The sequence below is a fragment of the Amblyomma mixtum genome, chromosome 2 (genome assembly GCF_055824585.1).
Source record: "Amblyomma mixtum isolate Tamu chromosome 2, ASM5582458v1, whole genome shotgun sequence".
Taxonomy (NCBI): Eukaryota; Metazoa; Arthropoda; class Arachnida; order Ixodida; family Ixodidae; genus Amblyomma; species Amblyomma mixtum.
Genome location: NC_143013.1, coordinates 100763819 through 100891295, shown reverse-complemented (window position 1 = coordinate 100891295; position 127477 = coordinate 100763819). Strand labels below are relative to the sequence as shown.

The following is a 127477-nucleotide window of genomic DNA, read 5'->3' as shown; positions in this document are numbered from 1 at the left end:
CCCTCTTCCAGACAGTACTGCGGTTATCTTGCGCGCAGTTACTCGTTAACGTGACATCCGAGGGTAGTCGACCAGGTAGTGTACGGACTGGAAACCGGCACTTCTAAGCAGATTTCTGCGCTGTCGTGTCGTTTGTTGTCGCCTTTTACATGCGATATCATCTATGATAATTTTATGCAGCAGAATGTAGATCTACTGATTTGACTCAGTGGAGTATAGTAACTGGATAGGCGAGCTGCAGACTGAAGGTTGTCCCGACGTTTTCGATCACCAGTACGTGTTCGGCATCCTTGCGCTGAGCTTGCTCTTGTTCCCATTAAACACATTTCATGACACGATTGTAAGCACGACCGCTACCGATTTCAGCTGCTTTTTCCGCACGCATGTCAGAGGGATCTGGGGGGTAAAGGTTTATCTATAGCATCTTTCTGCTGTTGGTATCTACACTATAGTTTGGTTTGGTTTATTAAGGTTTTACGTCCCAAAGCGACTCAGGCTATGAGGGACGCCGTAGTGAAGGGCTCCGGAAATTTCGACCACCTGGGGTTCTTTAACGTGCACTGACATCGCACAGTACACGGGCCTCTAGAATTTCGCCTCCATCGAAATTCGGCCCGCCGCGGCCGTGATCGAGCCCGCGTCTTTTGGACCAGAGCCGAGGGCCGTAACCACTGAGCCACTGCAGCGGTGCGGTATCCACCTTATTCATAGGAAAATACTATGCGCGATTTCATTACATTTTCTACACTTAGCCAAACGGCTACGCAACGCTCTCACACGCGGTGAGAGCTCCTGAATAAAATAACGCGACTTCGAACCTCAGAATTAGTGAAAGCTGGATTAGCTGCTCATATCTATTCAAGCTTTGATAAATTAAGCGAAAGTACGTTTTTATGCACCAGGTTGCATAAACCATGACAAAATTTGTTTTCTGTTGGCACTGCGACTCAGTTGAGCTCACAGGGGTAATTTGTTGATAACTGGCGCGGCGACAAGAAGGCCCTGTTCGTGGAGGGGGGCTTTATGGCCGGCCGGCAGGAAGGAATAAGAGTGCATGGGAATTGGAACTGCATGCTAGCCGCACATCTAATGCTTGATATTGAACAAAAATTTTCTTTGCCGTGGAGCACCAAGACGGAATTCGATATAAGCACGAGCGCGTTCTAAGCGCCGGCACAATTAATCTGAATGTCAAACTAAATGTCATTAAAATATGTCAATGTTGTCGCTTTGTTAACGTAAATACTTCCTGCAACACAGCCACGCAGCGGAAGTATGCTCGACAATGTTTTTTTAGCGCCCGAAGCGCGGCTATATGCAGGCGCGGCCGCGGAACTGCCGCAGCCCCGCAGTCCCCAAAGAAACGCCCGCACCGCGGCGCGCCAGTCGGCGCAAAATGGCCGCGCCCGCGAGAGGCTCAAAATTCTGGGCCCTTCTGACTGGTTGATTTACACCGTATGAATTGGAAATGCATGGATGAAGTTGAAGTCTATTTCCTGGCTAGAAACTAGTTCCACCAGCATTGCTCATACACTGCTTCCCACCGAAACTTTTACTGCAACCTGCAGGCAGCGGATGTAAATCTTGCTGCTCAGCACAGTAGTACGAGTCCACGTACATTTAGGTGGAGGCAAAATGCAAAAAGGCAGGAACACTCTACAGGGCTCTGGTGGCTCAAGAAATGTCTTTCAGCAGTAAAAGAGGTCCATGGGCGCCGCCATATTGTGCGCTGGGCTGTGCTCGTAGTACAGAAAATAGTTGGGCACGAATACAGTGTTCTAGAACACTGTTAGGTTGACGGTGTTCCCCAGTGCCTTAATTAGTGTGACGATTTTTTTTTTATTTGGCTGTATCAGCATTCTCAGGATTCTTAGTGTTTCCACTTCTGGGATGGCTGCCCCTTCCGCGTAGACTTTGATTTCAGGCGCTTTATTCTTTCTTTGACGCTTTGGGTGTAGGATGAGGACTTCGGATTTTTAGGGACGCTTGTTGGAGCATATCTTGTATTGTGCCGATACTCCCCTTGGTTGTCCAAAGGGTGATATCGTCCGCGTTCTAGGTCTGGGATTTTTGCGAGTTCGTGTGCCATTTTGATTAGGGTTAATTTGAATAAGAAGGGGGAAAGGACCGGTCCTTGCGGTGTTCCTCTGTCTCCTAAATTAAAAATCTCAGACTTGATTGTGCCAAATTGGATTTTAGCCGCTCTATCGGAGAGAAAGTCCTTGACGTAGTTACACGTTCTTTCGCCTACATTCAACGGTGAAATGGATTTTAGGATTGAATTGTGTTTGACGTTATCAAATGCTTTCGTTAAACCTAGGATTGCCCTGGTGCTCATTTCCTGTTCATGAGATAGGACGTAGTTTGCTAATCTGAGCACCGTATCGTGTGTTGATAAATGTGGTCTAAAGCCGGCCATAGTGTTTGGATGTAAATTCTCTTTGTGCATGTTAGAGGTTCATAACACCTTAGCGGAAATGATGGAAGCACACCTCCCCGCACGATACGAAAGACTATCAGGCACTGAAAAGGGATGTTTCATCCTAAAGAAAGAGGAGTACAATATGAAGGAATCCGTGCATACACCTTGCCGATTCCAAGACACGTGCACGAGCACCTAATAGTCCGTCATCTGCCCAAAAACATGCATCCGCACTAAGATAAGGACAGAAGGCTAGGGCACAAAAACTTCACGAGAGATTTTCAGTTCAGAAAGACGGCGCACGTGGACGTGGCAGAACATGCGCACAGGGACGCCTTTTCGGTGGCAGTCGACGATCATCAGTTCTCTTGCATGGGCGACAATCGATAAAACGAAATTTCCGGAGGAGGCCGAAGAAGCTGCCATAGCTTTAGCCATTACCTCCCCCACTGTCAAATACACCATCAGCGACTCTAAAACCGCAATTAGAAATTTTGCCAAAGGAAAGGCCCTCCACAGCCGTCAAAATCTTACAAAAAATCTCCATTACCCGCCAGATCACATTGATATGGGTCCCCGCACATTCGGACCATCCTGGAAATGAGGCGGCGCACAAATTTGCCCGAGGATTCGTAGTTAACCGGGAGGTGCGCTACCAAGAGCTCAGGTCGGTCAAGGAGCGAGTAACATCCTACAAAGAAATTAGAGACAAATTTTCCCATAATCACATAGATCTCAAAGAAAAAAACAAGTCAGTCGGCGGCAGCTTCAAACAGACACCTTCTTTAATGCGTACTTGTACGCTATATGGTTCCCAGGGCAGTTCAGCCCCGTCTGTTCTCTCTGTGGGCACCAAAAGACAGACACACCACACATCCTATACCCATGTATTCAAGACAAGTCATCGCAGAGTCTGCAGCTCTCTACTCAAGCGCAGTGGGAGGCCGCGCTGCTCAGCTCGGACCCGGAGGTTCAACTCCGAGTCACGGAGCGGGCCGAAGAGGTCACCGAACGACATCATCGGTCGGCCACCTGGCGTCCGACCTAGAAGAGGAGCTCATCGCGGGTACCGCGGGGAGGGGAACATCACCCCGACCCCCGCCTTAAAGACATGTTCTTTAATAAATATACCTCCTCCTCCAAATTGTACCAATAGAAGCACCCAAAGCCTCATCAAGCCCAACCGTGGGCATCCGAACATGGAAACAAAAAAAAAATGCATCGCTTAGACATCACGTCGTAGATCTTTTGTATTTTGGAAAGACGAGCTTCGCCGCCATTCCAGAAGTCGAGCGGCGCTAGGCGCCAGCGGCGTCGGAACCATCTTTAGCGCGAAAGCGTTACTTCACTAGCAAAGCTGAAAAATCCGAGGTATCTGGGAAGCCTGTAACTTTCTATCTCCCGCTTTCCATTCCCCCTTTCTCAACTTATGCCTCACGGCACACTTCTCGAATAAAAAAGAGTGCCTTGACTCTGGCTGTCCTACGGCCGGCGTGGAGACCGAGGGGCATGTTTTTCGCGACCGGCGCGATCTTAGTTGCGAGTGCGAGTTTGGGCGGGATGGCGCGGTACATTTGCTGCAATGGAGTAGTCCGCTTCGGGCAGCTTAGTCGGCGCAGAATGGTCCGGCCTATTCTCGTGTCTCGAAGACGCGTTAGCTGGCCCGTCCTTTGGGCTTCCACCATCTCTTCTGCCTTGTTGTGTAGGCCCAGCTGGAACAGGCGGTGGGTCGAAGTGTACGGGAGTATTCCGTGGGCTGTCTTTACCGCCGATCGCAGGAGGACATTCAAGCGATTCAGCTCGCTTCGATTTAGTCGATGATAAGGTGCGTGGAACGTCCAAGGAGGTTATAACCTCCTTGGGAACGTCACACGTTAATTCTAGTACACTATAGTCACACGGCTGATTAGCGACGCCTGCACAACTCACATGGTGTCACTTTCCTCGAACCCCACGCGTCTATTGGAGATGCGGCGGATCAAGTGCGCCACCTATGGCAAATTGCTCCTGGAGCTGTACAGTGTAGGTCGCTCTGCCGTTAGCTATGTACAGGCCCAGCATCAGCGTCAGTCTTCACAAGGGATAGAAGTGCCTTCGAGGTGGAGGTCGATATCGGGGTCGACTACTTGGGTCCTCCCACGCGCGCGGGTAATGAGCAGTTCCTTCGATTGCCATATGCTATCACACTCAAAATCTTTTACTCTGTAGCTGCACAAAAGGGGACAAATGGCATTCTAGGTACTGATCATCATACACTAAATTATCCAGCGTGACCAGGTTGTTGCACGAGTCATACAGAAAAACAGATCTCAATAGTCTTTATGGAAACGCGTGCTTTTAATGGTACTAATCTTTGTCCACATAAATGGTTATATCGTACAACCGAGATGGCGCTGGGGCAAAGTAATTCTGTAGGCAACGTATATAATGCTGTATGGCCCATGCAGAAGTCCACGAGTAGTACAAACCCAACGAAAGAGCCCGTTTGCATGTAGGAGAGTGGAGCACGACTTTGCTTTGGAAGATGATGAAAGTGCAGGCCATCTGAGCCAGATTCCTGGCCTGCTCTTGGCACTCTAGAAGACACCCATGCTCAATACAGGCCACAAGAATCGGAGATGAAATTTCATTTTTTGGTATGGAGCAATAGAGTACGGTATGCTTATTAGGAAGTCCACTGAATGCTTGAATACAAAATTGCATGGAAGTATCTTAAGCCTGGCTGCACAAAACATAGAGCCCATGGTCACTTTTTTTAACCACTAGAATTGGTTAATGCAATGATATCCAAATATTTGAGCAGCTCGATTTTTTTCTACACAGAATGTTATATTCATGCTTGCATAATGGACTTTTTATCGTCAGGTCAAATGACGGACAGAGTGAAAAAATGAGCAATAACGAAATGTAGGAATGTCACCGTATGAAGAATTTATCAAGGAACACAATGCAACAGACCGTGTGAAGATCCGTGAAGCCACGGTGTCATGCTGTGCTTTTTGCAAGGATGGCAGTCAGGTAAAAAGAATTTTAGAAAATTAGCACTCTCAAGGAAATTTGACCACTTTTTGCTACTTAGTCACAAACAATCTTTGAATGTCATATCTGGGCTGTTTCCGGAGAAAATTTTTCAAGATGCAATTAAAAGCCCTTATAGGTTGCCAGATGGTTTTTTTTTCTGAAATTGCATTTTTTATTGGAGATTTTCATGATTTGATCCCCACGTCCCTGGAAAGGAAAACTCTGGAGGGTTTTCTTCCTCGATGGATTTTAATGAAACTCTCACTGTACTTTCTCAGCAGTCTTCTAATTTTGTGTTGAAAATTTTGCAGCCAGGAGGCTTTTTGTAGCAACAAAGGTGAATTTTGAAATTTTCCATTTCGTTCCTTAAGAGGCAACTTCTATTAAAGGCAACCATGCATTCATTACGCCCCAATTTTCACACTTCTTGATATTCACTCTGCATTTGCTGAAGGATAAAATTTCGAGCTTATTTTTGCTTATTTCATACAATAACAATCCAATCAACATGAACATGATGGGTTTTGACAAGTACCCGTGATGTCACGAGCCGTCGAGATCTAGTTTGAATTTCGGTTTTACTGTTTTTGCCATTACAAAATACTTCTACTTGGCATTTTGAAAAACTTTCTTGAGCCATAAAGAGGGGGCTCTGAAGAATGTGATGGAATCATTAAAGAGCAATCATTTCAAAATGTTCTTAAAAGCTCCCGGTGTTGCTCTTAAACGTTTGCCTTCAAAAAGCACTGCACATAAAATAAGCACTTGTACGATTTATTGGTGCACAGCATCCACTTCGTGCACCTGACACTAATTTCACACATAAGCACACACCAATGTCAGTTGACACTTTATTCACAAGGAACAGTGCTTACTTTTTTTTACAGCATATGAAAGAGAGCAGCCAACTGCTTTTCCAGCTTGCTTGGGAAAAGAAGCATTAGTAACTAAAACAGCAACATCATTAAAAAATTGAAGCACTAAAGCCACAAGAGAAAGTGGGTACCCTTCAATTTTGTTATAAACCTCCTAAACTCAATTTGCCCAACCACTACACTGCTTGCTTTGATATACAAGTATGAATGTGAACATGTCCTGAAAACAATGCTTCCATGCATATAGTGATATCCTGCGCTGCTGTCATTTCAAATAAAAAATGAACCTGCAGTGCGTACTACCAAGTGGATAATGAGACAAATGTGCAGCAAAAACTAAGCACTTAGCAGAAACTTGCTCCTTACCAATTTGTAGGCCGACAAAAAAAAAAAAGCTCGATTAGCAAAAGCTGAGAGAATGCTAAAGGCAAACAATATGAAGACGTAAATGTCAAACATGGAAGATTAAAAATGAAATGCATGTGAAGGATACCATGACCTGGTTTGCCTGAAGTACTCAGAACATCGGTGTACAAACAGCTGAGAGTAAGTTTTCAACAGAAACAACAGCAGCCTCTCTAATAAACTGTTAGTGAAGTTATGCAGCCCTTGCTTTAGGCAGGATCATTCACAGAAAGCCATCCTGAAAGTGCAGGCGAAGAGAGCTGCATTATTAGGCCACGAGGGCAACAGCACTGTGCTCTAGAACCCTAAGGCCATTGGTTAGCAAAGGTTGCTTCAAATCAAAGTTACTTCAGGACCCTTTTTAAGCCTAGCTCGGCAAGTAATTCGGTAAACCAGTATCGAGCAGCACGAAATTAACATGCTTGGGTATAAAATGCCTACACAGATGAACCAGAACCGTTTCTAACACCCACGCATTAGCAGCAATAAAAACTAATTTACATGAGCAGTATAATACAAAATACAGTTCACAGTATAACATGTAAGAGACATGAATGACTAAGAAAAACCGTTTTCCCGCATGAAGCTATACATTATTTGTGCAGAGCATAAGCATTTACATAATCACCCGGACTGGGTGGAAATAAAACTTGCGCACACGTCTGACATGACGAGCGCAAATAACTGTGCGATATGAAAAAGCGCTTAGCTATAAGCAGCTGTACATTTCATACACGTGCACATTTACACAGTGACCCTGACAGACTAAAACACGTCTGCAAAGATTTGCACACACAACGTCAAGATATTAAAAAAAATTCCTATGCTGCTCGTATGCCTTTCTTAAACAGCGCATATGAAACCACATAACTAGCTCGGTACACCATCAGTTCCAATGCGGCAAGTAGAAATAGGCACGTGCACAGAGTGACGCACTCATTACTGATCGACGCAAACACAAATAATAAAATATATACTTGATTAACTGATTGATTGGGGTTTAACGTCCCAAAGCGACTCAGGCTATGAGGGACGCCGTAGTGAAGGGCTCCGGAAATTTCGACCACCTGGGGTTCTTTAACGTGCACTGACATCGCACAGTACACGGGCCTCTAGAATTTCACCTCCATCGAAATTCGACCGCCGCGGCCGGGATCGAACCCGCGTCTTTCGGGTCAGCAGCTGAGTGCCATAACCACTGAGACACCGCGGCGGGTATATATACTTGATTAATATACCCTAGCGTCTAGTGAATGGTGCAATCTAGAGTCTAGCGAATATACTCGACTAATATATTCAATCTAGCGCCTAGTCAGTGGTGCAGCAATACAGATGAATGTGAAGATGACCGTTCATGTGCCTGAATGTGGTTGGTGTCAATACTTCATACAGGCACCACTAAGGAAGGTACAAAATGGCTCCTTTTTGATTCTACGATTTCTTTTTTTTCTTTTTCTTCTCTGTCTTTGCAAACGGCTCAATGGATGCCATGTCTTCCGTTGGCTGAGGTCAAGTCAATGACAGGTGCACGGATTATGGCGCTACTTTAGATTTGGTTTATGGGTTTTAACATCCCAAGGGGACTCAGGCCGGAGTAGTGGAAGGCTGCGAATAATTTTGACCACCTGGGTTCTTTAACGCGCACTGACATCAACAGTACACGGGCGTCTAGAATTCTGCCTCCATTGAAATTCTACCGCCGCGTCTTGGGTCAACACCATAAGCACTGAGCCACCGCGGCGAATGGCGCTACTTTAGTTAATCCCACAAAGTAAAAGAAAACTGTTAACAAAATAGAAATGGAATTGCTATAATACAGCAGCCTAGATTTCAGGCTGCCTTTCTACTCCTAGGTGAGGCTGCATCTATTGATGCACAGCTTGCATGAGGCAAGGCGTGAAGTTCACGTAAGAACAACACACAGAGTGGAACGGGCGTGAATATCTCTGCTACTGTTTGGTCTTCTTGTAATGTTCATTACCTTCGTCTCCCGTTTGGACCAGACAAGGTCTGCAGCACGATAGAATAATAAAACAACAAAAAGGAGCGATGCACCGCCACAAACACAGGCACGCATGGAAGATACCAGTACATGTGCGCTGCAGATGGCATATTTGACAGCGAAAACGCTGCTTTCATCTGAACACTGTTACTTGACACCTTCCGTCCCCCACAGAGGTTAAGCGGCAGCGGCCAGATAATGCTATCGCATTCTGCTATTAAAGGGGAGGTTGACTTACAATCGTGTAAATACAGTAATTAACTGCCCAACAATTCCTAGCACAAACTTCAGCATTCCTGCCTACTTGTTCAGTTTTCCTTTTACATTTCTTACACATTTATTAGAACCTCATACATGAGAAACGTAACACACTGACACCTTGCACAATCAGTGACAAGCATTCAGTCCCACTATTCTACTACAGTTGAACCTCGATATAACGAAGTCCTACTTGCAGCCGAAAATTTCGTTACATCGCGAATTTCGTTACGTCGAGGTTCCCATGTTTCAGCTGTCAAAATAAAGTATAACTGGTTCAGGAACACTGCTTGTTGATGGGAACTTGTAAATCACTTATTGAAGAAATACGCAAGAAAATCGAGTAATAGTATCGCTAACAAGGGCACCGGATGTTTTTTTCTACATCAGGAGCATAATGAGTGATAGCAAACACCGCGACGACATCATTTTTCTCCGTGTGCGCATAGCAAAAGAACGAGCGCAGCGCCTAGTACTGAAAGCCGCCACGAGATGTCGCTACTGGTATCATCATCATCAGCATTGAACATTTGCAGCCGGGGACGCATCAGAGAAAAATAAAGAAAAATGTTCGCATCGCTCACGCCGGCGCGGTGGGATTGTGCTCGCGGCGCGGTTATACTCCGATGTAGCGCGAGCGGCACGGCGACGTCACGTCCGCGAAACAGCGGCGCCCGATCGCCAGCGTGTTCGGCGGCTACCGGCGCGCTCTGACGGCGCCCGGCGCGGAATGCAGCCGGCTGCATTTCGCGCGGGCCGCGCCGAGAGCGCGCCGAAGCCGCCCACCCAGAATGCACCGCGCGCGCCTCTCATGCCACGCCTCCCCTCTACCCCCTTCGCCACTCGCCTCCTCTGCCAGGGCACGTTTTTTTTTTTTTTGCCGCTCACCCGTTTTAAAGGTACGACCACACTAGCTCCACGAGTTTGTCAACACTGAAGACTTTTTTTTGTTGTTGTCTACGAGGACATCACACGCAAAAAAAAAAAAAAACGAACGGACGCTGCAAGAAAATTCCAGTTTGCGCTTTCACGTTCAGAGTCTACAGCTCGCCAGTGGCGTCATGGCGCGGCGCGTCTTGAAACTTCCATGCCGCGGGCTTTGTATGCGCACGACAGATGGCGCGGCGGTACGTTCTCGCAGATTCCCACACTGCCGGCAAAATTGGCGCGTAAAAGGGCAAATACAAACTGCGTTTCGTCTCGGCTAAACTTTTAGCTCTCATTCGATTGTCAAGGTAGCTCTTGGCACATGCATGCGATGCGCAAGGACTTCGTTACATCGAAAGTGCGGAGCAAAATTACTTCGTCAAATCGCAAAAAAAAATACATGGTTTTCAATGGGGAAGTGATTGGGAAATGAAAAAAATGCGTTACATCGCGAATTTCGTTACATTGAGGTTCGTTACATCGAGGTTCGACTGTATAGAGTATCTCTGGTAGCCCTGCAGTAGACTGCTAAAAGCGTTGTATGTACAGCAGCATTGTTTATGCACAGCATGTACAAAGCCCAGTGTCGCAATTACTGCTGCAAAGACAGACAGAAACTGCAGCGACATTTTATTTCAACAAAACATGCATGCAACCACTAACGAGCAAAATCTCGTTCATTGTGGACATGACGCAGTTGACTAAACCAACTCTGCTTGCCTGCAAGCTTGCTGCAGTTGGTGCTTGTGAAGAGAGAATCGTAATTTTAGGTTTCGTGCAACAATTCTCGCACAAAAAAGCACGACTAATTCATTAAAAACAACCTATCAACTCAATCGAGTGAGACATAAAAAGACCTAGTATACTGGAAACAGAGCAGTGCGTCACAGCACAGGCATGTGCGCTAGCTGCCATGTAGTGCGCACATTTAGATGCTCACTCAAGTAAACATGGAAATGCACTCAGTACATTCACAATCACAAGCAAGAACAAAGATGAAAGTGAAGGAAATCTGAACCACAACGACAAGACGAAAAGGGGGGAAAAGGCAGGACGTTGCCCTCGCCTCCTCTGCACAGCAAACGCACACTCTTGCCTGTTCCCCTGACATACTCATTTGGTTTGCTGGGAGCCACGCATCAGTAGCACAAATGCGAATGCACTTGCGTGATTAAAAGCCGTGAGCGCATGTATACTTAGCTCCAGAAAGTTACCATTCAACTAAGTGCGACTAGAGACTGGAGACTAGGGACTCTGAACGGGCACTCCCAAAAAATAGACTAAACAGCTTAGTAACAAACGTTTCACAGCTTAGTGCGGCCGCATTTTAGGTGGGCTTCCCAATGTTGCTGCCTTCTGCCTGTGAACCATAGTGTTTCGTGAGGCCACGGCCATGTGTTGCAAAACGAAGTCTACAGATTGCAACTTTAGACCGTGCGGCTTTGATTTCTGGTTACACTAACCTCTGCACTACTAAATGCCTATGGAGGTTAGACATTTCTTTTTCTTTGCTTGAGCGTCCGTGCACTTAGATGTGCTTTTTTTTTCTTCTTTGAAATGAGCCAATCTTGAAGCGAGCACTAGACGTAACAGCCCCTCAGCAGTTATCTCCCGCTGAAGCAGGCAGACCACGCTCTGTGGAAGGCCGCATTCAGAGGCAACTCCAAAGGAACAGGACGCATGACTTACACGTCCTCTTGTGCCCTTCCCTGTTTGCCTACGAGTGAGTCCTTCCACTGGGATGGCAGGTGTTTCAAGACCTGATGCGGGGCCGAACAGCTTGCGCAGAGGAGGTAGAGGAAGGGTGGGCGAGGGCAGAAGTTGGGTCCAGAAAGGACCAGGGGAAAAGTTGAGAAACAAGAGTGCCACAAAACACCGCGGTTTATGAACACCGAAGCGCTGCCACAACAGCATACAGGTGAGATGATACGAGTAGGACCAACAAGAATAGAAGTCAGAGGGGCCATGCTTGAGGAAACGTTCCACACATCAAGGTGTCCTTCCCGATCCTTTCGCAGAAGCACAAGCCCCCCTCCCTTCAATTTCTCCACCAATGCTTGCAGGGCGTGACAAATGCTCTTGGCAAGGTCTCTACCAATGCTTGCTCCTTCACTACACCGGTGCCTTACCTCTTGCTTCATGGCTGACGCCCACGGACGTCGCAGCCGTTTATCGTAAGCACACAGCACCACTCAGCTACCTCCTTCAGCCTGACCCACCCGGCTACCGTCGGAGCACTCTGGATGTACACATTGTCGAGACCCTCTTTCTCTTTCATTCCTAATGCATTCTTCCTTCTCACCCCGGCAATTCATGCAAAGAATGTCCGCACGGTGCCACGGATGGCTGCGCGGCAAATGGGGCAGTCTACGAGAGCCGAGGCGCACGACGGGCACGCGACGAGGTGGCCGCATGGCAGGAACACGACGCCCACCTCGGCATCGAGGCACACCTTGCACAGCCGCTGGTCCTTGAGCCGCGTGTGCTCCGGGTCCGAGGGCTCGGACTCCGCTGGCGTCACGACCGCCGGCGAAGACTGCTTTCCGGCGGCTGCGTAAAAAATTGTCCCCGTTAGTCATCTGCCCATGACTATATGGGCACAGTAAGACGGCGGTTTCATTGCATAATAGACCTTTCCCGGCCTACGTCATCAGCGCACGTGTTTCTGGTTCAATGGGCAAAACATGCGCCGTACCGAGAAGGCTCACACCGGGAGAAGAAAGGCTGCGAGGCGTTTCGAATCGGGGAACAAAGGTGGTGGGGGAGCGCTCGGCACCAGAAAACCGGTTCAGAACCGAAAGTGGACGATTTTGCCCATCGGGGCACACCTTTTTGACGTTACACTGTTTACATCAGGGAGAGGTAAATTCTCGGTTTCTTTTAACAAGCTGCTGAGCTAACATACAGACATATTACCAGTCAGCCAACGCGTGGAGTGCCTTTCAGCCAGTCCCGTGGTGGCTTGCCGCTCTGCCATCCGCGGAGTAATACGTAAAGCAAAAAGTCTACACACATTTTTACTTTCGTGGGCCTAATTTGCACCTAGGTAGTCTGCGAGTGAAACCTAAAAATTTATTCATGGAAATCTAAAAACAAAATAAAAGAGAAAGCAAAGCTGCCAAGCGATTGGCTGAAAGGAACTCCCCACATAGGTTGACTCCTCCTACTCTTGGAGGTCAGTTAAAAAAAAAAAAAAAGATGGGAGCCGGGACTCCTCCAGGACTTACCAGAGAAGATATTCTTGGAGGAAGCCCCATTGGCGGCCTGCTCCAGTGGTGTCTGGTCAGCAGAGGACCTGCACAAGGAACAAAGCTCTCTCTGTCAGACACCCAACAAAAAAAAAAAAGGGGGGGGGGAGAACAGACAGAGAAACCATTTGTGGCCTAAAAAATGTCCAGACACAATAAACCCACAAGGACAAATCCGGTCTGCTGTGCTTGTGAAAGGACAGCTAAATCATGGCCCACACAAGGAGCACCACCAAGACTGTGCAGAGAACAGTAAAATGCCATTAGGACTGTGGAAATTATTACATTTGACTACTGGCTGTTGACTTGATGGCCACTGAAACCGGCCGTGCAGCTGTGCTCAATGGCCTTTGAGTCGACAGACTATCGGTTCGAGGGGCTTCGAAAGGGCCGTGTGACAGGGATATTAGACCCTGCACACAGGTCGACTCCCGCCCCCTCTAAATTTCAGGTGGCTGTTTTCAGAACAAAAAAAAAAAAGAAAGGTCTACTTATATATGGCAATATACGGTATTCGAATGATTGGTCTGGCAATCGGCGAAGCAAAGAAGCAGCCCAGCAACAGCAGCTCCTTACGGCTATCTAATCAGAGCCTTTCTCTGGGAACTGAAACAGCCTCCCTGCTTTTCGAGTGGCTTTATCTAAGGTAATGTAAGGCAGGCACCCGCAGAGATAGCCGCTCAGGTTGGGATAACGGCTGCGAGCATACTGGCCACCCAGGGCTGGAAGAGAAAGCGCCCTGGCTTTTCTTGCACAATCCGCTGCCGACTGGAGCAAAAGCTCCAGAGAAGCCTTTGGCGCTCGCTAATCCGAAACAACTCGGAACACAGTGCAGGGACACCCATGGAGAGTCACCGTGAAGTGGCGCCCGACATTTTTTATTTTAGTTGAGAGCTATTGTTCTTGCAGGAAACATTTGTTAGTGGCCAAAAGATATGAAAAGAAAATAAATGGTTGAGATATTGCCACGTATCATTGTAGTGTCAGTTCGTTCGTGCTCAAGGCCGCAGGAAAGGGGTGTTATCATTTTTGTTCGAGACGCGAGAAGCGACCGGACTACTCTCGATTGTTCACAGCCATGAAGAGCTGCATCTATGTTTCTCCAGATTACTGTAGATGATCTTGACCTGTTATCTCGAAGTTTCCCTGCCGGCTTTAAAGCGAGCGGTGGGTATTCGTAGTTCGACTACTGACGAGCACGTTTGTTGCTTACACTGCTGCCGTGCTAAATGTTTAGTTCTCTTGCGGGTGCAAGTCAGCCCAAATAAAGAGCTTCGTTTGCAAATCTTGCTGCTGTCTTCCTGACCGCTGGACTGCCGTCACTACAACGTGACAATATTCACCGCGGCAAACAGCTGTCACAAAAGGTTGCGTTACACTGGCACGGTCATCATCAATTTTTTTTTTATCTTTCATCTTCCTGTGGTTGTCGGTGTTCATGCTACCTAACTTCAGAATTATGCGGAACCAACTAGCCTCAAGCAAAGTTTCACTGAAGCGACCGTTCGATGCTGATGACACTGCTCTGCGCAAACAACCGTAGTGAAGAGACACTTACTTGGGCAGGGCAAGCAGCTCGCCGAGCACTTGCAACAGCTCATCGCGGCTGGCGAAGCCTCGGCCCTGGCCCCGCATGTGCTGCAGCAGCGCGGCACGCAGCGTCTCCGCGGGAACCCCCTGCGACAGGTAGAACTGCACGTCGTCCGACCGCATCAACGCTGCCAGCTCTGTCGCCATGCCCTCGTCAGCCGCTTCTGTCTGCCCCTGCTGAGAACTCGAGGCAGCAACCTGCAACAAATGATGAAGATTTTTGAAACAGCGAAAACAGACCTGACCCCCTCTTTGGCAACAGCGTACTTCCGCAAAACTTTTGACTGCTTGCTGATGCTGAAAACCACTGGCACATGTCTTAATCACTTTGTTTGCGACTCAAGACACGACCAGGTTTATCTCCCACGATCGTAGCCACACGCAACTGCTTCTACACTGTTCGAGATTGGTGTAGCTGCTTTTGATGCTTTATCCTGAACGTTCTCGGCTAGCTTTCACCTGAATGCGGCCGAATGCGATGTCGATTCCGTTCTCCGACGACCACTGAGCATATCTGTTGCCATCGCCGCCGCAGAGCCTGTTTAGTTCTTCGAAGGTGCAAGGCAGCTCAAGTAAGAAGTTCGTTTCACTGCCATTTCAGTTTGATCCTTCTGTTCTCCTCGACGGCATCATCACCACGTGACAATATCACGCCCAGCTCAACCGAAGGAAGACGGCCGAGGAGTGGAAACTAAGTGAAATATGTCCAACTAAAATTGGCAGTGACCAACCAAAGCAAAACTACCTGCAATATTTTGACTCTAAACAGCACTCCACCTACACAAAACTTACACAAAGCCTACAGACCTACACAAAATACAAAACGCACCGACATTACAATAGCTGGATAAAGCTCGAGAGTGAAACGGCAGACACATCTCTCAAAGGAAGCGATCCAACAATGAAAGGAAACGTTGCTGTCAATCGCCCTGCACCCACCATTCACCTGTGATGCCACAGTAGCAGCTGCAAAGGGGTTGACCACGACTACAGCATGCTATTGCATCGTATGTGCTACATGTATGGAAGCTACTAACAGGAGAAGCTTACTAGGGTAGAAGTTCAGGCAAGTTGCTTTTTGACGATAAGGGTAGTCACAGCGTCAAAGGGACAGCATGAACACATGAACTGTACACACAGAACGCTGGTGTGCGGGATAACACAGTGTGTGCGTGTCCGGTTCTTGTGTTTGTACTGTCCTTTCCTCGTTGTGACTACCAGGAGAATCACTGGAGTTCATGAAAAAAAAAAAACAGGACAGACAGCCACCTCCAGCTTAGAGCACAGAGAACAATGGGGAGCAACAATGCTGCCTCACCGAGTTGAGGTGCGACTGGTGCCTCCGCAGGCAGTCCTCCACGTACGCCTCCCCCTTGGTGAGCAGGACAAACTGGCAGCGGGGGAACCACCGCGCGTGCTCTTCCCACGGATCGTCCCCGGAGTCCCAGTTGCAGAGGCCGCCATCGCAGTGGAAGCACTTGGTGTAGTCCTGCACACCTGGACACAGGGACAGCAGAGGAAACCGTCAGTCTTCGCTCCCTCCTGCCAAACACAGCCAGCAGCAGCAGCAGCATTCATCATCATCAGCCTGACTGCGCCCACTGCAGGGCAAAGGCCTATCCCATGTCTCTCCAGTTAACCCTGTATCATTTGCCAGTTGCGGCCACCGTATTCCCGTAAATTTCTTACTCTCAACCGCCCACCTAGCTTTCTGCCGTCCCCTGCTACGTTTGCTTTCTCTTGGAATCCACTCCGTTACCCTTAAGGACCAGCGGTTATCTTGCCTTCGCATTACATGCCCTGCCCAAGCCCACTTCTTCCTCTTGATTTCAACTAGGATGTCATTAACCCGCATTTGTTCCCTCACCCACTCCGCCCTCTTCCGATCTCTTAACGTAACACCTGTCATTTTTCCTTCCATAGCTCGCTGCGTTGTCCTTAATTTAAGCTGAACCCTCTTTGTTAGTCTCCACGTTTCTTCCCCATAGGTGAGTACCGGTAAGATACAGCATTAGCCAAGCAACAAACACAGCCGAACTTGTTATGTTCCTTGAAACATGAACAGACGCCAAATTTTCAGGCCTTCCGTTTCAATGCTAAAGCACAGGGCGTTAGGAGTGACAGAACCACAGTAGACGTGTCTCGGTCAGCTTTAATCAATTCATTTCCATACTGCTTTTCTCCACAATTTTCGGGAGTAGACAACTGCCACACAAGCCATGCAAGCTCACAGAACAGAGCTGCATTTGCTGCTCTGCTGCCTGCTATGGGCACGCATGAATCGTGGCGGTTCATGATCTGCAGCGGACGAACACGGTAGGCAATGCATCGCTGTTCTCAACACACACCCCTGGCGGCTTTTCTGCACCCTGTCCCAACATTACAGCTTGTTTAAACAAAAACCGCAACTCTGGTATATCTGCTCCAGTTCTGCCATTCCCAAGGCCCTGAGCATAGCTATAGAAAAAAGGAAACAAAACAAAACAAAGAACTTAGAAACTGGGCACACCTCCTACATTAGATAGAAACTAAGGATCAACAGAAGTTCGCCTACACAGATAGGCTACCATATTGCAATCACGAAGAGACCACTCTCATTGAAAACGGATGTTTTGCAAGACAGAAATGACAAAAAAAATAAAAATAAATATGGGTGTCACCCACATCGGCTGTTTTGTCAGGTAAAATGCGCAAGTCAACACTAACTTTTACACGTCGATCCAAAAGGCGTGCGCTACATCGTTGTTCCCCTCAGTCAACCTAGAAAAATTTTAATTCACCACAAGTGTCCACTTTATTGAACACCAGTTTGTGTTACTCTGTCCTCTTTCAAAAAAGAATCTAAACAGCATGGCGACTAAATAACGATAATAAGGAAAGAGGCAATGATGCTCACCAATATAAAAAAAACCAGCTTGTACCAGCTCCAACGGCCTCTTCACGCATGTGGCAGGCCACTTTTCGAATGTACGTAACCGGGCGTCGGGGGATGCTTGCGACGGGTGCTTCGGGCCCACGTGCACAGACACGCCCAGGCCAGAGAGCTCACTCGGAGGGGTGTCCCCTTTCAGCTGCACCCCCTGGGTACTACAGACAACCACAGCGATCCATCAGTGCGAATGAAACAGAGCACTGCACATGGGCACACCCAGCCTTGGTAACAATCCATGCCAGGGGTTCTCAAAATAAGGCTCTGCAGAATCCTTGGGCTCCTTGCAGTGGTCTTTGGTTTCCCTGCGCACTTAGTTTCATGCTAAGCCCAACTTCCCACCTTTCCTTTTAACCATGCAATTTGGGACTCGCCATACTGGGCTTTCTCACTGCAAAGTTGCACTACACTGCCAGTCATTACCAACTGAATTCTGGCCATTTCTGAGAGGCTACAAGCTCCTCTTTGTATCCATGTTACGCAGGAAGGGATAGAAGCCAAGGAACAACAAGTTCCTCAACACCTTCTGAAAGTCATTGAGCTTCTCCAAATACCAAAAAAGATTAAGAACCACTGGCATAAGGTACTCACAATAAAGTGACTGTGCAAATAATGCAAGTGCTGCATACAGGAGTTACCTTTGCCCAACATATGACATAGCCAGAGGTGTGTACACAAAACACGTAATGCACAGTCCTGCGTAAAACTAATGGCTGCCAGCACTTATGCTGAAATTCATTGCCGACCGGGGACCATATTAGCCGCAGACAACTGAACCAAAACACACGCACGCACCACACACACACCACATACACACGCCACACCACAGACACACCATACAGACACATACCACACACACACACCACACACATACCACACCACAGACACACACCACCCAGATGCACACACCACACCACACACACACCAGACACATACCACACACACACACACCACACCACAGACACACACCACACACAAACACCATACACACGCACACACACGCACTTTGATTTTCCTTCCTCCACTTACCCCAACAACACCCATCACCACCTTTGTGCACCCCACCAGAACGGCAGTGACCCATCTGCAGCAGTGTAACGGAGAAGCCTTTAGTTGAACAGCAAGTGCCGAGTGGCAAGGAGGAAAGCATCTGCAAAAGGCAAATGCTTCCTCCCTTCCATGGAGGAGGTCTCTGTCACAGCTACGTCAAGGTCACTGCAGCCAAACAAACGCACTAAGCCAGACAGTCCACAATTTTCTAGCAAAGCGCCTGCCGGACGACAAACAGTCAGTGCCATTACCACAATAACCAGCACTGCCAAGTTGTTGCAAGAGCCTTTCAGGCAAACTGGTGGCAGCCAATCATGCCACTGAACAGAGAGCAAGCACTTCAATTGAGCACCTCGTCTCTAATCTGATTGCCCCTGCAACAAAATTTCTGCACAGTTTAAGATGCACAGCTCCAGCTAGCAGTCAAAAGCCACGACGACGTTAACAATGGACACCCCGCAAACGCAAGCCAAGCCTTGAAAATTGCGACGAAAGACTCCACACACTGCACAGAGAATTTTTATTCTACAGGACGAATGATCAGATAAAAAAAAAAGAAGGGAAATGTGTCCGTGCAGCCTTTGTTAACTTGTGGACAATGCAGTGTGGTTTCTTTTCCATCGCCAGTGTTTCAAATCTCCCGTAGGTAAAAGGAACGCTTGTCCTCACTACCTGGAAGCTTTGGACTTCCAGGGGTGCTGGAAAGAAGAGCCCCGCCACACAGCTTAGAAGCAAAGGCCTTGGAGCCTTTACTTTTGACAAAGGCCGCACCACATTTCACTGCTACATGACTGCAGCTGTATTCGGTCTCTGGCGGCCAATGCCAGACGTGCTCGGCCTTTTCCCTCTCCCCCTAACAACAAATCAACGCGAAAGAAACAGGAAAATGCAGGACAGCCCTGTTCTCTGGCCTTTGGAATTTTATTCTTTGCATCAGTATGAAGCTGAACTGGAAGAAACGGTGCAGTAACTATCTCGCTCTTAGTGCACCCTTCAACAGCGCCACGAGAGAAGGGATGAAGCACTGAACGTAAAATGGAAGGGAGAAAAGCGGCTCTGCAGTGGAGGTCTCCAGGTTAGTTTTGACCACCACCGAGATCAATCACAGAACACTGGCATTCTTTGCATTTCACTTCCACAAATCCTGTCTCCTTGTGCTCAGCGGCTAACACACTTGCTACTGAACCACCAGAGTGGGCAGTGTGACTCCCAATAGGACTGGTTCATATTTCAGATGGTTAGATTAGGTTAAATGGGTTTAACGTCCCAAAGCGACTCAGGCTACGAGGGACGCAGTAGTGAAGGGCTCCGGAAATTTCGACCACCTGGGGTTCTTTAACGTGCATGGACATTGCACAGTACACGGGCCTCTAGGATTTCACCTACATTGAAATTCAACCACTGCGGCCGGGATCGAACCCGCGTCTTTCAGGTCAGCAGCCGAGCACCATAACCACTGAGCCACCGCGGCGGCTCATATTTTAGTTGAAGCGCACAACCAGACGAGGACGGTGAAAGAGACGAAAGACAAACAAGCGCTATTGTTAGGCTGATAAGGAACCACGTTTTTGCAAGAAATGGCTGGGTCAGAAACTTTCTAGTAAGAATTTCCAGCGGACACTCACTTATTTTGACACTTTTGTCCAATAATTCCGAGAAAGAAGAAAAATCAAACACTTCATTCTGTGCGAGAAGCCATTCCCTCTACCAACAAAACCGCGAGGGCGAGAGTGTGCGGACATACCCATTCGCTCCGATGAGCAGGTGGCGGCCCTCCGGGACCGAGCGCGACCGGTGCCAGGACTCGCGGCCACACTCATCCTGACCGGCCAGGCTGGGGTCCAGCAGGAAAGGGCAGCATGGGTAGTGGCGCGCGTGCTCGTGCAGCGGATCGTCCCCACGCTCCCAGTTGTGCACCGTGCCACGGCAGAAGGCACACCGCACCTAGGGAGAGAAACACGGTGCGTTCAGACACACCAACACCACAATGCCGCTGGCAAGGAGGCCGAATTTGGCGAGCATTAAAGCCGCACCGGGGGACAAACTGATGCCCGCAGTTCAATGACAAACGAGGCCACCATCGTTGAAAACAGCTTTTACGAGCTAGAAAAAGTACCAAAGAAACCGAGCAAAGGCATTGCCGCGGCCGGCCGTTTTCACAAGCAAACTGCAATGATGTAAAGAACAATTTTTTTTTTTTTCGTGGATCACTAAGGCTGGGCCACACCGACAAGCCTTCCAGGTGGTGATCACAGAAACCTCTTCAGTCTTGAAATGAGTGTGAACCAAGTGGAATGAAGAAAAAAAAAAAAGCAGCACTTCTAAATCAGATTTTCTCACCAATAATTGTGCCTTATCATCATCAACACAGGCACCAAGAACCAAACAAGGCTTTTTACTTAAAAAAAGAAACAATGGAACCTTCCTTAGTGCCCCCTTAAGGGGTGCAAGAAATTTTAAAAAGCGACAAAAGGAGGTAAGTAAACTGTCCTGCACTGGCCGAGGGCAACGAAAAAAAAAAGAAAAACTGAAAGAACAGTTGTCGCTGGATGAGATGGTCAAGAACTGAAGAAAGCACCATACTGCATTACTTTCGACAGAGATGAACAAGAAAGGAATGAGAGGGGCTTGGCACTGCTATCAACTAACGTATCTCTCAATCAGAGCACTCCAACCAATAATGAATAAATCAATTGGTAGCAGTGCCCATGTATCCTCCGTTTTGGCTTCATGGATTGGCTTCGGTATTAGCAACAGCAAGCCTGATCGCAGCCGCACCAAACTCAGCATCCCCACCTTGTCCTGCTCGTGAAGGTAGTAGAAGCCGGCTTGGGCCAGTAACCGCGGCGAGAGGTAGTCCAACGGCCAGTCCGAAAACGTGTTGAAGCGCTCCTCCTCCGACGCCTGGAGTCGGTGGAGCAGGAGGTCGTTTTCCTTGAAACCTTGAGACAATGTGCGCAGCACGCCCGGTGCGCTGCCGACGCGAGGTTGCGTCAGACAGTCAACTTGCATCGGGGTTGAATGCCTGGTGTTGTCGAATGAAGGGGGCGTCGTCGTAGAGGAGACTGGGCTCTGCGCTGCCGACGCTGGGGACGGCAGGGAGCGCACGAAAGGGCAATCTGGCCGAGCCTGCCGATGACGCTTCACGACCTCGTCCGCTATCTTCCAGTCCCCAATTTCGAGACCACACTGAAAGCACCGCGTGAGGTAGCCATGACCAGCATACACGAAACCACCCTGCAGGAAATGCACGAGGTAAAAGGGAAAGGGGGGGGGGGAAGAAACAAAGCTTAACACATGGGTCACTTCGTATTCCACTGCACACATGGCACAGGCGACAAGTGAATACCCAGCTTTTTCAACACAGCAAAAAGGACGGAAGCATTCCTCCAATTACTGCACTGCACACTGTGCGTGGCGTTGAACTGTTACACTGTTTTGAGTGAATGTAGGGCCAGTGCAGAAATGTTTGTTTAGAGAGATTCTCTCAAGGTGTCGCACCTCATTTCAAAAAAAGACAAATGCCTGACAGACTTCATTCAGCTGCAACAAAGAAAAAGAAAGAAGATGAGAAAAACGATGAAAAACGAATGCTTCGATACTTCTCAGTTGAGTTGAGTTGAGTTTAATGGCGCATAAGCAACTAAGGCTATCATGCGCCAAGCTCAGGGTATAAAAAATTGTTTTATATAGATGTTATACAAAAGTCTAAATGAACGGCGGAACTTCTCAGTTGATTAACCCTTTCGGGTGCTTTGTACACAATTGCGTAAGCGGCAAACTTACAGCTTTTTCTGAGAAACTGGAGCCACTTAACAGCGATTTCATTATTGCAGTGAAATTGAGCACCCTTCTTGTTGCAAATAAGTTGTTTTTTTGGTACCACGAAGCGAACTCAGTAAGTAATATTTCACGTAACAGTGAGCTAGGCAGCACTTTGTCCTCCATTTTTGTGCAGACAGATCTTGCAGCGAGCAAAAACATCGATGATTTTTGCTCAGTTTCGAGCGTAACGTGCATCTTTGAAACACAAAGTGATTCCACAATCCCTAGGGTGTTTACCTGACACACGAGAACATTGCGAAGGTACTATTTCTGACAAATCTGACACTTTGTACGGAATTCTCCCCATCATCTTAAGAACTGACCTGCTGGTCTTTCATGCTCGAAAACTAACAAATTCCCTTTCTTGAGGCCTGAATATACTACTTAGGTGAAAAAAATAACTGATTCCAGTCAAAACAAAAATGGCGCCTGAAAGGGTTAAGCCCTCTGCACCACCAAATGAGCTTGGTTGTCATTGCTCTTCTGCTTCTGTGAAACCTGCAAGCAGCAGGCGAGTCAGCCTTCGTGTCCCTGGTATTGGCATGCAGAACAATCTCCTCCAGAGGCAAAATCCAGGAAGTTTGGGCTTCGAAGCCCCGCTCCCACTCGCAAACCAGCACCCCAAACCACCCCGCCTTCTTCCGAGCGAAAACACGCTCACCTGTGCCAGCCTTTTCGCGGGGATCGGAGCGTTTTGGGGCCACCCACGAAATGAGGCGACCCGTACGTCCTCTCGGCTCAGGTCAGGGCTCCGGGTGGTGGCGGCCATGCTTGTAAACTTGGCCCCCAGTGGCCCATCAGTCACGGTCTGCTCAGGGGCGGGCAGGAAGGCGGGTGGCTGCGCCAACCGCTCTGCCACTGTGCGTACCATGATGGGAGGAGCCTGCACAGGGCGAGAAAGCTTCCTCAGACGCCACGACAATGAATGAACCCCAATACATATATAGAGAGAGAGGGAAGGAGAACCAGCAGAATAGACAGTGACGTTAACCATAACAGAGATCCAGCAGGCTACCCTGCAATGGTGTGAAAGGAACAGTAGGAACAAGAAAGGGATAGAGAGAAGAAAAATAGGGGGTGAAACACGAGAAGCGGGCCTCATTCTTGCAACCTGTCCAGTTAGCTCGATGATCCGAAAAATGAGGTGCAACCTGGCAGGCTTTCTCGTCCTTTGAAAAGCGCAAGGTATTAAAAGAGTACACTTATCAAATTTTTTGGTTGCATGCTTTCACCTTTGTAATGATGAGCAAGACATTAGTAGCATATACGAATTGCCATGTGGTCGTCACATCACCATCATCATCATAATCAACCTGACTACGCCCACTGCAGGGCAAAGGCCTCTCCCATACCTCTCTAATTAAACTTGTTCTACGCCAGCTGCAGCAAGCCCATCCCCGCAAACTTCTTAATCTCATCCGCCCACCTAACTTTCTGCCGCCCCCTGCTAAGCTTCCCTTCTCTTGGAATCCACTCCGTTACACTTATGGACCCCCGGTTATCTTACCTTCGCATTATATGCACTGCCCAAGCACATTTCTTCCTCTTGTTTCCGACTAGGATGTCATTAACCCGCGTCTGTTCCCTCACCCACTCTGCCTGCTTCCGATCTCTTAACGCTACACCTATCATTTTTCTTTCCATAGCTCGCTGCGTTGGTCTTAACTTAAGCTGAACCCTCTTCGTTAGCATCCACGTTTCTGACCCATAGGTGACTACCGGAAAGATACAGCTGTTGTATACTTTTTTCTTGAGGGATACTGGCAAACTGCCATTCCTGATGTGAGAGAACCTGCAATATGTGCCCCAGTTTGAATCGCAGTGGTGGGAAAAAGCTTTTCAATTTGAATCCAAATCTCTTATCAATAAATGCACCTTTCACTGCCAGACAAGCGGCAACTAAGCCAAGAAATGTTTAACTATCGGATTTTACTAACAAAAAAAAATTTGATATCCTCAGCGTCCCTTTGAGCACGAATCAAGGACCACCACTAGACTCTGGCAGTGCTGTACCAATACAACAGTCTATTCCAACTACCACTCTGCTTGAAATCTTTGAAATCTTTCGGCTTTTTGAAAAGCTCAATAATTTTCTGAAATCTTCGTCTTTCCCGCCGACATGGGTCTCGTCGAACTGTACACTCACACATGTAAAAACACACCACCTTAGAAGACCAAGGACGCCCACTAGCGAAAGTTAAGAGCACACTGAATGGCGTGTCTGATAGTTCGGTAGTAGTCAGCATGCTAAAATACTGTGTGTAGGAGCACCATTTTCCATTTGCTGGCACCTGAAGCGAGTGGGGACACACGTGTCCCGGCATCGCATAAATTACCTAACAGCCATAACATCTAATGCCATTTTGGAATCATCACAACAAACTACATATGGAGAAACCAAGTCTTCAAAAATTAAACAGCCAAAATAATTTTAATTGCTGCTTCCCACCTTAAGCATCAATGACAACCGAAGAAAAAGTGATCCCATCGAAGCACAGCCTCATATCAAGGCATGAAAATCTAAGACAAAAAATGCTACACAACCCAAAATTAAATACAGGACCCTCAAGCGCTTTTGCTTTGTTTGACCTTATGAGTTATTGCAAGTCAACGCAAAAGCCCGACTGCAATCAATGCAGCTGATGCCAAATTAAGAAATACTTGAGTTCAGAAGCAATAAATATGAACGGATCTTACATGTTCATTACGCACCGAGCTCGCCTGCACTTTGAAGTAGTACAGGCACTAAACTTTTGCTTATGCGTTTTCTTCTTTGTAATGATGCGCAAGGCATTGGTATGCATGGATCCCCCGTGTCTTATTCACCTGAGACTGGTAAATAACTTGTAAATTTATTTTTTTCTCATGCCAACTCAGTTTCAACAACCAAGCAATGACTGCGGCATCAGGATTCAGTACAGTTGATGTGAGGCATCGAAAAACTACAATACAAATGCTACAGAAAGCCTTCTTCAAAAGCTGGAATGATATCGAACGAAGAAGCAGTGATAACATCACTGGGGTTGTTTTTTCTTTTTACGCTTTATGTGACCTATACCGAACCTTGACGTCAAATCGTTTAATGTTGAAACCAAAACAGCATGACAATATATTATTTGCAGGTCTTAGGTGAATGTCATACTAATGTCATTACTACTAATGTACTAACGTCGTCTGCATCACTACAAAGAAGAAAACACGCAGCTATAATCTGGTGCTTGTGTACTCCAGACTATGGGGTCTCTCACCTTTCGCCATAGAACTGACACAAGATAGGCACTTTCTTCTTTCTTGACGGTGTGAACTACGGAGGAACGGGAGGGCCCTTCTGCGTGTCTGGAGCACTCGGACCACCACAAAGGCTCGAGCCAATGCGGTGGAGCCTTTGTGGCACACAAACTGACTAGCGGGGTGACGTCGGAGTAAAAACAACCCCGTTTCGGGACACTCCGGCAACAGATAGTATTGAGATAAAGATCTGTTTTCCCAAGACACACGCAACATGTGGCTCAAAGACAAAAATACGAGTTGCATGTTGCACATGCAAGTGCCAATGGTCCAGTACCACCCCATTGTGGAGCAGAACACGGTAGGGTAAGTACACGTTGCAATTATGAATAGTAACGAAATCAACATATAACAATCCAGCATGCACTAGTTTCCAGTGACCCGTGAACGTCTGACGGAGGAAAAAAAAAAAATTGTAATGCCTGAGAAAGTGCCGACATGCAACTCTAGCCTAAAAAATGACGCAATAATATCCTCATAAAGTGCCACTTATGATCCAGTGAGAGAAAAAGTTTCATATAATGTAAAATTTTTGTAAGGTGCATGCCAGGATTGCACAGAAAACATTCCAACCTTACCCGATGATTAACTCTGAAATCTGTCGGGTCCTCATATACCCACATAAATGATTCAACACTATTTCGAAAGTCTTAATTTTACTTCTTATGACTAATACCAGTCATAATAAATCGTTGTGTGAACAAATGAGCATATTTCAGGTGCTTTAAAGGGTTTATGCTTGCAAAATAAGAAAACAAAAGCTGGCGCATTGAAGACAAACGATAAATACTGTAAAATACGGAGCCGTAGGTAAAAAAAAATGGAATTCCATGTTCATTTCGCATGCCTAACTCGATATCTTTGTACATGAGGTTTTTCAGAGTTCAGCGCACATTTTACACCCACATTTATATAAAGCGAGTCTTTTATAGAAGATATTTGACAGTGTTCAGGTCATGTCCACAACTGTGGATGTAAAGCCTGAGAGGGATACAGTAGTGTGGTGGGGGGGTCAGAAATTGTGGTCATAATACCGACAAACAAACCTCGCGGCACTCTAATGCTTTGGAGATCAAAGAGTGCAGGCTGATATAAGGTGATCCACAAGACTTCCCATTCTCTTTAGACAGCATTAAAAAAAAAAAGGCCAATATTTATTATGCTTTTGCGACAATCAAGCGACTGCTGGCCCTCATCCCGTTCGATCCCAAATGGTGGATGAAGTAACGCTACTTTAGCTACGCTTAACGTCACATTATGCGAAAGGAACCAGGAAAATAAGGGGCTTTTAACTTCAATGAATGAATCCAAATAGAAAAAGATATTCCGAAATCTTTAGTAAAGCGTAAGTTTTTAAGTAATTCCTAAGAATAAGGCTTAAATACAAAGATGAAAAGAAACGAAAGGAATAACACGACACTGGACACTACCATACACCTAACCTAAATGTGTCACATCCAGTGCTTAGAATAGTAATCTACAGCAACAGCTGTCTTTTTCTTAAAAATTTGGCATTAAGCATGGCAAGATGCTTGAAAGCTGTAGAGAAAGTTTGATCCAATCCAGATTAGTCTGACTCAATTCAACAAACACCCCGTGCAATATCAGAAGTTTCTTGGCAGTTCTAATAGTTGCAGCCACTCTCACTGAAATTACCCGAGTTTAACGGGAGTTCTGCGGCTTAAGAACGTACAGATTTCAACCATATGAATTTACTTTAGTAATGGCACAAATTTATGAACTAACCTGTAATTGTCAGTTCTTCACAAACCAAACACACTCCAGGCTTAAAAAAGGTTCTGAAAGCCTCACCCACATCAACACCAAGCACCAGTGATTCATAGGATGTCAAAGCTCATTCTGCAATTCCCAAGCTCATCTTGGCATTTTTCACCAGCTAGAGTAAAGTATGTCCCCATGCAGTTTTGAGCAAGTGTAGCCTTACTTGCATTAACACAACAGTTCTTTCACTCACAAACAATGTAGAGAAAACTTGAAAACAAAAAAAAAATCCTCTAAACATTAAAAAGAAATTGTTTGAGACTGAGCGACTATGCCAACACCAAAAGCTGGTGTTGAGACTGCTAGAGTACCAGTTCTATTGTACTCTGGCCAGTTGTTCCCATGCACTAACTTATCACGAATGTCTGGGAAATTGTCACGTGAACGACTGAGATAACCTCTGGCCTAGATATTTTTCTTCCATGACGTTACTGCTGGAGTCATGACTCCTTTATGGGTTCGGCACAGCAGAGGCGATATCAGTTCACTAAAAAAGGTGTGAACAGCACAGGAGAACAGTCACTGCATTTAATGGTGCGCTCATACTTTTTTTTTTTATTCGGGCTGTTTGCCATTAGGCATAATGAAAAAGGGAAAGAAAGTTATAAAAAGGAGTGCAAACAAGCCTAGCTTAAAAAGCGGCAAAAGTTCGCGATAAAGCGATTATCTTGAGTCCACTTGCAGTCACCTATTACGCCCAAATGGTCAGATCAAGTGAAATCAATAAGTAAACCAGGCAAAAAGTACAACTCTTACTGAATGACACCCTCTATTTATAGCTTTCCTCGTTCCAACGAGTGCATCCAGCTATACGAAAGAATAGGCAAAGTTGTTACATCTATGAAGCCAACCCCTGACAATGCAAAGAGCAGTTTGCTGACGCTGAAAAAACTAAAAACTAGAATTACAGAAAACTCCCTGAATATCATGTGCACGCTCCAAAAACCACGCTACTTCATTAAAGGATTACGTAACCATTCATTAGAACTTGGAAATGAAACAAGGGCAGTGGGGCGGACGAGATGCACATGATTCTTTCGACAAGCGAACCGCTTCACCCGAGTGATGCAAAAAGAAGAGAAATTAAAAATAACGCTCCAAATAAGTGAGCAATAGCAACATACTTGCCCACCTTCTTACTGGCCCCATACTACTATCAATCTTTCCTTGCCATAAAAAAAAAAAGCCAATTTTGGAGTGGGACGCCCAAAAATATTTTTTATACTGCCACAAATTAAAATGTCACTAAAAAAACTTTCCATGGATTAAAAGAAGTAAAACACACAAAAAAAAATCGAGCCAGCAAAGTTAGTGTGACCAACACAAGAATTAGCAAAAAAAAAAAAGCCAATTATTCATGTAAATAAAAAGGAGAAATTCCATAATATACATTTTGAAGCTTAAAGGGACACTGCGGAGAAATTGAAGTTGGCTTGTATCGACAGAATACCAGGTCCTGATTACAAAAACGCCACTCATACTGACAACAAAGCTCTTGTAACGTAGAAAAGAGCAAGACCCTAAATACAGGTATCACTGCCACAGGCCAAACTCGCAAGTACAAGCGTGATGATGTCATAGGACAAAGCAGTGTTGCTAGAACCAATCGTTGCAGCAACTCTAGGACCCGAGACGCCACAAATCACTGAGGCGCAGCCAGTGCATGCGCAAATCTCCTTGACGTCGCCAGATGGCGCCACGTGCCGGCAGCTACGCGCGCGCCTGAAGCATCGGGACCAATCAGCGCCTGCTCACCGGCGTCAGGGGGGCTCCCGGTATTCCGCTAGCGGTAACACGGTACACAGTATTCTAAAGGTGTCTATTTGCGAGAACTTCGTTGATGACTTCGAGAATGAGATCCATCGTAACGCTGGCAAAATGCCAGTGCAAACGTAAGCGAAGCGATTGTAGCGACGGCCGCAATAGCCGATAGATGTCTTCAACGTGCGGCCGGCGGTAGCTTTCTTTTCGGCTGCTGCTAGGCTGCACTGCTGGCCGCCAGAAATCACGGAGTGTGCGTTACGTCATGTTCACGTCATGTTGCACGTCACTTAGTCCTGTGTCGTCATAGGAGAATCCCAAGTTTGAATCAGAGCGGCGGGAAAAACTTTTTCAACTCCGAATCCGTATTTCTTGGAAATAAATGCATCTTTCGCTGCCGGCCAAGTGCCAACAAAGCCATGACATGCCGAACTATCGTATTTTGCTATAAAAAAAATATTAATAGTGCTCTCCTCACTGTCCCTTTAAGTAAGAACAAATTAAGGAAAGCAGTACAGCTCTTTGTTGCAAGAGCTCCCACTCAGCTAGTAGAAAAATAAGTCAGCTGCTATAACCCCTGTGGCCAAGCCTAGTAAAAAAAATGCTTATTTGTAGGTCAACTCTGAACTTTTCGAACCTCCAAATTTTGACGGTTCTGCCTGACCTCAGGCTTGCGCTTAGGATTTCTGCGAGTTGACAGAGGCTGAGTAAATGCCTCCCCTAGACCAGTCCTCACTACTTTTATCACAGAAGCTGACAATCTTTTACAATAATAGCAAGATAAGCTGTGTTTCCAAGTGGGGTCTGTGCAGACAAAGACAGAAGCAGTTTCTCTCAGCTGTACACGAGATGGTGATACGCATACAGAAACAGATATGAACATGTTGAGTGTGCCACCATACGAATCAATCAATCAATCAATCTGAATAGGCGTGCTTTGGTGTGAGTTAACAGGGCCGTTCTGCTTGGCATGCATCAACCAGCTTTCCACAGCTATCCTTCACTACGAACCGGTAAGAGAGAGCGTACCGTCTTCCTCCTAAAACGTGCTGAAACAAACCACCTTTTGTATGCATAGACACAATAACTATCATGCCACAATATGTCAACAATGTGCTTCAAAAGCAAAGCTTAACAGACCCGAGCCACAATTGGCAGGCTATATTCATAGCGAAGACCACTAACTCCATCCTCTGATAGCTCTTCTCCACCTGCACATTGTTTTACCCTCACGAGCAAGAAAGTGAAAGTTTGCTCCGATCCTTTTGAAGCTACTTATTTCAACGCATGAACACCCACGATAACTTTATGAGGTATATATAAAAAAAAATACCAAAGTTGTTTTCCCAGAAGGGAACAAGCATATGGAAAACTGCTCGCACTCACAAGCAAGAATGGACGGACTTCACTCCCCTGCAAGAATGCTACAATGAAAATGTCCCGCATACTATGAATTCCCGAAACGTGGTGACCTAGCAACTTTATTTAGCGTTCTTGCACCGGTTCCATTATCTCCCTTCATTCCGGCGATGCCCACCTAGTCTTCTAGCCAAAACTAAAATATTTATTAAAAGAAAACTCACCACCAGCATCTTCCAAAGTAGAAAATATTCACCACTGGCAAAAACAGTATCCGGTACAGGAAGTGTTCAAAGCAAAAGGGGTGGGTACTGTGCGGCCCCACAGCTTATAATGCACCTAAAGGCTATTGCTGGCTCGGACCGGATGTTTCAGCGCTCGGCGCAACTTATCTCGGGACTAACTGATTATGTGCACTCCGATAAGGCCCTCCCCGCCTTGTCGCCAGCCAGGTCTGACGGGGTCTAGTGAAATGGCTTAGCGGCAGCATCAACATCTGAAATGGAGCCCCCTCAAATAGGATACCAGTGAGAAGAAACAGCCATTTTACTGTTAACTCACGGTGAAAGACCAGCAAGGAAGTATCAAAACGACAGCAGAAATCTTTTGTTGCATCCCATATTTTCTTATGGCTTGCGCTGTTAAGTACTACTCTGAAGTGGGCCAAGTGTTTCTTGGAGCATTCTCAGAAGGAAGTTTGAAGGAGCGTCACCAAGCAGCACTCCGAAAGAGGCAGGCGATGTGTCAATGACTGCTGGACACACTGCTTTACGGTGGGCATAGCCGTTTTTTTCTTTTTCTTTTTAAGGTCCTTTGCTTTTTCTTGGAGATTTCTTTCCGCTGCCTTTTCTGCCCACCTTTCTCTCTATATATTTGTAGCTGGCAGGATAAAAGAAGCAGCTGTTGGCCAGTGCTATGTGTTGCGCTGATGTGTCGTGCCACATTTCGATGTACTTCAGCCAACGGGCCTAGTCAACCAGAAGGTTAAAAAAAAGCGCAGGTTGTCACACACATATATCAAACAGTGACGCTGTGGCAGGAAATGTGACAAAGTGCCGGCAATGAGAAACCTTTGCAGCATGTACGAGCAGTATACACTGCCATTCAGACAGTGCCGTGAGGCACAAGTCTCCCCAGCGATAAAACGAGCAGGCCACGCACACAACATGTGCGCGGCAGATGGGAGTGTTATCTTGGGAGAAACTTGAACGCATGGACGTCGATTCTGAAGAGCGTGCCCAGCCCGACACGAGCAGCAAGAGACGGAGCGAACAGACAGTGCGGTGGTCCGAGTGCCGCGGTCCCTGCCGCAGGTAGGAACCAGGGGCTATGTGCAGCTCTAAAGCAGCAAAGCGCATTTTTCCAAGCATGCCTGTGCGCTGCCTAATCACAGCACTGAATGTGCACCGGCATCCACACACTTGTTTCGAGCACTCGAACGGCATGCTCCGCCAGTGCGTCACCGATCGGCGCCGGCATTTGAAAGCTTGTCTCCCGATTGTCCACAGAGTGTGCCTCCTTATCACTCTCAATGGACTGGCTGCCTTTAACCGTGCGCTACGTTCGCTCTATCATTTGCTCTTTGAGGGATGAACAAGTGCCGCACCCTGCTGCATCCCGGCAATTTTATTCGTTGTTAGAATCTGCACCTCTCACTCTGAACGAACTGAGCGCACAGCAAAAGGGGGCCACTAAAACGCTGAGACAATGTAAGGCAACACACTTACTGCAAGCTCAAAGGCAAGCTGTCTCAAGTGCACAAGCCAATGGCAGGGGTTGTGGATGCACTGGAGAGCATGTTGCTCAAGCCCTTAGGACAAGTGTGTGAACACCTGTGCATCACTTCCAGCACGCGCAATATGGTTTCAATGGTTTCAGAATTGAATGAATGAATGGTTTCAGAATTTTCGTCCCTGTTTGAAACAACTAACTGCTTAGATGGCGTGCGACGCTCTACTCAGCGCCTTGGTCTCAATCAGTTCAGTCATGTGAAAAGGGTACATTTTCTTGCCCCATATATTTTCCGCTTTGACACGTGCCACTACAGCTTATCAGTTGCCGGGCGACACATAATCTGCAATACGTGTGCTGGGCCTTTCCACTCAGGCGTCCTGCCAAACACGGCCTGCTGACAATGGTCGCCCGCACACTTGCTCTTTGGACACACCTCACTTGTATCGAGTGCGTTGCAGCTAAACTCAATGCTTGGACTCTGAACAGAGTCAAGCTACCCGTTTGTTCACAGAGCTAACTCTTGGCTCAAGACTGAGAAGTTGCCATTCCTGTCCCTGGTTTTCACACACAAAGCCACTTGTTCCCCCTCGCCTCTCTCTATCCATGCATTCTAAAGGTGTCCAAGCGGAACATAATATGGGACAGTGACATCCACCCTTTCCACATGACAGAACTGAGACCAAGGCACTGAGGAAAGCGCCGCCCGCCATACAAGCAGTTAGGAAAGAAGAGAACAACACGCTTCGGAAGTGAACAAACTTCGCTTTCTAAATGCAAAACGAAAGCCTCAAATTATCTGTAAGCCTCCTGTACTATATTCTGGCATTCATGATTAGCAATTGCTTGCCTAGTGAAGAACAGCACAGAAAAAAAAAAATGTCGTTTTCATATGCTTATCTCCCATGTGATGCCCTTAGCCAGATTACTAGAGTAGCCCTAAAATTAAGATCAAAATTTTTGAAAAACAGCAACAACTCTGCGCTCTCTTATGCCACCCTGCCTGCTCTTCCATAATAATTTGTGTGTCTGGCGCTTTTCCCATTAATCTCTCCCTTTTAGTTGCAGGCACAGGTCTGATATGCATTATCAGCCACCCCATTGGTCATTATTACGAGTTGACGCGGAAGTGCCTTCGGCAAGAACTGCACCTCTCGACTAGCTGGACATGCAAGCACGTGTGGTGAGTGCAGAGGCAAGAAAGTCCAAGCAGCCGTCGAGCAACATACTGCAGCCTCGACATTCATACACAGGCGAAATTGTCTATCGCTGTATCAACAGTAGCGGACCGTTGTGGACTCTGCTGTAGCTCCGGCTGCCCTAAACTCCGTGGCCTAAAAACTGTTTCACCTCGCCAGCTAGCTCCATTCACATAAAGAACGGTAAAACAAAGAGGTGCAGATAAGCATTTATAGGCAAGTGGAGATAACAGACCACTTGAACTACAATGTCCCACTGTGACGCACGAGCTCCGATTGATAACTGCATGAAGTTTCTCGACGCCAGACTGCACCCTTCTCGCGGGCACGTCTGACGGTTGTCCGAGTACAGGAGAAACAAGCCACAATTAGTATTTGCTGCCCTGCATTCAAAACTGATAAAAAGAGACCCTGGAATGATGTTTTAAAATCACGATTACTTTTCAGTTGTACCCGTTTTTGTAACCCTCCCCAAGTATAGGGTAGCCTACTGGGCATTGCCTGGTTAACCTCCCTGCCTTTCAGTCCATTTTTCTCTCTCTCTTTTGCTATTCCAGGCTCTTTTCTGCTTTCAGATAATTTTAAGTGCTTTTATAAATTTTTTTTCTTTATTGCTTATATGGCAGCATGTTTGCTTGAATTGTTTTATCTTATTTCCTTCAGTCTGCTGAACTCTATGTTTCCATTAGCATAATGGTTTGCATGCATTTGCACTTTGTGTAACGTTTTCTGCCTTACATTATCACTGTTATTTGGGCACGTTTGTTCTGTTTATTTTGCATGCTGTGATGTTCTTCCTTTCTTTCTCCTTACATATTATTGCAATATGCCGTTGCTTGTGGTCTTACTGAATGTTTATTTACAAGTAACAGGAGGTCCTGAAACAGTGACAGAGTCTGGGACTTCCTTACGTACCATATAAACGCATGTACGGGCTGCACTTTTTTTTTTTTTTTTTTTCAGATTTGAGGTGTGGCCTATACACGCGTTGTGCGGATTTTTTTTTTTTTTTTTGAAGTAAAAACACGCCAATCAGGGAATGAGCAGCATTTATTCTACGTTCAGTCGTCACTCGCGGAGTCTTCCGACTCCTGAGCTGGTGCTGTGCTTTGGTGCACGCTCATCCCACAAGAAGTCTCGTAGCTTGTCCGCTGTCAACGTGTAGCTGCTGTTCCGCACTTCCATCACATAGCAGAGCAGTTCTTCCAGTTCGGGAAACTTGCACGGCTTGCCTCGGAAAACGCGCTTTTCGCAGCTTGTGTTCTTCAATGCATCTTTTTGGTTGCACCATCGTCGGACGCACTTCTCGGCCACGTCGAATTTCCTGCCTGCCTTGCGCAAGCTTGCTATGGCTGAAAGCAAACTCCCAGCTGTGTAGCTATTAAGGTGATTGCCCACTGTGCTAAAATTACGTTTGGCGGCAGCACACGAAAGCCACAACTGCGGCAAACTAACACGCTACCACAACTGCCGTGCCTTTGGCAGCCACAAAAAACTGGAGCTGGTGATACTGATGCCGATATGAATAGCGGGAGCTCGCGGCGAAAGAAAAAGTATGATGATGATGATGAGACACGGCCTCTGGCGCCACCTGTGGGTGGCACCTGGAAGCTCCTGCATGCGTGTGTAGCCTCTGCGATCCAGTGTGCCGTTGCTCGCAGCCGGAGTTGATCGCGGAGGCCATGGTGCGTGCATTTCATGGGTCGTGGAGTTTGGGTTAGGCCCTTACACGGATATTTTTTCTTTTTTAAATATTTCGGGAAAACAAGGTGCGGCCCACACGCATTTATACAGCATATTAATTTTTGTTAATAAATGGCTACAGCTAAATATCCAAAGAAGCTGCTTTGCCCTGTTTCCACTTCCATGCTTAGCAAAACTAAATACTAAGGACCAAAGGCGTGCTCCAGAGGCTGGAAGTGACAAAAAGGTGGCTGTGTTTCCAATGTTGCATTAAAGGGGCTGCGAAACGCTGTTTGGGGGGATACCGGCTATACTTCAGGTGGGTTCTTTATGTCACACAGATGCTGACTTAAAAAGAATTACAGGAATCGATGCAGAGGAACGGGAGTTATTCAGTGGAGAAATTTCAAAATACAAGCAAACAAAACGCTGCCCTCAACTCGATTTTGGCGGGGCTTCCCACTCCTATTTCGCTCTCCCAATGACAGCACCAGGCGCAACCAATCAAAACAGCCAGCCAGAGCACGTCGCGGAAGTTCGTACTCCATGGTTGCCTGCTCCCTGTAACTCGTTTTTGCTGAGACTGGCAGCGTCGTTTCCATGCCAGAGTGCCCCTGGTGGTGTATTTTTATTTTACTTGCTTTGCAGGGCTTTTATCTAAGACAAACAAGTTGTTTTTGCTGATCTAATATAAAACGCAGACAGGTGACAAAATGTGTCTATTTATTCACACAATTTGCAGTATATTTACTGTTTGTCTGATCATCAAGCTCGCGCGCCAGGTGATGTCATATTGTCACGTTGTAGTGACGGCAGTCCAGCGGTCAGGAAGACACCAGAAATACTTGCAAACGAAGCTCTTTATTTGGGCTGACTTGCGCCCGCAAAAGAACTGAATCACTCGGTGGCGGCGTAAGCAACAAGCGTGCTCGTCAATCGTCGAACTACGAATGTCCGCCGCTCGCGGCATCGCTCAATTTAAAGCCGGCAAGGAAACTTCCAGATAACAGGTCAAGATCATCTACGGTAATCTGGAAAAACCTAGATGCAGCCTTTCATGGCTGCGAACAATCGAGATTAGTCTGGTCGCTTCTCGCGCCACGAACAAAAGTGATAACGACCCTTTCCTGCTGCCTTGAGCGTGAACGAACACACACTGCAATGATAAGTGGCAATATCCACTGCTAAAAACCCGCCACTGCGTGGCGACACCATCAGAGCCATGAAGTCGTTTTTGGGAGGACATTAAAATACTAAAAAACGGAATATACGCGGTATTACCGGCGCTAATAGCACCATTATAACTCACTGTATGCAAACAACAGGCAAAACAGTTAACTAAGATTGTGTTTCTGGGCCCCTTTAAGTGAGCGGCACACTGGGAGTTGCAGAGGCAACCATGTGCCGTTTTCAGACCCCACGATGTTCGGGTACATGTGCTCCAAAGTGAATACCAACAAGAAAACGAAGTTTGTCGATTGTGTGCAAACAGTGGTTTGCTCAACATTGCCATGTGGCAAAACTTGTGCGGGGGCTGTTGGCCAATGTGGGAACAAGTAGCTCAGACTGCGTTATTACGAAGTTGACAAAACCATGGTGCTGAGTCAACTGGCCTTGTGCTCCCACCACTGTGACTATGGATCTACCTTCCAGGAGGGTAATGCCCTACAAATATCAAACTACAAGCCATTATCAAGAAATATGATTACAAGCATGCCCTTATTGGTGCCATCAAGAAATGGCAGTGCTTGCAGTGTAGTAACCATGCTGTCCCCAGGAAGCATTGCTCACGTCTTCTGCTTCCTATATCTGATACTGCAAATTAATATTTTTCGCGAATGCCGCTTATGTCCTGGCATTTTACCTCTAGCAGCCAAGTATGTTTATCTCTTCGTGCTATATATATATATATATATATATATATATATATATATATATATATATTACGATGAAAAAACTTGCTCGACTGCTAACAACATAAGTAAAGAGTTGAAGTACACTTCTTAAAGAAACATTTATTTACCGACGGTTTCGGACGGTGGACCGTCCTTCATCAGGGTAAGGTTCCTTACCCTGATGAAGGACGGTCCACCGTCCGAAACCGTCGGTAAATAAATGTTTCTTTAAGAAGTGTACTTCAACTCTTTACTTATATATATATATATATATATATATATATATATATATATTGTTACGGCTATAATCTTTATAGCCAGGGTGTTCTAGCTGGTTCAACAGGCCAGTGGCGAGAGGTTCGATCGGCGAGCGGGAATCAGCGTCCAGCGGGGCACAACACTCTCCACCTCTTCTTCTTTTGTTCTCCGGCCTTGCCCTTCCTGCGTTTCTCCAATCCCGTAACAATATATATATATGCAATTTTAACTGTGTTTGCAACCTGTAAACTCCTGTTCATCCCACTTCCTGGAACGACCAATAACTAAGATTATACCTTTCTGGCGCCTTTCCACGGCTATTTCCAGTGCCTTTGTTCAACAACAATGCACACTCCAGCGGAGCTCAGAGAGCGACAGTTCCCTCATGTTTAAAAATGATTAGGATCCGAGGAAACTGGCTTGTGAGCCCGTTGCCCCGAGATACTTCCCGAACGTTTTCAGTTTGTGCACAGCAGACATTCTCCAGCACTTTTCACTCAAAGAGTGGCATCTCATTTTAAGCAAAGTACTAACAAAAAAAAAACAGTGCATGTTTTAATGCAGTGCAGTGCAAACCACAAGCGAAAAAGTTAGCCAGCAAATGCAACATGCCGCTTCCTTCTGCTCCCGCTGCACTGCACTCACTGTTGGCCATTTACACGACAAACTGAAAACTTTACACGGAGTCACGATTGCGCTTCAGCCACAGCAACAAAAAATATTTTCAGAATGCTTTTCTTACTGTTTTTCAAGACGTATAAGAACCTGGCAGCAATGGGCTCCAATGAAAGGGAAATGAAATACATTAGCCAACACTGGAATGAAACGAGCCTCCGAAAGCCACATAGCCATGTGCTCTTCATGCCCTTCCAAAGTCTATTTCTGCATGTGGAATAGTATCTACTTGATTCCTATCCCCCCCTGCTCCTTTGCCCTTTCTATTCCTCACTGTGTCATCATTCATATTCATCTGATTTGATGCTTTCTTTAGAATCAGACCCACAGTTCTGCACCCATCTGTTGTACAGACAAAGGTCAGCGTAAAGTATCTCGGTATCACGATTACAGCGAAGTTGGATTGGACCGCACACGTCGACACGATAACTGCCAAAGCTTCCTGCATTCTCAACCTTTTTCAATGAAACTTTTAACATACAACTCCATGCCTAAAAGAAACATTGTACATTACGAATGTCAGGACATTCTCGAATATGGATGCGTATGTTGGGACCCGTTCACAAATATTTTAAAAGACAAGCTACAGCGAGTTCAGAAGCGGGCAGTAAGGTTCGTAACTGGGAATTATAATATTAAGGTTAGAAGTTCTGAGCTTCGGGAAGCTCTTGGTTGGAAATTATTATCCCATCGAAGAAAAGTTTTGAGAATAAAGTTTCTGTATGACATCTACAAAACAGGAATTAATAAAAGCACCTATTTAAGGCAGCCTCACTACGTTTCGAGTAGAAGGGACAATACGATGAAAATTAGATGGCATATCTGCCGGATCAGTACACTTAAATATTTTTTTTCCCAACACAATAAATGAATGGAACCTACTGCCTAATGAAGTATTTAAGAGTGAGAATTTCCAGGCCGCAATTGACAACGCAATAATCGGATTATGCTATTCTCAGTGTTGGTTCTGCGTATTGGGTGTAATCAGAATGCTGTTGTCTTCATAGGAAGTCCTTAACATTTTTCTGTAACTTTTTTTTGCTGTATTGAATTTTACTGTTAATGTATTTACCCCGCCTACAATAATGCCTCTCAGGGCGCTGTAGGTACCTTGAATAAATAAAATAAAAAGTAAATAAATGAGCCCTGGTAACACACAGGGCGTGCAGGTCAGCAAGATGAGCTAACGGGGGCTTTATTAGCAAGAAAGTGATTAGCAAGGAGGGAAACCATAAAAGAAAGGCAAAGCACCACTGGTGGCATGATGCAGTAATAAAGAGTTATATGGAGATCCCAAACCTATCCTTGCCACTAAATTAATTTGGCTGATGATGTCATAGCTAGCCCGGAATTTGAGATTCAGAGCATTTTGTAAGCAGAGGGCAGGTGGCCTGTCTCTGCTTGTTAACTCAACAAACAGCTCAACAGCTCCTCATTTAATCAGTACCCGGTGTTTTGTGCTCATATGACTGACAGGAAATGGTACGAATAAATTCAGTACGGACTAATAGCCCTATGTAGGCATGCCAACGTCTTGGTAGGAGGGAGGAATTTAGATTCTAGAGGTACCATAGGCAACAACAAGTGCTGTGGATATAGCAAGCAAATGTGCGACATGTAGATGTATGCCAAAGTGACCACAAGGGCTGATAAGAAGCGAAAAGTACACACAATAGATGGAACATACCAGACCAGACCATCTGTGCTTGTCTGCACGCGCTGTGTGTTCTGATCTTCCTTTATCCTGTTTGCTCAACGCACGGCTGGGACAGGAACAGATGCAATGACGGCGCCATAGATATTGCCACTGTATTGTGCAACTCGAGGAGAGGCTAGCTTCTAAGCAGCCATTCCGACTGAAATCCTTCCTGCTTTTTCAAATCCAGATATTCCAGTGTCACAACTCAGAGAAGGTGTGTCAAGCATGTCTTGTCTGACCTCAGTGTTCAGCTCCTCAGGCTGCCACTGCACTTGGCACGCATATAAGTGATGCTAACAGAGTGGATGCTGAAGCAGTGGGCCTACCTAAAGTGCTCTGCAGGGAGATGGTTCCTACGCACGTTAAAAAACCCCAGGTGGTCGAAATTATTCTGCTACCATCCAGTCCACTACGGCACCTATTTCTTCCTTCTTTCATTTCCTTCTTCCTCTTAAGGTACAGTTGAGGTGTCCACCGATTCTTCCTACTTTGGCTCAAGGCACAGTTGAGGTGTCCACCGAGAAGTGTGACAGTGCTTCTCCTTTTTCCTCGAAAACCAATTTTTATTTTCTCTACTGTCATGAATGTTTTGTAACTTGGCCAAGGTTTTCCTCTTTCTTTAAAAATGAAACCGCGTGGTAGCTTCAGTTCCAAAGGTTCTGCCACGCAAGGAAACCCCCTTACACAGCATTGCCCCAGGAAACCCATATCAATGGAAAGGACAGTGGAATATATTGCCACATTCCAGGGCACAGTTTCTGACATGACTGGTCGCAAAAGAAAATAATAATTTGTGCTTAATTCCCCCCATTTTGGTATGCTTGTTTTGATTCTGCTGCTGTTCCTCACACAACTTACACAACTTATTGCCTAGCTAAACTTCAGATAACCGAGTCCCTGAGCCCTAACAAATGCAAGGTGTTTGCTCGCATTGGTACCTCCCCCTGCATTTGCATGCACCACCAAATGAGGTGCTACGTCGCAAATGTGCTGCTGAAGCGATGAAATGCTTTTGAAGTAATCATGAAAAGCCTGTCCAATTGCTCGCAGCACAGCCTATAAAGAAGCCAAGCCAGTATGCCACCTCATTTCAATGCCACCAGATTCATAAAACTACCTTGCTTGAAGTTTCTTGCAGATCTTGCAAAACTTTTTTTTTTCATTTTTACATTACGAACAGTACAAAACTAAGTTTTTGTAGAGCTGTCACTTAGGCCACAACAAACTACAGCACAGAACTTCCAGAACTATCTCTACAGTGGATAACCAATCATACCTAAGGCCATCGGCAAACTAAGGTATAAGCTTGCAAAGAGCTGGGCCGGTAAGGGCATTGCAGACATCTGCACGAGACGGCAACAAGGCACTTAGAGATATGCTATCAGCAGTTTGCAGCAAGAGATGGCAATTCCTTTGACCCTAGCATACCGCCCACTAAAGTGCAAGGTATCTTTACAACCAGCAAAACTACTTGACTACCTCAACAGACCCTTCAGCCGCTTTTCTGAACAAGTTCTGAACATGTTCTTGAAGCTATTCATAAAGCCAAACGTAAAATGCAAAGCTCTGGGACAGACTAAATTGCTGAATGCTCAAGGAATTGAACACTAAAAACTGAAAGACCACTGCGAATTTACTGCACATAGGTGGCAACATGAGCTAGCTGATACATGACCAAGATCTAAAACATCACTATGAACAGGCAACAGTGGTGTGCGTCGTCTCCAAAGTCCCAATTTGTTGCACTCTTTCACGTCCCAGCAAATTTACATTTATCGCTAGCTTGTTTGGCACTTCCGTTTTGCCACAAAATCAACAGCCAATCCTCAATGAGTTAATGCGGTTAGATGCTGCCCCATTTTTCATCCTCAAACAATGACCAACTAGCAGTGAAATTATTTCATGAAAGTGAATGAGTTAAGCAACTATTAATAAATTTCCCGGTTCACGACAGTATTGCCATTGAAAAGCATATGCACTGTTCTTACTGCATCTGCCAATTATGAACAACGAGGCCATTTAATGCATGTACAAACAGTACGCACACATCAAACCTCTACTAAACCAACAGCAAAGATGGCACGAGACTGGAACAGCCAACTTTTATCCTGCAATGCAATGAGTTCCTGTTAAACAAGCACCTTCTATTGGTACGATTCCATCAGCAATCGGATACGAGTAGGCCGTCGGGCTGATAAACGGAAAGACGTCATCAAGGCAAGCCCGGGAATCGCTTCCGTCGGATAGAAGCGGGCGGCGCATCCTGCACGACTTGCCTGGCGAAACAGGTTCCACCTCGTTTTGTGCAGTTAGTTTCGTTTTTTTCCCCCGCGACCGCACTCAGCGCATTAGTGCGCTTTAATATGCAGTGCGCGTGCTACTAACGCTCTGCAGTCAAAAATACTGGCATGTCAGGTTACAAGGCCGGGACGGCATGCCGAGTAATACAAGGCTCGATAATTTGGGTCTGTTGTAAGCATATGACATCGTTCGGCTTTTGGTCGTCTGCTACACCGAGACCAGCAGTGACCACTTCCAATCTGGCGAGGTCGAAAATTGCCGCTCGAATATCCATTCCAATGATACTAACTTTGCAAAGCTAGCAAAGAAACTAGCCGAATCCCACGCATTCACGCCGGAAGTTTCAAAAGCTACGCCCCAGCGGACGTACTGTACTCGCGAATCTGGCACAGACCGCAATGGAATGCAACGGCCGCGAGAAAGTAGCGCTTATCAGCTTACCACTGAGAACGTCAACAGCCACGATGTGCGGCAGTCGGGATTCCGGGCGAATGCCTGAATGGTCCAGAAGGAATTTCATTCTACCGTCGCATGAACGAATTCACATGCCAGCGATAACGGACGCTCCCCCGCAGAGGAGTCAGCGCTGGCTTATCCATTGAGCGCGACGGGAGCGAAACCCTCTGCCACACCACCAACCGGCCGCGACGGACGGCGGCCGCACTAACTAGAGAAACTTGACGCAACCACTCCAAGACGTCCCACACTCCGGTATTTCTTTGGCTTTCACAACGCAGTCGTCGGCTGGAAAAACACTGCGCGTATGCCCAACATGGCCGCTTCCCGTAACGACGACGGCGTAGGCAACGCGTCGTTAAGCGTGTCCTTGCGCAACAAAGGGCCAACTCGACCTTCGGAATGGGCGTATGCGTCAACTACGCATTAGCGAGCTTGCCGTTCATAAATGACCACAAGGTCAGGCTGTGGTTGGTCACGGAGCACGCCGAAGAGCGTGACGACCAGAGCGCACGGCTCAGAGGCTTAGCTCAGTCATTGCGCTCACCACAGGGCTGGCGTAGTCGGCACGGTGGAACGCGCATATGCGACCGACAACCGAAAAAAAAAAAAAAAATGAGCCGCGCTATCAGATGACAGTAGAGCTTACCTCGCGTGTCCTGCTTTCAGTTAGGTTCCAAACGAATCACATGTAGAAGCGCGAAGTTACACACGAGAGAATTCGTGCGGGCAGGCTGTTCGAATACCTCGTTCCAGCAACGAGCGCGCTCGAGGGGGGAGGGGGAGGACGGGTCATGGGTGAGAGAGAACGACGACGCGATTTTTGATTTCTTTTTTTTTACAGATTTCTTGAGATAAACCTGGATGATTTTTACCTGTTGAGATCTGCACCAAACCCTGGCCAATCCCCCACCGTGGGTATGTGCCGTCGTTTTTGAGGCACTTGCGTTGCTTGCGTGGCTAGCCTCTCCTGAGTCCTTTCCTACTCTGGAGCAACTAGGAGCAACAGCTCGAGGCCGCCCCTTACGCCCGTGCTGGGAAACAAGGTCGGCAGCGGCGACTCACGCCGCGAGCTCTTTAACTCGCCTTTTTTCACTACGCTGGTGTACAATGCTGACGCCGTAAAATACCTTTATTTTGACACACAGGCACGCGACGTGAGCTGGGCCGCTGACGGACGAACAAGCTGCAAGGATAAACTGCAGAGTCCAGACCAATAACACTTCGTCAGCAACCCACAAATTCCACACCTCAAAAACAGCAGCGCGAAGCGACAGCTTCCGTTACGCAGCACGGCACGCTTCGTGTAGCAACACGGCGACGCAGGCTGCGCTAACCTACCCTGCCTCCACGACGTTTACCTCTAATCACTAATGTCATACGCCATACTAATGCATTAAAAAAAAAAAAAAACTTATCAAAGTTAGTCTTGTCTCGTCTTGACTCAGATTATGAAACGTCACTAGCCAACAGTAGCTTTGGATTCCAAGCAGCCACTGAGAGCCAACGCAAGCCTCAGGCCGTGACCAGAGCGGCTGGTCGTGCATCGAAAGTGGAAGCCTCTGCTTTGGTGTAATGTAACGCATTATGACGCCCCTGCACTAAAGAAGCGGGCTGCGTAACGCGTGCCGGCGGGACCCCCAAAATCGGACGCATGATCAGCCGGACGAAAGCCGGCAACTAAGCGGCGCAGGCCACCGGCGACACACGATCGCAGCTCCTGTCGGTGGCGCGACGGCGTTCCGTCACCGCCTCCTGAACGATGCAGTGTCCGCGAGCCCCACGGTTCGCAAGAAGCGCTCTTCCGACGCTGTGACCCCGCGCTGGGATGCATGGCTTTGCCCAGAATGAACTGCAAACCGATCGTCACGTGTAAGCAACCTCCATCCGCGCCTGCGAGCGCGGGCCAACTGTGCGCCCAGGCTTTGCGGGCCGCGGCTGCTCTAAGACGGAAACCGGTTTCATAACGGTTCGCGGACTCATATGGTCGACCAGCGACAGCTGGAAACGCGCACGTCTGCTAAGCTCAAGTCGGGAAACGACTGATAGAAGCTGTTATCGGTGGTTCCATGAGCCACCGCGATACGTATATGGGTGCTCTGCTCTTGGCCCCTGTCGGAATGTCACGGCAGTAGTCTGGCCAGCTTGGCACGCGGAAATGTCGAGTTTGTGCCGCATCTTTCCGTAGAAACGAGTTTTCGCAGTAGGACAGCGTATGAAACCGTTTTGAGAACCCGCGAAAGGACGTTTGTGGCTCTTGGTTAAATGCCGGTCCGCGCTGTAGCCCTGTAAATCATGTTTCTGGGGAATAGCGCTTGAAAGAAGTGCAAACTTCAGTACTGTTGGCACCAAGAGAGAACTTCGTAGATTCAACCTTCTCATTTGATTCTCTCTGTGTTGAGAATACTTGACCCTATTCCCTTTGCTGGAGTAGCTTTTCTGCATTGCTGGTCGGCACTGTGACTGGTAAGCAAAATTATTTGCTGCAAAGAAGTTTACACAGACGCATGCAGAACAAGCGGTTGTCTAGCGGACATCCTTATGAAATGCCTTTGTTTTTTTGTATGACATTGCCAGTGCCCGATTTTTTAGTGCATCATATTTCATTGCGAACAGGCTATTTTGCTGAATTCCATGAGTGGAGCTGAACAGTAGTCATCAGTTTCTGTTTCCTTACCATGGCAGGTTTGGGGATTTTGCTCAACTAATGAGTTGTTACCGCTACAAGCATTGGTTAATCACTTGCCCTGACACTGCCTAATAGCCCAGAAGCCAACTTAAAAGTATAGTTGAGACTTGTTGGATGGCTGAGACATTGCAGTCAGCAGCTAGAACAGGGATTCACGTCAGACGAGAGCCAGCTCATTGATGGCTAGTCATTGCCTGGCACATCATTGCCCTTGTGGGTTAGTTGGTTCATTTCGAGGAAGTTTAAAGGCCAACTGTTAGGTTTTTTTGTATATTTTTAGTTGATAATCACATCACATTCCTTAGAGTTCTTTCACTCTGGTACAAAAAAAAAAAAAATTCAGCATATCTAGTACAAGTATTTAAAAAGCTGAAAAACCAGGAAACGGAAACGGGGTTTCGACCAAACGATGACGTCACTGATACTGTCACAAAACCTGTTGCGTGTGCATTGATTGGCTAACCTGATGACTGTAAGTGTGAGCTTGGGTTATTATCTGTCTCAAATGACCAAAAGCCAGCTCGAAATTTCGTCCTTCAGCAAACACAGAGCGAATATCAATGGGCGTGTATCCAGTGGCATCACATGTGCAAGGTTGTGCATTGAAATCTCTGATTGAACCCACAAAATGGGAAATTTTAAAATTAATTTGCACTGCAACAAAACACTTCTTCACTGTGAAATTGGCATGAAGGACCAGAAAACTGGGCAGAACTTACCCTGAAATCTTCAGTAAAATCAGAGGAGATCGAAAGAGTGCTTGAGTTGCCTTTTAAGGGGGGACGAGGGTCTTAAAACTAACTTTTTTATGCATGGCTAGAATGCCATGAAATTTTGCATGCAGATGCACTTTTCTTTTCTGATTCCAAAAATAGCTGCTGGTCTTAAATCTTACGAAGTCTACAAAGTAATTAGGTAATTTTTTACGCAGCTTTAACGAACTTTCTCATTGCATTTTGTTCCTTTTATTTACACGATTTGATAGCCAGAGAGTTTCCATACCCGATGACATTCTTCGTTTTTCTCTAAAGGCATGTCATCCTGGTATACTATGTTGAGAGTAAAAGGTCGCAGTATTTGACACTGCAACTCGTTAAGCTGATTGTAAATTTCTATTTATACGTGGCCTAAACAAAAAAAGTAAGAATGTCATCGGGTATCGGAATTCGTTGGCTATCAATTTGTGTAATTAAAAGCAACAAAATGCAATGAGAACGTTCATTAAAGCTGCATAAGAAATTACCCAATTACCCTCTAGAATTTACGATAACTTTTGATCTAAGACCAGCAGCTCAATTATGACTACATTTTTGGAATCTGGAGAGAAAAATGCATCTGTGTGCAAAATTTCATAAGATTCTAGCCACAAATAAAAAGGTCAGTTTTAAGACCCTCGTCCCCCCTTAAAGGTGCACGAATGAGGATTCTAAGCTCGTCTTTTTATCATTGGAATTCGATCTTCACGCTCTGAGCATTCTTAGAAACTGCGAATTATTGTTCTCTGTGGCCGATTTCCTTATTAATTCGATCTAAATGCCCCACTCTCACCTTTTTTATTGAACTCGCCTCTGAAAAGAGGAGTCAGCCAACACGTGGGGTGCCTTTCAGTCAGTTGCGTGGCGACTTGCCACTCTGCCACCAGCAGAGTGATACATAGTGATCGGCAAAAGCAAAGATTCCACGCGTATTCATATTTCCGTGGGCCTAATTTGTGGCTATGCTGTCTGCGACTGTAACAAAATAAAAGTGAAAGCAAAGCCGCCATGAGACTGGCTGAAAGGCACTCCATGCATTGGCTGACTCCTCCTCTTTTTGGAGGCGAGCTCAAAGAAAGAATGTGGGAGCCGAAACATTTCATTTGATTTAATAGGAAAATCGGCCATACAAGACAATAATTCGAAGTTTTTCAGAATGCTCGGAGAGTGTAGATCGAGTTCCCGCGGTAAAAAGACGATCTAGAATTCCTCTTTTGTGCACTGTTAACACTGCACTAAAAGGATGAGGACAAGAGGCAGAGGAATTAATGGTGTATATTCCTTTCTGAAGTAATGAATCAGGATCAGAAATGAAGAAATCAAGAGGAAGAAATGGGCTTGGGCAGAGCATGTAATGCGAAGGCAAGATAACCGGTGGTCCTTAGGGGTAACGGAGTGGATTCCAAGAGAAGGCAAGCGTAGCAGGGGGCGGCAGAAAGTTAGGTGGGCGGATGAGAGAAAGAAGTTTGCGGGGATACAGTGGCCGCAACTGGCGAAGGACAGGGTTAATTGGAGAGACCTTTGCCCTGCAGTGGGCATAGTCAGGCTGATGATGATTGTGATGATGATTCCTTTCTGTGCTTTTGTCATTGTGCTTTTCATGCAGTCTCAACTTTCCCCATCTTGTGACCACACTTGGTTGCTCAGATGTTTCCCCAGGTACTTGATAGGGAGATTATGGAATTTTTTGTTATTAAATTTAGTATTCTTTTATTGAGCATGAGCTCATGGATTCTGTCCCGAATATGGCATCCAGATTTCAATGACGATGAAATGCAGTCACTCTTGTGTACTAATCATTTAGTGCACACCCCTCTTTTCTTTTTTTTTAGGAGAACGTTCTTGTGGGCTAGTTGGTTCATTTTGACGAATGTTGAAGGCCAGCTCCAGGGGCCTTCTTGAATATTTTGAGCTGATAATCACGTCACATTCCTTTCATTCACTCCATTTGGTTTCTGTTCTTCGTAAAACCTGATAGCTGGGCCTTTCATGACTCGTTTGGAATTTGTTGGGCAGCAAAGAACACTTTCATTGCTGACAGAGAGAGAAATAACTTGACTGTGGTGACGTGTTGAGTAAGGATATCCTGTGCCAGGGTCACCTAAAGCCGAACTGGTCTGTCATCTAGTCCATGGCTAGCCAGAGCCATCATATTGGAAAGAACTGTGTGTATGATGGGAGGATTGAATAGCAACAAATTCAGAGTTAAAGGCTGAATATTTTAGAGCGTAGCTCTTAGCAACTATTTCTGCGTTTCGACATTGCCGTAGCCGTCACTGTTGTCTGTTGTAACCAGCAGTGGACACCCTTTAAGCTGCGAAAGAAATGGAGCGGGAGTTTGGAAAGAAGAGGGTAAAATTTGTAAATTGGTTTTTGAGGAAACGAAATGCGCAGTATCTGTCACACACATCCCGGTGGACACCTGAACCAGAGGGAAGGTGCATAACTGCCCTCTTGGAGCGGTGGACACCTCAACCACTCTTTAAGCTAAGTAGCGGTAGTGTCAGATGTGCGCTGCATGCGTCGGCATTGACAACGTTGTGCTAGAAACGCTGCCACCTGCCAGGGTGGCAGGGTGAGTGGGGACTTTATGTAGATATAAATATAAGCAGGAATTTCTTACCACTTATGCGGGAGAACGTCCCGTTCCTCTCGCTTATAACGGCTCGCACAGCTGTGACAACCTCGCGAAATACTTGCGCAGACCTCGTCTTTGAGAACCAGGCATTGGTGCAGCAACTCGAGCATATATCCATCTATTTCTCCGTCCACAAAGCTTCCTTCATGACAGTCAAGAACTGTTAGTGGAGTGTTTCTTGACGAAAAATTTGTGAAAAAAAGTTGTCTGTAATTATACATACATGTCTTGCTGGAACTCTTTGCCTCAATCTATCGAAAAGCTAAAACAGCTCATGAGCTACGCACAAATTCTGCGTTAGGAAGTAACGTAATCGTTGGCAATTTTTTTCTCGCTTCAAAGATTCAAACTAGTGACTTTGAGGAGGATGCCAAGTTCTCTGGGCTTTTTGTTTAATTTCTCATGTTTAGTTTTCGTTTTTATTTATTTATTTATTTAGTAAGGAACCCACAGCGCCGTGGCATTACAGTGGGGGGGGGGGGGGGGGGGGAATGTACAACAAAGAAGCACACATGACACCTCCGCTCGCAGGCAGAGTTACAAGCACAAAACTTTCACCATGTACATCTCACAGGCGATGAACACGAAACGGCACAACCGCAACATTCCTTCAAAGCTGAGAGGCCATGTGTCTGCAAAAGCAACAGGAAAAACGTGAGCGGCAGTGCTTCAGCCATGCCGGTTCCACGCCCCTTCCTTGTGGCAAAAAAGTGCAGCATGAATTACTTCAATAGTCAGGCACGTAATCCTTTGTTTTCCGGTCTGTTCAGCAAAAAAAAAAAAATCTCTTCATCGCAGTGTAATGGTGGAAATGGCTGACAATGGTGGCATTTGTTTTCTTTTTTGCTTTTCGCTCTTCTCTTGAGTTATAATAGCTCTGTTTTCTGTGAAAAGAATCTCTCCGTCGTTAGAAAGTAGTCACTCATCAGTTTAGTTCAACTGCAGTTTGTCGTTAGGGTCCCTTTAAGCAAACCCAGCTGGTGGAAATGAGTCTGGAGTGATCCATTGTGATATAGCTTATAGCTTATATTGTTGCTGTGGCATAAAAATTGATTAATCTATATCAAAATCAAAACCGAAGGCAAGTAGGTGAGCTGGGCTCGATTGATAAAAGGTGTACTTCAAAAAATAATAATGATAATATATCTATCAAAGTTTAATGATAGCTGTGGGTGCTTAAAAAGAGCAAAAAAATTATTTTAGGGGCAAGCTTTCCTTGTTTCCTTTATTTTGTATTCTTAGCTTCAAGAACTTGTGTGACATGTTATAGGTGTGTCCTGTAAACTCCATGTGCTGGCCACAATGCCTCAGCTGTTCAACGCAGAGCCTTTTTGTAGTAGCCGCCGCGGTGGCTCAGCGGTTATGGTGCTCGGCTGCTGACCCAAAAGACGCGGGTTCGATCCCGGCCGCGGCGGCTAGAATTTCTTTGGAGGAGAAATTCAGAGGCCCGTGTACTGTGCGATGTCAGTACACGTTAAAGAACCCCAGGTGGTCGAAATTTCCGGAGCCCTCCACTACGGCATCTCTCGTAGCCTTAGTCGCTTTGGGACGTTAAACCCCATAAAACCAAACCTAAACCTTTTTGTAGCAAACACCCTGTTTTTAATGCAGAATGGAGAAGAAGTAAAAGAAAATGATAGATTAGACGTTAATGGAACGCTTAGGGCCAATATAAATTGACCTGCATCAATAGGGTACCGCCTTCCAATCACAGAGACCTCTTACACTGAAAACGGTGATTTTATAAGCTAGAGAACATCAAAAAACGAAATACAGGTGTCGTCATCATCAGCTAATTTTGCAAGTTAAGTGTGCGTGTTGATTTTTGAGCGCGGATCCCAGAAGCTGCGCTTCACTACTGTTCACTTCAAAACAGCGGCAACGCTTCCTTTGTGGTAACAATGTCACGAGTTTGAATTGACTGGCGGGAAGATTTGTAAATCCAGTTTTCTCAGCGAGGAATGAGTCTTTTGCTGGTCGACAGAAGTTATTATAGCCGGAAAGTGCCAGGGGATCAGTTTTTACCGAGATTAATAAATGCATGGGGTTGCCCTAAGTGTTCCTTAAGAGACTGGAAGAGAGCAGAGCGTGTCAGGCAACAAACATGAGTTAATGAAATCCTTATCAAAACAAAAATGAATGGGCTTGGGCAGGGGCCGTAATTTCAAGACAAGATAACCGATGTTCATTTAGGGGAATGGCGTGCATTCCAAGATAAGGCTAGTGCAGAAGGGCATGGCCGAAAGTCACATGGGCAGATGAGATTAGGAAGTTTGTGGAGATAAGCTGGCTGTAGCTGGCACAGGGTAGGGTTAATTGGAGAGATGTGGGAGAGGCCTTTGTCTTGTAGTGGGTGGAGTCAGGCTGATGATGATGATGATAAACATCAGGCATAGTAGTTGTACCAAATGTGGCGGCATTCTTCAGTTCGCTGGTCGGTAAACAATTCAGTGAGTTTTCACTGGTAATTTCACTCAGTAGCTGTTTGAATTATCTCGGTCAGGAGTATTACCTATTCTTACTTGACAATGGTTTTGGTTTCACACTAAACTTTATTAATGTTGTTGCTTTGACTGCGGTTCAGATGAGTTGAAAAATATCCAAGAATCGAAATGCAGTGGTGTAATTTGCCACCAGCACAGTTGTAAAGCTCAGTGGCAGCACATATTCCCCCTGTTTAGTCTCGGGAGAGGTACTGATGGTCAACAGGCTTTCTTTTAATCCACATACTATACAGGCAACTTGGGGGGACTCTTTGAGGCTCATGCAGTGTGGGGAAAAATTTACCTTAGTATCTCCCGTCTGTCCTGACCCTTTCCACCAAATTTGGCAGCTGCGTGATTTTTGTTCCTGTGGAAGCCGATTTTAAAGTTGACTGTTTTCATCACCTCAGTTCTGGTGATTTCTATGGGTAACACTGCATTTGTGACATCAGAAACATCACCAATGCGTTGGCTGATCCCTGCTTTCTGAATGCCGAACAAGCTTTTCAGTCGTGTGTTTGGCCATTTTTATCATTTGAATGCAATAGCATTACAGGTCCCGTTCGTGAAGAAAAGCTGGCATTTGTCTGTCTGCATCGCAAAAAAGCAAAGCAGTTGGTCAACTTGCCACCCTGCCCACCGTGTTGCGGGAAACGTTCCCATTATGGCAGGTGGCAATGAAATTAGTTCAAATAAATTCAATGCAGTTATAGATAGATAGATAGATATTCTTTATTCCAGACAACAAGGTCTCGGATACAAAGGCAAAAGGCAGATGTACTCTGCCTGACGGGGCCCAAGCACCCAACACAATGCTCAGTACAGGCGGCAGAAGAATCGAGAACTTCATACGGTCTCATTATACAAAAAACACATATTTATACAAGGTAGAAAATAGGAGGAAGGGGCATACTTTTGCAATGACAAAATTATACACTAGATATCTACAAGGCATATTAGAATGAGAAATACAAGAGAATTCACATAGTTAGTGGAACAACAGGGACATCAAGAATTTCTGTGTGAACAACCTTTCAATCATTGAAATAAGCAAGGAGTTAAGTTTTAGCATTTCTTTTGAGGGAGTTATGGGTAACAGATTTCTGAATAATTTCCATGGCCTGTGTGTGTTTATTTTGAAGATTGGGAATTAAATATGAAAGCATTTCGGTTCCATAGTTAGTCCTTACGAGTGGCACTCTGTAACTGACGGGCCTTAATTTATAAGGCGCGTCACTACTTGAGTGTAACTGTACATATTTCGTGGGATGAACTTTGAAATCATTAAAGACGTAAGGAAGCAATTTCAACTCAAACAATTCGTTCACTTTTAGGATGGAATGCTTTGAGAAGTATGAGAAGTAGAAACCTGTATGATCATTGTATGCAACGTTTTCAACATATTTTATTGCTTTTTTCTGTAGCGTTATCAACCTCGTGAGGTTAGTTTTCATTGTATATCCCCAAACAAGTAAACAGTAATGAAGATTTGATGGGTTTGGGGTACAATATAATTGCCACTTTGCCACGTGCCTGTCATGGCACTGTGCGTCAGCCCACTGGTCGAGAGGTACACAGCCTCACGAAAAACTGTCTATGCAAAAATGAGCCTTATGGGAACTCAGGAAGAGCAGCCTTGGTTCCACAAACCCCGCCGGTAGCTGTGTCTGAAGCCGCCAGCTGTTGGAATAGTTGCGCATCACTTAACCAATGCACCGGTGATGGTGCAAGAACCAGTGCACCGGTGATGGTGCAAGGACCATGCAAGAGAAGTAGTACTTGCACGAGAGGGATCTCTGGCACTATTGCATTGTACTTTTAAGGGTATGTTAAGGGGCGAAGCTGGTCTTAGAAAAAAATATTTTATTAATGAAGTGACAATAATGGAATCTTCAAGAAACATGTATTCTTGCGTGTTGATTCCAAATATGTAATTTAATTTTGTGTAAAGCAAGCCCTTGTGCACAGATATAATATGTTATGTAACTTTTGCCCAGAGCTTTCGATAAATTTTGCTGCAGGAAACTTGCTAGGACGCATGCCATTGGCTTGTCTTGACATCAAACTATGCAATAAGGGCAAAATGATTATCCTGCCCATCATAGAAGTTAGGCTACTGGTTTTCCACTTCACAAACGGGAAGAAACTGACAATTTCAAAATCCTATAACTCACTTTCTATAACAGGCACGATGATAATTTTATGCTTATTGCATAGCTTAATGCCAAGAGAAACCAATGGCATGCAATCTAACAAGTTCCCTACAGTAAAATTTCTTTCACTCTCTCGGCAAAAGATACCTAACATATTGCATAAGTGCATAAGGACTTGTACATAAAACTCAATTGCGTATTTGGAATCGGCATGCAAAAATGCATGTTCCCTGAAGCTTTCGTAGTTGAAACTTCATTAATAAAATTTTATTTCTAAGACCCTCTTCACCCCTTAAGCATTGTCCAAGTACTTTTAACGGTATGTTAAGCATTGTCCAAGTTTTTTTAATGGGTGTATTTTTTTTCAGCCTTCATTTTGGTCACTCAAAGAATGTACGAGACTGGTAATGTCGTTGCTGCATCACTCGAAGCAGCGTTCGAGTTTCAGTTATGGTTTGCTATTTTTGCTGCTTGAAAAATTGTTTTACGCAGTATTTTGAAGAACGGTATTGTAAAGAAAAGAGGGGCACTGTGAGGAACATAATTCGATCACCAACTCAAAATGTTAAAAAAAAGCCCCTGATCTTCCTTTCTATAAAGATTGAAATACTGATTATTTATTACGAGTCATAAAAGCTAGTGGGCGGCACTTTAAATTCACAACTGTAGTTGCTACAGGTTGCTCATTTTGTGACTCTGCGTTCTTGTCGTGAAGCACTGAAAAAGCTGGAAATTGTACTGTAAGAATGAACTTATTTAACAACGCTTTGCTGACGTGTGTAGCACTGGGCCATTCACTCTTAATTTGGTGCACCTATGAAGTGGAGCACTAATCGCTTGAGCTATCAAAACTTTCCCTGGTGCAAAGCTTAGTTCTGAAAGTCAGCGCAGTTAGCAGTCTCGACGTAGAGCTGTATAGCTAGCTGGGGCACATCAAGGTGTGACACTTGACTAGTTAGCATTGCATGTTAATGGGTTTATTTATTTATTTGTTTATTTATTCAAATACCCTGAAGGCCCTCCGGGGAGGGTATTACATAGAGGGGACACACGAAGCACTTTGATGACATTTTTGTTCAAAATCAGAGGTGCAGAAAAGAGAGAAAATTAAAATACAGACACCATTTTTTAAGCACAGAAAGAAAACAAAAAAACAACAGTAGAGTGCAATAAAAGTTTAAGATTAGGTAAAGAAAAGAAAAGCTAAGTAAAGCTGCAGAGGGGTCACCGAACTAAAGATCTTAGTTTTTTAATCTGCAAATACAAAGTATAGGTGGTAGTGATGGAGGAAAGATAAGAAATATATAAAAAAAAACTATTTCTTGTGAAAGGCCGGTATCCAGCAGGAGCAAAGAAATTTGCCTATGCTTTGTTTGGCACCGGTTTTATGCCATTGGTTCTAGCTTTGATGGTTTTTATTTTTTTATTGCATCACTTTTTATTAATGTGCAATATCTATGCAGATTAGAGCATGTAGTTGTTATCCCGCTGCCTCTCTTGCCAGCTCGTTCAGCTTGTCAGGCCCTCGCGCTGTTTGTGCATAGAGTGAGACCGGAAGGTGCCTTGAAACAGCTGGTGCGCTGCGCTGGATTCGTCTGTCCTGTCACGCTGAGAGCAGTTGTTTTGGCAGCTGTACATTTGCAGTCCCAAGCTACCTCACTGCTCTGGGGCACGTAGCAAACCATGTTGTCGCTGGAAGCGGTCTGTGGCGAGCGTGCGTAGATTGCTGGAAGTGCGTGGGCGGTGGTAATGTCTGTTCCGCATTTCATTGCTCGGGGGGGGGGGGGGGGGGGGGAGGGAGGTGTGACCTCCTGCTTCATTTCCCAGCGACTTCCTCAGCATGTCTGACTCACTCTGAGTGAGTTAGACAAATTTTTTCTCGATGAAATAGGAAACATTTAAAAATATTCTGCTTAAATAAGACACAGGAGTGCAAGTGAGAATTTTCAGCCTCTGGAATTTTTTTATGTTGACAAGAAGCGCCACGCAGCTTTGCCTTGCTTGCTTCCAGAAAAACGACCACGTGAATAGCTGCTTGAGTTCAGGTTTTCTTGCATTTGCAGGAAAGAAAAAATTCTGAACTGTAGATCAGTTCTCTCAGCCTGTCACATGTGTATTGCAATTTGTGTTGTCGGCTCAGTGGTTCTTTCATTCGTTCCTGTCTTGCCAGCATTGTGCTGCTTTCTTCCCCGCCCCCTCGGCACCAAAAAAATGCAAAGTTGTTTCAAAATGGTTGTGTCAGCGATTATGAAATTGTAAGCTTGTTATTCTTGTTGAGCTGGATTGAAAGCAAGACAGAATCAGTGCATGCATCTTGCTTAGGTTAGATGCCTGAACATGCTATACTCCGTTTCATATCTAGCAGGCAAAGCTGCGGAGGTTGCTGAAATATTGCGTCCGCGAAGCTATATTACTCCGCCACTTATCATTCGTTCTTCTCGAAACTCCAGTCATTGTTTGGACGAATACAAAAAGCAGTATAAAACGATATCATCATCATCATCATCAGCCTGACTACATCCACTGCAGGGCAAAGGCCTCTCCCATGTCTCTCCAATTAACCCTGTCCTTTGCCAGTTGTGGTCACTGTATCCCCGCAGACTTCTTTATCTCATCCGCCCACCTAACTTTCTGCCGACCCCTGCTAAGTTTGCCTTCTCTTGGAATCCACTCCGAAAACGATGTAGTAGCATTGTTGAAGTTGTGATCACGGTAATCACGGTCGAAGCTGTGAGGCGCTCAGTGTTCGGGCTGTCTGGTCATAATTTTCACAGAGTGTGAACTACTTTTTTGGCGCGGATTTAGTAGTGGTGATTCGCCCCACCAACCGCATATCATACTGCCGTGTGTACTTTTTGCTTCTCGAAATCTTGACGAGTCGCAGGACGAAAATGTTGCAAGAGGTAAAACGAAGTCGGAGAGGTGCCAGTCACGGCACTTAAGATTTGTCGCTACGAAATACGTTTTGCATTCACTTTGGTTGTATCGCGAACTACTTATTGCGTGCGGACTTAGCCTGCACGAACAGGCGCACTAGCTTTGGCAGCGTTGCCTGCTCTGTATGAAACGGAGTATAGTGCCATGAAGGAGAGGATGGAGGTGGGAGTGACAGGAGACAGAGATATAGGTGCAGTGTAGGGCTCCACATTAATTTCTACCCCTTGCAGTTCCTTAACACGCATTGACACCCATAGCGCGTCGTCATTTTTTGTGTTTTGCCTGGCGGTTATTAGTGGTTGCTAGCTCCCGCAACCTTGCTAAGCAGTAGTTTCGGTTGTTCCATCCATGTGCTGCCTGTTTCCAGCAGCTGTGTACATTTCAGGAAGAGCTGGTCAGGTGTAAGTCATGCCGTCATCATTTCTTTGACCTTGAAAGTCTCATGTGGAACATTACATATTGGGGTGCTAGACACTGATATGTGGTGGCAAGCCAAGGAACAGAACGACATGATGACCGATGAAATATGATTTTTAATGGCTGCGGGCCTAGCGCAAGCGCTCCGTCCCGCGCCACAGCCCGCTTCTTCGTCATCTGCTTCGTAACCGGTGAACTGGTTACTGAATAAGTGAACAAATCGTGAACGAAGAAGTGGCGGTGCGCTGGACGACGACGACGTTGACAGTGGGTAGCTGGGCCCTTGGAGTCTGAGCTGAGGGCTGGCTATCTCAGAGCAGCCGCCAATATAGACTTACCGTAACGATAATACCGTAACATCCCCGTAACAATACGATAGTTAATCAGCTGTCATATACTTACGTATAAATAATAAGTGATTATGAGAATAAAAGGAAAACAATCAGCAACATGAGAGGTGAAAAGTCAAACTAATAAAAAAAAGAAGCAAAATATGGCCGCAGTGTACTTCAATGCAGAGTGAACGGGTAGCGCTGGAGCACTACAGGCTAATCAAGGACGGAGCACGAGCAAAAGTTGCTGCTCGTAATTGAAGTGGTCAGTTATGGTGGAACCTTGCCAATTCAATCTTGCTTAATTTGAACTGACAGCTTATTAAAACAGATGCTTTGGCTCTGCACGCATAAAGAGTATCAAAAAGACTCCCCTTATTGAAACTCCACATAATATAAATAGATCTTTTGCCCCCTTCCAGTTCAAATTGTCAAGAGTTGACTGTAGTAGCTGCCTGAATCGGAAAGGGTTAGGCTCAATGGTAACCATGTTTGGGAAGATTATTCCTTCCTTATGGGAAATGCAGAGACAAAGAAAATGCCCGAACTGATATAAATGAGGCAGGCCTTGATGAAGAGAACAAACAAGTGGAGTTTCTGTGTGCCATTGTTAGCACCTGAGCTCTATGACGAGTGTCATAGTGGAAGGCTCTGGATAACCTTCACCTACCCATAGGCATTTAATGCGAAGGCAAGATAACCACTGGTCCTTAAGGGTAACAGAGTGGGTTTCAAGAGGAGGCAAATGTAGCAGGGGGCAGATGAGATTAAGAAGTTTGTGGGGATATAATGGCGGCCGCAACTGGCGAAGGACAGGATTAATTGGAGAGACATGAGAGAGGCCTTTGCCCTGCACTGGGCGTAGTCAGGCTGATGATGATGATGATGACCCATAGGCGGATTTATGGACGTCTCTTGCCGGTAGCATCTGCGGTGGTGTCCCAAAATGCACTTCTTGAAGTTTCTTAGCCCAAAATATAAGGATAGTAGACCTCCCACTTGGAAGTGGAGTGGGCAGCACCTCATTAAATCTGCATCTGGACTTCCTGTAACAAGAATTGCCACGCAGTTCCAGTGTAACCCAAGCTGCACTCATTTTGTGGGTTCACCCTTTTGTCACACAAAAGCTTCAAACAGAAAGTTGTGACCCATTGTCCAAGGAACTTGCTGTGGCAATAGTTTTTATTGTGTAAGCAATACTGCGCCAGGTTTCGAGCTGTCGCATAGCTCCCGGCGGTGGCTGAGGTCAAACAGATGGAGCACCGTTGCCATAGCAACCATTTCAGCCACGCTCCACGCAGGACCGTCAATGCGCGCCTAGTCGTGCGCTTTCGATGCATGTGTCGGAATGTGGAGAGAGTAAGCGGGAGGGAAACGGGGAATAAATACGCGCGTTCGCCTTGGGCAAAACAGTTGCTGCTTGCTTACGCAACTTGCCCGGTTCAACCAGAGCTAAACCTGAGCTAATTATTTTGGAAGGTGTCATTAACAGGCGAGTTGCAGCCGTCTCAGTCAAGCAGTTTTGTCACCCATCTCAGCCATGCCCTCCTCCAGACGTTTCTTTCACTTGTCAAGTGACTAGTCTCTGAAAGCGCTATCCATCTCCTTCTTGCTAGAATAGGGGCAATGAGGGCCAGAACTGCTTGTCACCTGGATGAGACAAGTCACAATAGCAAAGTTTGAGTCAGGCTGTGCTAAAGCTTAATCATTGTAACAGCGGAGCTGTGTAACGCGGGGTACTTACATGCAGTAAACTTATAATGGCGCTAAAATTTCTCTCACTGCTGAAACTGTGGGCTGTCAAACTTGCGATGAAGCTGTGACACGAAAACGAACGAACGAACGAATTAAGTGAAAGACTACACGACACATTCCTCGCAAGAAAAAGTCGATTGGACTCTGTGTCATAGCTGAAGTCCTACTTCTTTATTTTGGAAAGGTTTGGTTTAGGTTTGGTTTGGTTTATGGGGTTTAACGTTCCAAAGCGACTAAGGCTATGAGAGATGCCGTAGTAGAGGGCTCCGGAAATTTCGACCACCTGGGGTTCTTTAACGTGCACTGACATCGCACAGTACACGGGCCTCTAGAATTTCTCCTCCAAAGAAATTCTAGCCGCCGCGGCCGGGATCGAACCCGCGTCTTTCGGGTCAGCAGCCGAGCACCTTAACCACTGAGCCACCGCGGCGGCGTTTATTTTGGAAAGCTAATGGCTCAGTGTACAGGCGGCCAGATGCCAGGAGCAGTGCATCCCCCGTCAGTCAGTCTAATGTGCCTAGATGGAGCAGTAAATGGCGTTTTACGTTCCAGGTAGTCAAGTTTTGTCGCCAACGAGGGGATTTATGTGAGGGAACTGGGTACTTCAAGCCATGCAGTCAAGGAGAATGGCTGTTTCTGGAGGGAGTGTGAGTGGGGTTTGGATTAAATTTTTCCCATATTTTGGGGCACGCATGGTATTGTTTTTCAGAAACAATCGTAACCGCTTGATCTGCGCCCTGTGTCTGTTTACTTTAAATATCAAAACGTGATCAGGCATCCCCAGTTAGGCATTTGGTCGTTAGCAAATAGTACCTACTTTGCATGCAGAATCGGTGTGCTGTCTGAGAACTTGCATACTTATGATTGGATCGTTTGAAGCTGCAGAATTTCATATAGCATCTGCAGCTCTTGAAATAGCTTTGAAAGGCTGTAATCAGCGTATGTTGCTCATTGACCAGTTAGTGAGAAGAACAGGTTGGGACTGGGTGAATGCATACTGTACAGTCGAGCCCAGATATATCAAACCGAGCTATATAGAATTGTTGTTTAAGTTGAACAGTCAGCACATCCCTTTGAGAATCCCATGTGAAAGCATAGCACTGTTGTTTTTGTTTTTCCAAATCGTATCACCAGAACATTCTAACCGTGCCCCTCCAAGGGACACCTGCCTTAACATCACTCTTCGATCACTTCTTGCAGCCTTGGGCACCTGTTGGCAGCACTAGCTCTGTGAAACAGTGTGACAAGATGAATGTGAGGTGTGCTTGAGTGTGGTGTTCGGTCTCTTGCATTCACTTCGCAGACCATATTGCTATCATGTGGTGAAGCCAACCTAACCAAAGACTAGCGGTGGCCTTCGCATAGCATGCCCATCACAATACCGAAGGCATTGCAGAAACTATCTTTACTAAAACTGTAATGAGATTGTTCTATTTATAGTGCGCTGGTTATAGGAATAGACATCTTATAAATGATAGGCAGCGGCTAGTTCCAAAGCAGCGTCTTCAATGCCACTGTCTGGCGAGCAGTATTCTGCCCGCCTGCCAGTGGGCGGCATGTTGCTGCAAAAGGCACGTCACTAGCATGGGTAAAATGTACTCTTACTTCTAGATTAGAGGTAAGTTTATCTATTGCCATTTTTTATCTATAGAATTATCAGTACACAGAACTATTTCATGGTCCCCTCTAAGTTAAATATACCCGGATTTGACTGTATATAGTACTGTGCTCTCAGATAAAATTTCAGTGTGCGAATTACTTTGCACTCTAAAAAAAAAAAAGGGAAACGTGGTGATGCCATGAAATTGCGTTGGGGGTGCAGCATGTCTGATATGGGATGTAGGAACTGCCGAGTGGAGTGTAAAACAATAGGTAATTAGAGTGAGACAGTGTGGACATCCTGTTGTGCATAGTGCAGCATTGTCAAAGAGGATTCAGCTGACAGCTTCCCTCTTTACACGGCATTTAGTGTGTCACCAACTTGCCAACACTGTTCGTGACTACAGTCACCAGGCTTATTTTTAACCTGCATGCTCGTGCTAGATTGACTTTTGTGCATGGCATCCTGAAACAAAATCAAAGTGATGAGATGTTAAGTTTGTGCATGGTATAGATAACTATTGTGGCTTATTGCTGAACAAACACACATGGGGAGATTGTGCACAAGTGCCCTAACATGGCTTTCCTCCAGGAGGCAGCGTACAGGCCTCCCATACTGGAGATTGGGAGGTATAGTAGCGCCATCTGGTGGCGGCGAAAAAAGTTGGCTGGTCAGTACCAAGCCAACTCCGCCTATGCCACAGCGCATAGCTCGCTGGCTTTCTGTGCCGATTCGCTTTTTGCACTATTCCTTCAAGAGAGTGACTGGTAGTGGTAGCACACAATAAAATTTTGAGACTGCTTAGTGCCCCTCAAGAAGGCACTGTGACAGCGGCATGTCTTGGATCCATTGCGCACAGATGGAAGTTGAACAAGATGACAACATGCAGTGCAAAGCGCGAGAGAATGGCAGTTAAACGCGAGGCTGATTGGTTGTGACGATAGCATAGTGCTCTCGTGCAGTGACCAGCGAAGTTGATCTGTTTGTGCCACCGTGGATTCGAAACCCAGTCACAGTGCAGTTGCAGCAATATTTATTTTATTATGCAGGTCTAGCTGGCTTTCAGACAAACAGGCAATGGGCTACATGTGCCGGTGCTGGGCCCCGCCTTAGCATCAGGGTATGCTTACCGGTCAGCCGCAGATGATGCTCTCTTGCTTAGTCGCTTTGTGAGCATGTACCGTATTTTCTGGTGTATGAGACGCACCCTTGTATAAGACGCACCTGCTATATATGCCGGCTGTCATTGAAAAAGTTGATATATAAGACGCACCCATGTATAAGACGCACCCCAATTTACCCAGTTAGGCTAGTGAGGCTTAATTAGACACGCTTGCGCGAACATTGCGAAATTCACCGTACCTGTGAGAAATTCTTAAGCAACGCTAAGTGATCGGAAAAGGTAACACTCACGCCATACTCGCCTACGTTTTAGAAAAATAAGAAAAAACGAAAGAACTCTCCCATATGTCCATAACAACATTTTATTTCTACTTAAAACCTTCGAAGTTTTCATCTTCGGATGCGGTATCAAAAAGTTTGTCCATTTCTGGAGGCAACTACGTACACAGAGCAAACAAAGTTGCAAAGGGTGGCTAAAAAAGAACACCGGATTGTCTTGACAATGGCAAGAAGCGCGATTGTCGATATCTTTTGGCATTTCACATTACTTTTGCTTAGGGCCTCCGAAACGGTCGTGTGTTTGTGATCCCGGAAGTCGTCATCCCCGCCATTTCATTATAAAGTTCACCTAAAAGAAAGTTGCAGGTGGCAGTCCCCGTATTGAAGTATTAACCGTGTTACAACCGTGTCATTGGTAGTGATATTTTTTTCGGTCAAAAAAGCTTGAACATGAACCTGAGTAATTTCTGAACTCACAAAAAAAAAAAATGAAAAATTGGCAGAACCTGAGTAATTTCTGAACTCGCAAAAAAAAAAACGAAAAATTGGCGCATAAGGTGCACCCTTGTACAGGACGCACCAGCAAGATTTTTGAAAAAAAGCCATGTCTTATACACCGGAAAATACGGTATGTTATGGCTGAACTGGAGCTGAAGCGCTGGGAGTGCCTCATGTAATGATGTATTGTGATAGAGATTTATTAGAAAGAAACGTGCACTGAATATTCAGCCATTGTGACAAAGGTTAATTGGCCAGAAATGTTATTTTGGCTTCCTATATCACGCTTATGAGAATGGGCTGTCTTGTGTCCTTATACTGTAGCATTCATATTCACCCTTCTGAATGTTGCTGACCAAGAAATTAGAACCACGTGAAAGGAGCCTCCATGGTGGCTCAGTGGTTATTGCGCATCGGCTTCTGACCTGAAAGACCCGGGTTCGTTCCCGGCCGTGGCAGCCGAGTTTTGACGGAGGTGAAATTCTAGAGGCCCGTGTACTGTGCGATGTCAGTGCACGTTAAAGAAGCCCAGGTGGTCGAAATTTCCGGAGCCCTTCACTACGGCGTCCCTCATAGCCTGAGTCGCTTAGGGACATTAAACACCAATAAATGAACCAATCTTGCATATTTGAGGAACTTTATTCTTTCAAACTCTAGAAATGAATCCGAAAATGTTGTGTGTGAGTATTGTAAGCTTTTTGCATTGGAAACTCAAATGAAGCACTACAAGCAATCGAAAAGTAGTAAGAACATAAAGGGGCAACATTTTCCATTTTGCTTTGAACTATCATTGAGGGGAGCTCTGATGTTTAGACTACTGATACTGGGAAGAAAGCGGAAAAATTTAGAGATGATTAATGTGATTCCTTTAGTGTTCATGACCCCACTTTGTGACCAGTGTGTGTGAGTGGACTGAAATCACAGCAAGTCATTAAAATTTTGGTTTGCTGGTTTAACCTGCATCATTCAGTGGCTGCAAGTGCAGCCCTTTTGGCGATATGAGGAGTATGTTCAGTACACGTCTGACCGCTTCTGACCGCTCAAACTGCGTCTGACCGCTCAAAGAATACTGAAGGCCACCGTACTCAGACTGTGCTTTCCCATTTCCTTCATCCCTCCTCCCTCTTTCCCTATTTGATTGGCTGCTGAGTCTCCCCTCGTCCGCCCTCTCCCCATTAAACTCTGACCCGAGGGAGGCTTCTGACAAACGACGGTCAGATTTTGATAAAATGGGGTTCAAATGCTAGTGCATAAAAAAAAATTACGGTGGGCGCTTAAGACCACTTGCGTGCTTTGAAGGCTTTGAAGGCATAAGCATTTGTTTTGGTGCTCGGCTGCTGTCCCGAAAGACGTGGGTTCGATCCCGGCCGCGGCGGCTAGAATTCCCGTGTACTGTGCGATGTCAGTGCACGTTAAAGAACCCCAGGTGGTCGAAATTTCCGGAGCCCTCCACTATGGCATCTCTCATAGCCTTAGTTGCTTTGGGACGTTAAACCCCATAAACCAACCAACCATTTGTTTCTTTTTTTTTTAGTTCTTTTCCATTTTTTTATTTTTCATTTCCTTTCTGCTGTTTTATTTGTTAATTTTTATTTTTTTTCTCTTCCTTTCTAATCACCCACCTACTCATTAGCATAGTCTTAAGGCAACACCTATATTAGGTTCACTTTTGTTCGCCAAGGAGCAACGCAGTTTCATGCCTATGGGTTGTGTACTCACCTCGCAATCTGAAAGTCCTGGGCTCAGTTCCCCCCACCTTCGCAATAAATTTTATTTTTTATTTGATACCACGGTGACGTCATCTAAAATATTTGGGACCACCGCTGGTGGTCGACGCCGACGCCAGGTTTCATTGCTATTGAGCCATAAAATGGTTTCGCAGCAAACAAAAAAAAGAAGTCAGCGGACACCATGGGCCAGAATGTGGAAAGAAAATGGCAAACGGGAAAATGGTAAAATGGGATGGTGGTGGGATGGGATGGGGAGACAGGGGGTAAGCTTTCCAACCCCTGCACTAAAGGGACTACTCCAAGCAGTCACTGGGGAGTCCTGCTGTGGCTGTGCCCTTTAGTCGCGCCTTCCCGTCGGTGATGCATACATGAAACGACGACGACGTCGAAATTCGCAGCTGCAAGCTGCCTTTGCAAGGCAAGCTTCTGCTGCGCATGCACAAGGTGCAGTTCTGACTGGTAGCGCCAAGCCTTGGCTATGGGTGAGTGCAATAGGCGAGTGAAAGCGATTTCATCTGGTCTTTTATTTGGAGTTTTGTAAAGTTGAGTAACTTTTGTTTCCATGCTCCAATTTTTATAACATTTTTTTCCAATGGTCTTTGGGAAGGTGGAAGAATCGTTTGTGCTAAAATAATATGCAATGGAAGAAAACATTGCGGTCCCCCTTTAAGCTGCCAAGTAGTGAAGCTGCCCTCTCAAGACGTGAAAGCCTCCCCATTCAGAAAGAGTAAAAATGAGCTTCCGCTTGGCTTGCACTTCTGAAGTTACTGAGCAAGATGGCTTCATGCGTACTGGCGAGGCAGCATGTGAAGCGAGCGGTAGTTCGCATTCTGGTATCTCTGCAGCACTGGCTGCATTGCTTTCCTCTTGTTAAAGCAGAATCGCATATGAAAGCAATCAACCAATCGGGGCTGGTGAAGAATTGATTTGACAGGGCATGGTCTTCAAAATTCATGAGATGCGCTACTATGTGTCTTTTAGCTTTCTATAAACTTGCCCACGCATTACTGTTGGTAAAAATGGCATGTTGCTATACTGGAACACAAATTTCTTAATCTATAGCTCACTGTTCCCTGATCTTGACCATATTGTGCTTAATTTTTCTTGTTTTAAGATCTGTTGGGCACAGCTTTGGCCCAAGCAGCATAGTCTCTCATACGCTATAACGACAGAAACTAAGTGAAGGTAACCAATAAGAAAAAATTGCTGGCTAAACTTGGTTATGGCTTAGTTGAAACATTCAGTGAGAGCCGCAGCTGTGGATGCTTAGTCGTTGCGGGATCCAGACCAGACAGACTTAGTTAGATGGAGTGAACACAATTATGCAATCACAGCAACATCAGCCGTGCACCTCAGCCACAGCATTGCCCTTCCATTTTGTTCCTCTTCTTATTCTCTTCTTTTTCTCTTGGCTGCTTGGATTGCCTTGGGTTGGCTTCAGTTACACGAGGGCTCAGCGTGGGCTCGCGATAACAGCTCTTGCCGTAAAACCAATAACCAGCAAACAGAGAATGCCAACATTGCGAAACAGTGTTCCAGCTCTTCACGAAATCCATGTGTTCAGATAGATTAGGTGGGAGATTGTTCCAATATGCAGTTTTTCTTAGTTGCTGTTTGTGTGATTGACAGGTGGACATAATGCATGTTCTCGATCAGGGACATGTTTGCCTGGAACTCGGAGGTAATATTGACATCTGGGCTAGTTGGTGACGTGACGATTGGCAGAGAGCACGGAAGAACGTGATGGATAGGAAATGGAGACCCACACCACATGATGTGCATTGTCAACTGCTGGGATGAAAATATCAGTTGTGGACGATCTAGGCAGGTATTTTAGATCGTATAGAATGCATTACCGGCCTGGAAAATACACTGCCTTTGTTGCGGGACCTTCCTATCAGTCCTTGAATAGCCTTTGAAAACAGGCTTTATCACGGCTCTTGCTGAATGGTGCAGAACAGGATATCCCTGTGCTAGTGTGCAGGAACTGTGTAATGAATTGTCCAGGGTCAGTTTGTACCCTTGTGATAGAGCTGCTATGAGTGCAGCCTGCAAGAATGCATCAGCAATGGTCACGCATACACGGATGTTGTTTTGGATTGGAAACTCCATTGTGCTAGGCTGGTTAGGTCTGCTCTTTTTATCTAATCATGCTGGTTGTCACACTTTATTAATCTGCCTACGTGCATTTTTGCTCTTGGTCTACCGGTAATTGCTGCAGGGTGAGGTGTTGCAGAGAGGTCTGTAACAGAAAAAGGAAAATCAGAAAAGAAACAGAAAAAAATTGACTCAAAAGAGAACTGATTCAAAAGGAAGGCCAAGGAAGCGAAGGAAGAGATGGTCAGCATTTTTTAAAGGTGCACTGAAGAGCAATCTGAACACGTCTTTTTGCCGCGGGAACTTGGTCTACACGTTCCCAGCGTTCTTAGCAACTGCAATTAATTGCCCTGTGTGGCCGATTTCCCTAATTAAATCGGATTAAAATCCGGCTCCCGCCTTTTTTTTTTTAATTCCCCGGATACGGTGGGAGGAATCGACCAACGCATGGAGTGTCTTTCAGGCAGTCGCGTGGCGACTTTGCTTTCGCTTTTATTTTGTTTCTTTTAGGTTTCCGTTAGGGGTGTGCGAATATTCGAAATTTTCGAATATTATTCGAATATTATATTTTTAGTATTCGAATTCGATTCGAAATCCAAGTATTCGTGTTGTTTCGAATATTCGACCCGACGCGAATATTCGTATCTAGCCGAATATTCATTGTGAGCACCGGCGTTCATTTCGATCCGCAAGCCCTATCGACAGATACATAACAACATCGCGGCGCCTACACGGAAAGAAAATTCTTTCTTCCTCCAAGGGCCATGCCGTAGCTGACTGCGCTGGTGAGCTTTTTTGTGGCTATACCTGCGAAGCTGGTATAGTCAGAGCTGTGCACGAAGTACCTCGCAATACGTGCCAGGTCAGTGCCAAGTGAGAGGGCATTTTCTGTGGATGGAGGAGTCGTTTCAGTTAGAAGGGAACTACTTCTGCCTGTCCATGCAGTGCAGCTGGTTTTCCTTCACGACAACCTTTTACGTCATCCAAGCAACGCGCTTTTGTGCTGATGGCAAGCTAGCCTTAATCAATGCTGTGTACTAGCCATCTTCTCTGATATTTCCACTCTTCTAAGAATAATGTTCGGGACTTTGATACTTTTTGTGCAGCCACACACACCTTTTGTGTTCATTTAATCATCGATAGTTAAACTGTGATGTTCTTGGGTAGTCAAATAAATGTTTTGTAGTGATTAAATGCGTCATCCTTGATTATTCGATATTCGATTCGATATTCGGAGCCAAGTATTCGTATTCGATTCGTGTTCGAAAAATTTGATATTCGCACACCCCTAGTTTCCGTGAATAAATAGGTCTAATCAGAGACTACATAGCTGCAGATTAGGCCCACGGAAATAAAAATATGCGTGGACTCTTTGCTTTCGCCGATCACTACATATCACTCCACCGATGGCAGAGCGGCAAGCCGCCACGGGACTGGTTAAAAGGCTGGTCGACTCCTCCCACCGTTTGCGGGGAATTAAAAAAAGAAAGAGGCGGGAGCTCGGCGTTTAATCCGATTTAAATTAGGGAAATTGGCCGCACAGGGCAATAATTTGAAGTTCCCAAGAACGCTTGGAACGTGTAGATCGAGTTCCAGCGGTAAAAATAGTAAGATTCCCCTTCAGTGCACCTTTAAGGAGCGCAGGCAGTAGATATCTAAGGTTCTCACATTGCTCATGACTGGAACAAACTTTCTCTCAAGGTAGTTGTGTTGAAGTATTTTCAGCAGCTGTTACGCCATGGGTACACTGATATGAGAACATCTGGTGTGAAGCTGTATCTGCTTTTTGCCTTGCCTTGGTGCCCGATGTTTTTTCAAGTGCTGTCACATATATACCGGTCCCAAAAAGGTGAGCTTGCAGTTGAACTTGTGTCCTGGAACTTTTTTTTGGTACTTGTTAATTTTCTCCTTAGTGAGTACACTTTTTTTTTTTTTTTTTTTTTTGAGGATGAATTTCTAAGGGCATTCACTGCCTAGATCTGCCTTGTATAGGGAACACTTCCTAATGTTTTAGTTTCATTGTGTTGGCCTTAATTTTCTTGTCTAGCAACTAATGTATTAATTACGCAGTTCACCAAATGAACAAACAAAACATGAATATGCCAGTAAAGATAAGATATGTGGAGAAAACCAGTTTTTTTTTTAGCACTTTTATGAAGTTCTTCTCGTTAGTTGCCTAAGAAGTTCTGCCAATGCAGAGTGAGTAAAACATTGCATTAAAAGCCTTCTTTATGACTCATGAGTTTTATGACTTGAGTGGTAGTTGAAGAAATCATTTGTAAGGTGTTCTGTGAACTGTGGTTCTTTCTGCGGAGTTTGACTGCTTACTATACCAGCTGTCTCAAGGCATCTGTAAGTGTGACAATTCGTTTTTTTTTTTTGTTCATTGTCAATGTCCTTTTAAGTGGGGGTAGTGGGGGGTGATGCTGTGTGAAGCCATGCTTTTTAGTCAAGAATATTTTATTTTTTTTCATCGGTGCACCCAATTCTCCGACTATTGAAGAACTTGCGCACAAAGTTTCATTCTAACCTATTCAGTAGATAATGATAACCTGGAGCCTATTCAAGTGATGTTGGTTTGTGTGCTTGAAACCAACCGACAGGATAACAGGTACCTTCAATGAAAATGCCAGTGCATATAAACACTGCTGCAAAGAATATAACTAATCATGTAAAGAAGTCAATGTTACCAAAAATTTTCAGGATGCTTTCCAGGAAATTAAAGAAATGCTTTATTCCTTACACATCGGGTCCATGTGTACGATATGTGAGGGCCTTTTCCTTGGAAACCGCGTGAAAAAGCTGTAAAAGAATGTTCGAAACCAAACTGCGCAATTTGTCATTTACAACTGTGATTTGTTTCTTAGTATTGTTGAAATAAAGAACATCAAGGTAGGGTGGAAGTGGGGGGTATAAAAGTGGGGTGGGAATCTCTCAAGATATACCGTATTTTCCGGTGTATAAGACGCAGTTTTTTTTCAAAAATCTTGCTGGTGCGTCCTATACAAGGGTGCGTCTTATATGCGAATTTTCCGGGTTTTTGCAAGTTCAGAAATTACTCAGGTTCATGTTCAAGCATTTTTCACCGGAAAAATATTACTAACAATAACGCGGTTGTAACATGGTTAATACTTCAATACGGGGACCGCCGTGCTCAACTTTTTAGGTGAACTTTATCATGAAACGGCGGGGTTGACCACTTCCAGGATCTTAAACACGCGGCCGTTTCGGAGGCCCCAAGCAAACGTAATGTGAAATGCCAAAAGATGGCGACAGTCGCGCTTCTCGCCATTGTCAAGACAAGCCAAGAAAAGCCGATGTTTTTTTTAGTCACCATTTTCAAGTACGTAGTGCGAAGAGAATGCTTCAGACGCGTTGCCTTTTCGATAGCGCGTCCGAAGATGAAGACTTTGAAGGTTTTCTGTAAAAATAAATTGTTATGGACATGAAGAGAGTTCTTTCGCTTTTTTTTCTTTTGTGCTAAAACGTGGGCTGGTATGGCGTGAGTGTTGCCTTTTTCGATCACTTAGCGTTGCTTAAGAACTCACACGTACGGTGCATTTTGCGATGGTCGCATAAGCATGTTTAATTAAGCCTCACTAGCCTAACTGGCTAAATTGGGGTGCGTCTTATACACGGGTGCGTCTTATATACCAATTTTTTCAATGACAGCCTGCATATATGGTGTGTGCGTCTTATACAAGGGTGCGTCTTGTACACTGGAAAATACGGTATTTAAGGCACAAATACTAAAGTTTTGTTCATCCCGTATGTTAGAAGCAAACTGGCAGCTATATTTTATAAAGATAATCATAAATATTTGCATGAAACTAACAGTTTGAGTAGAGAATTTTTTTTCTCGGATCACACGAGGCTAGAGCTCACAGTTTTGAAGAACCAGTCATTATCTCTGACAGCAAAGTATTTTATCCTCCATTGTTTTCGTGGTCACATGCATGTCTATCACTTTCGTTGTGTAATTTCTCTTTGTTGTTTAGAGTTTTCTTTCTTGCTTATGCAGTGTAGCCACGTGAAATGCCATTTACATGAAACTGGTCCCCCCCACACACACAGTAATGGCCTAGAGGTGACGTAGGTGGACTGTAAATATAAAATTTTGAAGCTTTTTTTGAACACATTAGCTTTTATAACGAAACTACACTCTTGAAACTTTTTGTTTTTCTGAGTTTGCATTTTTTCATCGAACCATCTGTCCAAAAAAACTTTCTAATGCTGGACATAGAACAGATTATTTTTCCGTATCTGCCCTCTCTGTCGTTATCATTTTTTTTCAGTTACCACCGTAATAATTTCGCCAGCTTTCCACTCTTAACTTTTTAAGGGTGCAATATTTGAACTCTTTGTAGGGCAGTGGGTCACATGTGTTTCACTTGCTTCAAGTGCCGGAAAATGTAAAACGGTGTGCTTGTGTACCATATTTTTGTGTCCTCAACACTACTGAACTGTCAAGCAAGCCATTCTGTGTGTGTTATCTTTTGCTGATAGGCTTCTTTGGTGTTCTGTGCATTTTTAAAAGCAAGGGTGTGTAGTTTAACGTGGCCCTTCTTGGCGGGGAAAAAAAAAGATTTGAAAAATTGTTGAGGTTCTAAGCCTTTTTCACGAGTCATGCCTTGTAATACTTCTTGCAGCAGTTTGCATTTCTAATGCAAGTTGCCTTATACGTCCAAAAGGCTGAGTTATAGATACGAACCACATCTGATGTCTTTACAACTGTGTACAGCTTTTTTCTACAAAATCAACAGTCAAAACAGCTGTAAGATGATGATGTTCAATTTCCAGAGACATACTGAGTGCAATTTTATAATTTGAATGCATGTGAGAGATGCAAAGAGCTTGTGCCGTATAAAGGGTTAATTTAATCAGCATGAATCTGCCAGTTCTCTTCCCATTTGAATACGAGACACTTTTCTAGACTTGTCAGTTACATAACATGAGGCACGTGTGTGTGCTTTTGTCTTTAGTGCAAACGCACTCATGCGCTCACCAGCTTAACCTTGATCAGAGCTTAATCTCAATGTCACCAGACATGCTGACAAATCAGTAAAGCAAAACCATTAGCTAGCCAGGCTAAACACATGCTTTCTCACATCTACTCGGTTTAACTACATTAAAACCCTACCAATTTTTCTTTTTTTAGGAGCAGTAGTTTTCCTAGTTACGTATGCTAACTTTCCTCCTCGAGCATGTTTGTTCTTTTTAGAGGTGCAAATGATGGTAAAATATGTCAGTCGTGAAATTTTGAAATTTTTCTCATAAAATCTGATAAGGGGTTAAAATTTTTCACCTTTTAGCTCTGCACCTCTCCTTAAGTTTGCCTTTGCCATCAATGAGAAATGCTTTGTATTTTTCATTACATTTCACGGTGGACTTTTTGTGGTGGCTTCCGTGTTTGTAGGCCATGTTGTTTTTGTTGCAGGATATTTTTGCTTTGTTAAGCCATTGTGGAAGCAAACAGGGAACGAGCTACAACCTTGCATGTTGCCTTGCAGATAGGATGTGCAAGCAAACTGTCAGGGGACAGAATTCACACACGTTTTAGTCACTAGGTCGTGTGACTGATGCGATTTTTTTTTCCCCTGTGCTTTTCATTGCACTTTGTCTGGGCGTGGTCAATGCTGGAATTGCGTGAACAAAATTGGCGGTAGGAAAAAGAAACATTTTTGGAGCAACTGCTTTCAACTAAACTCAGTTTGATGTGGAGCCACCATGAGTTGTGTACCACGAAGGTCGCAATTGAGTCTTGTACCCATGTCCTGCGGGTACCTTCTTAGCTTCGTAAACCAAGTCCCCAGCCATATCACAAGGAAGACTCAACTGCCGCAAAGAAAACTATGCTTTGTCGCACAACTTGCAGTACTGTAGATACTACGGTAGTCTGAGCCAGTCAGGATGACGTGTGCTCCATGAATGTGTTTCTCTGGGTCCTTATTTGCTGACTGGTGGCTCCATCTGTGAGGAGGAAGGAGCACCAGTGGTCAGCTGCTCTATCTTCGCAGAAGGTGGCGCTAGTTGTCTTTTAAAATTTGTTTTTAATGCGAAGCGATTTGATGTGAAGTGATTCAAGGACTTTCAATGCTATCTGCTTCGCTTTCTTGGGGAAACTGTGCACTTTTTACGGACTGCGCACAGGAGACACGACTGACTCAGCGGACGCCATGTTTGTGAATGGCGGCATGCAACGTCGCAGTAGGCTCCACAGAGCTGTGTTGGTGCAGTCTTCCTGTGTTAATTTAACCCGTGATTGAAATGCTCGCCTGGGCCGGGCGCTATTATTTTCTTTTCCTTTTTGACACGCCCACCCTAATTTTTTGTTGATAAACACCAGCCCGAACTACGTATTAGTTACTCTTTTAATTGTTTGAAAAATTGTTCTACAGTGTTCAGATCTTCGGAGGACTATTTGTTATGTTCCTGCAGCTCTGATTGGACAAGAGAGAGCTGTAGGTCCCACACTGCTGCAAACTACTTGTGAGATGGAATGCAATTCAAACTAACACAGCCAAAATAGGTTGTATTGAGCCTTTGAAACTTCGTAGTGTCTACTCTTGCTCCATGGCCACTCATGCTTCTAACAAATGGCTTCCCGCAGCTTGAGATGTTAAACTTGTTCAAAATATATTTCAAAAAATGGATGCATGTTTTTATGAGGGTAATTTGTATTGGCCATGATTATGTCCCAGGTCTCAACACCATAATTTATTTTTTTCTGATCTGGCGGTTTGTCCATGCTTTGCGTGCTTAAAAGTATGCATTTCTTCTTTTGTGTGGTCTTGTTTGGGCAACATTTAGTCTTATCTGTTTGTTCTCTGTGATCATTGCAGATGCAGGTGACAAGCAAGTATTCAAAACCTTGGAGCCTCTGCTCCTGGAAGGGCTACCCCTGGAGCCTGTCGAGTGGACGCGGTATGGCATTCACATTTGCAATCAGTCAGTTATCGGCTGTTTAGCAGGAATGACTCCTTAAAGCATGAGTTAGCTAGGGAGCGTCAGTAGTACTGTTGGCTGTCAGATTTTGGCTTGCTCCATCCTAGTAACTGTTCTTTAGCTTTCTTTTCCATTTTTCTTGCCTTTTAGTTTTGACATTTCTTTCAGCGCAGTTCACTCGAAGGCAGAGTTAGCTATTGTTGTAAACAAGAGAAATGAAAGAAATGTTATCTCTGAATGGAGAACTATATTTCGTGAAGCCAGCTGTGCTGACTGGGCAGCTAGCTATGTACAAGAATGTTTAGAATTACACGGTGGTGGTTGAAATGGACCATTTCTTGGTGAAGACAAAAATATGGGTCCATTTTAGTGGAAGCAACGAGCAGCTTTCTCCAAGTTTCATGCTACTGAGGCTCCAGGTGTCTGTGGTGCCCATGCTTTTTTCGGGCACTTGTTATGGTGGCTACAATAGTCAGGGCCACCTTTGTATTTTTGTCTATGGCAGGACCTTAGCAAGAGTAGTTGGGCTTTGCAGAACTAGGCCCAACCTTCACACCTTGAAAGTTCCGAGTGAACGATTAAATGTTTTTTTGTGAAAGTAAAACAAGCTAGGTCTGTGAGTTCTGCATGCTTGCGAACAGAAGGTTGGCATGTGTGGACATCATTTCCCTATTTCAAATTATTTGCTTTGCAAAGAAAGAACAAAGAGATATGGAGATATTCATAATCAGTAGGCATGCATTCATAAAAGCATGTTCCTGGACTGAGTAATTGCCAAAAGAGGAGTGAAAAGAAGTAAAAGTAACGAAGGAATGTGTTGTCAGCTGTGTTGGCACTTTCTCTGTTATTAGGGAGTTTCCCTAGCACTCTTCAATGCAGCACCTATGTTCAATATAGGTACAAGCAGCATTAAAGGCAGTGCTTAGTAAAGAACCAAATTTACTTTTTCTTCTATACCAGAGTTGAGAAAGTACTATTATGCACATCATTTGTTCATCAGATAGCGACAAAAGTAATTTAGCCTGCATTGCACCCATACCATGAGGAGTATTTGTTAGTTGTATTCTAGCATGACATCCTAGTTGAAATCAAGAGGAAGAAATGGGCTTGGGCAGGGCATGTAATGCGAAGGCAAGATCACCGCTGGTCCTTAAGGGTAACGGAGTGGATTCCAAGAGAAAGCAAACGTAGCAGGGGACGGCAGAAAGTTAGGTGGGCGGATGAGATTAAGAAGTTTGCGGGAATACGGTGGTCGCAACTGGCGAAGGACAGGGTTAATTGGAGAGACATGGGAGAGGCCTTTGCCCTGCAGTGGGCGTAATCAGGCTAATGATGATGATTGGACTGCTTGTGTTCTTTCGGTCCTCGGCGACATTGTTCCCTTTGTTCTTGATTTCGTGGTCTTGGAACGTGCAGGTCCTATGGCCGGGGTCCCAAGACGGTGCGGGTGGAGTGTCGCTTTGTCGAGCACGATGTGGCGCAGTTGGCTCGGGAGAAGGATGGGCGCCTACTCAACCAGGCACACCTGCACATATACTGCACCGACTGCAGCGTGAGTCGCCGTTTCTCCCGGCATGCCACCACGCTGAGACATCAACATCAAGCTTGGTGCAGCAAATTCTAGATTGGATCGTTACGAATTTCTTTAGCAGCAAGTGGCTTGTGATGCTGGACCAGAATCTGTGCGTGCATCCACCCTCGCCTTTCGTTTTCCCATTTTATTTCGGGACTGCTCATTCCCCAATTGCCAGTGGCAGACAGTGTCACTGTGCAGCCGGTCATTACTAATGGAATTTGGGTATTTTTTGAGGGGCCATGCATCTGCGCACTCCTTTTTGCAGTTATCTTAGGCAGGAAAAGATTAAAGCCAGGACACGCGAGGTAGCACCTTTCTAATAGCCATTGGGGCTCCCTGAGGCCAAAAATATAGAGTGAGCACTCATGACAGAACTGATTGAGTGGGACATGTGTAGTTTTTACTGTGACAGCAGTGATGATGGCACTTGGTGAAAATGCTGGCGTTATCTGTGTGAAGCCTCAGTGGGCGAAGCTTCCACCCTCCGGAGAAGCACCATCCACCCACCCAATTCTACCCTCCAGAAATTCCACCCACCTCCAACCCACTTACCTCCAACCTACACAAAGAATTCTCCTGCTAGAAGCCCATGCAGCTGCAGAATGAAAAAGCAGCAGCGAAATTGAATTCAGCGATGCAGTCGGAAAGCCAGCTGTCCTATAGAAGCACCATCTACCACCCACCCCCACCCCACCTCCACCCATCTAGTAAAACCATCCTTTAGAGTAAAAGCATCAAAGTAATCGTTGAGGGTAAATTCAACTGCTTTTGCAGCTTCTTTGCATTAGGCGACTTGACCGTCTGTAAATTTTTTTTCTTACGCAGGTTTCGCGTATAATATTTTTTTGTGAGAGAAATTTTCAGGTCTCGTGTTATTCTGCAGTTTCTACATAACTGTGAATGCATAATGTCGGGTATGGCATGTTGTGCAGTTCTAGATGCTAGCTGGTGTTTACATTACATGGCACTCAAGAGGAACGCTTTGAATTGCAAGACAGGGTAGTTTTCCTTGCACATATGAATGTGGCTGTCAATCGCAGCTGCCCGTACCAGCGGTCTCAGAGTGCTGACAGGTTTCAGTAGCTACACCTGAAGAGCTCAGTCTCCCTGAAGTAGATTTCAGCAACAATATTTGGTTCAGTGCCAGTTGTTGTGGCACATAAGTCAAAGAACCTGTCCAACTGTGGAAGGTACAGCCTTTATCAAATGTATGCAGGCCTGGCTTGGTTCTGTGCCATGCACTGGGGATGATTTTGCTTCCATAGTGCTCCTATTTTTCAGAGGGCTACAGGAACTTTCGTGCTTGTTAATCATTGGTATAGGAGTGCCAGCAATTCTAGAAGGGCATGTGTAGCAATGGTATGCTGCAAGACCGACGGTCTGGAGTGGTTTCACTGTGGCTAGTGGTTAAACAACTTCATTAACTTTGAAAAACGAGTGCGTCTGGCCTTATCTTGGTCACATTGTCAAGGGAGGGAAGGGATGCTTTAAGGGGTGAGCCTGGTCTTGAAAAAAAAATTTTATTAATGAAGTCACAGTAAAGAAATCTTCAGGGAATATGTATTTTTGTATGCCGATTCTAAATATGTCATTTAATTTCATGTGAAACAACTGCTTGGGCACTTATGCAATTTTTATGCTTGTATTTTGTGAAGAGCTTTGAAAAAAATTGCGGGAAACTTGCTGAAATGTATGCCTTTGCGTTCTCTTGACACCAAGGAATGCAATAAGGGTAAAATTGTCTTCCTGCCTATCATAGAACTTAAGGTAATGGGTTTTGAAGTTGTCGCTTCAGAAATGAGAAGAAAATGTGTATTCCTGTTTCTCTGAAGTGGCAGCTTCAGTACCCTATAACTCAAGTTCTGTGATAGCCGGGACGATAATTTTACTCTTATTGCATTCCTTTATGTGAAGAGAAACTAATGACATACATTTCAGCGAGTTTCCCTTAGCAAATTTTCTTCAAAACTCATCGCAAAATACATGCATAAAAAGTGCATAAGTGCTCAAGGAATTGTTTTACATGAAATTAAATTACATGTCTAGAATCAGCGCACAAAAATATATGTGCTCTGAAAATTTCATAACTATGGCAAGATTAATAAAATTTTCTTTTCAAGACCAGGCTCCCCCCTTAAGCGGCGTTAAGGGCTAACTGTCCTTCAACCACCGTCCTGCAGGACCTGGAGGTATACCGGTCTCGGGTACGGGACGACATCATTGAATGGATGGCCCAGTTGAAGGAGGCCGGGGTCTACGACTGGATGCTGGTCGCCGTGGACCCAGCGGATGCGCGGCGCGCCAACAAGGCCAAGCTTCTCCCGCGGGCCACAGTCTTTGACCGCATGCGTGCCGATTTCCCCAGCAAGACTTTTGACCGGTTCGTTGCACTGGACGTGTGGCCCCGTCTGCATAAGCTTGTCTTGTGCACTTTTTTTCTCCTACCTACTCTCCATCAGTTCTTCTTACTTTCTTGGTAGTTGTCTCCTATTCTTTTTTGTTTACCTGTAAAAATCATTCACCTGTGCATTTCCAGCAGCCCCTGAAGCTGACCATGTAATGGCCAGGCAATGAAACTGTTATCTAAAAGTTAGGAACTCCTAGCATTTTGCGAGGAGTGGTTCCTGTGTCGCTGAAATGTAAAAAAAAAAACAAAAAAAAACAGTGAAATTAAGATATGATGGCTGCATGGTTGCAGTTAGTGAATTGTGATAATTTATGAGTGTGTACAAACTCTAAAACCACACTAAAATACTGGGGCGCACAAATAAGTCGCCAGCGAAATTCAAACTTCCTTACTGCCAGGGCAGAAGTACGCCTTGGGAAGTTTCCAGCAGTCTTGCCACTAGGGTTAGCATTTGCACTGAGTTATCTTTTAGCAAGCCATTCGCATCTCTGGGGCTGCCACGGTGGTTCAGTGGTTATGGTGCTCGGCTGCTGACCCAAAAGACGCGGGTTTGATCCCGGCCGCGGCGGTCGAATTTCGATGGAGGCGAAATTCTAGAGGCCCATGTACTGTGCAATGTCAGTGCACGTTAAAGAATCCCAGGTGGTCAAAATTTCCGGAGCCCTTCACTACGGCGTCTCTCATAGCCTGAGTCGCTTTGGGACGTTAAACCGCATAAACCAAACCAAACCAAACCATTCGCATCTGTGACAATTGGCAGTCTCTGACAATTGACAGCTTTTGTAGATTTGTCGGAAAAGGCTGTCTCCGCAGTAACGTTACGAATTGAGGGCAGTTCTTCAAGCATAACGGGAAGTATTCACATTTTTAGTCTCTGTATCGTACATGATGTGCGAGGCATTACAGAGTGAACAGTTTAAGTTGCTCCTTTCTACTGTGCCTTTGTGAAAGTACTTGTCGTGTTTGTGAAACATGACCAGTGTTAAATGTGCCCTTCACGTGATGACCCCCCGTGCGTGCAGGTGCGTGCAGGTATGTGCGGACACGAGTGGGGGCTCGGCCGGGGTGGGCCCCCTGCTGGGGCGCCTGCGGCAGCTGCTGCTGCATGCCACGGGGCGCCACCTGGGCCGCTACGAGGAGCTGATCCGGATGCAGCGCGAGCGGAGGACACAGCCACACTGGTCCTTCCTGCACTTCTTCTTCCTGCAGGTGAGGACGAAAAGAACTGACAAAAGTGGCTTCTCTAGTAGCAGAGAGTAGGTGTAGGCATGAAATCATCTGTGGCCGGGGAAGTTTTGTTGCGTTAGCAACACTACGCCAGGTTTTCGTCTCGTCGCGTAGCCTACCGGCACGAATAGCCTTGAACAGCCGTTGCCTAGCAACCGTTTCAGCTGAGCTCCGCCAGGTGGCGTCACCGTCTTCCGCGCCGCTGCCGCGCGCATAGTCGCTTGCTTCCGCCAGATGCGTGCTCACCGCTGAGGTAGAGGGTGAGAAGGTGGCTCTTCGCGGGGTGATATGCGCGCTTCTTCGCCTCGGCGGGATCTTGTCGTTATAGAGAGCGCTAAAGAGAAGCAACGGCGAGAGAACCAAGCTAGAAAGAGACAACGCGCTCGAGAGACGGCAGAAGAACGCGCTGCACGACTCGAAAAGCGTCGCAGCTGACGCAACTGACCAGGCTTAGCCAGAGCTAAACCACGCCTAATTTTTTTTTTAGCACACCTCACCCAGGTTGAGCTCCATGAGTTGTTCCTCTTGATGCCACGTGTGGTTTTGTACCTGTGGTAGTGGAACAGGATGAAATTTTACTTTTGCAGTGCCGTCCTTGCACCAGATTGCATCACTATAGTACTGCTGGCAGTATTCCTCCATGCTTGCTGTCTCCTAGTTGTAAAGAAGACTGTGTACAAGAGTTTATCTCTGCAGTCTTACTGGATGCATTCATAACCTTTGTGAAAATGACAATCTAGTTTGCGAGAGCACATTTATTTGATGAGTTAATAATATTTTGGGTTGCAATTGTCAGGGTTGTTTTCTTTCAGCTCATAAGGCACCAAAATATTATTTTGTTCAAATGTTATCATGCAATTAAATCAAGCTAGATGGTTTTCATTAAATTTCAAAGGTCACAAGTATGTTAATAAAGCGTTAATTTTGATACATCCAACATCTTGGCAAACCTCTGGGTGACGCAACACAGGCTATTCTCTATTTCTGAGTGTAACTATGGAGTTCTTAAACTTAATGCTATTTGTGGAGCAGATATGTCCAAGCTCTTGATTATTGCTTCACTACATGGCTGCTGTTCAGTGTATTGCAACAGACCCACTGTGGACACGACGAAGCATGGTGCATGAATGACGCTTTATTCAAGAAGGCGAGCGGTTATATAGGAAAGCGGTTAGATAACAGAAATGGGGGCGGCTTCTGTCCGGCTAGGCGCGTGTGCATGACTTGCACTACGTCACATCTCCCCTCTCTCTTCTTTTTTTTTATCGTCGAAACAAGCAGAGTTTTAGAACTCAGGCGCCGGGTATCTTCGTGGTGGTTGGCGCTTCCGTTCACTCCTGCGGAGTTGTGTAGATTCGGATGTCCCTGTAGTGTCTGGGACTCCCACAGCTGGCAGCGGCGCGGGAGTCTCGTGGTCTGGAGACGAGGGAGGAGGAGCCGGATTGAGGTGTTCTCTTGTGCGCTGAAAGTGTTGACCCTCTTCCGTCTTGACGATGTAGGCACGAGGAGTCTCAGCCCGCTGTACGACCATGACAGGGGACCACGATCTTGAGGGCACGTTGTACATAGTTGCGGTCGAGCCAGTGCGAAGCTCTGGAAGAGGCCGTGTACCTCTGTCGTAGAAGCAGCGTTGCTTGCTCCTGATGTCTTCTAGCCTTCGTCGCACGGTCTTGGGTGGCACTGTTTGTGGCTGTAGGTGGCTGGCTGGTACAGGAAGCAGAGTTCTTGTCTGTCGGCCCATGAGCCTCTGCACAGGGGACTTCAGAGAAGAGTCCCGAGGTGAATTTCGACACTCAAGCAATGCGGCACAAAACTCAGTGCTGCCGAAACGGAACCGCCTTAACAGCTTCTTAGCTTCCTGTACTGCTCTTTCTGCCATTCCATTCGAGCGAGGATAGTACGGACTAGACCGGACGTGTTGCAGGCCAATCTTATCGGCGTAATCCTTGAACTGTTGGCTACTGAAGAGTGGTCCGTTGTCTGTGCAAAGTCACCTTGGGAAGCCATGTGTTGCGAAGATGTCATTGCATGCTGCAATAACCTTGTTGGCTGACGGCGCTTGCACAAGCCTGATTTCAAAAAAGAAAGAGTAGAAGTCAACAACAACTAAGTACTCGGCACCGTTGTGATGACAAATATCAGCTCCTACTGACTCCCAGGGCAGAGTTGGTATCTCGTGACTTAACAGCGGTAGTCGCGCATTTCTTGATTTGTACTTTTGGCATGTTTGACAGCGTTGAGCGACTTCTTCAATATCGCTGTTTATACTTGGCCAGAAGACAACGGTTCGGGCGCGTGCCTTCATTTTTTCTGCTCCTGTGTGCGCAGCATGAAGAGAAGCCAGTACCTCACTGCGCAGTCTGGCAGGAATGATAAGGCGATTGCTCCGGAACACAAGGCCGGATTCAGTATGCAGCTCGTCGCGGAAGCTCCAGTAGCTGCGTAGCTCGGTAGTGACGTCAGCCTTGTCAATGGGCCACGCTGTGCTTGCATACTGGCGAAGTTTCACCATGCTTGGGTCACGGTCCGTCTCCCGCAGAACTTGCTCCAGGCGCCTGTCTGAAGCTTGAAGACAAGCGATAGTGTTAACGTGGAAATGCGCGCAATGTTCTACGAGCTGTGCTTTATTAGGAAAACGTGATAACGCGTCAGCGATGAACAGTTGTTTTCCTGGAGTATACTTGACATTTATATGGTATTTTTGCAGGTTTAGACGCATACGCTGCAGGCGGAGAGGGCACTGGCATAATGGCTTCTTGAAAATCATTTCGAGCGGCTTGTGATCAGATTCCACAATGACTTCTGGCTGCCCGAAAATGTAGTCCTTGAATTTTTCACAGCCGTGGACGATTGCTAGCATCTCTTTCTCTATCTGCGCGTACCTTTGCTGCGCTTCTGTCAGCGAGCGAGATGAGTAAGCTAAGGGGTGTCCATCCTGCATTATCACAGCGCCAATTCCGTTTTGGCTGGCGTCTACAGATAGGGTGATTGGTTTGCCCTTCTGGTAATATGCCAATATGGGAGCCGTTGCTAGTGCTTCGCGCAGTGCTTCAAAGCTTTTTTGATGTCTGTCTTCCCAAACCCATGCAGCATTCTTTTTCAAAAGTTCTCGGAGCGATGCTGTGAGTGTTGACATATTAGGAATGAAGCGGGAAACGAAGTTCACCATACCCAAGAATGTCTGTAGCTCTTTCCGGTTACAAGGGGCCTGCACGTGGAAAATATCTTCCAGTCTCCCTGGATCCAGGCTCAACCCGTCGCGCGTCAATACGTGGCCTAGGTACTTGACGGATTCCTGCAAGAAGTTACACTTTTTTTTGTTCAATTTCAAGTTGTGCTCCTGACATCTTGTCAGCACATTGACAAGATTTGCGTCATGCTCTTCTTTAGTTCCACCCCAGACTAGAATGTCGTCCATTACGACTGCTGTGCCAGTGAGACCTTCTAGTACTTTGTGCATGGCGCGCTGAAATATTTCGGGAGCCGAAGAAATGCCGAAAGGCATACGTAGGAACCTGTAACGACCGTACGGAGTGCTCATTGTGCAAAGTTTAGAGCTTTCCTCATCCAGTTTTATCTGCCAAAATCCCGTAGCGGCATCCAAAGTCGAAAAGTATTGTGCTCCACACAGAGACGGTGCAATGTCTTCTAGCGTTGGCATAGGATAATGTTCCCTCAGCAGCGCTTTGTTCAAATCAGATGGATCGAGACATATGCGTACCTTGTCGTTTTTTTATGACGGTAACCATGTGGCTGGACCACTCGGTTGGCTCGGTCACCTTGGAAACTACTCCGGCTGCTTCCATGCGGTCCAGTTCCGCTTTTACTCTGTCCTCGACTGCGAACGGAATCCGGCGTGCTGCTTTGACCACCCCTTGGGAACCTGGCTTGAGCTTCAAGTGGTAGACGACACCCTTGAGCTCGCCTAATCCGGAGAAGACGTCTTCATACGGCTTGACTACGTCGTACATCTCTTGGTGCTCCAGTGAAGCAATTCGGCAAATCAAGCCCAGCTTCTCGGCGACTGAGCCGCTAAGAGTCACGGTTACGTCGTCTTCCATTACGAAGAATGTCGTTTCAAATGTTCCCTCGGGTCCGGTCACATGAAGGTGACTACGTTTCGTTGCTTTTTTCTGAAAACCAAAAAATGTGTTCAGCACGACAGCGCAGTTTTCGGGTTGCTTTTGAGTTATCTTCTGCAGCTGGCTGCGTGATATGACCGAGCAATTGGCTCCTGTATCAAGCTTGCAGGCAACTGGCTTTTCTTCTATTTTCACGATTGCAGTCCAGCGGTCGTCTTTCTTGCCTCCATGCTTCCCAGCTATGCCAGACATCTCCCGTTGTATCCAGGGCCTTCGGTGGTGGCAGCAGCGAAGTGACGGGGGCGGTAGGCTGGGTGACGTGCTGCTCGGCGTCTGTCATGGCTCTGGTCCGATGCAATTACCCGGGCCTCCCGGATTGCCGTGCTTCTGCCGTCGGTTACGTTGCCCGGTTGCGTTGCGCGGTCGCTAACCGGCCACTTCTGACACCATGTGGACACGACGAAGCATGGTGCATGAATGACGCTTTATTCAAGAAGGCGAGCGGTTATATAGGAAAGCGGTTAGATAACAGAAATGGGGGCGGCTTCTGTCCGGCTAGGCGCGTGTGCATGACTTGCACTACGTCACACCCACTATGCCAAAGTACTTGATGCAGGGCTTGTTGGTTCATGCTACAAAATTTTAATGACGCAAAAAGGCACACACACACACAGGAAAAGACAGAAAGAAACGGACAGTAAGAGCGCCAACTACCAACCAGTTAGTTGGCGCTCTTACTGTCTGTTTCTTTCTGTCTTTTCCTGTGTGTGTGTCTTTTTTCGCCATAAAAATTTTTCCACAATGCCAGTAGTGGCTTCAGCAGTTACAGCACAATGGCGCTTGCGGTGAAATCGGTCAATTGCACCAGGAACTTCCGGCCATGAGCATTTATGGGATACACGCAAACTGTAGTGGCTATAATGTGCCTTACTCCTTTCTGCCTCGCCACCGCAGGAGGAGCTGGCGTTTGTCCTAGAAGCGTTGGGCCTGTACGATGAGGCCCTGGTGCAGTACGATGAGCTGGACGCCCTCTTCACTCAAGTGGTCATCAACTCAGCCAGTGGCGGTCAGTTCTCTCTCTCCTCATCATTGATCCTCTCTGCACTGGACTTGTCAGTGCCCCCTGCAGTGACAGGGGTACAGGAGTATAGGGGAACAGGGGTACAGGAATACAGGGGGACAGGGGTACAGGGGTACAGGAATACAGGGGTACAGGGGAATGGGTACAGGGGTAGAGGGGTATAGGGGTAAGGAATGCAGGGGTACAGGAATACAGGAATACAGGGGACTAAAAAAATTTTGTAGAGCTAAGCTTACCAGCTTAACTCATTAGTTGGTGTGAGGTGTGATAGCTTTGGCTTAGCCATATAACCGTGAATTCTGCCGTGGAACCACCTTTAGGTTGCACTTTCCTCTGCTCTAGCCATAACCTCCCAGGCCACCCTTCGCCTCCCACCCTCTCCTTCTCTTCTCTCTACTTTCCCTCTCTCCACCTTACCACCTGCCCACCATCACAGGCGGCCAACGGTTGGCAGGTGGCAGTTGAATTGAATTAATTAAAATAATTCACTAAGCAGTTAAGTTTAGTTTATGGGGGTTTAACGTCCCAAAGCAACTCAGGCTATGAAGGACGCCGTAGTGAAGGGCTCCGGAAATTTCAACCACCTGGGGTTCTTTAACGTGCACTGACATCGCACAGTACGCGGGCCTCTAGAATTTCTCCTCCACCAAAATTCGACCGCCGTGGCCAGGATCGAACCCGCGTCTCTCGGGACAGCAGCTGAGTGCCATAACCACTGAGCCACTGCGACGGCACTAAGTAATTAAGACATTAAATACCAAGTAATGAAGGTATTACGGCTGACGCTGTAAATTCCATGGCAGAATGCAGGGGTATGTGGCTAAACCAAAACTATTAACAGCTCTCACTATTAAAAGTGTGGTGAGCAGAGACACAGAGAAGTCCTGAAACTGCATTGTGCCTTGAAACAGGCTAGGTATCCAGGGAAGCAGGGTTGTTTGTGAGGCATCTAATGTGCATAGCCATTTACTTTGTCTGGCTGACGGGTGCTTCTCTTCCTAGGTCACAGCTGAATCATTAGAAGTGATTCTTGCCTACACTGAGCTGAGACACGAAGGCTTTATTTATTTTTTTTATCTGTATACAGGTGTACACAAGCCTCGGAAGGTAACTAGGTTGCACCAGAAACTGTAAATAGCAGATCCGTGCAATTCCATAAGATGTAGATCCTCAGCCATTCATGAACTGTTCCGATTAAAAAAACTGTCCACACATTTTAAGTGCTGCCTTCATCGACATACTGCCTTGCTTTGCCATACAGCTTTATTCCCATAGTAGTGTAGCTTTTACACTTTGCAAGGGACTTCAGCTGTGGAGGTTATCAGCCACAGAAAAAGTTAAAGCACTCTCACTGTTGACTGGAAAAGTTGGCAATGTCTAATGACCGACTTATAAAAGCTGAGCGACACTTAATTCTGCTGGCACATGCATGCAGCATGCTCAAGAGCACAGCTTTGAGTGCGTACACTGTGTGTAGCGATGTAAAGTGTTATTTTGGCACTCTGAAGTTGAACTGCTTGGAGCAGTGAACGTAAGGGAAGCCTTCATTCCGTTTTGGCAAATTTTTCTTGAGTCTCTCCTTGAGCTGCTAACACGAAAACGAGGAATTGAAGAAGGATGCGTGTGAATGAAATTGTAGCAATTTCTTTCATTCTGTGGTGACTTTTGCCTTTCAGCAGTGTCACTGTTATCACTGGGAGACCACTCCATCTGTTGGAAAAGTGTGAAGTTCATCTTGTATTGGGGTGCACTGAGCGTTTACGAGCTGCTTGGCGAGAAGGAGAAACGTTTTTCTTGGAAAAGTGTGTTTGGTTTGTCTAGGATTGAATGATGGTGAGTTTTTTGCACACGAGAGTGACATCAAAGGCAGGTTACAAGGAGACCTGGCAGATTACTGAATGCATTGCTGTGCTTTGAGGAAAACTGGAGGCAGTAGAAAGGGAATTGAGTGTGGTTGACCTGAGGGCCAGTTTGCAAGACACAGTTCAGACAAGGTCTTTTGCTAGGTGCCCATTTTGTTGTGTTCTCTGTGAGTTACATTTTCTGATGTGGTGTGCTAATCTTGGGGGTTAATAAAGGGGCTCGAAACTAAATTGCAGACAATGAAGCGAGCTATGAAAAGGAAAACAATAAGGGTACCATTAGGAGACTGAAGAGAGCAGAATGGATTGGGAAACAAGCATGAGTTAATGATATCCTAGTCCTAGTCGAAATAAAGAAGAAGAAATGGACATGGGCAGGGCATGTAGTGGTAAGGCAGTTATATAACCGCTGGTCCTTAAGGGTAACAGACTGGATTCCAAGAGAAAGCAAGCGTAGCAGGGGGGCAGAAGAAAGCCAGGTGGGTAGATTAGGAAGTTTCTGGCGACAGAGTGGCCTTGGTGTGTTAAGTGAAAGTGATTGGGAGTGGCCATTATCCGGCAGTGGGCGTAGTCAGGCTGATGATGGTGGTTATTACTGATTGTGCTTGTGTGCTTGTCAACACCATGCAACGCAGCCCACAAGTTGATCCCTCTGGGCTCCCTTTCTTTGTTGGCTGTCTTCAGATGTTGAGAGACTGCTGTCTTCGGACAGCAGCGTCGTCCCTGCCCTCCGTGTTGTGCATGTGGTCTTTCCCTGTCTCCTCCAGAGATGCCCGAGTGGCTGTCCCAGTTGGCCCAGCTGGGCTGTGAGGCCTGGGGCGGCCTGCGGCTGGGCCTGGACCCCGCCCACAGCCCCGAGCGGCAGCTGCTCCTGGGGGGCCGGGGCTCCCTGCTGCAGCTGCGCAACTACCTCTTCTCTCGCCAGTGTGCCCTGCTCCGCCTGCAGGTAGGGGGGGGGGGGGGACACTGCTGCAGTTGGATACGTGGGCCAAGCGAAGCAGGCTCGTGCACTCTGACGCAGTTTGATGGTGGCCACTTTAGTCTTGGCCTGCTCAGATTTAAGCGCTCTAAAGCTGCTTAATAGAAACCGCATAGAAACCCGCACCTGTCATTTGAAATTCTTTTTTCAATTAATCAAAGGCGAATACAATATTAACACCTCCAACATTTTATCATACTCATCTGGATATAGCACAAGGCAACAGCACGATTTTTCAGTGACACCATTAAATGCAAGAGGTAACTCCTAATAAGTATTCCTATTTCCCTAGAATGATTACAGACTGGGATAATCTCAGTAATGATGCAGTATCAAAGCCGTCACTAAAAATGTTTGATGCCCATCTTTAGTTTCCTTATATCTTTTCCACCACATGCTACTGTTGTTGCATTTGTATCGTGTATTTTGCATTTGTGTTTATTGTTTTATTCTTTTGTATAAGTGATTCATAATTTTATTTTAACATCTTAAGACTGTGTTCATAGTTTCGAGCGCCTGTTTGCTTTTATATTGTATGCCGACCCTGCTAAGGTCCTGTAAAAGATCACAGTATCAATAAATAAAATAAATAATTTGCTAGGAGGCTGAATGAAATACACAAATGTGTCTGGCCACTTTGTTCTTCTATCATGCACCATCATTTTTGTTAGCATCTAGGTGACTGTCACACTGAAGAAAAAAAAATTGTTTTGTCCTGTCCGGCTGGAACAGCAGCTGAAACCATCAAATTGCATGAATATGTAAACTTATGCAGTAGGAACCTGGCACAGCATGTCATCCAGAGTGGTGGTGGCACTACTCATTAGAATTTGAGTCCTTGAGATTCCTTAGCTTAAGGGTGTTCAATCAGTTAGACAGGCAGAGCAGAACAGTGGGGCTAAGAATTAACATGCAGAAAACCAAAGTAATGTTCAACAGCCTAGCAAGGGAACAGCAGTTCCGAATTGGTAGCGAGGTGCTGGAAGTAGTAAGGGAATATGTCTACTTAGGGCAGGTAGTGACCGCAGATCCGGATCATGAGAGGGAAATAACTAGAAGAATAAGAATGGGGTGGAGCGCATATGGCAGGTTCTCTCAGATCATGAATGGTAGCTTACCAATATCCATGAAGAGGAAAGTATACAACAGCTGTATCCTACTGGTACTCACCTATGGGGCAGAAACGTGGAGGCTAACAAAGAGGGTTCAGCTTAAGTTAAGAACAACGCAGCGAGCTATGGAAAGGAAAATGATAGGAGTAACGTTAAGAGATCGGAAGGGGGCGGAGTGGGTGAGGGAACAAACGCGGGTTAATGACATCTTAGTTGAAATCAAGAGGAAGAAATGGGCTTGGGCAGGGCATGTAATACGAAGGCAAGATAACCGCTGGTCCTTAAGGGTAACAGAGTGGATTCCAAGAGAAAGCAAACGTAGCAGGGGACGGCAGAAAGTTAGGTGGGCGGATGAGATTAAGAAGTTTGCGGGGATACAGTGGCGGCAACTGACAAAGGACAGGGTTAATTGGAGAGACATGGGAGAGGCCTTTGCCCTGCAGTGGGTGTAGTCAGGCTGATGATGATGATGATGAAAGGTGTCCCTTGAGGCTTTGGTTTTAAAAGCTTGTGGTTTGAACCATTGGCGAACAATGGTAGCTTTCGAACTTTGCAAGTTTTTGGTTGAATGTTGGTGCACTTTTGCAAACTACGGAAAAAATCTAACTGTACCTTTTATAACTTCTTTCTGAACAGTAACAGCACTCAGATTGGTTTGTTTAGAAGTGTTCCATGAATAATATAGTGTAAGGCAATGAAATCGCAGAGCTTCCACACAGCTTCTTTCACATGTGTGGCAAAATAACGAAGCGTGATTTTATGATGTCACAATTGATGAGTTCCACAGCTGCAGTGCAAAATAGAAATTTGTTTTTTTTTCGAGGCAGAAGGGCAGAGCATAGAAGAGAGAAAAAATAATTGCAAGAAGCACATCTAGAGCACTGCTAACGAATATAGTTTATAATCACTTTTACTGCTTTTGCGAAACACCATCCGCTGTGCGAGTGTTCCTGTGAATGTGGGTGGACTTCTGCCAGCTACAAACTCCTTCTTGTCGGCTTTTTCCTTTGCTTCTTTTAATTCTTTGCCATCCTTTGTTGTATTAAGGTGCTATGTACTGCATGATTGAAAATGCAGTATAAATTATTATTATTATTATAAAAGCTCGTTAATTCAAATTTCAAGGAACCAGAGAATATGTTCAAATTATCCTAAGTTCGTATTATCGAATGACTTTTCGATGGATCGAAATGCTAGAGGCCCATGTGCTGTGCAATGTCAGTGCACGTTAAAGAACCCCAGGTGGTCGAAATTTCCGGAGCCCTTCACTACGGCATCCCTCATAGCCTGAGTCACTTTGGGACGTTAAACCCCGATCAGCCACATTTTGTTCTTTCTCTAGCTGTTTTGTTTTCCGTTCTTTGCAACCCCTCTTTTCTTGTTTGGTGGGGCTCTTGTTCAACATCAACATCTACCTTTTGTGTGTGCATTGCCTTTTGTTTCCTAGAATCGTACGTCTGAGATGGCAACGCGCACCCTGTCGTTCCTGCACAACACCGTCCATGAGCTGGCCATCCTGGAGGTGAGGCTTCACTGCCTGAGCATGGCAGGTGGCGTCTTGCTGTTACAAAAAGGGTGACATAACTCTCTCTCTCACCCAAAGCCTTTTGATCATGCCAGTTGCAAAACTCCGTTTCAAAACCCTGTGATTCCCTGTGGGCACTTTATGGAGGTTAAAGGACTACAGACACCTCATTGTAGTTGCATATTTTCTTCTCGGTGATGACGCATAAGACGTTTGAGAGCATGGATCGCCTGCGTAGTATTCTGCTACGAGTGCTGAATAATTTATAACTGAGTTTCTTCTTTCATGCGGTTTTTGTTTTGGTTTCATCAACCGAACGGTGGCTGTGACATCTAAGAAGCGTTTAGGTCGCGTGAAGTCAGCAAAAAATTGCAGTATAACTGCTTATACCATTTTTTATTGCTATTCCAGCTCTCAAAGCAGGCTGGCTTAAGTGTTGCATTGAATTGAAAGTGTGTATCGGCGATTACATTGCAGGTTTTTTCATTCCTCATTTCACCTGAACACTCTCAGCACGTCACAACCATCGTTCAGTTAACTGAAACTGAATCAGCATCAAGGAGTGATTGGATTGAATTAATAGATTATTTGGTGGTTGTAGGGCAATACCGCATGGTAGTCCATTTATGCTAATGATTAATGCATTGCTTGAAAGAAGAAAGCACACAAGCGAAAATTTAATCTCTATATTCTTTCAGCAGACAGTCCAACTGCCTTTGAGCTGGATCAGTGGCACCCTGCAACTTTTATTTCTCCAATGTGTTTGTTTTTGAGCAGCTCTGAGGAGGTAACCTGAATGCCACAGATTGAAACAAGCTAAATCTGTCTCATGCAAGCTTGGGTGATGGTGTTTGCTTTTCACTGTGGGGTTAATTCTCTAAGAATTCCAAATGTTCCCGCCGCAGTGCATTCCAGTTTAATGTCTGTGCATGCCTGAAATGTTTGACATTTAACAGTTATGAATAAAAAATTCAGGGGGCACTTTGGTTCTCTAAAGTGCTGCAAGGTGAAAGCCTTTCCTGGCGCACTGTTTGGCATTGACTGCGAGACTGTTTGTGCTGTACTAGTGCTTTATCTGATTACACACTTTGAATACACATTACAACTGCACACTTTGACTGCCGACTTTGACTGCTTCTTTAGCACGACTCTCTCTCTGCTCCGATGAGTTCGGTTGAATCCATGGCTCTGTTCGCAGTAATGAGGTATGTAATGTGGTCACCCACGGACGCCTTACACCCCCTGTCGGAGCGGACGACAAGTATTTTATTAGTTGTCGTGTGCTCTGAAAGGGGGCGCCAGGCATCCGTGGGTGACCTCATTACTTCGAATTTGCGCACTCTGACGTCATAACTATTTCGGCCAACCGAAAAGCGTCACACGTCTGCTGACAACCTTCTGTCGGCAACGATGAGGCATTGAAGGCTTTCGCCTTAATATTGTTAATGGCATGTTTGGGATGAGCGTGGGACAAGCACCGACAGAGTGGTCGCTGCCGCCAGGTATCCACGCCACCTGGAGCGGTGGCATGCTGGGTGTTCACCAGCTGTCTGGAGGTGCTGTCCGCATGTGAGGGTGGCAACTCAACAGACGAGGTGGTGGCTCCCGCTAACGCCACTCCACCCCCATCAAGGAAGGAGCAACAACAGCCACAACAGCAGCAGCAGCAGCAGCAACAGTCCACCATGGTGAACGGCGCAGCATACTCTCTACACAGTGTGGGACTTTGGTCTTACGCTCGAGAAAAGGTGGGTGCCATGTGGCATGGTGGCAGTTCTACTATTGACCTAAAGTGTTGGTGACGTTGCCAGTGATGTGCTTCCAAGTTTGTGCCTTAGAACCAGAGATGGTCTCGTTTTTGAGTGCACCTTTTTTTCTGTTTTGTGGCTGGTATCGCTTGAGGTTAGGAATCGACGGCATGAACTTTTGTTGTTCATGTGGTTTATCCCTGCTAGCACTATGTTTTTGCTGCTTCTTGTTTGAAACACTGTAACATCGTGGAGAACAAAGTTTTAAGTAAATAAAACTGCACTTTGGTGGGGCACTATTTTGTTGCGATCGCTTGGAGTGAAGCTCCATGCCGCTCATTGTCACCGCAGGCATTTAATTTTCATTTTTAAGCTAGCGCGCTCACTCTTGAAGCATGCCCAATGGTGATTGCGGTCACAGTGAAGCTGAGAATGACAACCTTACGGTCCACATCACCAGTTGCTGCCAGGGCACATGGCTCCTTTGGCGTCCATAATTTTTAAATTGATGCAGTAATGCTTCAGCAGCTACACAACTCCAACGCATGTGGTTCTCATGCTCCCAACCGTTATTCCTCTGCTATCCCATCCCTTTGGTCCCCTTCTCTGTCCTGCACCTAGTGTTCCCCCCTGCGTTTATTTTCATAACTACAAGAAACACCAGTGCCCTCTCATGGCACTCCCTGCAACTAGGTCTGTTGTAGCAGATGCCTTCACTGACATGTACACACCTAACAAAGTTATGTACCGTATTTGCCGGTCTATAAGTTGCACCCCCTTGCAAATGCAAATCTTTCTGAAAGAAATCACGCTTAAGTCGCACCGGTGTATGAGATGTACCTGTTCATTCAGTAAATGCTATAGAACATGCTGACGATCCCTTTGTCAGAGATTGTGACGAAAATAGTGCACGCTTGCAGCAGCTGCCATGCACAGATGATTCTTAAGCTCTGTCTAGTGTACCTTCTTCACACAGTGTGCCTTTTTTATTGGCTTAACCCTTTCAGGTGCCATTTTTTATTTTGACTGAAATCAATTATTTTTTCATGTAAGTAGTATATTCAGGCCTCCAGAAAGGGAGTTTGTTAGTTTTCGAACGTGAAAGACCAGCAGGTAAGTTTTTACAACGATGTGGAGAATTCCGTGCGAAGTGTCCGATTTGTTCGAAATACTAGTGACATCGAAATGTTCTTGTGTGTCAAGTAAACACCCTAGGGATCGTGGAATCGCTTTGTGTTTCGAAGATTCCCATTACGCTCGAAATTGAGCAAAAACAATCACATGTTTTCACTCGTGGCAAAATCTGTCTGCACAAAAATGGTGGACAGTGCTGCCTAGCTCCCTCTTGTGTGAAACATTATTTACTGCATTTGCTACATGGTACAAAAAAGCAACTTATTTGCAACAAGAAGGGTGCTCAATTTGACTGAAATAATGTAATCACTGTTAAGTGCTCCAGTTTCCCAGAAAAAGCTGTAAGTTTGCCACTTGCAGAATTGTGTACAAAGCGCCTGAAAGGGTTAATCAACCCTTTGCAGCTTTGCACCAGTCCCAAAAAATTTTTTCGCTCATGTTGAACTGTCTCCCCAGCTGGCCCATTTCCCATTCTTCAGCATATATTTAAGAGCAGCAGCATTCTACTGGAATTTTGCATCACAGCTCCTACACCTCATAAGTGGCATCAAGTTGAGCAAGAACAATGCACAAGCCACACGAAGCCAAATGGATGTGGCGCTGAAATCGAAACTTTTGAAAATATGAATGGACTGGCTGGACTGGATGTGGGGGTGGTGCTTGCCTCGTGTTGTTGCCACATTCATTCCAGTTGTGGTGATATTATGTGATTCTATCCGTAAGATAATATTTCAAGAATAACTCGATTTTTTTTACTTTTTCGCACATGGATTTCCTTTTCGGGCATAGTTACTGGACAGGGCAGTAGCTGGTGTATCATATTTCACTGTATATAAGCCGCACTGTTGTGAAAGACACACCAACGAAAAAATTCAGATAACAAAAGTGCGACTTGTACACAGGAAAATACATTAGTCACATGCTCAAGTTCCGGGCAGTACGCAGCTTCTACTCTTGCATGCTGTAGCACTGCGGACTGTACCCAGCCATGCAGTGTATTTTTTTTTTTCAGTGTCCTTATGGCAGTGCTCTCTCTTGTTTCCTCCTGTAGCTGAAGCAGTTGGGCGAACTGTGTGGCCTGATGCCGGGTCGGGAGTCCACGTCCGAGCACCTGCTCATGGTGGTGGCATTGCTCACAGGCATGCAGTCATCAGCCGCCGGTGAGTGTCACAGTTTCGGTCTGCTGGGCGCTCAGATTATTAAGGCTCTGCTGTTCCACGTTGCATTTGATGAATGGAGTCGCACGTTTTGTTACTTTGGCTTTTTGATTTCGTGAATTGTCCCAGCCTGTTTTGACCCATGCTCCACTTCATAGACCTTCATTTTGTGCGCTGTGTCACTTGTTCATGATAACCCGCTCATTGCGAAAGTGCGTGTTAAATTTGTGAACTTTCAGCCGTAGAAAGTAAATAAGTGAAGTCGAGAGTTGGACGAAAACTCGTCTGGTCGGGGAGAAACATACTGATGGTGAAGAAGGAACTGGACTGAAAGAAAATACAAAAAACAAGATGTACGGGAGCCTTGTTCACATTCAATGTGTTTTTTGTTTTGTTTTTTTCTTTTGGTCGGGGCACGGTCAGCAAAGTAAATAACAATAGCCACTCTGAAAAGTCCGCTGTCCTCAAATTCGGAGCACGATTTCTTTTGCATTGAAACTGCAAGACGCATCCGTTTGGGAAAATTTGTCATGGCAGCCTGGACTTTTTCACTGTGTGTGTGCAGAGGCGGACAGCCAGTCTCCCCACAGCCAGCTGAGGGAGGCACTTTCTTCCAAGGACTCCTTCCTCAAGCACTACCTGGTGAGTGTGCACGAAAAGACCGTTTTTCGCAAGTGCAAGACGACTGTGACGGGCTAACCCCTCCTAGTTACCTAGTGGGTATGAATTGTTGACCTTTTATGCAATTCCATGCTTAAAAGGTGAAATAAAGGTGAAATAGAAAAATTGAAAATTGGTTTTGAGGAAAGGAAATGGCACAGTATCTGTCTCACACATCTCTCATATCTGGATGGACACCTGAATGGCCATGCTGGAAGGAAAGGGATGAAGGTGGGAGTGAAAGAAGAAAGGAAGAAAGAGGTGCTGTAGTGGGAGACTTTGACCACCTGGGGATCTTTAACCTGCACTCATATTGCACAGCACAAAAGTCCCTTGGTGTTTTGCCTACATGGAAACATGGCTGCCTTGGCCGGGGTCGAACCCTGGAACTCCAGCTCAGTAGCCGAGCGCCCTAACGGTGAAGCAGAAATGCCATCGGTATAATTGCCACAGCTGGGCATTGTTGTTGGAACGCTGCTTATCAAAGAAAAGAGCAATACTTCTATGCCCGAAGTACTACCAGTGGCTTTGCTTGCAGCATCAGATTTGTCAGAGCCGTTAAGTGAGAGACACAGTGTAAAAATTAAACTGTGCGTAAACAAGAAGTTCAGCCGCTTCAGTCCTCTCCAAAAAAAATTGAGATGTGCACTGATGGGCACTGAAAAAACTCATTTCATTTTTCACCACTTCTGATCGGTGGTTCCATAATCATGGCATAGCTGCAGATCCATTTCTGTGTTTGAAACATTTTTTTTTTTATGCTTCTCTTAACACTCTGCAGTTTGGCTTTATTCAAGCCGCAGGCTTAATTCAGGATGTCAAGGCACTATTAAAACCAAACTACCATGGCTACGATGTCACTGCACTATACTTTTATCTTTTGAAGCGAAAAGCTTCACTAGGCTAGTCAACATCGGGTCTGGCGTGCTCCGTGATCAATTATAGCCACATCTGCGCGAGTTCGTCGCGTCACGTCACTGGAGAGGCGAACGTGGTCGGCGGTGGCTCCGTCGGTCGCCCTTCACTGTCATTCGCGCGCTCTGCGCATGTTTACCGAGCTTCCTCGTATTGCGCATGCGCCACCTTCTCGCCCTCCTTTCGCCCTTCGTTGCGGTGCATCTGATATAACGCTGCGAGGTGTATATATATAGGAGCGCTCGTAGAAGAAATGCACACGCCTCGCCATGAACGAAGATCCCGAAGTGGTGGCTTGCAAGTTGCATAATGTGTGCCTATATGATTCACATGAGACAATGACACACTGCCAGGAGTAACTGTGGTATATCTACAGGGGAACCACAAGTACACAACCATGGCATAACCACAAGCTAAACCACAAGCATCAACGATGATTTTCGCTGCTATCCAGGCTTAACCTAAGCTAAGCCATAGCCAATTTTTTTTCTTTTACCGTGGCAGGCATAGTTCTGTGCATCCTTCTGAAGTTTTTTTTTTGTTCAACGCCTAATGCACTGTGCTGTTTAAAAACCCCATTGGTATGTTGCCACTTAATCTGTTCAGCCCTCATGCTGGGTCTACACTTTTTAAAGGTAGGTTTAATCTGTTCAGCTGCTGGGTCTACACTTTTTAAAGGGACACTGAGGAGAAATTGAAGTTGGCTTGTATCGACAGAATACCGGCTCCTGATTACAAAAACGCCACTCATACTGACAACATAGCTCTTGTAACGTAGAAAAGAGCGAGAACCAAAATGCAGGTATCGCCGCCACAGGCCAAACTCGCAAGTACAAGCGTGCTGACGTCATAGGACAAAACAGTGTTGCTAGAACCAATGGTTCCAGCAACTCTAGGACCCGAGAAGCCACAAATCACTGAGGCGTAGCCAATGCATGCGCAAATCTCCTTAGCGTCGCCAGATGGCGCCACGAACCCGGCAGCTACGCGCGCTCCTGCAGCATCAGGACCATGATCGGGACCAATCAGCGCCTGATCACCGGCGGTAGGCCGGCTCCTGGTATTCCGATAACGGTAACAAGGTACACGGTATGCTAAAGGCGTCTTTAGTTGACGACTTCGAGAACGGGATCTATCATAACGCTGGAAAAACGCTGGTGCAAACGTAAACGAAGCGACGGTAGCGACGATAGCAATAGCCGATAGATGCCTTCAACGTGCGGCCGGCGGTAGCTTTCTTTTCGGCTGCTGCCAGGCCGCACTGTTGGCCGCCAGAAATCACGGAGTCTGCGTACGTCATGTACACGTCACGTTTCACGTCACTTAGTCCTGTGTCGTCATAAGAGAATCCCAAGTTTGAATCAGAGTGGTGGGAAAACTTTTTCAACTTCGAATCCAAATTTCTTAGAAATAAATGCATCTTTCGCTGCCGGCCAAGTGGCAACAAAGCCATGAAATGCTGAACTATCGGATTTTGCTATAAAAAAAATATTAATAGTGCTCTCCTCACTGTCCCTTTAAAGGTAGGTATTTCCTCCGGCAGGCACCAGAGACAGATTTTCTTAGCTACAGTGCGATGCCATCTGTATCAAGCATTCTCATCACATCCATTGCTTACTCTTCATGTGCTGTAATGCCTGGTCACCGTCATAACACTGTCATACTATTTAATTAGTATTACGAAACAAAAATAAAAAAAAAGATGGAAGCAGCATCCCATCACCGTTGTTTTTATGCAGGATCTGTCGGAGCACACCATGATCATGTTCAAGCACACAGGGCGTTTACGGTCGGCCAGGCTAGTGGGCAGGGACCTGGCTGAGCTGTACATGTGAGTATCCATGAGCTGCTGCTTACTCAGACTGCTTATTCAGCAGAGACTGCTTATTCAGCAGCAGAGGGCTGCTTATTCGGACTTGCTGGCTTGTCTGTTCATGGCCAGAGACTGTCAGAGAGACATGGTTTCCCTAGCGTGACAGCTTGTGCCAGCCTGTGTTGATAGCTTCTGCAACATTTGGTGATGCCGCCTTTGTCGCCAACCTGAAACCATATAGGTTGTTTGGTGTGGCATTATGCCGCATCGAAGTCACGGCACCAGGTTGCTGCAAGTCTGAAGATTTCAATGCACGATGTGCTTTGCTTCATGCATTAAAAACTCTCTTGGCAGTCTGAAGGATTCGAGTTAAAATATGTTCAGTGCGTAGAGCAGTGCGAGTCATGTCCATTCGTACTCTTTCATGGCAACACTTCATTCTAACAAGGAAAAATGCCAGCGATAATTTCCATTCAGCGGTCAGGATTTGGCCTGACATTCTGTTTTTTTTTTATCACGGACCAGCATTTAGCTGACCCGTTGCTGGGGGAACATTCCAAACTGGGGCCATACAATTAACACTGCTGTGGGGCTCGAAAATGTGTACTGTGCCCGTTTGAGATTGTGGCTTGCATATGTGAAGGATATATAGTACATAGTGTGTTTCTGGCCTTGTCAGTGCATGTTATGAAGACGAGACAGCCCTTGGAGGTGGGTAAAGAAGGGAAAAACATGGTCGTGGGCTGAAAACTAAGAGTACCTAATGCAAATGCACAATAGCTGTGGGGTTTAGTACCATTTCTGCTCCTGGGTCTTTATGTTCTTTTTGTTTTTCTTTCCTTATTGCTTTTTGCTGTTTACTATGTCTGCAGTGAGTGGAAAAATGTCGTTGAAGCATTTTTTTAAACAAATGCGTGGAAAAACCGTATTATCTTGGGAAACGTATGATATAAATGCCAAGATTTTGTCAAATGTGGTTGAGAAAGAAGCACAGAGGCATTTATTTACACTTTCACTTCTTATAAAGATGGCTTAGCAATCATGGCCACAAGTTCTGAGGAGATTAAATGGTGCTTGTACTTCTATTCTATTTGTGTTGTCCGTAGTGTGAAATAAACTTAGCAATACTATTATATAGCCAGGCTGGCTACAGCAAGAGTTAAGGTAGGTGAGACCTCTTAGTTGTTGCTGTCACCGTTATCGGATGCCTCGCCTCAGCGTATGTATGCTGTGTGGAGAAGTCACTTTTGCAGTTGACTGTTGCTAAGCTTCTGGTTAGTAATAGAGAGTTTTAGCACAGTGTAGACGAACCGGCACAAACGTATACTGGTTTACCGGCTGCCAGCAGCACAAGCGCATTGTTAGAGGCATGGCCAGGCAAGGCCTATGCGCATGCTCATTCAGCGTCCGGTGAATCAGTATATGTCTATGCTAGTCTGTCTTCACTATGCTAAAAGTCTCTTATGTTGCATGCTCCGAGGATCAACCTGCTTTTGCGTGTCGTTTTCAAATGCTTTGCCCCATTGCACTGATGCTGCATTGCGGAAAAGCCACCTTGGAGGCTGCCTGCTGTTGGCCTTCTGATTTCGCATGCCTCCCCCCCGACTGGGCTCTGTCCACTTGTATTTTAGCGCCTGTTCGAATGGACACTAAATGTAATGGCTGATATGTTCGGTCTACATGAGATTGGGTCAGATAGCTATTTCTCCCAAGGATTTCTCCGCAGAGAAAGCTGAGCACCAGGCCAGAAGAAAGATACCCACTGGGAAACCGGTGGGTACCCGGTGGCACTGGGGATCGAACCCCGCACCTCCTGCGTGCAATGTGTATGCTCTAACCTCTATGCAACCGCTGCGGTCTTTTTTTTTTTTTTGAGTTTTGCCGCTGGCTTCCTCACGTGAACATCGTCACTCTTGTCTACAACAAAGTGAACCTTCTACAGCTTTATGGGAACAAAGAACAACTGTGCAAAAAGGATGGGACAAGAGAGAAGAAGAACCACACGGGACAAGCGCAGACTAACAATTGCTTTATTGCACCAACGCCTCCTTCCCTCAACAGCAAAGCGCATGTGCACCAACCACAGAGACAAAAGCTACACTCATCTCGTGGAATCAAGAAACTCCAACTCCTTGCGGTACAGGTGTACTGATTCCACGAGATGAGTGTAGCTTTTGTCTCTGTGGTTGGTGCACATGCGCTTTGCTGTTGAGGGAAGGAGGCGTTGGTGCAATAAAGCAGTTGTTAGTCTGCGCTTGTCCCGTGTGGTTCTTCTTCTCTCTTGTCCCATCCTTTTTGCGCAGTTATTCTTTGTTCCCATAATGTCGTATACCAACTAGCCCCTCGCCGCACTCTTCTAGACCTCTATGGCTTCCTTTGCCGGGTGCTGGGCTTTTGTGTCGTTGTGCGATGTCAGTGCACGTTTAAGAACCCCGGGTGGTCGAAATTTCCGGGGCCCTTCACTACGGCGTCCCTCATAGCCTCAGTTGCTTTGGGACGTTAAACCCCAATGAACCAAACCAAACCATCTTCCAAGAGCGTCGTTCTGTCTCTGTCTCTTCCTGGTGCAGCCAGCTGGGTGAGCCCCAGAAGGCGGTGCCCTTCCTGGTGGAGCTGGTGCGGAGCCAGGCGGACGAAGGGTGGCACCGGTTGGCGGCCGTCGGACAGCGGCGCCTCCTGGACTGCTACTCGCAGACCCACGAGTGGGGGCGATACCTGCGGGCTGCCCTCGTCCTGGCCGCCTGCCCCGCACTGCCCACTCCCGAGCGCCTGCAGCTCTTTGAGGAGATTCAGCCATGCATGCAGAACCTTCGCGAGATGGGTGAGTGCTGTGTCAGCATGCTACAGATTTTTTTGCAGTTTCGCAATTTTATTTTTCCTCCTAAAGTGAGAAGAGTTTGCTCTGCCAGTGGTACTCGTCGCTTTCTTTACTTGCACAACGATGTTGGTGTTTCGAATTTTTGTGCAAAGTTTGAAGGACATGTGGCTTCAGCAAGAGATGTTGTCGGGCTAGTTGGCTTGATACCTGTAATGCCATGAAAGGTTATGCGCAAAAAAAGACGACACGAAAAGAGAAGACACGACAGGACGAGCGCAAACTAACAGCTGGTTTATTCAGAAGTTGACACTTCTAAATATAAGACGATCAGGTGCACACACACAGCGGATACACCCACAGCATGCCTCGTAAACGTGATAACGCCATCATACCCTACAAGATAGATCTTAACAAAGCTGACTCACTTCTTGTTGGGTATGATGGTGTTATCACGTTTACGAGGCATGCTGTGGGTGTATCCGCTGTGTGTGTGCACCTGATTGTCTTATATTTAGAGGCGTCAACTTCTGAATAAACCAGTTGTTAGTTTGCCCTCGTCCTGTCGTGTCATGTCTCTTCGTGTTGCCTTTTTTTGCGCATAACCTTTCGCGACATGTGGCTGCAATTTTTTAATTGTTATGTGTTATCGTATGCTACAGTGCCGCTGTGTTAGCAGAAGCCTGCAATGCCGCAAAAGTGGCAGATGATGTACCAGCGTCCTTTTTTTATGAATCATGAACCAAACTCTTTGCGTCAAAGCCCACGTCACAGCTGTGTTAAGGCCCAAAAGCCACAGCTTGCCCACTCCACAGCCACGACAGCATTGTATTGTTGCAGTTATCAAGTGTCATTTGCAGTGTAGTGTGTGGCCATGAAGCCGGTTTGCCTGCTGAGGTAATACATGCTGATTTTGTGGTGAGAATTCAGTTTATTGAACTAGTGTTAGTTCACGAAACAGGAGCAAGTGCAAAACGCTCTTAGGCCTACCAGAGGCTTTTGCCATCGTTTAACTATTGACGAATACGATACTTAATCTACCGAATAACATGCATTCCACGTGAAATACAACAGGAAAGTCATATTGGTAACAGCAAGAGTAATGATGCTTCCAAAAAATTCAGGGAGCCACTTTCCTGGCCTAAAGTGCGGTGAGGCAAAAGCCTTATTAAGCGTGGTGTTGCTGCTTGTTTCACTGATGTGTGGTTAAGATGTTAAGCTTCGCCTCTAAGAGTAGAACGCGACAGCGTCTTGCAACGCTGCCAGGGAGTCCACAGAACGCCATCGCCTGTTCAGCTCTATGCCTTGCTCCTCTGTCAATTGGTTTTTGAGGAAAGGAAATGTATCTGCATATATCGGCGGACACCTGACCTGGCAGTAATGGGAAGGGAGGAAGATGGGAGTGAACGAAGATGAAGACACCGTATTGACTAGAGGTGCCTTTTTTCATTCCAAACCATCGAGCTGGCGTGGTGGAGTTGTTAGTGTGCTTGTCTTGCATTCTGGACACCCCGGTTTGATTCCCCAACTTGACCAATTCCCTACTCGGCGTTATTTATTTATTTTTCTTGGTGCATACAATACCTTTAATTGGTTGCATGGTTACTAGCCATAGTACAATTGGCCCCGTTTGAAATTCGTGCACTGTGACGTCACGACCATTTTGGCCGACTGAAAAGTATGACATTTCTGTCGACAGCAACTTCTTAAAATGATGAGGCATTAAAGGCTGTCATCTTAAAAGTTGAGGTTGGGATGTGCCTTCAGCCAGCCAGTACCTAGTGCGTAATTAATTTGACGCACGTCTCCTGTCCACCACGCAGGGGATGGGCCAGTGGTGCTGCCCATGGAGGGCCTGGTGTCACTCGAGGCGGAGGAGGGCCCCGGGGGCCTCCCCCTGCCTCCGCCGGCATCCACAGTTCCGCGGTGGTCGGTGGGTAGCCACGTAGAGCTGTCCATGACCCTCACAAGTCAGCTGCCTGCCACCCTCAAAGGGTGCACCCTCACCCTGCACCTGCACCGGCTGGAGGAACCACCCGCTGCCCCCAGCACACCGTCCGTGAGTGACTCTCTGGTGCTCGGGTTTTTGTCACTTTTCTCGCATTCGGAACAAGGAGTTCACTAGCCTTCATCATCTTACCAGGAAAACTTTCCTAGTCAAGTCTTCGTTTTAACGTGGCAGTATTATGGAGCTCATGTCACAAAAAAGCCGGCGTCGTTGTCGGCGGCGTCCGTTGCTGGCATCGGCGTTGTCGACCGTCAGCAAGAAACCAAATGAAAAATTCCCAGAGAAGCAGCCTAGGGGGCAGGTGGGCCACCTTATTCACCGAATTCGCCACCTAATCCCACCTAATTCGGAGAAAGCAACCTGGTTCACCAGTGTGCAAGGAGTGATAGGAGGACTCCCAGGGATTTGTGGATGCAAAGTTGAGAGTGACCAGCTCTGCATGTATCGGCATTAACCCATTAACGCTACCGCATCATACCCTTAAGGCAGATCACAAGCCTCTCCTCCAGTTTTTGAAGTTTGTAGGCCGAGACCATCACAGGCTTGAGCATCGCATTGGTTTGCACCCGTGTAACTCCACGCACTGCTTTCTATGAGAAAGCACTAATAAGAGGGTGCCGCTGCGGTAGCTCAGTGGTTACGGCGCTCGGCTGCTGACCTAAAAGACGCGGGTTCAATCCCGATCGCGGCGGCCGAATTTTGACGGAGTTGAAATTCTAGAGGCCCATGTGCTGTGCGATGTCACTGCACGTTAAAGAACCCCAGGTGGTCGAAATTTCCGGAGTCCTTCACTGCGGCATCCCTCACAGCCTGAGTTGCTTTGGGACGTTAAACTCTATAAACCATAAACCAAACCTGATAAGAGTGTACAAGGTACTCTTTTTTCAGATTTTTTTCACATTTTCAACATTTTTTTTTTTCGGGTGGTGGGGCATTTAATAGTTGACCTTCGAATGATTGCTTCCTTTCTTCTGATACCTCTAGTTGGAATTAATGAGGTTTTACTGCCCATCATGTTATCTTTAGTTTCCAGCCATGTGTCATTTATGTATTTCATTTTGTTACTCATTTTTCATGACCGCAGTACAGGTTGCATACTGTTTTAAACTCTGATCAAACAGTGTGCATTTCTCGGCATTTTTTTTTTTCTATGATACTCAGTCAGTCTAGACTTGTTTACTTTATGTGAAATGACCATACACTATTTTGAAAAAAAAAAACCGAGGTCAGCATTTGCCTGTTTACTTTTTTCTGAAATTATGTTTTACTCAGCAGATATTTGGTATTCGATTCGATATTTGGAAATATCAATATTTGCACATCCCTACTAATAAAACAATGAAATTAATTCATTGAGCTAGTATTCTTAGCTCTTTTCCCCTTCTCCAAATATATTGTTAAGTATTAGAGTTCTCAACACAGTACAATTAAAGCTTGTTGATTGAAGTCCATTCTTTAAAGGGAAGCTGAAACGGTTTTTTGAGAATTCGAGCTTATTCAAGAATTAGAATCTATCAAGCTTCTAGATAAAGCATGCTGAGTATTTTTGCATTAGCAGTTTAAATGGTGACATAATCGTCGATTAAAACCGCGATGATGTTCAGGCTTCTCCTCACTACATTGAAGGAGTGCGAGGAAACTTGGCAGTGACATCATTGTTGCCGAAATTTCAGATGTGCGCTGCTTACGCCTGCATGCTGCTGTGCGTCATCAGATGCGCCAGACAAATGCATCTTGAGCTTCACCTTCGATGGCATCGGTTTTCTTCCATGGAATAACCGTTTCTCCGCTGGAAACGTAGTGCCGTCATACGTGACGTCATTATCGGGGCCCCTGCCCGTCGCTGTGCACTTCAGAGAAGCTGAACGCCGAAGACGACTTTATTTGGCGATTACGCCCCCATTTCAAATGCTAGGGCAAAACGATTTCACAGGCTTTACCTGCACATTTTGCACTTTCAGTAACCTTAAACTCATCGAATTCTAAAACCGCTTCAGTTGCCCTTTAAGAAATCTGGGTAGTTTTAACTGCTTTCCTGGTCCCAGGCAACAAGCACGTTTATCTGTGGCTGCAAATGCTCATTTGTTCCAAAGCAGCTGTTTGTTGTACGCTGGTAATTCAGCTGGCTCCAGGCCTCCTGCAGCAGCAGCTGACCAATGTCATAACTTGCTCACTTGATCAAAAATTGACAGAGCCACAATGGCCATGATTAGGGCTCCTAGTTTTTCTGTCGTAATGCGAAAAATAGCACATGCGAGCATTTTTCGCTGAATTTTGTGTCAGCAGCTGCATTCCCTTTCAAAGTGTTGCGTTACTTTTGTTGCGCATGTTGACAGGAATGACTCAAAAAAGTTTCATGAGCACGAGTGGTTTCACTTAAGTGCTGGCTTGCCCTCTTCTCGCAGAAGCACCGTGGCCGGTGGAGTTGGCTGGCCTCGAGCGGGCGTCCCGGTGGTTGGATGCCTCGCATGGCCGTTCTAGTCCCGCGCACGGCTGCCTCCGCGGCCGCCTCTGGCACCACCAGTGGCCGAGGGAGCAGCAGTGGCCATCACAGTGGAGGTGGAGCAGGGTCCGTCGGACTGGTGTGCTCCAACCTGCCCAACATGCTGCCGCCTGCGCCCTGCCTCGTCAGTGGTGGTGGGGGTGGTGACAGCGTGGAGTTCCGGCTACAGGCTGTTGACCTGGCTCCTGGGCCAAACCGGTTCACATTCTGTCAAGAGGTGGGCGGGCATTGGGATACGACTTTCACTTCCTTTTAGAGCAGGATATGTGATGCACTACAGGTTCATCCTCTTCTAAGGTGAACACCGTGCATGGTCAGCATTATATTGGATGCTTGCAAATTAACGAGCGAGTGCAGACAGTGGTAGGGAGAGGTCATTGCTCCTGCATTTTTTGCGCATGCACAGTAATGTGGACATCATTCTCATGTGACACTGTGCGCAGCTGTGGTTTGACATCATTGCGTACTTATGTGTTCACCTTATTAGTACCCGTGCATGACTGCAGACTCATAGGCTTGGCGAAAATCAGTTTCGTATCGCAAACGCTATCTGATGGCTTGATAAAAAAAAAATTGCAGCCGATCTAGGTTACTTGGTGAGATATAGAATAAATGCGTTAATGCATCGCGTTTCATTTTGCTTTTGGTTCAAGGTTAGGGTTTCAAGGTCAGGCTTCAAGCAAAAGATCGGTGGAATAGGCGATTGGGAATCTTAGTGTCAGCGCACAATATAATTTTGGGACCTCTTAATGCAACACAAGAGGGCAGTTGTGATTGAAATTTATTAGAGACAAATGTGCACTGCAGTTGTTCAGCCATCGTGGCAAAGGTTATGTGGCCACAAGTGCTATTTCGGCTTCTTATATCAAGCTTGTAACACTGGCCTCTGTTGTGCCCTTGCACTGTCGCATTCATAGTCATTGCTCTGAATGGTGCGGACCAAGAAGTTTGAACCACACGAGGGTAGAAGAGTGCACACGAGAAGCAAGGGGACCTTTTGGATGTGAGGTTGTGAGAATTTCTGTCTGCACTTTCGTGGCACTCTGCAGTGCAGTAGTGTAACACTGCTGGTCGCCTACAGAACGTGCACGTCATGGCTCTGTGACTGAATTACGCAGAGCAGAGAGTTCAAGGACAAAGCATGCACGGTCTGCGCACTGAAACAGTGATCCAGTCTGTTGTGCCAGTCTGCATTTTAAGCTCGATGTGATCGCCAAGTTAACGCTTTCAGGTGCCATTTTTTGTTTTGACTGAAATCAGTTTTCACCTAAGTAGAAAATTCAGGCCTCCAGAAAGGGAATTTGTTAGTTTTTGAGACAGCAGGTCAGTTCTTACAACGATGTGGAGAATTCTGTACAAAGTGTCAGATTTGTTAGAAATAGTACCTTCGCAATGTTCTCGTGTGTCAGGTAAACACCCTGGGGATCGTGGAATCACTTTGTGCTTTGATGGTGCACATTACGCTCGAAACTGAGCAAAAACAATTGATGTTTTCACTCTCTGCAAAATCTGTGTGCACAAAAATGGTGGACAAAGTGCTACCTAGCTCACTCTTATGTTACTGCATTCGCTATATGGTACAAAAAAGCAACTTATTTGCAACAAGAAGGGTGCTCAATTTGACTGAAGCAATGAATTCACTGTTGAGTGCTCCATTTTCTCAGAAAAAGTTGTAAGTTTGCCGCTTACACAATTGTGTACAAAGTGCCTGAAAGGGTTAAGGAGCGTTGCTGCTGGGTGGATGTCTAGAACCCATTGTCTGTAGTGGCACGAGGAGTGCTGCTGTGCTGGACACTACACCGTGTTGTGGTTGCATGCCCAGGTATCCCAGGTGGGCTACTACGTGGGTCGGCAGGTGGACCTGCGCTGGGAGCAGCTGAGCCTGGCGCAGCTCACCCTGGGTTCCACCCCTGCCAGAGGAGGGGGTCCCCCCATGGGGCGTCCGCCTGCCTTCGCAGTCTACTACGACAGCCCCAAGGTGGCCCTCCACTTTCCCCAGGGTGAGTGCAGCTGCTCCTGCTGTTGATGGCATTCCTGTAGTGGTCGATCTTTTCTTATGCACTTTAGTTTCTTAGGCAGTCTTGAAAAAGGAAAAATTAGCTGACGGTTTTGCATGGCTAAGTGCGGAACGTTGTTCAGTAGCACCGGTTACGTTGTGCACCTAAGGTCCTTACGTGCTAAAGGCATTTGACATAAAGGCCTTTACCATAAAGGCCTTTACCATGAAGGCATCTACCTTGAAGGCCTTCGGCACACATATGTACGTGCGTCTCTGAGGCCTGCTTTGTGGCAGGTCCCACCAGGTTGTGGGCAACCTGCTAGGTGTGTACACCTGGCAGGCCTTCACCTGGGTGAAGGCTTTCACTTTGTACACCTGGCAGGCATTCACCTGGGTGAAGGCCTTCACTTTGTACACCTGGCAGGCCTTCACCTGGGTGAAGGCCTTTACTATGAAGGCCTTCACCCAGGTGAAGGCCTGCAAGGATATGCATTACATTAGAGCTCTTTTTACTATATTTCCCTATTCTGTATTTGTACATGGTGTATGTTGCCGCCCTACCCCTATCCTTTCTTACTATTGCTCCCCCCTTTTTTTCTGTCTCCCTGTCCTCTCCCTGTCCTTTTTCTCGCACTAGCCTCAGCTCAGGGGCTTCAGGTTTCGATGGCAGATGCTAGCAACATCTTGTCCTTCCATTTTTATTTCTGTTAATAATAAATAGCCACTAACAACATTTTGCGAAGTCATTGATGCAACTGTGTACACCTCTTTCTAGTATTAGGAAACTCTCGTTGAAGTGGCCTGAAAGTGATGTCATTCAATTCCTAGAGTCATTCTGATTGCAATTTCATCATTTCTGTGCATGTGAGGCATGCACATAGCTCGTGTCTTATAAAGGGTTTAAGCAAAGTTGCAAGCACTGCCCTTATGCGACATTAGCCCCCAGCCGTGTCCCCACCTACTATCCTGTACCATTGCCTCTCTTGTCAGGGCTGCAGCAGCAGTCATCAGCTTAGTAACTGGAGCTGTCAGAAGGATTCAAGGAAGGCCCGCGTGTTGCTCTGTGGTGCAGGGGAGCTGCTGGCGGGTGTCCGGCAGAGGCTCGAGGTGGTGCTCACCAGTGGCAGCATCCCCCTGAGCGCCGAGCACCAGCTGCACCTCAAGGCCTCCAAGGGGCTGCTCATGAGGGTGCGGGTGCAGTTCCCTTCTCTTGTTCCTCCCTCTTTCGAGGGCCGTGGCTGTGGAAGTCGTGCTTTTACTCCACGTAGCAGGCAACTCTGCCAAAGCTAGTGCGCCTGTTCATGCAGGCTAAGTCCGCACGCAAAAAGTAGTTTGCGATACAACCAAAGCGAACACAAACATATTTCATAGCGACAAATCTCAAGTGCCATGACTGACACCTCCTGGACTTCGTTTTACCTCTTGCAACATTTTCATCCTGCGACTTGTCGAGATTTCGAGAAGCAAAAAGTACACGTGGTGGTATGATACGCGGTTGGTAGGGTGAATCGCTGCTACTAAATCCGTGCCCAAAAAGTAGTTCACCTTCCGTGAAAATTATGGCCAGAGAGCTCAAACACTGAGCGCCTCACAGCTTCGGCCGTGATTTTCAATGCTACTGCATCATTTTACACCGCTCTTTGTATTCGTTCAAACAATGACCGGAGTTTCGAGAAGAACGAATGATACGTGGTGGAGTAATATAGTTTCGTGGACGCACTACTTCAGCAACCTCCACAGCATTGCTCGCTATGTACGAAACGGAGTATAGGAAGAAACGAATGAGTCGCTGGTGTCGGGAAAAAAAAAGAAAGAAGCTGAACGTCACGTGTGACATGCACCTGCCCCTGATTTTTTTTCTTTTCTCTGAGAGTTTTTTTTTTTTTTTCAGCAGAGGAGCAAGCAATTAGGTAGTGTTGTATGATAAAATGTGTGCTTCCCATTCTGCAAGCATGTGCATGGAGCTGAGGTATGGTGTTGCCGCAGACCTTTGTAATGTTTCTTAATTACGTTCCTTGTTCAAGGCCACTCTGCTGACACACACCTTATCTATTCGTCACGCCAGGAGCGAAAAGATTGATCTGGAAAGATTGAAATCATGCGGAGCAGTCTGTATGACGGCCAAGATCATTATTGGTGCTTTCTACACTTTATCGCAGAAAGTTCTTCGCTGCCTTTAAATTTAGCGCAGCTGAGAGCTGCAGCGATTATGCTCTTTGACAATTGTCGAGCAGTCTTTGTTGTTGGCGCCACTTAGTTGTCAAATTCTTTTTGGGCGCAAGTCAGCCCACTGAAGAGTTTGTTTCAATGCCACCTTAACCTGCTCGTCTGTTCATGGCGTTGTCACCACCACATGACGTCCTTGTTAATGGACCCGTAGTTTCGTAACAACCAGAAGCAGTCATCATCATCATCAGCCTGACTACGCCCACTGCAGGGCAAAGGCTTCTCCCATGTGTCTCCAATTAACCCTGTCCTTAGCCAGCCGCGGCCACCATATCCCCACAAATTTCTTAATCTCATCCGCCCACCTAATTTTCTGCCGCCCCCTGCTACGTTTGCCTTCTCTTGGAATCCACTCCGTTACCCTTACCCTTAAGGACCAGCGGTTATCTTGCCTTCGCATTACATGCCCTGCCCAAGCCCACTTCTTCCTCTTGCTTTCAACTAGGATATCATTAACGTGCGTTTGTTCTCTCACCCACTCCGCCCGCTTCCGATCTCTTAACAATACACCTATCATTTTTCTTTCCATAGCTCGCTGTGTTGTCCTTAACTTAAGCTGAACCGTCTTTGTTAGCCTCCACATTTCTGACCTATAGGTGAGTACCAGTAAGATACACCTGTTGTATACTTTTCTCTTAGGGAGAAGCAGTAAAAAGTGCTAATCTGCAACGTGTACAGCATTTGTGAAGGCTTTTGCACGAGGCACCCAGTGTTTTGAATTAGATGTGTTTCTTTACGTTTACAAGTGTCACTTTCTGATGAACAATTTAAAATATGAAGGCAGCAGTGGCATTGCTTTGAGTTGCAAGCATGGAATAATGCAGACTGGACTCGGTGTCTTTTGCTAACTATTATTTTTCCCACCTGTGCTAGACAAATGAAATTGGGCTTGCAGCGGCAGCTTGCATTGCCCTCTACATCAACATCTGTCTGTGGGTAGAATTGGAGTGCAGTGAAAAATTTAACGAGATCATGAGAGGAAAGTAACTACAGTGGAACCTCGATTATACGACGTTCAGGGGACCGCGCGAAACCGTCGTATAATCCGGGTGTCGTATAATTGAAAATCAAAGAATGCGGCCAGTGGCGCTCGGCCTTGCGCCGAAAACTGTTGACCGGCTTCAAGCCCGCGGCAAGTACGCCAATCAGATTAAAAAAGACAAAACCCAGCATTTGTTTGAAACAGATTTGCAAAAAAATCTTTATTACCGTTTAAAAAAAAATCGGTAATTTTTTTTTTTTTGCACCTTTGCCCAACCTTGGCGCATCAACTTTCTTTCCAGGGCTGCCACGTCCGGCAGTAGGTCGCCAACATCGTCGCGCGCGCAAGCAAAGCGCGGGATGTTGTCGACGCTCTGCAACACGTCCGCGTAACTAGGAGAGCGCAAACCTCTGCATCGTCGTCCACTTCCTCTTCGTAGGAAGTTTTATCGTGGGGCACAAGCATCCATTACTTCCATTACAAAAAGCGCCGTGGACGCCGCTGTCCTCGCTTGGGCGAGCGCGGCCTCACCCGCTTATCTGTTTTTTCATCAGCGTCGGCTCCTGCGGACGCATCTGTTGCTGCGACGACCGACGCCCGTCTTATCTTTTCTCTTTATCTTTCCTTTGATCTTTTAACTCTCCTCGGCAGCGGTGGTGGCTTGGCTCACGCCAGTAGGCGGGCCCGTGCGCTTTCCTTTTCATCCTTCTCTCAGTCGCAACAACAACACGCAGGCCGCGCCTCCTTGGGACTCCGACTGCACAGGCTCGACGAAAAAGAGAGCAAGTGCACTTGGCGGCCTCGGCAACGCTCTCTTCCGCGCAAAAACGGGGGTGCTTAGATTCGCATGCAGTTTTTTTTTTTTCCAGAAATTTTTTTCCGAAAATATGGGGGGGGGGGGGGGGGGGTGCTTAGAATCGCGAAAATACGGCACATCCCGGCCTGCGTTTGCTGACGACCTTTTTTGACGGACGGTACGAGCCAGCCGTCGTACGAAGCGGGGTCCTTCTAAAATTTGCGTCGTATAACCGAGGTTTTTAATGCATTGTCTCTATGGGGGTTTTGCCGGGACCGCACAAATTCGTCGTAAAATGCGGGTCGTCGCATGACCGGGGGACGTATAATCGAGGTTCCACTGTAGAAGAATAAGAATGGGGTGGAGCGCATATGGCAGGTTCTCTCTGATCATGAATGGCAGTTTACCAATATCCCTCAAGAGAAAAGTATACAACAGCTGTTTCCGACCGGTACTCACCTATGGGGCAGAAACGTGGAGGCTAATGAAAACGGTTCAGCTTATGTTAAGGACAACGCAGCGAGGTATGGAAAAAAATTGATAAGTGTAACTTTGAGAGATCGGAAGCGGGCGGAGTTAGTGAGGGAACAACCGCGGGTTAATGACATCCTAGTTGAAGTCAAGAGGAAGAAATGGGCTTGGGAAGTACATGTAATGCGAAGGCAAGATAAGCGCTGGTCCTTAAGGGTAACGGAGTGGATTCCAAGAGAGGGCAAGGGTAGCAAGGGACGGCAGAAAGTTAGGTGGGTGGATGAGATTAAGAAATTTGCGGGGATACGGTGGCTGCAGCTGGCAAAGGACGGGGTTAACTGGAGAGACATGGGAGAGGCCTTTGCCCTGCAGTGGGTGTAGTCAGGCTGGGGATGATGATGATGAAAAATTTGACATACTACGTTTTCACTTTGAAGGGCGTGATGGACTGAATTTTTACTTTTTTCCTTGCATCGCAGGTTTCGGCACTATTCCAGAAACTATAGCTCTCATTGTCGGCATTTTGGAGTGTGATTGTCAGCATGTCGAGCTGTTCCACATATCGTTTACTGTTTCAGCCACTGCTCCGCGTCTTTTCAGTCTCGCGCCACATTCTTCTAGGAATGTGTGGTGTTGAGTGAGGTCGCTGCAAATTTTCAGCTGCAGGGTTGTGTCGATGGCTTTCCATCAGTTGGACGCACCGGTTCTTGTGACTCATTCTTTGTGTCAGTTCACCTTTTTTACTCTGCAGCAACAGCATTTTAAACCAGTAGTGAAGTTTTGTTTAACAAGTACCTAAACAACGTAATAAGGGAGTATAATTACTCATTGGCATCCACCCAAGCGCAGCCTCATGGCTACAAAGGAAATCTATACAGCTTTCTCAGAAACTTCGCCGTTAAAGAAAAATTCGTCCTGGTCCAGGGTTCGAACCCGGGACCACCGCTACACCGGAACCGTCGCTCTACCACTCCACCTCCAAATCTCCAAATCTATTCCACCTTGCGGGATTCCCCTAAACGTTTGACCTACCTAAACAATGGCATGCATAGAAGCTTGAGAGAAGCTGTAATGTTACGCTGTGCAATTTGCAGTGGTGGCACTGTCCAGTATTTCATCTTTTTTTGGGTCTTTTATGGCTTATAAAAGCTTCATGTGCAGTGAAAGTAGTAGTGTTAATAGTTAGTGGTAATCTCTATCCTCAGCATCGCTTTGATACACTTTGCAGCAGATAGATTCAGTGGGAGCAAACCAGACTGTTATATTTTATTCTAGTGCAGAAGCACTACTTCACGAGGTCATATTGGTTCTCTGATTCACTGAGTCTGTGTGAAGCTTGACCTTGAGTGTGACCTTGGCCAAACCATAAATAAATTACTAAAATGATAACTGCTGCGACTGGGATTAAAACCCATGGCGGTGCGAACAGATCAGCTTCACTCCCCACTGCATGAGAGCACTATGCTGTCGCCGGAGCCGATTACACCTCATGTTAAAACTGTAATGCACTCTTGTGCTGTGCCTTCCACATCGCCGTCTTCATCAGCTAATACTACTATCGAACTAATATACACACCCTCGCGCTGTGCGTTGCACGTTGTCGTCTTCATCAACTAATACCACTATCGAATTGATATTGTTGCAGGAAAGAATACGTTGTCATTGCCAGAAAATGCCCCAGGGTCACGAGGCGGAGAAAGATGGCTGGTGCTGATGTTTGCTGGGGGCGCCTTGGGTCATGGTTAGCGAAGGCAACTGGCGGCCGCTGCGGAGCTGCGTCGTCGGTAGGCGTAGGGGAAATCTGCACCTCCACCAAATATGTCATGGGAGAGAATATATTTACAGATATTTATAGATAGAAAAGAATAGCTGCGAGCGGAACCGAGAACACAGTCAGAACTTTGTTGTCATCTCCGTCTCCTCCCACTCGTTCCATCGCTCATTGTCCTCGTCTATTCGCTTGAATATTGTCGACAGACGTGCCAACGACCCCACAAAGCAAAACCTTGAGCCAACCAGGCTAAATACGTGGCTTAAGGGGGGAGCCTGGTCTTGAAAGGAAAATTTTTAATAATGAAGTCACAGTTAAGAAATCTTCAGGGAATATATATTTTTGTGTACCGATTCTAAATATGTGATCTAATTTCATGTAGAACAATTTCTTGAGCAGTTATGAAATTTCTATGCATGTATTTTCTGAAGAGCTCTGAAAAAAATTTCGTGCGGGAAACTTGCTGAAATGTGTGCCATTGGATTCTCTTGACACCAAGGAATCCAATAAGGGTAAAATTGTCTTCCTGCTTATCATAGACATAAGTTGCAGAGTTTTGAAGTTGTCGCTTCAGAAATGAGAAGAAAAGTGTGTATTCCTGTTTGTGAAGTGGCAGCTTCAGTACCCTATAACTAAAATTCTACGATAGCCAGGATGATAATTTTACCCTTATTGCATTCCTTGGTGTCAAGAGAACCCAATGGTGTACATTTCAGCGAGTTTCCCGCAGCTAATTTTCTTCAAAACACTTCGCAAAATACTTGCATAGAAATTGCATAAGTGCTCAAGGAATTGTTTTATGTGAAATTAAATGACATATCTAGAATCAGCGCACAAAAATACATGTGGCTTGAAAGTTTCATAACTATGACTAGATTAATAAAATTTTCTTTTCAAGACCAGGCTCCCCCCTTAACAACCAGGCTAGACTCTCAGTTTAACTACGTTAAAACCTTACCACTTTCTTCTCTCAAGTGATTGAAGCGTGTTGCAGCGGTAGAGACCTAAGCTAGACATTCTTGTCCTGCTGCTTGCAGCCCAGCGGCAAGCAGGCGGACACCAACAACGAAGAGCCAGGCCCCGAATGCCCACAGTCGCCGCCCTTCTGCGACGAGTGCCGCTTGCCAGTGGGGCCACCCGGGCTGGCGCCGTCGTCGTCAGAAGGACGCACCTTCTCGCTGGTGCTGCAGGCACCACTGGGGCAGTCATCTTCCGCTGCCACCCACCAGATTGGGCTGGCGGTGGAGGACCCCGAGGGCGCTGCCGTGTTGGGCTCATCGCAGACAGTGGCGCTCCACTTTCTGGCACCGTTTTCGTGCACCCACCGGCTACAGACGTGCGACCAACGGTGAGGGCGCCTTTGGGGCACTACTACTCTGTTTATTCGGTAATCGAGAATTTCCCCCCACACTGTGAAACACCATTTAGCACATTTAAAGGGCACTGACTGTGCATTTAAACTTCCTTTTGGGCGAGTTGGTAGTTCATCTTGATATAGAAGGGTTTATAGCGCAAAGACACGGAGAAGAGAGACAGAGAGACAACGCACACACACAAGCGCTGTCAACTGAATTTATTGGTCGAAAGCCACACCTTTTGTAGGCCGAAGGATCGGGATGGGAAAGATGACAAAAAAGAAGGGTTGTGACAGACCAATCGAATTGTTAACGCATGCACAGGTAGACAAGGGTGTCACACTTCTGTTTATCTTCCCACCGAATCAACAGGTAGCTGCACTAAAAAAGTCACTCTCAACCTGGAACAGAGATAAAGACAGTTCGCTGATGCACTTGTTGCCAAGTTTCTTTATGTGGAAGGCTTCTAGGCTGATCCGTGCTGTTCTGTCTTTACTCTTTCCTAGAAGCTTTGTCTCCTCAAACCGGGCCACACGGGCTTCACATTTACTTCCTGTGCAGTAGCCCCCCCCAAAACATGAAAGGAAGAATTATGCTCAGAGGTTGGTCCCGGGCTGTCACCATCATTTTGTGCATGTGGTTACTGCCATTAGAACATATTTTGTGGCTTCTGGTAAATTAGTTTCATTCTTTCATTTCTAAATATTACTAAATATTAGCAATTAGAACACTCATTTTGTGGCTTCACAACTCCGGCAGGTTTCCTTCCCGCATGCTGCATTGTGAATGTCACTTCGCGATAGTGGATCGCCCTGTGCAGGAATTCTCACAGCCAACATGTGGCGCGCTCACGGAATTGCGATGGAGCCAACGAGCAACTCTAGACTCCTTGTTCGGCAGCTTGTGGAGTGTTTGCACCTGCATCAACACCGAGCTCACTTACGGACGATGGGAATCTTGTTTTGGCTGTTGGTGTGCAGTTTCATCACCGTTGAGGCACGAGCGCAAATGACCAGAGGCGCGAAAACGAAACTATGCGGAGGCAAACGCTGCGCGGGCAGCGCTGTTTGAAATGCAGTTGCGCAGGTTGGCGTCCAGGTTTGTTTCTGTCGTCTGCCTTTTCCCTGTTGCCTACAGCTTAAAAATGCAATTTTCTATGCTCCCATAGACGAGGATTGTGTGGCTGCCTCGAAAACTCCGCAGAAGTGTCTGCGCATGTCCAGACTTCACCTGCTCCGTGTGCCTGCCTTCTTCGCTGCTGTCTCCCTCTCACCAACAGCTTAGCTGCTCAGGCAGACTGAGGGCCATCGTAGGGCATTTAGGCCACTATGTGCATGCAAACGATCGCGAGAGCCACAAAGCCTTGCTAATTCCAGAGAAGCATGTTCCCGTTACTTGAAGTAAAACAGAAACAAAAAAAAAATGGCAGGCAACGACATATTTTTATAGCGAAACCTCTACTTCACGACCAGAGCTGCAAAAGCCGATTCATTGAACCCGTGATTTTCACCTTGAATAAATAGTTAAAGAGGAACAGTTCAGTTTCGCTGGCCAGTGCACAAGATCACTATGTTATCGCCGCAGCTGATCATGTCTCGCATTTTGAATTGAAACATACTCTCGTGCTGTGTATTGCACATTGTCATCGTCATCAACTTCCATCTGCGGCACGAACAGATGAGATCAGCTCAACTTCGATCAATGCTTAACCTGAGTCTAACATCGTCGCCAGACGTTTCGACGACCCAGCAATGAGCCATCCAAGCAAAACTCATGCTTTCGTGTGTCTGCTTGGTTTGACTATGTTAAAACCCCACTTTTTTTTTTCACATGCAGTTTCCAGCTACTACATTTCCCTTCAGGTATTTTTTTTTCGTGATCCCATGAGAAACGTTACAGCGGGGTTCTACTGTCTATGTTTTAAAGCATTAGCTGTAGAGGGTTGTTCACGGGTTTAGCCACTGTTGTCATCCACACTAGTGCAGGTCAAGGCTGAATTGACCACCTTTGAGCCTCCCCCACAGCTCATGCAATCCCCCTGGTGTAGTGCCGCGGCAGTATGTGATATAATACCCCCAGTTTCTATTCTGGCCCATTAGTAGATTGCCGTGCAGCCTGCGAGCACACCTTTGCCACACATTTTCCTGTTACTGTACTGATCACACAGTCAGGTGATTTCTTAGGCTACGGCGGAAACAGAACTGTCCTTTGAACAGCTACCACTTTGAAAACTCATTGCTGATGAGAGGCATGTCAGGGAATTTTTACTTGCAGTGAGAACAAAAAGCACTCAAAAAGACAGTCACAAAACGTTTCTTTTTCTCCCTCTCGTGCCAAACCAACTACAGTAGAATCTCAACGACATATATCTCGCAGGGTCGCGAAAAAATTTGGATCATCTGAAATTTGTATTATCAAAAACAAACAATCTTTTGGCACGAGCATTGGAAATGCTTTCGCACATACATGTGTACAACTGACAGGATTTATTTACGGCCACATGGCCAGCACTTGCTAGTTGCGGTGCATACAGCGCGACTGGCAGTCGCACTGTCGGTGGTGTGTGGGCCATCCACTGCCACTCAGCGCTTCTTGTGTGTACAGCTCAACTAGCGATTGTGGCACTGGTGACATACGGGTAGCGTTTAGTGCTTGAGGGTGTGGTTGCGGCTTTCGCATTCATGTCATCCGTATTGGCGCGGAAGAGTGTTGAGAGCATTCGGATTTCTGCGCATTGTACAGTGTTTACAATGTGTGCAAAATCTGCAATGTGTACAATGTTTACAAAATTCTGGCAGGGGAATTTTAGGAATTCTTATCATCCTGGAATCTATATCAGCCGTGTTCGTATCATTAGGATTCTACTGTAGCCCAAACCTTGCCACATTTTGTAGGTACCGTTCACATGTTCTCGGGTGGCACGACTGTGTGCGGCATCTCACGGTGGCTGGTGTGTGTGTGTGTGCGTTGCAGGAAGTACGTGCAGGTGACCCTGCAGGGCCTGACGTCGCAGCCCTTCACGGTGGGGAACGCCACCCTGTTGGCACTGGACAACGAGCCTGTGTACCTCAAGCCGCTCCACTCCAGCTCACAGCTCCTGGTCAGTGCGACAAGGCCGCCTCGGCTCTGTCATATATATGTGTATATATATATTGTAATGAGGTGACTCACACAGTCAGTATGGACGGCCACAGTCCTTGTTCCAGCGGTGTTGCTCAGCAGGCCAGCGTTCGCAAGCGCGCACCCGAGCTTTGTCAGCTTCGTCTTCCTTCTTCTTTCTCTCCTTCGTCGGCGCTAGCGGCTGGGACATCAAACCCCAACTTTCTTTCTTGCAATATATTTATTTTGAGAAAACTTGGTTGGGCTCGGTTAGAAATATACGCAAAAAATATACGGAGGCGTTTGTAGCTTAGAACAATTTAATGATGTTTCGGCCGTGTATATATGACATATATGTCAGTCCGGCAACTCGCAGTCCTCACTAGCAAAAAAAAGAATGTTTGCTCCAAAATACTATGTCGATGCCTTCTCCCCACCCCTGTCCCGCCTGGCTAGTCAAAGGAGGATGTATGCCAGAAGTATGCTCTTTGTTACTCAGTTTTCCGCGGGATGGCATTCACAGGTCAGTGCAGCAGATGTGCAATGGTGCAGTTGCAAGGCATCAGTGGAAGGTAAATGGAAATGAAAGGCAACATAACGGTGCGTCTTCCATGCCTTGCACACTTTCTTGTGGCCCGGCTGGCTAGCCTTGTAAGCAATAAACCAAACTGTCTGTGGAGCTTTACTTTTGGATTTGGGTGCGACACGTGTTCCGGAGGTTACGGAAGTTTGCAGTAGTGCTGCGTACCTCTCTTCTTGGAAACCAAGCTGCCAGCATGAGTGGTCAGGGTAAACAGTGTGCAGGAATTTTCGTTAACAGAACTGAATTACCTCCGAGTTTTATTTTTTATGCATGGCGCTCCATGCATCCTGCCAACAATGGACACCAGTGCAGGGCGTGTGCTACCCGTGGCTTGGCTGAGCTACTTCTTTAGACCCTGAAAATAGGCTGGCTCTGTGTATATCCCCCCCCCCCCCCCCCCTTTTCTTCCCTGATTTCGGATGGTCTTTTTTGTAAACAAACATCTACTTATACTCGTTAATATGCCATATCAATGGCGTGGCATTTGAAAAGGTTTGCGCCAGTACAGATTCGCGCTGGTTTTGATAAGGCAGTGTGGCAGTGTTTGATAAGGTGCCAGTACAGGCGACGCGCCAGCTTTCAATGCTTCTCTTTTTTCCCTGGGGCAGTTGCTTGCTCGAAAAACGCACCCTCTTCAAACAGGAGGTGTTCTGGGGATAAATTGCAGCATCGTCAGAACAAAAAAAAAACATTTGACAAAACTGTGTATATGCGGAGTCTTAATGAATGCACCCCTCACTGGCCAGAAAAGAAGTTGACTCCAAATATACATTGACGCAACCCCCCCCCCCCGCCCCACCGTCATGGCACAACGGCGTGTGCTCGGCTGAAAGCCAAAAATGTGCACTGATACATATTCAAAGCCAGCAGTCAGAGGCAAATGGAGATAAAAGGTGACAAAAGAGCGCCCTCGCTGCAAACTGAACTGCCAGTGGTGTGGTTTCATGACCCCACCCATCTCCTTAAATGTGCCCCCCCCCCCCCCCCCCCGGTAGTGTCCACTCCCTGCTGCTCACTTGACTGGCGAGACACAAAGAAGAGTGCGTGATTGTCTGTGTGTTGTGCCCATCATGCAGAGGGTGAGCCCCGAGCAGACGGCCTGCTTCCTGTGGGAGTTGCTCAACGCCCTGGGCCAGCCGCTGCGCCTGTCCTTCTCGGTGCTCTACGTGCACGGCCGGGGTGAGGACCGCGTCGAGAGCAGCTACGGCCACACCTTCCGCATTGACGACTACCAGGTGCCCATTACATGCAGTCCTTTTTTTTTTTGTTTTCCCACCTTTATTGGACACATGCAATGTACTCTCTTGCAGCATTGTTCCGTGTTCTTGCTTTGTTTATTGCTTTTCCGAGTCTACAGCATGTAACAAAACTGCTGCTAGAGTGGTCAAACACCATCTAAGACGTAGATGAAAGGAGATAGTAGTCAGGACGAGCGCTGACTCACAACTGCTTTCTTTAACTAAACCAGTTAAGTCAGTGCCCGTCCTGTGTATACCTCCTTCTTTCGTCTATGTTTTTCGCGCTGGGGCTTGACCACGCACCACCAACTAACTGACCCGTCCCGCTGTTGTGTTGCTCCAAGAGCGTTTCTTTTCTTTAATTTTCCACAAACATTTACATTGGCTCCAGTACTGCCTTCACTCCTGATAAGAGCAATAAAAATTAAGTGCGCATCTAATCACAGTCTTCATACAAAATTAATGCCTTTCACTTGTAAACAGCGTTGCTGGGTAAGCTACTGTTGAAGTTTTTAGAGGATGTTGGCATTTCTGGGTGGAGGTGCACTTCTTTTCGACTGTTTGATGCAGGCTGAGCGAATGCTGACGTGATTAACGTAAGTAAGGCGGATACCGCCGGTACACCTCAGCACCACTAACACCACCAGATTGTTCCACTCATTGATGCCATTTTCATGCAACGTGAAGGCTCGCACAGCCGTGAATGAAGGGTGTGGGCCGATGGGAGGATGACTGTTGTTCCTGCTCCCTGCAGACGCTGTACACAGTGCGTGTGCGGGTGGAACCGCAGTCTGGGGCCGAGTTCTGCCGGGCGGACTGTGCCTGCAGCCTGCACGTGCACATCAGCCAGCTGCAGGTGATGGCCCCATCCGCACTCATGTACGAGCTGGTGCCGGACTCCGCCACCTGGGCCGTACTGGGACGCACCGCAGGTGGGTGCGCTTGGCTCGGTCCTCACCGAGCTCACTATTCTTCTTACCCGTGCTGTGAGGCCATGTCTGTGATAAAGTTTAAGGGCCCACCTCCGACCTCATCTATAGCCTTGTAGGCCTTGCTGCAGTCAGCTGCAACTTGGGTCAGCAGCGAAGCTTTTCCTACATCCACGGGCAACATCCATTGTTCCTCTGTAATAAGGAAGTAGACTGTTGTTGAAGATTTTCTTGTCATCTAAACAAAAAACCAGTCACGGACGAGATTGCAGCAGATTCCTATTAGGGCGAATTCAGTTAAGATGATTTTTTGGACAAGATGAACTGTGCAAGACCAGTAGGTTGGTTTTCCTTAGGACTCAATGTAAAAAAAAAAAAATGTACTCAAGTTGAACTAAGCGGAAAACCAGCGGAAAGGACGCATTCCTAAGTTTCCAGTGTTGTCCTGTGTACTTCTCCTGCTTGCGAATGCGCCCTTTCCACTGGTTTTCCGCTTACCATGCACCAGCTGGCCCAACAAACTACGCTTCTTCAATTCAAGATGAACTGTCTGCTGTATGTTTTGGTTAAGACAAACTTTCACAGAGGCCACGGACCACGGCGACTTGTGCAGCGGCACTCATGGGGCTTCCGTGTGACTCTGTCAAGGAAAGAAAAAGAAATATAAAATGTTTCTATGCAAGAAAGTGCACCCCTACAAGCACCTTTGAAGCGCTCAGTGCAGGGTGAAAAAAAAAAAAAGAGTGTATACACACAAACAGCAGCCGCTGTGGGACACAGTAAGAAGAAAAGAGGTGATGAAAAAAGAAAACTAGACCAATGCCGTTTTCAAGTAGGATAATGTGACCTTGTTATGCTCTCAGTCTTCAACACATTTCATGCATAGTGCAATAAATGCTGTATTTGCAAGTAGCCTTTCTCTGAAAGACTACTTTATTCACTATTGGCATGTAACATATATGTGGACACACTTAACATGCACACATACCTTTTTTGGGCGGCACTAATGTTAAGACGAACTTCTGATGTGACAAAAACATTTTCATGGTCCCTTCAAGTTTGACTTAATACTGCATAAGTGAGAGAATTTGAATGCATCTAACTTGTTTAATAGAGTTAGGTGCTAAAATGTTATTTTGTTTGCTGCTGTGATTCGTTAACAGAGTAAGACATTGCCCTGTGTGGTTTGGGGCTGTTGTTGCCAATTGCAGTCTTTTTTTCTTTTTCTTACGAGAAATAAATTCGATTATAAATTATTTAGCAGTCTTGGGAGGATATCACGTGATGGTTCATGCATAGTATTGTTTTTTTTATCATTATAGAGAAGAAAACTTTCTACCTAAATTAGGTGTCTATACTCTTTTAAGTTGTGTCGATTATGAGACATAATAGCCCATATTAACATGCGTACTCTGATTCTAGAGGCCCATGTGCTGTGCGATGTCAGTGCACGTTAAAGAACCCCAGGTGGTCGAAATTTCCGGAGCCCTTCACTGCGGCGTCCCTCATAGCCTGAGTCGCTTTGGGACGTTAAACTCCCATAAACCATAAAAAACAAACCATACATACGCTGAATTCCTGTGCACACAGAGCTGTATTGTTTATCCTGTTGTTAATGGATTCATGCACATCTGTTGTTTATAAGCACTCGAATAGACATTGCTTGCTCCCCATTTCTGCGAGCCTGGTTGAGGGTTGGATTTGAGGGGTGGAGTTATGGGTCAGGGCCCATAACTCCACCCACTTTCGGTAAGTTGACTTGTCTAATTACACAAAGCTACTCAGTAATTTGCATTACTTTTTCACTGTTCATCGTCGGAGGAACAATCTTTCACTTGAAACTGAATCCATCTTAAGCCCCGATGAATCTGTTTGCAAAATGAAGTCCTTTTCAAAAGTATGGTACACTTGCTAGCTTTCTTTCTTGCGTTTCATTCACTCAGTTATACAGTGTGAATCGCGCCGAGCTCATAATCTGTATGATATGAAATGCTGTAAGTAGCTTAACCTGTATTGTTTGAACTTTCTTTTTTTTTTACCTTCATGGTTTTGTTCATGTCCTGCATTTACTTACCCCCAGTTCTGCACCACATGTAATGACTGTAAGGGCCTTTTGTTGGGGGGTAGGTGAACGAGTGTATGAATCTGGGAACAGAAAAGGTGAGGATTCAAAACGGTGACAAACTACAGGGCGTTACGGGTGCATTACTGTATATGCCTTGCGTGGAGGACATGCCTAATGTATATGCCTTGCATGGAGGACGTGCCTAACGTATATGCCTTGCATGGATGGCGCGCCTAACGTATATGCCTTGCGTGAAGGACATGCCTAACGTATATGCCTTGCGTGAAGGACATGCCTAACGTTGCCTAACGTTGCTCATTAGTCTGGTTGACAACAACTAAGGCCAACCTAGAAAAAATTTACCTTCTGCAAAAGAAAGCTATACGTCACATTGCTAATCTTGATTACCTAAGCCACACACGGCAAGCTTTTGAAACATTCAATGTGTTAAAAATTGAAAGTATGTATGAATTCCGAATATTGCTTTCATTTCATCTGTCGTCATCCTTTAGGTCTATGATTGAAGGCACTGCGCTATTGAAACAGAACGATCACACAGTTAATACTCGCAACACAGACACTTGGTTTGTTCCCCATTTTCGCACTGACTATAAGTTCCAAGCATTACAGCACAATCTTCCAGTAATTTTAAATAGATATAAAGACATAAATAACCCTACTAAGAAAGCATTGCGTGAATTACTTCTTCAAAAATAATTCCTGACATATAATTCGCGCCAAAGTACAGCTGCTCCCTTGTATCTTATGTAAATATGTTTTCTGTATTTCCCTATTGCAATTTATTGATGATTTTGTGCTTTCTGGATGTCCTGTTTTGTGAAAAGTGTAACCTGACTATGCGTTCGTTTTTTTTTTGTGTGTATGTCAATGTTCTCAACAAAGTCTGCTCCTGTGCCTTGTAACGGCTGCCTGGGCCTCGTCAAGCTGTATACCTACAGCTTTTAGTCCGGGCAGCCGCCAGAATTTTCTGGAAAATAAATGAAATTGAAATTGAATTGAATATGCCTTGCGTGGAGGACATGTCTAACGTATATGCCTTGCGGGGAGGACATGCCTAACGTATATGCCTTGCGTGGAGGACGTGCCTAACGTATATGCCTTGCGGGGAGGACATGCCTAACGTATATGCCTTGCGTGGAGGACATGCCTAACGTATATGCCTTGTGTGGAGGACATGCCCAATGTTGACCTTCGGCCCATGTGCTGCGCAGGGGTGCTGCAGCTGAGCCCCGAGCAGCGTGAGCACACGGTGACCCTGGAGGTGAAGCCGCTGCAGGTGGGCTTCCTGCCCATGCCCACAGTGAGGCTGTCCCGCTACATCCCGTCAGCCTCCTCCACAACGGGGACCCCCTCCAAGAGCCTCGGTGAGTCACTAGTTGAAGTGCCTAGTGGGGGGGGGGGGCACAGATCAATGTGCAGCCAAGGCACATGGCGGGAGAAGCTCTCCATTGGTTACACTGGTTACAGCAGATTTCCAGATGACATCGCATGGACAGCGCAGAGTGGACTCTCGTTATTTCGTACTTGGCTGATTTGAACAGCCATCATCATCATCATCAGGTTGACTACGCCCACTGCTGGTCAAAGGCCTCTCCCATGTCTCTCCATTAACCCTGTTCTTTGCCAGTTGCGGGCACCCTATCCCCGCAAACTTCTTAATCTCATCCGCCCACCCAACTTTCTGCTGCCCTCTGCTATGCTCCCCTTCTCTTGGAATCCACTCCGTTACCCTTAAGGACCAGCGGTTATCTTGCCTTCACAGTACATGCCCTGCCCAAGCCCACTTCTTCCTCTTGATTTCGACTAGGATGTCATTAACCCTCGTTTGTTCTCTCGCCCACTCCACCTGTTTCCGATCTCTTAATGGTACGCCTATCATTTTTCTTTCCATAGCTCACTGCGTTGTCCTTAACTTAAGAACCCCCTTTGTTAGGCAGTTTATGTGAAATGACACAGTTGTCACGAAGTGAATAAACTCTAGGGAAGACGCTGAGCTTAAAATGAAAATTTTTGTTATTGACGATATCATAATGAAATTAGGAGTGTATGTATTTCTTCTTGTTTTCAAGAATATAATTGTAGCTTTAGTATATAGTATACCTATTAGTTTTCATATTAGGAGGAAATACCTGAAGCCTAATTAGCTAATTTTTTAACTGGTCATTAAGACACTTTCCCTCATTAAAAATTTTTGTTATCGAAGATATCATAATGAAATTAGGTGTGTATATGTATGTCTTTTTGTTGTTTTTAAGAATATAATTGTAGTTTTAGTATATAGTATACCTATTAGTTTTCATATTAGTGGGAAATACCTGATGCCTAATTAGGTCATTTCTTTACGGGTCATCAAGACACTCTCCCACGTTATTTTTCGGCTGATATGGAAAAGGAGCTGTAGCCAAAGACTGCCATCTGGAGCCATGCTATTTATATTGCTGTGGAGGTCGATCATCTCATAAAAATGTTCACTTTTGTCCAAGCACCTTAATTACGAAATGTAATTAGGTGCCATAGTTCACAGAATTTGATATGCTCAACTCAGCCATAAAGAAATAGCATAGCTCCATAGTTTCGTTCTTTCTGAATTCAACAGTATACGATTAATTGAAAATGCACCATAGAAATATAATGAAAACTTCTATAAGACTAGTCTTGTTGGTAAAAAGCACGAGGCTGAAAAAGTTGCATTTGAGTGCTTGCATTTGGGAGATGAGGACTGGTCCCCTTCTCCTCCCCCTTTAAATCCTCCCATGAAACTTCAACTCCTCACTTGTACGATCATAGCCATTAAGGATACGGGGCATGCTTTGTTAATCAAACTCTTCTCACACTTTGCCTGGGGAAAATAAAGTGGCACCTAATCTATGTGGCGGCAGAGTTCATTGGTGCCCTTATGCGTAAACAGAGAGAGAGAGAGAGACTCTTTAATGAAATGCAGAGAATTTAGCCGGCGTTTAAAAATCGCTGGCATGCTACTCTGCGTAGGAAGGGGAATTTGGGAGAAAAAGGCAGAAGGAGAGCAGCGTGGAAGAGGTAAAAAAAAAAAAAAAAACCAGAGGAAACCTTCACTACTTCTTCGTTAAATGCATGAGTACGGTTGGACGACTCAGGCATGCATTATGTTGTGCCGTCTTCAACTGTACAGGTGTTTTCACTGTGAAAGGGAACATATCATCTACGTTCATTCAGCGATGGGAAAAGCGCACTGTTTCCTTTGTTCTAAAAAGTTCTCCACTTTGTTTTCAAACTCTGCAGAAACCAATTCTTTCATACCTTGAGCTTGGCACATGATAGCCTAAGATGCTTATGTGCCAGTAAACCCCACACCACACACATAAAAAGTTTTTTCCTAGATGCATAATGCATGGGAGAGATTTTCATCTTCAGTGCAAAAGAAAGAATAGGATTTGTCTTTGCGTGTAAGCTGGCTGTTCCCTTTCAAGTTGGAGCGGCCTGTACGTGCGGTCATGGTCCATCTTGAGAAAAACAGCGCTTGCAGACAAAGGACCAGAACGAGAAGGACACACAACTGCGCTGACTAACAACTTTATTTCGAAAGGCAGCTGACCCGCACCTTTTATACAGAACCGGAGGGAGTGATGTGCACGCGCAAAGATCCGCAAAATGGATCATTTCATTCCACCCCCCCCCCCCCCCCCCCCTTTCTTTCTTTTTTTTCTCGCTTGTTTGGGCTGCATTATTGGTTCCCAGTGACGATAAGAATAGTTGGCCTACCTGTTGGCTCTTTCCGTGCTTCCACTTTGCTGATCTTTGCGCGCGCGCATCACTCCCTCCGGTTCTGCGTAAAGGGTGCGGATCGGCTGCCTTCCGAAATAAAGTTGTTAGTCAGCGCAGCTGTGTGTCCCTCTCATTCTGATCCTTTGTCTGCAAGCGCTGTTTTTCACAAGATGTACAGGGTAAGTCAAAAGTTCCAAGGCCACAGGGTTTGCTTTTGACCACCATGGTCGGGCAGTTGAGATACCCTCGAAGCTCAGAATATCTCTAGAGAATAGAAAAAGGATCGTTCTACCATCTGAGAACCTTGATAGCGTTATCGGAATCTTAAGTGCCAGGATATACCGATGAAAAGCGGACCATGTGGCCTGGGAACTTTTGACCAACCCTGTACCTCAACCAACTTGCCCCGCAACACACCTTGGTCAAGGTCAGGAGTGTAATGCATGCTGCACGCCTTTTTCGGCACAGGCTCCGAAGGCAGCAGCGGACAGGGGTCGGCTAAACTCGAGCCCTTCCTGCCCGGCCAGGTCTACAACTGGAGTCGAGCCACGCAAGTGCACGTGCTTGCGCCCTCGGTCGGCAGCAGCGAGCCACCCGGCTGACGGCCGCCACGATAGAGGCCGCCTCCTCATAGTGGGTGCCCGCCGCCACCACCCTTTGCATGGACCGCGCCTGTATTATTCGCTGCCAGCCCTCCTCCCCACCCGGCTGCTGTACAGAGAGAGAGAGAGAGATGGGGAGAGGGTGGTCTGGCTGCCTCCCTGCCACCAGGAGCAAGACAAAGACTCCGCTCGTCGTGCTTGATTCCCTGCTGGCGTCGACAACCTTTCTTTTTTTTTTCCCTCGTTTGGTTTCTGTGGGCCAACGTGTTAACTCGAGAGCAGTCTTCCCTACGCTGCCTTGCCTGGTCTTGTGAACAATCGGCTCGTGTTCGTGGGAAGGAGGTGAATCAAGAAGGAGAAAAACGAAACTTTCTGATGTGTTGTGGCGAACTTTGCCGCTAGCCTTCATAGGTTCCTCACTGATTTTCTTTAGCCGCTGTGTTAGAGGCCCGTCTTGGCTAGGGGGCCGGTGTGCTTGGATGAAAAAAAAAAAAAACTGTTCCCCTTTTTTGCCAGTAATGTAATGACGACATTCCTGATGCCTTCCCTCGTCCCTAGGCGTTCCTTTTCCTATTCGTCCCCTCTTTCCATACTTCACTCCCCGCTAGACTGTTGTACAAAGTAAGAGTCACGGATTCCCCGCTCTGGGGAAGACGTTATCCGCCGTGTCGGCAGGGTTGTTAAACAGTCCCCAGCTGTCCTTACCGAGGCCTCCTCTCCTGTCTCCGTCCGAAGAGGCACTTCTACGAGGGTTGTACGTTTCCCAAGCAAAGTGACGTGGTATTAGCGCTTTGTATTTGTTTGCACGCACGGGGGGGTCGTTGCGTGATGCTGTTCAGATGCGTGTGTATTGCTCTAGGAAACGAAACAGAAAAAAATGAATAAATAGGCCACATTGCAATTTCACATGCCTGTCTCTCGACTTCTTTGCTTACGCTTTCAATGTGGAGCTAACATCAGCCTTCTTGTGTGCAGTCAATGATGATGTGCACAGCTGTTTTTTTTTACCGGCTTCTAGAGAAACTGTGTGTGCCTGTTTCAGCAGGTGAGAAATGGAAGGTAGCTCATATCATATGAAAGGCCATTGCTTAAGAAAGGCTGCAAACACAAGTTGTGTATTTCTGTGCAACACTTCGAGTCGTGAAACTCACTAGCATGAGGAATGACGTGAAGGAGTAAAAAAATGCTGGCATCGACAGAACCCGTGATAGCACTGGTTTTGAGCACCTTGTCTTGGTAGTAATGGAAATGCTGGTGTAGACCAATTTATACTCGCTAGGAGCGCCCTCATCAGAAGGTTTACCTACCGTTTAGCAACACAGCTGAAATTTGACTTTTTTCACAGAATGCCACTTCTAGAGCTGGTAGTTGGTTTGTGGTGCTAATGTGTCTAGTGCTTTACATCATGGAAATGCCTTCTACATGTTGCACCATCTTTTTGTGCATGTGTATTCACCCGAAGCATATCAAATGTTTATTGTAGTCCATCTTGAAACAGCTTCCAGAATTTCCCTCTGAAGCCTACTTGGAAGTGCTCTTTGAATCCCTTCAGGAAGAAAATGCTTTTTGGCTGTGTCAGGATCTGTTTATCACAAAACAAGTGCAGTTGCACTCCATGTGGTAATAAGAAATAGAACTGTTTGAGAAATACAAATCTCGGCAGTATTAGTAGTTTAGAACGCAGAGAAATGGTACCTCCTCAGCTGGGACGCACTTTCAGGGCCTAAGGCATTTTCCTGCCTATCCAAAAATTGCAGGTCATCCCGGCATCAGTATTATGAAGTAATTCAACAGGTATGCATGGTCACTCTGGCGTGTGCACCTCACATCAAAGTTAACGGGCCATGTGAGCTGCAAAAAACAAATTTTGTATAAGTTACTAGGTGTTTTCAGCGACATTTGCCCTGCATACTTTCAATGTTGGGT

The 127477-nt window shown here is 46.1% G+C and overlaps 2 protein-coding genes across 7 annotated transcripts; one reads left to right on the top strand and one right to left on the bottom strand.

Annotated features, from left to right (window-relative positions):
- Nucleotides 1–10482: 10482 nt before the first annotated feature.
- Nucleotides 10483–43439, bottom strand: LOC149360305 (baculoviral IAP repeat-containing protein 7-like). 5 transcript variants are annotated; one of them, XM_089572275.1, is made up of 10 exons: nt 43289–43414; nt 42625–42678; nt 23214–23435; nt 21524–21964; nt 20472–20671; nt 17645–17835; nt 16067–16245; nt 14717–14946; nt 13138–13205; nt 10483–12460 (listed from the first exon to the last, which is right to left on the bottom strand). In XM_089572275.1, the coding sequence occupies exons 3-10, from the start codon at nt 23421–23423 to the stop codon at nt 12222–12224; spliced, it is 1758 nt and encodes a 585-aa protein (XP_089428401.1). In that variant the 5' UTR covers nt 23424–23435; nt 42625–42678; nt 43289–43414; the 3' UTR covers nt 10483–12221. The 5 variants fall into 5 exon arrangements, with proteins under 5 accessions (XP_089428401.1, XP_089428399.1, XP_089428400.1 ...); XM_089572273.1 differs by lacking the exon at nt 42625–42678 and having other exon boundaries at nt 43289–43439; XM_089572274.1 differs by lacking the exon at nt 43289–43414 and having other exon boundaries at nt 42625–43214.
- Nucleotides 31182–126457, top strand: SIDL (SIDL trafficking protein particle complex subunit 10). 2 transcript variants are annotated; one of them, XM_089572270.1, is made up of 24 exons: nt 31182–31515; nt 43484–43557; nt 72967–73048; nt 74486–74621; nt 76826–77025; nt 78075–78261; nt 83316–83427; nt 86072–86250; nt 88843–88917; nt 90423–90668; nt 92854–92962; nt 93525–93601; nt 96274–96365; nt 98918–99168; nt 100986–101221; nt 103576–103890; nt 105496–105673; nt 106745–106860; nt 112956–113266; nt 116247–116373; nt 118032–118190; nt 118948–119125; nt 122420–122572; nt 125418–126457. In XM_089572270.1, the coding sequence occupies exons 1-24, from the start codon at nt 31490–31492 to the stop codon at nt 125549–125551; spliced, it is 3753 nt and encodes a 1250-aa protein (XP_089428396.1). In that variant the 5' UTR covers nt 31182–31489; the 3' UTR covers nt 125552–126457. The 2 variants fall into 2 exon arrangements, with proteins under 2 accessions (XP_089428396.1, XP_089428397.1); XM_089572271.1 differs by lacking the exons at nt 31182–31515; nt 43484–43557 and adding an exon at nt 44078–44511.
- Nucleotides 126458–127477: the final 1020 nt, after the last annotated feature.

Excerpts from the sequence above, each read along its gene's own strand:
- LOC149360305 (XM_089572272.1), bottom strand. Across the intron at positions 20,672-21,523 it reads ACCTTCACGAGCAGGACAAG|GTGCGGTGTGCCTTCTGCCG; the intron begins GTGGGGATGCTG and ends TTCTCTCCCTAG. Across the intron at positions 14,947-16,066 it reads ACCAGTCGCACCTCAACTCG|GTTGCTGCCTCGAGTTCTCA; the intron begins GTGAGGCAGCAT and ends CATTTGTTGCAG.
- SIDL (XM_089572270.1), top strand. The coding sequence starts at position 31,490 with ATGACTGCTGGACACACTGCTTTACG. Across the intron at positions 77,026-78,074 it reads CCCAGCAAGACTTTTGACCG|GTGCGTGCAGGTATGTGCGG; the intron begins GTTCGTTGCACT and ends CCGTGCGTGCAG. Across the intron at positions 78,262-83,315 it reads TGCACTTCTTCTTCCTGCAG|GAGGAGCTGGCGTTTGTCCT; the intron begins GTGAGGACGAAA and ends TCGCCACCGCAG.